A 139,374-nucleotide genomic window follows, 5' to 3' on the forward strand; every position below is an offset into this window, starting at 1 on the left:
GTGTACTGACAGGTATCACTTTCTTGCGGATGCAGATGCATGACATACTGCAGCAATGCATGCGCTGCGCCGGAGCCCCTCGGCACGCCGTCCTGTCCTCACATTCTGCTAATCGGGCAAAAATCCTCCGTGTGTAAGGTGTAACACGGTGAGACACCCTCCGCAGATGGAAGCGACGTTGGCGGATTTATGCGAAAAGTCGTGTACTTTTTGGAAAACAGAATGTGACTTTAAGCATCAATACCTGGGTTTCTTAAACAACCCAACACCCGCCTGGATTTGTCCTGTTTGATTCCATAGCGCAGCATAATAATGAAAATGCCCGAGTTGTTGCCGGGCGGCGGAAAACGGCCGTAGGGCAGCACTGATGGTGAACTTGCCGCTTGATCTCTGGGCTCATATGATCCGACCCCGTTAATTTGAAATGACTCCAGTTAGATATTAATGGATATTCTGTAGAAAAAAAATCCTAGATTTTCTGGAGCAGTCCCACAACTTTATTAAATTAGGTTCAAAGACGGGTCAGGCGTACAACAATTCCCACTGCGGTATTTATAATATTTCTTAATATTTCACAAACTGAACGTTGTGACAAATTGAAATATTTTTTGTGAGGTTTTTTTTTTTTTTTTTGGTCAGGATGGTTTGTTGTCATTGTGCAATGGAAAGATCACTTTAAATGATTCTCTCGTACCGGACTGAGATTAGCTCACTGTGGGTAATAGGCCGTGTAATTTACGGGTTGGTTTATACTTTTAGAACATGGCTTATACTAACTCAGGCGATGGAAAAACGCCATCTTTTAAAAGCCGAAACGCTTTGGAGGATTAATGAGAAGCTGGGTATGAGCCGCGGTCCCCGCAATCGTTCCCCTGTGTGTAAACAAGCGCTTTGTGGTGATTTCCCGGGATATCCTGCATGGAGGGGGGTCGACTGGGTTTGTCCCAACCACGTAAGTTCACTACTAGAGGGGCTGCTCACGGATAGGTGCGGCACCATCTGGACAGTGTCCATCCACAACATATAGCTGAAGAGAGGGGACATGGCGCATAAACAATATTACTAAAAGGTATATGGAGGGTGACGCTGCGGTACCGTAGTGGGGCGCGGCTCCTGTCTGCCAGTCGCTCCGCGTCACCCCATCGCCTTTAGCCGGGTAACCCAGATCGATCCCTCGGCATCACAGATCCTCCTGTGGAGTAAATTAGCGCATTTGGGCCAGTGGGGAACAAGGACACACAGGGAAAAGACTATTGTGAATACCGAAGTATTTGCAAAAGTGCGAAAGATTAACAACAGGTCGTGGATTATCCAGCGGCTGCGGCTGACTCATGGAAAGTTCATGTCCCTTGTAGAAGGTGAAAAGTAAACTAAGCCGGATGTCGATGTAGGGAGAAGCCTGTGAGCCGAGCCGAGCAGCGTGCCGAGCTGCCCCCGGCACTGTGTGGGAACAATCCAAAGCACCCAGCCTGACGGGATCATTTTTTAATAGTAATTTAACAGTAAGATATGGTGTTCGCGGAAGACATCCAGAAATCCCTGATTGAAGACGGCTTAAGGTAAACAGACAGCCTTCCAAGAGGTTAAACATGGTTGTGTGGGTGACCTATTAATTTTAACTGGGAAGGATCCTGCTTATGGACGTCAGAGTTGAACAAGCATTTGGACCGGCTTTTGACCGTTACTCCATCTGCCGCTCTTGGGATAAGCAGAGATGGGCTGATCTTTTACAGTCTGCTGCTCAGCTGTTATGCACTTGATCTGCTAATAAAATACTGACCATCCTTCTATCTCCAACAACCACTTAACCCGAGTTATATTGGTTCAGGTACAGTTTAAGGGTGCACAGGGCTGCGATTGTGGATTTAATGTGAGTGTGTAACGGGAGGCAGGGCTGGTTTCCTAGATATTACACACTAACGCAGCACGTTGCTAATGCAGCCCTTATCCCATTGCACGTGTTCTTCAGGTGTCCTGGCCGCGATGCTCGTCGCCGTGGGCTCGCGGCCGCAGCGAGTGGAGCGCGTGGCGGGTGGCGCCCGCCGTTGGCTCCGCTTATCTTTCACGCGCCACTGATGCTGGCGCCCGCCGCTGGCACGCCCCTCCCACCACATGTCACCGTGATGCTGTGGCGTCGTCATGACAACAGATGTCCTATCAGATGGAAATAACAGGTTGCTGAAAAAAAAAAACCTTAACAAAGTGAAAAATGTTATTAATTGAGCCGATCTGTGTGCAATTTTCATATTAAAATGGAAACATAGGGTCCAAATTTAGAAGTCCTTGTTCTAGTTTTGTTTTCATATCGGGAACTTTATTCAGTTTTCTGAGCTGTTCTTGATATGTGTAGAGACACAGAGCCCAGATGTGTACAGACGTGAACGTGCACAGATGTGCTGGGGACTTGAGTACAGTCTGCGCATCTGCTTTATGTGAATATTAACCAAATATATACCCATATCATTCAGGGCTGTACGGCAGGACACTTCACCATGTCTCTTGCAGCATGATCAGGCTGTGGCTGGGCTATTAGATTGGCAGGAGGTTGGGATTTGAAAGCGCTTGCTGCAGGTAACGTAGTGAGGCAGAGATGCAAGCAATCCGATTGGCCATGAGGAATGGAGGCTTTGCGGATCTGGCTGGTGACCGACGACTCCTCTGTGGTCCACATATCGACACCAGCTTCTGTGTCATTGCGCAGCTGTCAGTTGTGACAACAGGAATTACAGCAGGGGGTAAATTCAGGGTCCTTATGGGCACGGGGTCCTTCGTGAGGTGGGGGTTATGGGTTAGAGTTTAGAAAGTGATTGTGGTCTTACAGTGAGCTGTTATTCGTGCTACAGTCATGGGCTACCGGTTCTGCTTGCATAACCAATTACTGAACTGTGTCCGTCCCTCAGTCTTTTTTTTTTTTTATTCATTATTTTTATTGGTACACAGAGTCAGACTGACATGGCCTCGTCCAATCAGGATTTTCTGGTAAAACATTTACGCATGGCTTTGCAGAATTGGACAATAACGATTCAGTAATGCAAGGAAATTTACCTGGGTGATACCTTAAGCATTATGTCTGTGGCAGCAGCCCCCTCCCACCCCCACCCCCACCAGAGGAGCTGAATTTATCAACATGCAGAGGGTCATCCCTCAGAGTAGAAAGGTATTTTTTGTGAAAACAGACTTGTGTCATGTGACTGGGTGCATGCGACCTGAATCATGTGACTGGCGGACATGCAGGCGCATGATGTATTCTGTATTCCAGAGTCCTGGCAGATATGTATTTCAATTTATTATTCGCTATATGCCCCGTATGGCAGAGGTAGAGATGTCAGGTCCAGAGAGTACAAATCCAGACCAAGATTTTGGTTCAGCCAACCAGTTGAGGACTCTGTGACTCTTTATACTCAACTGGTTGGTTGAAACAAAATCTTGGTCTGGATTTGTACTCTCTGGACCTGACAAATCCACCTCTGCTGTACAGTTTATGGTGCTCAGGGTCTATGTCAAATTTCCAAAGTCTCTCCAGATCATCTGAAGAAAGCTGTTCAAAGGATCAAAAAGAGTAACGACACTATGCCCCAGAATGCGATGGTTATGTCGCATGCCATTGGACGCAGAGGCACTATAAAGCAGAGGAAAGTTAGCATGATTCCAAGGACCTCTGCGTGACTGGGGCCCTCAAAAATTTGGAACATAATTGGATTGGCCTGGGTGGGGGGCCCCAATTTGATATGCTTTCATGGGGCCAAAAATCTAAAACCGCAGCCCTGATTGGACACACCAACGTTTAGTCTCGTGGCTGCTGGACGGGGAGGGAGCAGAGTGATGTTTTTGCTGGTAACACGTCTCCCGTGCATCACAGAGTCTGCCCGACTGGGGGAGGGGTATCCCGAAATACTAATCCGCATGATGTGTCTTGACGGTTTTCCAATTAAATGCCAAGTTAAATTTATTTAATTACGTTTCCTGGTAAAAATCCGTGCCCGTGTTTATTAATTAGACCGCAGTTTGCTGCTGGGTGCTTTAGAAGCGACTGAGAAATGCTCTCAAAGGAACAACAGACACTCCCACGACTGGGTGTGTACTGATACCCTTCTGGTGCTGAATGGTGAGCCCAGTCATTGCTGGTGGATTAGATGTGGATCTTGACCTGGAGCACACAAGCAATCATTGTATAACGCTGTGATTTTTGACCCTGTGGATTTTAAGTATCCCGTAGTGATTTCATATATTTGTTTCACAAGCATATGTGTGTTTACAGTTATTTGTCATTATTTTCTGAATATATCAATAAAGAATGAAGTAATGCTCATGCTGAATTTGAAATTCAAAATTCCCCAGTGATTGTGCATAAATGCCAGAGTGCAAACACAAGATCCTTAGGTGCATGTGTGCAGTGTCTGTCTATCTGCAAAGCCAGATTAGATATACAGTATATTACAGTATATTACAGTATTTTGGCTGACAGACTGATGGGTGTAACTTGCTGCCTGATGAATCTTTCCCTTCCTTTGCCAGCAAACTCAAATATTTCTCACTGCCTCCCTGCCGTTGTTACGTTCAGGGGACCGTAATTCACTTTAATCTCCCTGCTTCCCATCCCATAACAACATTCACTTCCATGGCGATGGACAGACATCGTTTGACAGCTGAAAGCTCTGCTCCCTCATTGGCCAGTCTCAGTGGTGTCTTGGCAGTCTGCGGGAGACCCCGATAGAGTAATTGGGTCCCTAAAGGGGCCCCAATCCTCTTACGCCATCCAGCAGCAAACCTCACACATTGTCACACTGACTCAGGCCATTAACCGTCTAATGCGTCTGTAGCACAAAAGCACTTTATTCAAAGATTTTTCTGTTGTTGCATGCTGCTAAGATGAAGTACAGTTTAGGAAGGAATGGCTCTGTGGATATTTTAGGATGAAAATGTTACCATGACCTTTTAAAAGGCTTGATAAACACAACAACTCCTGCCAGTAGTTCCTGCTACTACAGAAGGTTGACATTTTTAGTCTCCAGGTTGTAACAAATATACTTACACACGCATGGTTCATATATTCCTGTCATTGTGGGGACTCTCCATTAATTTCTATGGACATAACCCTAATCCTAAATATGACCACCCTAACCCCTACCCAGCCATAACCTTAACAATAAGAAACCAAACTAAATATGAGACATTTTTAGTTTTTTGACTGCATTCACTGATCGCTGTGGGGACTAGATAAATGGTCCCCAGAATGTCAAAATAACAGGTTTTTAATCACATAGTGGGGGACATTTGGTACCCACGATATAATATAAACCCAATACACACGCACAGCAATGTCCCTCTCAAATCTCCTTACAATCGACAATTGAAAGACTTATGGAACGAGAGCAGTCATTGGCTGCTTTACACCTGTGATGTGATTGGTCAGCAGCTCAAAATTGTTGCATAGGCATTTAAACGGTACAAGGGTAGGAAAAATAACTCAAGACCAGGCTACTCGCTGTCTGTGGGTGCAGTGTTACTGCACCAAGAAAGGATGCATGAAGTTCAATTCCTTTTCCAGCTGGAATGCAGGTTTTGCACCATCTTTTACTCTCTCAATTAATCCTCTTTAATTAATATTTATTGTAATAAGTGTAAACCTTTGTTGCTTAGAGTTTAATCTCACTGTTCACCAGCTGCCATATTACCCTCAGCCACGGTCGTAATATTCAACGTAATTTGAGAGACAGGAATAGGGCTCGACAGAGGAAATTTAATGGGGCCATTCCCACCTGCACAGATAGGGGGCAGTAGATGGCGGCTAGCTGTCCGCTTATTTCAGAAAGCATTTCTGTTCTTGGCTGGTTGTGTGTATCTGTTGTGCCGCGTAAAGGCTCCTTTATAAACGGAGGTGAAATAAAAGAAAAAGGAATTTACACTTCGGTGGAGGTTGAAGATGGACTTGCCAGTGTGTGTGAGATGGACAGCAGAAACCGTGGTCATGTCTGATGGAGTCATCTGTCACAGGTTCATATCATCGCTGGGACCCACCGTGGATGCTGAAGAAGACCAGGGCCTCAGATACCGAGACATTTACACGCATCCCCGCTGCCGCAGTAGCACCCAATTGTCTGCATCTCCAAACTGGGCTGTTGATTTGTTCAGTGCTCTCATCCAATATGTATTTGCATTTGGGATGTTAGAAAACTCTCAAGGCAGTGCCCGATTCTTCCATATTAAACCATCTGAAGCGTGATATTAAGACGTAAAATAAACGGAAAACTTTTGTAGAATTCTAAATTCTGCTATATAACTCAACATTCTAGTATTCACATCGCAGCGCTTCACATTCTAAAATGTTCCGTACTTGCAGTTCTGCATTCTTGAATTGAACATTCTTCATTCCGCGGAAGGATTGAATAACTAATCACACACGTGTAGGATCTTAGGCTGGCGGTTTCAAGTCACGCCGTTCCCCGCGTTCCCATTTTAATATGAAAACTGCACACAGATCGGCTCTGAGAGGTCAGCTTAAATCTCTCCATCAATCCACCAATTTTATTATGGTGAAGGTGATTATGACGTTAATTCTGAACGGGAGGGGGAAATGGAATTGGCAGAATTAAAGTGACTACAGGGTGCGGAGATAATCCTGTAAACGGATCCTAAAAACCGTCATCTTTTCCCGGGGAGCAGCTGAGCAGTTTGAGCCGACGTAAACGCAGAACCGTATGCCCTCGTGATCCGTTAAGCCGGGCGTGAAAACAAGATACTCCAGTTTTTCGTTTGAAGTAAAATTTTGACAAGCGGGTGCATTTTAACGCCATGTGGTGGGAGCGCGGGCGCTAAAGCAGCTGTCAGCGCGTGACTGCAACGCGGGAGGCTGCGCGCTCGGACACGACGCAGCCAGATTCGCACATTGAGACACCCCCATTTCCCCGCGGGCCTCAGGATGCTCGCCTAGTGAAAATAAGAATCGTGCATGCTGTCTTATTTTTTTAGATTAACGCTGCAGTGCAGTAAATCCAGCATCACTGCTGTGGTTAACGAACAGTCAAACGGGATAAAAAGAGGAAAACCGAGACGTTCCTGGATGGTTCTAAAGGTTTTGAAACTGCTAATTTAAATTTGACAGGAGGATTTCTTAGGAATGTTAATGCAGAATGACCTGCTATCTCAAAAAGGGAGGATTAAACAGAGAAAGGTATTAAACTTTCCCGTGGTTAGATTTGGTGCTGTACCAGAACGGGCCACGTGAAAGATGTGGAACAAACACTACGAAGGTGATAATAAATGACCCACTTATTTCTTGCAGAATGTCACTATATAATTAGCGGTAAGTTTACCTGCTAGTCGAAGGTGGTTCAGCCCTGCAGAAAATGTCGAGCTGCCCTTTGAAAGAAGAACAACAGAGTCATGATTGCACATAGAAAAGGACACTGGGATCTTTGGCAATATGCATCAAGATATGCAATACGGGATTATTTACATTGATTTATTTTGCACACACTTTTGTCCAAAGTGGCGTGGGAGCGAGAGCTGAACGGCGCACTGGGACACGTCGTGAGAAGCTAAGAGGACCGAACGCGAGCATCGCCAGGGCCAGGCTAATGACTTACGTGGCTTGTTCGGAGTGCATTTTAATCAGACTGTCAACACAGAATAACCGTCAGTGATGCATAATTAGAAGTGTCAGAGGTCATATTTAACTCAGAGCACTAAAACGTAGCCCAGTGCTGCCAATGGCCCTAACGTGACTTGGGGGGGGGGGGGGGGGTTTGTGACAGACCGAGTCTTTACTGATGTGATCAAAAGCTGCACCAGCCCCCAGAGAATGGGTGGAAGCCGTTCTTTCCCTCTCTGCTGGAGCCGCCGTCTGTCCTACATCGACATCTTCTCCTTTAAATTCTTAATAGACGACTGAGTGCAGAGTGGGGGGCCTCGGGGGGGGGGGGGGCTGCTGCCAGAGGGCCCGAAATAGCTCCCAAAATGGCTGCGCCAAATGACTTATTTATTTAGTGAAGCCGCTGTACCGTCACCCCCCCCCTCCCCCTGCCCACCCACCACCCCGATCTTGTGGCCGGAGCGGCGCCCAATGCCAACGCCGTTATTTCTGCCTCTCCGGCTTGTTTCATCGTTCTTGACTTTCCCCCGTGTGCAGCTCGTAGGGGGCGTGATGGGGCACGGCCCCGCCCCTCGCGGCTGACAGGTCGCCGTCCTCGTGGCCTCCCCTAGGGGGCAGAGTGCATCAGCCCTGGCTCTTCCTTGGGGCAAATGCGGCGATGGGGGGGGGGGGGGTCGTCAGAATGGCAGGCTCCAAGAGAAGCGACAAGAAGTCAAGAAAACCGATCGCCGGTGTCGTCGCAGGAGCAGCGCGTGACTACGTTCACCCTGCATTACTCACTGAGTCTCGGACGTGCGGCACACTGGGCTGCATTTTGGGGAAGGCGGAACTGGAAACCTGCAGGCCTCCGGGGGAAGGCTCCGCCCCTTCAGGCCAGCTGCCATCCTGCCCCCACCCAGAGTCCATCGCTAAGGCATAGACTTTCTATACCTGGCAGACTATTTATCTCTGGCCGCATGACTCATAAATAAACACATCGCGGTTTGATGTCTGAGGGCTACCATTTCGGGAATCCCGTTACGCCTCTGCGGCCTAGCGACACCCACGTAGCCCAGAGGGGACCTGCTCAGTTAAGCAGAAATAGGTGATTTAACCACTACTCCACCTGCTGGCCAAGCAAAGGAAGTGTGAGCCTATAGGCAGGGACTCAGAAAGGGCAGCTCTGTAAACGTAGCGCACATACCAGGCGAGCGGAATGTATATAGTCATTTCATTTAGCAGATATTTAGCAGGGGCACACATACTGTTTCGGGAAAAGCGGGGGCAGCCAGTCCTTGGAGTAGCTGAATCGTTAAATGAGTCGGTTTTCCGCACTCTGGGCCCCTAACGAGCCATTCAGGGGTAGCATCAAAGCGCACTCTCTGGAAGTTCATTAGAGGCCCACTTCATTAAGCAAGACCTGGGGCGGGAAGAACGGCCAGGTGACACTAAGAGAGTAGGTGCTTGTTCACCCAGGCTGGGTTTGTTCTTCAACCAGCGCCCCCTAGCTTCCATGCAGGGTTACTCTCAGAGACACTGCTTTTCATAGGCTCTCCTTTTGGCCTTTTGATGCTTTATTTATGGTTTAAAGGTTTTTTGTTTGTTTCGCAGAGACAAGGATCTGGAGCCACAACTGGAAACACCAAATCATCTGGAGGACAAGGTGAGAAAGGCAGGTCGCCATGGGGCCTACAGAGAGGGGAGGGTCTTCCTGGGATGACGGCATGTCTCAGGTCAGAAGGTCACAGCGTTTGCTGGAGATGTTGTGACAAGAGGATCCTCAATAGCCTCAATGATATGTTCCTCGCAAACGGGACAAAAAGTGGCTGCTCTCTGTATGGTCCATAAGTACAGGGACAGAATGTTCTAGAAGAATACCAGCGTGTGCCGATGTTTGCCCAGAAGAATATTAAGGATAAAGGTCAGATCGTTTTTTTATCGTAAGTAGGATGGTCTTCCTGCACATCGGGGTTTGATTCGGTTAAACAAATGACAGTCCAGACAAACCTGAACCGTTTCCATGGCACCTTGATCTACTTCCCCTTAGGAGGAACAGGGCAGGCGTGTCGTGGCGCATAATGATGACATCACGATACCAGATCTGCATCTGTTTAGTCTCCATTAGCACTCAGGTTGCAGGAGTTATTCTGGTAGAGAGTGAGAAATCCGCTTATTCCCTGGCACGGGTTTGCAGACATCGTCACTGTCACCGTCACAGGACTGCTGCAGTGAGGGGGTGGGGTGGGGGGGTGCACTCACACACCGGAAATCCCCCCCCCCCCCCCCACCATCTCTGATTCAATCTGTAATCCCAAAGGCTACTCTTGCTGATGCCGACACACTGATTAGGCATGGCCTGTAGTGGTGTGCGTCACTGAAGGGGTTTTATGCTGCGTGCCTCTTATTCCTGAAGCTTTCAGAGAGATGTTTCACGGGGGGTCTGACCTTCTGTTTTCAGCTCGTCTCCCAGTCCAGCTTCTGCCACCCTTTGCCAGGACAGTCCATGCCAAACACGAGATCCCAGCAGCGCTGAGCTCGTGGCATCAGCTTCAACAGGGGGCGCCACCCGTGCATAGCAATGCTGCGGCTTGACAGCAATGTGGTGGGGGGGCAACCCCTAGCCGGGGGGGCAGCCAAAAAACCCCCACGCATGAAAAAGCAGCTCTTTTCTGGAAAGTGGAAACAAGCTGAAATATTGATGCGCCACATTAATAAAAGATGGCGAGGGAGACTGCACTGTTCCCAGTGCTTAGAGAAGCACTGCATCGTAAAACGGGCGACAGAAATGCGAATTTCACGGCGCTTTCATCGGTGGGATGGTAATCGCAACAATAAATGGATGATGGATGTTGACGCACTGAAAGTTCGTGTTTAATGGCCGTCTGTATATGATGAAGTAGCTGAGAGATGTACGAATGACAAACGGGTTGGATGCGTGTGCGCGATTGTGGGTCACGTGACACTGGTCACATGACACTGGTGCGCAGAACCACCTTGTTGTTAGAAAGCTAAGAAATTGGTAAGATAAGGAGCGAATGACCCAAACAGAAGGTGAGAGAAAAGTCTGATCAGACAACCAGAATATGGGTTAGGGAACAAATTATACTTTCCATTTGTGTAAAGCCTCCAAGGTTCCAGAACTGAACGTCGAGGGGGCCCAACGCGATGAGCACCAGGGGGCGCTGTTCAGGGGAGCAAGCTGGTGCGTTTAATTCAGAACCAGGAATACAGCAGTCAAGGGGAACATCGCTGGGAATTGGCACAATTACAATCACAGTTAATTACTTAATCCCCGTGCAAACACCTGCATTTTGAACGGTCCCCAGGCTGGTGTTCTTCTTAACGTGTTGTTTGCTGAGCAAGGACATGTCACTGCACGAGGCAGGAGCGGCGGGATCCTGGACCGAGTCCAGCAGCTGGACGCCTCGCGCCTATGAAACGTTAAAGATGCCTATTTATGGGCTTCAGAGATCGAACACCAGGCTGAGAACAGAGACCCAGGGACATAAACGGATGGCCGTCTACGGGCTGGCGGTGGTGGGGAAGCAGTGGTGGATGCGATAGTCATTTATGGTGGTTTTTTTTGGACGGGAGCTGAATCATTGTGGCTCTTTAAATATAGTATCAATACTTGCTTTGCAGCCGTGTACCTAAAATTTACAGCAGACCAGTTAGCGTGTTAGCGGTTTTAAGCTACTTAAATTAGCATTACCCACAATCCCGTTGACTTTGTATCCTTTTCCTGAATAATTTCTATTCGTTTTGACTAAATGTAAATTGAATATATTTGCATTCACAAACGCCTCGTTTATGTAGATGCCTCCAAGAAAGATGTTCCGGAGGACTTTGACATCGACATGGGCGCCCCGGAGACCGAGAAGGCCGCCGTCGCCATCCAGTCGCAGTTCAGAAAGTTCCAGAAGAAGAAGCAGGAAAGCAAGTCCTAAGGGGTGGCCTGGAGGTTTGACCTCCCACAGCTAGATGGCGCTGTGGGAGCTCCACTTTGCATGTTGAAGAACCACACGATGCGGACTTAAGGGGCGGGTGGGTTGGGGCTGGAAATATTGAGCAATACCCTGTGTATCACCGATGTTTGTGACGTTAAATGCGTATAATGTATCGTTTGACTGCTGTATGGATATTTTGTGAGGCTCTCAATGAGCCTTTTCGTTTAGCAGTCCGCTAACATGTTCAACATTCAGCGCGGCGTACTGTAGCACTGTGGCCTCCCTTACAGCGGGTGGCGCATTTTTAATTTCAAACCTTTCAAATCTTAAATTCAAATCTTAAAAACGATTTTAAAATCGAGGGAGGAAGAAGGGAAAGAATCATTCTTTTTTTTTTAATGAAAATGTGCCAGTAAGTGTACAGTGGGTTTAACAGTGGATGAATGAATTTAACACCTACGGCAATAAAGAATAAGTCACAAAATCAGACTATAAATCGTAAGTATAATGTGTGTGGTTTTGTGGATTGTAACTGTTTGCAGCGCACTAGGCGTACGGCATTTTGGGTGTAAACTATGACATCGTGTACCCAACATTATCGTGTAAGCATTTCTCATTGCATAAATTCAAACTATTTATGACAGACTGAGTTGAAATTGAGCTCCCAGTACATTTCTGCGCTCTGTTAAAACATGCTCATTGTTAAATAAATGTACTTCCGGTTTGATCTTCCATGTACAATCTGTGTGATGCTTCTTTATCAGGTCTAGTTACCGTCGAGTGACAGATTACATGCCTCGCATAAATTCCCCAAATTTGTTCCAATATTTTCCAAACCTCGCGTATTTCAATACTGTATGGAAACATCTGAAGAAAATATGTTTCAAATACGTGAACAAGAATCAAGATAAAAATATACAACTCTATAAAACAGAGACCATAGCGAGTTTCACTCATTTCTCAATTTATGGGTGTGTGCTTGTATAAAATATACATTTTATGACTCTTCTCTGGTGCTGATTGATGAAGGGCTTCTTCCTTGCTTGTTAGGTCTTCAGTCCTGCTCCTAGGAGCCTGTTATGAACTGTCCTAGCAGTGCGCTTCACACCACTTAATGATTCCCATTCTTTTTGAAGGTCACTTGAGGTCATCCTCCGACTTATGACGCATTGCAGGATAAGTTGACGATCATCTCCGGCATTAGGAAGTTGCTTCTGCCCTCTACCTGACTGGGTTCTGCTTATTCCCAGTGTCTCCTGCTTCACCTTGTTCTTCTGTACTGCTGTCTTAGAAATTTTGAACCTGGAAAGATCGTAGCCTTCTGCCCGCAGAACCAGAATTAACCAAAGCAGATTTTTTTGCTATATTTTACAAATATAGAGTGGTCCCTTAATTTTTTTTCCAGAGCTGTATTTTTAATGTAGAGTCCAGTATTTAAAATGCAAATGCATTTCATCTTATAGATGTATGAAGCATGATGTCTTCAACACTCGGGGATCTTGAACACCATGGAAGGCTCAGTCAGTAGACATGGAAGCAAGATCACTGTCGTCATGGTGACAGGCATAGCGACAGGGATGGCATCGCTTGAAGCATGAGTGGCATGTCTGCTGGATGCAGCTGGACCACCCAGTATTGCTAAGAAAAGCCTTTACTCATTACTGTTATTTACTGCTGGAATGTTCTGGCTTCTCGCCCTTAATAAATCTCTTTAAAAACACTCAGCTGAAGCGAGGACTCCACACTGCTGCAGAAGGCCGGCAGCGTGATGATGTTTTTGTTTAATTTTAGGTGTGGAGGGGCTCGTCAAATAAGCGGTCAGAAATTAAACACCGGCCTTGATCGAACCAGCGGAGCCATTTCATTCAAACTCCTTAAGTAGCAGGAGAAATTCAGTTTGAAGGGATCTGATCTTGGTAAGTTGGGTGTCAAATAAGCTGAGGCTGGTATCTTTTCTGGCATTGGGATTCCAGTGTTTGATCTGAGGCAGTTTGATCTGTACTTGTCATTGGCTTGGTAGTCTACCGGATTTAAGCGGCCTGGCCTAATCCCTCATTCTCACTCCTCAGGCTGTAAATCGCACACTCATCGCCGCTGCTTTGAAATTAACATGATTATTCATTCGTTCTCCCTTGTTGTTGATGAGCTGGGCTGTTGAATCTGTTTGTGAAGAGAAAAAGTATTAACGAAACACAGCGTGTTCCTCTGAAATTCAGCAGCATTGAGGTGACCAAGAAGTCCTGAAACTGGAGGCGGCTCTGTAAAGACAGATCACAGCCACCCCGTGGGACGAAATGTTCTTGCCCAGGGTTTAATTAGAGCCGATCGCGGCCATGAGGGGGCCGAGGACGACGGTGACCGGACTGAAGATTTCCATCGGAGTCACGTAACGTGAATGTCAGAGAGAAGGAAGCAGCGGCCACTTTGAAAGGCACTTTTACTTCCACTGGGGTCTGCGGCAAAAAAAGCTGGGATGCTACCCGAAAAAAGAAAAGTAAAGTTAAGTCAGGCATCTGTGGGGCAGCTTGGGGTCCTTGGGGGCACATGACCAACAGGCCTGGAGGCAAATCTGGTCATTATGCTGAGCATGGAGACCCACAGTGCTGAAGGATAGTGAGAAAAAAGGGGGAAACGGTACTAACTTGATGGATGGGGCAGCTGCGGGAATCCCTTTCCTCCTGCTTCTGGCCCACATTTTTCCAGCCTCATTTCCCATGAAGATGCTATCATTCACCGGCCGCTTTGTTTTCCCATGTCCATGGCGGTAATTTTAACTAGCAGCCAGCAGCTCTCTGAGTCTCAGACCGCTTCTCACTGAGCTGCTCCTGAGAGACGCTTTAAACGACCTCACAGAGCCCGTTACTGCAGATGTGAAAAGAAGCAGGGACCATCTGCGTCTTAGGTTAGACAGCAGCTACACAGGGTGAAGGGCCCGGCGTCCCGCAGAACAGTGCCGAGGGCCCCGCGTCCCGCAGAACAGTGCCGAGGGCCCGGCGTCCCGCAGAACACTGCCGGCGGGCCCGGCGTCCCGCAGAACACTGCCGGCGGGCCCGGCGTCCCGCAGAACACTGCCGGCGGGCCCGGCGTCCCGCAGAACACTGCCGAGGGGCCCGGCGTCCCGCAGAACATTGCCGAGGGGCCCGGCGTCCCGCAGAACAGTGCCGAGGGCCCGGCGTCCCGCAGAACAGTGCCGAGGGCCCGGCGTCCCACAGAACACTGCCGCGGGCCCGACGTCCCGCAGAACACTGCCGGCGGGCCCAGCGTCCCGCAGAACAGTGCCGAGGGCCCGGCGTCCCTAAGATCAAATTCCTACTCCTTCAGGAAAACTAGTTATGCAAGAACGATGATAAATTCACACTCAGTCTGTCAGTGTCTGGAAGACAAATCCACTTGAAAAAAAAAAAAACAGAGGAGGTCACAGGACAGCAGCTAGGGGTGTCATCTCACCGCTAATTATAGAAGTAGATCAAGTCTTTTCATGGGAAATGGTTGAATTATTGCTCATCATTACTCTAATAAGATAATTATAGATGATTCTGTTGATTATTTCTTTGGTCGTGTCACCCAGGCTACCATTTTAATGAGTATCTCCAATCTCCCAGTCCCACTGGCAGGATTTAATTGTTCTCCAATAACAATGAGAAAATAAAACAAAAGTGGGTTACTGAAACAGAGCAATAGCTAAATGTGGGTTAGGGTAACTGTGTGGCCTGTAGTGACAGCGTACAGCCCCACCCCCCCGGTACCATGGAAACAAGGAGTGGGCCAAACCCACCATGTGAAAAGGGTCAGTCAGTTAGCTGGGAGAAATGCCCAGGAGATCCGCGGTCCGTTAGCGTCAGAACACAAGGTGCCTGAAACCGCTGCAGGGCACGAACACCACATTTGTCTCGTTTGCCGCAGTCTGGGCTTTTTAAACGATCAGTGGTCAGTTAGCGGTCAGCTAGCGATCAGTTATCGGTCTGGCAGGCACTCCGAGACCCGCAGCTGGCTTTCCGACCGCCGACATAAGCAGCGATGAATGGATTCACGCACAGAGCACTGAGGTCTCTTCACGTACGCAGGAGGACCACGCGTGATGACCAGCATAAGCGGTTCGATAATCTGACGATTTACGGCTACGCTAATCCACTCTCAGGCAGCAGGGAGCCTGCGGACACAGTAAGCAGGGGAGAAAAGACAAACCAAAGATCTCCTGTCCTTTACTTTGATATGACCAGTTAGACCAGCACATCAGCCTCTTCCGGGCAAAGCTACAGTGAAGGTGGGGGATGCGGGACCTCCTACAGGTAATCGGGCACACTGCAGCTTGGGTTCCAGCAGCACTAGTCTAAGCATGACACATCGAATTATCTGGCAAATGGGAGTTATATCCATGGGTTGTGCGTGTTGCATTCCCACTGGGGGAAAAAAAGGCAGCACTCGGATGTAACAAGTGACCTAATGGCTGGTTGATTTCTAAAGGATCATCAACTCACTCATACTCTGGACTGCGGTGCTCGGAAGACAGTTGTGCGGCTCCTCAAAGCACATTGAAACGTTCCAGATATTCAGAGCCTGCTCACCAGTACATCATAGGTTTATGCCCATGTACTATAGTAGTAGTTTGATATTAAATGATCAGCTTTGTTTTACTCAGGCAACTAAAAGCTAATAACTGGCACATCTGTAGATCCGTCTATTTCACCCCACACTTCAGAAATAATCACATATATTCTGATAATCAGCAGCAAAGTAGCAAAATGAAAGCAATATCTGTTTCCCAGCATGTCTCTGTCGCAAGATCATCACTTAAGTTGGTGACTAAAGAAAACCTCAAAGCTTGCTCTTCATCTACCAAGATATATTCAGCGAGGGAGCTTTTGTATTCTAAGCCTAACTGCATCAGGACCTGCACCTTTCCAGCCAAAATAACATCAACAATTCCTATTAACCTCCACAGTCCTGAATTTTCTCCTTTTATGGGTCTCAGTGAGTTCAGCACCCAGCTGTTCCCCATGCTCCTAATTGGTTAATTAATCAACCAATCACAAGCCAGGGCACAAACCTTAATTAGTCCACTCAGGGCCTATCACGATCACATTCTCATGCCCATGTGTGAATTACATTCAGTTTAATGCTGCCTTCACGTGCTATTGGAATTACGGTAAATATGGAAATTGCATTTGAACGCTCCCTCAACTTGTATTTTTGAGAAAAAATTATTTTTGGTAGCAGAGTTTTCAAATAGGGATGACCTTCAGCCTTACCAATGTGCTGGACAACAGGACACTTTCAGTTGTGGATGGTCCATAATTATTTATTTTCAGCAATTAATACAACTAATGTTAGCTGTTGCCTGTGTACATATGCAATCTGTATACATTTTACCTGATATAGAACAATGCGGGGCGGTATGGTGGTGCAGTGGTCAGCACTGTTACCTCACACCTCTAAGACCCGGGTTCGAGTCTCCGCCTGGGTCACATGTGTGCGGAGTTTGCATGTTCTCCCCATGTCGTCGTGGGGTTTCCTCCGGGTACTCCGGTTTCCCCCCAAAGTCCAAAAACATGCTGAGGCTAATTGGACTTGCTAAATTGCCCGTAAGAACGCGTGTGTGAGTGTGCCCTGTGATGGGTTGGCCCCCCCATCCTGGGTTGTTCCCTGCCTCGTGCCCATTGCTTCCGGGATAGGCTCCGGACCCCCCGCAACCCAGTGGTTTGGAAAATGGATGGATGGATAGAACAATGCTTTTTGTTATTCTATCCATAGCCAATGGACTACTGGTGCGATGCCAAGTTTACTTCATGTTCGCGTGTTGCTGTGTCATTTCTCTTGTGCATCACGAAATCAAAACAGGATTTTTACGATTTACGATTAATTTTTTTCGCCAACGAAGCGCTTGAATATGACTCCTAATTCCGACTTTGCATATGGGAAGTAGGACTATCCAACTAGCACTCGAAGGCAGCATAATTCCTGAACATTCACCGATCACATGGACTGTACTGCTGAAACCATGACACGACTGTCTCAGGTTGATGATGTCAGAGGGTGCCAGTCCCTAATGCTGTTTATTTTTGCTTTCTAACCGCATGACTTTTGATGTCCTTGTGGGGTGAAAATGAAAGTGGCTTCACGCATGGTCGTGACACTGCTGGAGGACAATGACGCCGAGTATGATGGATCTCCAGCGGGAGATGTTCACACTGCTGACCTCAATCCAAATGGTCACATGGTTAGTTTTTGTCCTAAGCTAAACGGTCACACAGCAGCATATGCTCCAGATAGCAGGACACACGTCTCACTCCCAGACCCACCTCGATTGTCAATTTTTAAGGTTAAATCCATTCAGTACTAAAGCAGAACTGATACAGTACAGACACCCATTATCAGTTGCTGACAATGGCTGACCTCCCATTGGTTACTTTACTTGTTTTGCATCAGGTTAAGCCAATAGGAATGTGGCTGATAAGCCGGCATGGTATGTATGTATAAACCCAGAGCAGAAAAGGACTGTGAACATTAACGTAGTAAATCAGGGTCTTGCGTTCGTCTTGTCAAATGTCTTTGTGAAAGTCTGAGAGATTGCAACCAAACATGGCACGGAAACGCCTGACTGGCGCACATGGTATCCAACCCGTGCAGAGAGCTCACTCCGAAGGTCTGCAGGATGTCACAGGTACGGGAGAGAAACCTTCCCTCCCCCAGCAAGACATTCATTCCGCCTCGGATGGCAGGATGACCTTCCCGGATTTGGGAACCGGACCATGGCAGGATAAAAGGTCAGAGCGTGTGTGCTGTGAGGAATCAGCAGACCCTCTGGTTCACGCTGGTTCACGCTGGGTGCTTTGGAGGGTGTGTCTATCTGCATGGATTATTATCGATGCCTCATGTTTATGGTTGTACTTGTCAAATCAACAGAGGATGCCAAGACCCTACAGCCTCCATATCATGCACTCTACCTGTTTACTGTCTCTGCTACGTCACTGGTGTCATTTGTTTAGCTCCTCCCGTTTATGTCGTCCACTCCCTGCTCCTGTTACATCAACAATGTCTACTCCAGGTTTACTCCACCTCTCCTCTTCCCACTTGCTTAGCTCTTCCGCTTCAGCTTCTTATTCAGCATCGCGATCGACCCAGCAATTCCCGGGATCTTATGGACCGGGATCCGTTCTTCCCCCCCCCCCCCCCCCGTACACGCTGTGCACACTGGGATCACAGCCTGGACACCCTACTCCTGTCCTCCTACTTACTGAAAATCTAATGCTTAGAACAAGGGCGCAGATATGGTTTCTGCATTGGTAGGGACCAAAGCCCCCCACCCCCAAAAACACATACGCTATTCTCTGCGATACTGGTAGAGACATGACCATACCCAAACCTAGAAAGATGCAACCTGCAGAGCAAGGCAACGGTGCATTGTGACACCCTGAGGATTATCAGTGCAGCGACGTCGTTAATTAGATTTCTAACCCCCCTCCTGTATGAAGGTGTGAGACGTATCAGCCTCACAGCTGACGTCTGCGGCCCCGCAGTGCTGTAAACGTGGAGGTGTCGCGTCCGGCTGCGGGTCCGACTGCGGGCATAGAGCTTCCAGGAAAGAGAGACACAGGATCCACTCAAAACAGGCACCTTAGGTGCGTCAGTTCGCAGGTCATCTGCCCCCTTAAAAGAAACTGCCTGGAGTTGGGAGGATGCTGTACTAAGGCCCTTAAAATGAAGAACAGACCCCATAGGCAGAGACTGGACAGCAGAACCTGCGCAGGATTCAATAAATGCAGCCGCAGTGCATGCTGGGGGAAACCTTAGTTCCAGATCATGTGACTCCTACCAGTACACCTCAGGCCATTCCCTCATTACTTACACGCTGCTGGCCGGACGGCATATGGCTTTCGCTCCTTTGTTTGGTTCGGCTCCTCCTGGATAGCATTTTTAAAAGCACGTCACGAGCATAAAAAATTAACCAGGGCTTTATGACGTTCATAATTACCATGATCCTTTGTAAAAATCAGGGGTTTTGTACTGTACTATTTCTGAACTCATCACGGCAGCTTGATACATTCAGACACACTGCCACCTGCAGGCGGGAAGTATGTAGTGCAGGATGTCAGCTTAACAAGCGTGCTGATGGGACATCAGCTGCGGCTCTGTTACACACCTGATTGGGAAGAAACCATTCAAACAACATTGGGGGGGGGGGGGGCGTCATGTAGGGCAGGCAAACTAAATGGGGTGGGCTGATCCACAACAGCAGGTGGAGCCCTCTGGGGCAGCAGCCAGTGGGGTTTATGGGATGTATTTGAATGAGGGCATTATTGGTTGCTGAAACATCAGGTGAGCTGACAGACCAATCAGCTTAGAGAGTGCTGGAACAGGCCTGGTCAATCCATGTAAACAGAGCAACCTGCGGGGTAAAACTAATGGGGAATCGATTTGTGCAAACATGACTAAAGATTTTATTAGCCAAATCCATTTCCCTGTAATATCCACAAATTAAATTTTAGCTTTTATAGATACAATAAATCTTCACATGGTAACATTTCATATTCTGACAAAACATTTCAGCTGGACTTCCAGCCATTAATATTATAATTATTATTATATTGGTCATCTTCATCATCACAATTACTGTCACCAACATAATCGTCACCCTCATTATCGGTCAGCACAATCTCATTATCATTAAAAGTAGACATTATCATCTTCATAATCGCCATCTTCATCGACACCAACATCATTCCAGACATGCTCATCACCCTCATCCTTATCACAATCGCCGCCATCTTCATCATCCTCATCACCACCACACTTTTATCATCGTCGTATCTTCATCGACATCTTCGTCATCGTCATCATATGGTTATCAGCATCTTCATCATCATAGCCTGTTTCTTCGTTCTCATGCATTCGTTAAAATTTCATTTGAAAAGGTCATCTGAGACGTATGGATGGCCAGGGACATCTGAAAGGGGTTTTTCTCCCCTTCTCAAATAAATCTGACAGCTGACCAATCATTAAATAACTGTGTAGCCTAATAAAATATACAAATAAATATAAAGGAAGGAATGCACAGATAATAAAAAATGGCAGACTGTATGGTAAAGATAGTTTTTTTTTTTTTTTAAATAACAATATCCACCACCATCATCATCATAATCTTCCTCTCCATGCGCATATTGTTGCTAAATTATACTGGCAGTAGATATTCTTAAGTATGAATGTTCCAGTAAAAAAAATTAATAGTAAGAAAAAAGAAGTACTTTCTTTTAAAAGGGAATAAATGAGTCCGTTGTGGAGCGTGGTGTACACGTGCGCTGTGTGTGTGTGTGTGTGTGTGTGTGTGTGTGTGTGTGTGTGGGCCTGCGCGCTGTGCTATACCAGCGTGTAGGACTTGGTGTAGGGGTTACTGCCCGGCTTCAGGTGGCCCCGCGAGTCCAGCAAAGACTCCTGGGAGGTGCTGATCTTGGCAGTTTGGCCCAGTTCGCGAGTTTCCCTCTGCGGTAACGTGGCAGCTGAGCCGGGGGGCCAGGCAGGGGCCTCGGTGGGGACGGGCTGCCGGGGGGCCGGGCGTTTTAGTGGCCGTGTTTTCAGGGGCTCCAAGCAAGCCTGGGCGCCTGACGCCGGGGCAGCCGGCCGGCTCAGCAGGAAGTCCATGCGGAGGTAGGGTGGCAGGTGCACCGGTTCACCACCTGGAAGGCAAGCCAATCCAGCAGTCAGGGCAAGGAGCCCAGACAGCTCTTAGATAGACGGACACAGACAGGTCAGGGATAATCACAGACAGACACAGACGGGTACAGGGATAATCACAGACAGACGCAGACGGGTACAGGGATAATCACAGACAGACGCAGACGGGTACAGGAATAATCACAGACAGACACAGACAGGTACAGGGATAATCACAGACAGACACAGACGGGTACAGGGATAATCACAGACAGACACAGACAGGTCAGGGATAATCACAGACAGACACAGACAGGTACAGGGATAATCACAGACAGACACAGACGGGTACAGGGATAATCACAGACAGACACAGACAGGTACAGGGATAATCACAGACAGACACAGACGGGTACAGGGATAATTACAGACAGAAACAGACAGGTACAGGGATAATCACAGACAGACGCAGACAGGTACAGGGATAATCACAGACAGACACAGACAGGTCAGGGATAATCACAGACAGACACAGATGGGTACAGGGATAATCACAGACAGACAGGTACAGGGATAATCACAGACAGACACAGACGGGTACAGGGATAATTACAGACAGAAACAGACAGGTACAGGGATAATCACAGACAGACGCAGACAGGTACAGGGATAATCACAGATAGACACAGACAGGTCAGGGATAATCACAGACAGACACAGACAGGTCAGGGATAATCACAGACAGACACAGACGGGTACAGGGATAATCACAGACAGACAGGTACAGGGATAATCACAGACAGACACAGACATAGAAATAAGCACACAAAAACACACAGAGCTGACCCGGTTCCTACCAGGCCGGTGCGCCTTGGGAACGGCCACATTTGCGACGCGCACAACGTCCTGCGGCCGCGGCGGCGAGGCAGTGAAGCGGCAGATGCCGGACTCGGAAGGCGTGCTGGAGGCCAGGCTGTCGGTGTACTCGTGCACCCCGACGGCGAGCTGCTCGGACGACGTGTCCGACACGAAGCACTCGGTGACAGTGAGCTTGCCCTGCCTCAGCTGCTCCTCCAGCCGGGCGTGTTCGTAGGCCCGCGCCAGCTCCTCGTAGGTGGACGAGGCGCTCTCCGTGGAGACCATGCTGCTGCGTGCGCGATCTGCATTTCCGAACACAAATGGGTGGCTCTTTTGTAGCCGCTCAAACAAGCCCTATCTCTCGTGAACCTTAAAATTCGTGGTGCCTGCAGTACACGTAATCAGGCATTGCTAGAGACAGCCCTAATCCGCTGTCTCGAAAGAATTATGTCCTCTGCAGGCTGCCGTACCTGTATCCTGTGAGGGACTAGCACTGTAGCTATCGCTCTCTTTGTCGCGGGGTGTGGGCAGCCTCCAGCCGCTGCTCAGAGTGTGGGATGAGGAGGGCCGGGGGGGGCGGCTTAGCGTCCACTGGCTTGCGTAACGGCTCCGGGCTGCGGGGCCGGCTTTGGCGGTACGACGAGCTGTGGGGTCTGTGGGGGTGGGAGGCGAGAGAGAGGAGGCGAACAGTCAGTCCTGAAGTCACACAAAAGCATCTAATAAGTGGGCAAAGGATCATGGGAGAGTGTGGCAGAGTTCTGGACTTACTGGTTCCGGGTCGTGCGTCAGACACATCCACTAGGGGGCCAGTGGCCTGGGAGATGGACTGGTAGTGGACTGTGTGAGTCACCGTGGTGGACTTAGGCTTGGAGGTCTCCCCAAAGTCAGTATCTGTAAGCAACACTGTGGACCGGTCATCTGAGGGGGAGAGGGGGGGGGCAAAAGTTAGAGAGGGAGGAAGAGAGATATGGGGAGAGGAAGAGAAGGAGGCAGAAAGATGGAGAGATAATCCTCTCAGTGCTGCATGTATACAGAAGGAACATTTAGTGAATATTTGGTGTCTCATTTCAGTCTGGCCACCAGGTGGTGTGTTGGTTAAGGAAGCCGAACTTGATGTGTTGGTTGGCATCTGGTGTGCATAGGTTCTCTATAAGCCTCTTGTCTGAAGTACCCTCATGTGAAGGTTGTGTGCCGTAGATGGAGAGCGCCCCCTACCTGTGGTCTCCATGGTGTCTCTCTCCTCTATGAGAAGCTGAGCGCGAGGGATGTCGATGTGCATCCTTAGCGTCTGCTGCTGCTTGTTCATGGTGTCTGACGGCCTGGTGTTTTTACTGAAAAACGAACAGCGTGACCAGTGTCTGAATGTGTGAATGAAGCTGTTTACAGCGAGATCTGAACCATATTTTCACCATTTATTATCGTAGATAGGATCCAAGCTCACGCTTACCTCATAAGCATCTCTGCCAAGCTTTTCGCATCTGTGGACAAACGTTTTTCCCTTAGTTAGCGTTTTGCTTATTTATAGATTCACTTGCCGTTCCCACGTCCGTGTGTGTGTGGGGGGGGGGGGGGGGGGGGGTCTTACCTCTCAGTCTCTTCAGCCGTTGCTCCCTCCTTCTCCTCCTGAGCACCATCAGCAGGATGATCAGCAGCACCAAGCCCGCCAAGATGCTGGGGATGGTCACCATCATCTTCAGGCCCTCATTGGCAGACACGCTGTCCTTGCTCTCCACCACAGTCTTCACCAGGGGTGGAATGGTACCTGATGGAGGACAATTGTCAAAGCTCGGAACGACTGGGTCATGGAGGCATTTCTCTTGAAGCATCACACATACTGTAGCTCCTCCTGTGAATTAGCCTTTGACATTTCAGGCCAAAGTTTATCGCTATGATCTGTGGTCTTCTGGTTTCTCATAACCTTTGCGGAGATAAAATCTCCCACTCGTGGCTGGCACCTCTCGGCTCTTGTGTTCAGAAGTGTTTAGCGTTTGAAATATAAGGCGATAAAAACCTCATACTCTTGACCATCCTGAGATATATCAACTTCTTCACATTTGCATTCCCATGAGACTCTTCTCCACAGAGAAGTCGGCACTTAACCTTCATTTGAATCTGGCACTCAGACCCAGCTGCCTGAAGCAATGATGAATTTGCCCTCCCCAGTGTTGGGGCTTGGCTTTTATGCACAGAGAAGACGACAAATATAGCATGGCCCGTCCAATGGGCAGTTGGGCTTTTGGGGGGGGGTTTAGAGTGCCTGACAGGAAATCACTGAGCAACTCCCCCGTGTCCAGTAAGTCAGCAAATGATTTAATTCACAAGACGGCGATCAATACCCCTGCGACACGGGAGCATCGCTAAGAACTGGAAGGGAGCGGTGAAAGTTAGCAAAGTCAGCAAGAGATTCAGTGACGTGTGACGGTCTCGTTCATCAGCGGGCCCAGAGCCTTAACGGCCTCTTAAAGACTACAGTAGGTGAGGAAGCTCTCTTCATTCCAGGCCAGAGCATGGCACTGATAGGAAAGCGTAATGAGCAAATAAAACCCTGCCTTTCTCTTTATACTGCTGAGATAAATGCCTGTCGCTTGGCAGATGATTGCTTGCTGGGAGAGTTAAGCGAAGCACATTTGTTTTTGGAGAGATTGTTGAAGACTGTGTAGCTCTGCAGTATAAATAGGACGACAAAGTGCAAGAATCTCTGCATGAAGACAGATTGCATGATTCTCTACATAAAGACAGCGTTTGAGACTCTCTACATGAGGACAAAGGGTGTGACTCTTTAAATGAGGCCAGAGTGTGCTACTCTCTACATGAGGACAGATGGTGTGACTCTCTTCATGGAGACAGAGTTTAAGACTCAACATGAGGACAAAATGTATGACTCTACATGAGGACAAAGGGTGTGACTCTCTAAATGAGGACAGAGTGTGTGACTCTCTACATGAGGACAGATGGTGTGACTCTCTTTATGGAGACAGAGTGTGTGAATCTACATGAGGACAAAGAGTGTGACTCTTTAAATGAGGACAGAGTGTCTGACTCTATATGAGGACAAAGGGTGTGACTCTCTCAATGAGGCCAGAGTGTGTGACTCTACATGAGGACAAAGTGTGTAACACTACATGAGGACAAAGGGTGTGACTCTACATGAGGACAAAGGGTGTGACTCTCTAAATGAGGACAGAGTGTGTGACTGTCTACATGAAGACAGATGGTGTGACTCTCTTTGTGGAGACAGAGTTTAAGACTCGACATGAGGACAAAAAGTATGACTCTACATGAGGACAAAGGGCGTGACTCTCTACATGAGGCCAGAATGTCAGAGGAGAGGACAGACAGCATGAGCTGAAAAGGAAGAAGGAGGAAGACTCACTGCCGTCATAGCTGAGAGTGGCAAACATGGCTGTCTTCTCTGCAAAACCGGCACTGTTGGACACCTTCATTCTCAGCTCATACCAAGTAGCCTCTTGCAGGTCGTACAAGGTGTAGCTCTTGGTCAGGGATGCACGCTGAGCAGTCGTCCAGATGGAGCTGTCCACCGGGCGGTACTCCAGGACAAAGGAGGTGATGGGGCAGCCACCATTGCTCCAGCCAATCAGGTTCAGTTTGACACGGGTAGAGTTGATGCTGGCGAACAGCTCCTGCTCTTTGGAATACTGCGGCTCTGGGCAGGAGTAATGAACAGATCAGTTTCAAATCTGAGACAGCAGTTCTAAACCTGAGAAATCAAATCACAAATGCAAAATCACAGAGTTGGTTCAGCTGCTCTGTAATCAGCTTTCATAGCCTGTCTGGTTATTGACTGCTAGCAATGAAGAGTCATATTGCTTCTCCAATCAGAGCTATGTTTTGTATACAGAGGCTACGTTCACACTGCCAGCCACATCGTTCAATTCCGATTATTTGCTCCGATCGGATTTGTCTATCTTGAAGGTTCACATTCAAAACTACAAGTGACCTGTATCTGACCGCAATCTGAACGCATGGGTCCTCTGAAATGTCACGCGTGCGAATATTGATATGATATTTCACGGGTCATCTGCGTCACCAACAACAAAAAACGTCATATCTGTGGGACAACTCATGGCATTAAAAATGGAGGCATTAGTAGCTCACGCATGTATCGCACTTTGCTCTGGAGGACGACAAACAGTGAATCAGCTGTACATGAGCAGGTCGAAAAGGAGAAAAAAAAGTCAGGCTTTTTCTGTTTTCGTAGTTATTGCTGGAACTGCTGCACCAAGAGATGTGTGGGTACGAGCCTGCCGGCGCAGGCTGATGATATCAGCGCATGCGTATAAGCAAAAAGCCACATGAATTCCGATCTGAGCGTTCACATTCAGGTCGCATGGCCACGATTCGGATACGTATCCGATTTAGTACCACATATGAAAGTGACACAAATCCGATTTGAAAAGATCAGATTTGCGTGTCCACACAGCCCTGAAAAGATCAGATCCGTGTCACATTACGGCAAAAAAATCCGATTTGAGTCACTTCAGCATGGCAGTGTGAACGTAGCCAGAGTCTATTAATTGGTTACTTGGAAAGGAGGCTAAGCTCAACTGCACACATGAAATAGGAACTTGCATCAGCAGCCGCAGCACATAAACATTGAGCATGGCTGCCCTGAGGTAGCGATGACCAGATGAAGCTTTATGAACCATGTGCTGTATTTTCTGACCCCACTAGATGGCGCTCTCTGTTCAACAAAGGGCTCAAAGCACGCCCCAAAACAAACCTAGAGTACCATCTAGTAGTGTCAACAAATACAGCAAATTTGAAACTTCATTCAGCCATCACTAACATGGAATAAAAAAAAAGAAAGCAAAGATATTTGTGCAGCTGGTGGGGAGAGAATGGTACCTTTGCCATGTGTCTTGGCCTCAATGATCTCGCTGATGCGGCCGGGTCCCACCCCATTGTGGGCAGTAAGTGTGAATTTGTACCACGAGCCGCACTTGAGGTTTTCCAGCCGGTAGAATCGCTCGCTGGGGCTGATGGAGAAGTTGCCCCACTGCTCGCTGTTGTCCTCTGAGTATTGCAGGACATACCCTGTATGGAGCGGGGACATTAGTGAGGGTCTCTGACCTTCACCCACCAAGTGGTATCTGTGTCAATGTCCTCCTGCACCAGCATTTCTATGGGTGTTTCGCAATATGTGTACTTGACCATACTCATGTTCTCGCCTACCCATTTTACATCATCTTCCATTGTCAAAGACCAGGTCCAATACTCAAAAACAGAAGTTCAGAGGATGGTAAAAATCCCCGGATGTTGTCTTGCCCCACCTCATCAACTGAGACCAATCCTAAGATCCATTGCACGCCAAGTTCATTCTTGGGAGGCAAGTTAGCAAGACCGCTCTTGCCAAGACCATAAGTACGGTCTTTGCGTTCTTGGTTATGAGAAACACCTTAAGACTTTCTGAATGTGACTTTAACGACCAACACAGGCAACATGATAAGCAAGCAAGTCGGGGTGGGGTGATTTTGTTCAGTAAGTCCAGGAAAAATGTTAAGAAGGTAAATGTCACAATAAAGGTTCACTAGGGTAACAATGACATCTGGAACTGGTTAAATGTGTGACTGATAGAATGCAGGATGCTCTGGTACAAGCCCACTATACAAGAGTACACAGAGGTGGGCGCACAGAGGCTCAGGCCCCAGCTGAAAGCTGATTGGTCCACGAAGTATCCCCTTCACTGTCACTCATAAGATTCGAAACATATCATTGGCTAATGATATAGTAGGCATCTCTATGAATTTTGGCTCCTCCTATGCCCCCCAACCTTAAAAAAATCTTAGAATTGCCCTTGGTCCTCACACATAACGCCATTACTACTGCTGCAAACTTCTTTGTTCCCTGGTCATATGGAGGGACACAGCCTGCCGTGTGGACACTCTCCCTGAGTCGCTAATCGAGAACCAATCATTAAAGCCAGTAACAAACAGTGCCAGCCCCTCACTGGGCTTCTCTCCAGCATCAGAACCGCCAGCCATTGCACATTTGCCGACTCACCATACATAAATGATGACCTGACTCACCCCTGATAGAGCTGCCCCCATTGTCTCCAGGGATCCAGGAGAGGGTGATGGACGTGGTGGTCGTCTTGGTTACCGTGAGACGAGGCTGGTCCGGAGGCACTAGGAGAAAATGTCGTTATTTTTTTGGTGGGTCTGTGCTTGGTTGACACACATCCTGAGGAGCATTCAGGAGGCACACACCAAGCTAGAGGACAACAGAAGAGAAGAATCAAGATCTCCTTCGGTAGTTAATGGACAGAACAACTCCAGGACCAAGCAGAAACACATGTTCTGGATGCTTAAAATTGCCTGCTGACATTTCAGCTCTTCTTTATTCATGGTGATTTGGGGTGGTCCCTTATCTCAAGGCAGACAGAATTTAGACTACATATACAGGGTTAGGGGTTATACAGTGCTCTCAGGAAGTCTTGGGAAGCTTGTATAATTCTGTAAAAATGTTGCAAATTTATTCCATTGACATGCGATGTTAAGCATATCTGCATATTGTCATGGATTGCGCGTCCAGTCCTCGTGTGTGCCACGCCCCCCGATTATCCACATGTGCTTCCCTGATTGTGCCCAGCTGTTTCTTGTTATTTCGGCTTGTTTCGTGTATTTAGTCCACGTCTAAGTCCGTCTGAGTCAGATCCGTCATTAATGTTCGTCACCGTCTGCCCTGTCTTCCCGGAATAAATCCCCGCATTCCTGCATTTTCGCCTGCCTGCCTCATCCTTCCCCACTTCCCGCCTGCCCACCCAGCTGCAATCATAACACATATATCTTCCCTACAGACATTATCTTTTTATTAAGTGTCACTTTTGTTGACCTTGACATTCATTTCTTTTCTTCCCATTTTGCTATTAATTGCCATTGTAGTCACTGGCTCCCAAAGGGATACTAAACACAAATGTTTGGTGCATTATGTTATTGCAAAGGTGTTACTAATTAAAAAGCACTCAACGAGACTGCTTGGCAATTAACTTGTTAACACAGAACAGCTCCTTTAGAACTATAATTTGGGTTTCAATTTATTACTACTTGAAATAAATGTTTTATTAACAATTACTGATTGTTTCAATTTTGATATATACTTTTGCAAACAAATGATTCAAGTAATAATTTTTGCTATGAAAGCAATAGGTTTGTCTTTTTTTTTACTGAATTGCGCAAGCATCCGGAGACTGAGCACTGTATGTTGGGTCAGTTCACCATCACACAGAGTTTTGTCTTGTTTACCTTGAACCTGCAGATTAAGCACAATTTCATCCGATCCCCAGCTGTTGCTGGCCATGCAGGTGTAGTACCCAGAATCCTCTGCTTTCACCATTCGGATGACAAAGCTACTGTTGCTATGGATACTGCGCCTTCCGTCAGTGACCACAGGGGCAGGATTGCCATTGCTGAAAGAGGGCAGGTTATATTCTCATCACCATGGTACTTTCATGTGGTTTTAATGCTGAACTCTAGTTGAATAAACAGATGCTATGCCTAGAAGAGCAAGGACTGCTGACTTCCATTTGGTACAGCTCTATCATCTGGTTGGCTGCTTGTAGTTTAACAGCTCTTTCCTGTTTGTCTTCCTTCCTTGATCCTGTTACTCCGCAGCTTTTTCCTATTTTCACTTCCTGTTTGTAACAGCTTTGTCCTGTTTCCTCTCCCCTTTCCTGTCACTCTGCAGCTTTTTCCTATTTTCACTTCCTGTTTCTAACAGCTTTGTCCTGTTTCCTCTCCCCTTTCCTGTCACTCTGCAGCTTTTTCCTATTTTCACTTCCTGTTTCTAACAGCTTTGTCCTGTTTCCTCTCCCCTTTCCTGTCACTCTGCAGCTTTCTTGTGTCTTTTGCTATTAACAACTTTTTCCCGTGTGCCTTTTCTGTTTCCTGTCTTCCTCCTGTCTTTCCCATGTGCTTTTCCTACTTTCTGTCTTGTTCCTGTCTTTCCTGTGTGTCTTTCCTGTTTGTGGTCTTCTTCATGTCTTTTCTATGTGGCATTTCCTATTTCCTGACTTCTTCCTCTCTTTTCTATGTGGCATTTCCTATTTCCTGACTTCTTCCTGTCTTTCCCATGTGCTTTTCCTACTTTCTGTCTTGTTCCTGTCTTTCCTGTGTGTCTTTCCTGTTTGTGGTCTTCTTCATGTCTTTTCTATGTGGCATTTCCTATTTCCTGACTTCTTCCTCTCTTTTCTATGTGGCATTTCCTATTTCCTGACTTCTTCCTGTCTTTTCTATGTGGCATTTCCTATTTCCTGACTTCTTCCTGTCTTTTCTATGTGGCATTTCCTGTTTCCTGTCTTCTTCATATCTTTCCTCTGTGCCTTCCTCTTCCTTGTTTTTCACTTTTCCTGTTCCCTGTCAGTCTATATTTTCGTCCTATTTGCCTCTTACGTTGCGTCTCTTGTTCCCTTTACTGTACAGCTATCACCTGGTTCCTTTCCTTCGCCTTTTCCTGCTCCCAATTAACGAACAGCTTTTCCTGTTCGCCTTTTTCTGTTATTTCCTGTCAAACCTGGGTTACCTGTCCTTCACCCATTTGACGGTGGGGGATGGGTCCCCGACTGCCCTGCACGGTAAGATTATGTCCCTCATCCAGGGTGTTGTGACAGTGCCGCTGAATGTCAAGATCCTGGCAGGAGCTGGGGAATGAGATGAGATCGTGTCATGTGACCTTTCAACTTCCTGTTTGCCTTTAAAGGTTTCAGTAATGTGTGAGAAATACGCCGCCGAAATGCACAGAATCTTCCCTCTTTGACTAAATGTGATTAGCTGTGAATTTCGGTCTTAACGGAGCTGGGTGCGGCTGAAGGCAGGTGAACCGTTAGCTGTGTACCTTTGGGCAGCGGCTCCACTGTGATGATGGTGCTGGCATTGCCCCGACCTGCCTCTGTGGCTGCCACCACCCAGATGCTGTATTGTCGGTTCTGGACCAAGTTTGGGATGCGGTAGAAGAAGACATCCGGCGAAGCTTCGAACTCACTCATGACCTGTGGAACGTCGGAGCGGCACGGGGACCGTGAGGAGCGGCACGAGACACTTCGGCGGGAGACGGCAGCGAGGCGATGCGGCCCCTTTTGCCCTGTACCTTAGGGTAAGGGTTGGAGCAGAACACCGTGTACTTCCTGATGACGCCATTGAGCTTCAGCGGCGGCAGCCAGGAGACGAAGACGACGGTGCTGCCCGCAGCCGCGGCTTTTACCCCCACCTGGTGGCCCAGGGACTGGAGACAAGACGGGAAGTGAGGTGGGGGGCGACGGAAAAGGGGCCGACAATAATTTCTTACGTGTGATACACACATCATGTTGACGTACAGGCAGTCCCCGGGTTAAGAATGCCCGACGTACGGAACAACTCGTACTTACAAACCGCCTTTTACATTAAAACTCGGAGACTAAATCGGAGTTAAATACGATGGTTTGTATTGAACACGCGCACTACTTTGTGATGCTGGTGAAAACATCGTGCAGCTTCAGCAGCTCCTTGGCTCATGATACAGTACAGTATTGCATGTAGTTACTTTATTTATTACTGTATAATTCATATGTAGTTTGTTTTATTTGCTATCCTGACTTACCTACAAATTTGACTTAAAGACTGACTTAGGGAGCCGATCTTGTTGTCAGAGCTGCCACCTATCTGAGCTCCATTCCCCGCCCCACGGTGCCCGCCCCCCCCCGTACCATCTTCTCTGGTGCGGATGAAGATCTGCTGGCTGCGGGCACCGTCACCGGCGCGCGTGAAGGCCAGCACTTGCACACTGTAGTTGGTGTACTTCTCCAGGCCGTCCAGCTCTAGCGACGGCTGCATTGTGGTCACGTTCCAGATTTCGCCGAGCTCTGGAGGGGAGCGGCGAAAGGTCAAAGGTTATCCGATGGGCTCGAACGCCAACTCCACGACACATATGAAATGTAACGGAAACGCAAGGCACGCGCAGCCAAGAGCTCGGTGAGGTCACCGGTATCATGAGCGCGGTGCTGCAGGACCATTCTTATGCAGGGAATAAGCCGTCTTGAATGAGCTCTACACTGCCACCTTGTGGCACGCTGGAATATAAGCAGGCTGCCCCTGTCATATCCACAGCCACATCCAGCGAAACAGAAAGGGACATGGATTGGCGCAGCTGTCATCTGTTTAGACGCACTAGCCACAGAACCTTGCCTGTTTAAAATGGTCTTTGAATATTTCATCAGTGGCTCGGCCTGTCAGACTGTGACAGCAAACTGGAGCATCTGTGAAATTGGTGTGACAGATTTGGGGGTCAAAGGTCACAGCATGTCAAAAGTAATAAGAGTGACCCTGTGGATAAGCCCAACAGAGACCAGCCTCTATGAACCTCTATGGAGCGGGGGGGGGGGGGGGGGGGGTTATACTACAGAAACAGATGTGGAAATAATCCTGAATACATGCTCACACAGATACTGGGGGTAATAATCTGTATCTCCACTCTGTTTTAATCCGGCTCCCATGCAGCAGGGAGCAGTGCGGTTAACTGACTAAGGTCAACGATTAAGACTATGCCTTCCTGCTGTGGGTTATGAATGTTAACTAGTTTTGCTGAGAATGTCAACGCAGTCTCCACAGGGATCACGAGCCCCTCTAGACAAGGCCGGCTGCCAAACAGCCATGTTAATATACTAGCCCTACTGTGAGAGTCTCCCGTAGTTGGGGGGGGGGGGGGGGGGGGCAAACAGAACATGGAATGGGGGGCAAACAGAACATGGAATGGGGAATGCTGGTTTATTAGGATAAAGGGAAGTGCTCAACACCACACAGCAGCAAATACAGACACAGAAGAGCACTTCGATAGAGGAGAAAACAAAGAGAAACTGGAGCGGGGATGGTCCTGGACACAAACTGGGACCAAGGGCAGGGGTACAGGGACACTGATTGGCTCGCACTCGAAAGCTGACTGGCTCCTGGAAGCTCCCTCCCCTGTCGCTCACCGATTTTAAACCTCATTTACTGAAGATAAGGTTGGCCACATATTATGAATTACACCCCCCCCCCCCCACTTAAAAAAATCCTAGGATGAACCCGGAACGAGGGACAGAGAGAACTAATCAGTCACCTGACTCCCTGCATGATCTCCCTAATAACAATAATTTGAATAATCTCCGTCACCATCACTATTATGTTAAATATTCATAGAATTGAAGAGGGTGAGTAAATGCTTCCAGAACCATTGGCCCACAGAGGCCCGGGGCCGCACCTCCGTCAGGCAGGTTGGCCCAGTAGATGACGCGGAAACCTTGGAGTACGCCATTGAGGGCATCCTTCCCGGGCGTCTGCCAGGACAGCGAGATGCTCTCGGCTGATGTGGCAGTGGCCTGGACGGTTTCAGGTGGCCGACTGGGCACTAAGGACGGAAATAGAAGACTGTAACAAAGTGCAATTCGCAAGGTGTCCACTAGGTGGAGATCGTGTGCCTTTCCTGGAACCAAAAACGGTAACAGAAATAAATGGGACTATGGAGTTAAATGTGAAACCTAAGGACTGACTGCACGAAAATCACAGGATCACAACTGGGTGGAAAATGAAATTTTAATATTTATTAGTCTTGTCAAACTTGCTTTCTGCTTTTATTATTTTACTGAAAAGACTTCATAACATGGTTCTGAGCCTATCAGTCCTCTTAATCAATGTAGTAAATATTCAAAGCAAGGAAGCAAAGTTATTAACAGCAAGGAATTAAACTGAAAGTATCATTTGCTTGTGGAGAAGCTCACAGGTTTAGAGTGAGTATGCTGGTTAAGATTAGGGCTGTCAGTCTCAGTCCAGTTTAACCACAGATGCTTCACTATTCTGTGCAGTTCCGTCCTACTGTCAGGGTGCTGTTACTCACCATCCTCCAGTGTGGTGACCACCACCTCTTGGGATGACGGTCCCATGCCAGCACTGTTGCCGGCCTGCACCACCACTCCATAGCGGGTGAACTTCCTTAGGCCATCCAGCAGAAGCGTCTCGCCGTCTCCCGTCGTCTCTGTGGTGACCACGTTGAACTGATGGCTGCCGGCCATGCTGTGCTCGCGGTAGCCCACCTGGTAGCCGCGGATCACGCCGTTCTGCAGGTGCTTCTTGGGTGCCTGGAGGGATTCAGACACTATGGTAAGAGTCCCAGAGCCGCTCCCCAGTTAAAGAAAGTCAACTGATGCCATCGCAATCACCCCTTACTGACAGAATCTAGGGAGAGGTGATGTCAGCTGGACAAAGAAAATAGCCAGTATAGCCAGATCAGGATGGCATGGGGTGGTCTCCATCCTGACCTAGCATGGGTTGGTCTCCATCCTGACCTGGAATGGGGTGGTCTCCATACTGACCTGGCATGAGACTGCTCCGTACTGACCTGACATGCGACTACCCCATTCTGGCGTGGCATGAGACCACTCCATACTGACATGGCATGAGACCGGCCCATTCTGACCTGGCATATGACTGCCCCATACTGGCCTGGCATTAGACTGCCCCAAAGACCCCCCCCATACTGACCTGGCATTAGACCGACCCAAAGACCCCCCCATACTGACCTGGCATTAGACCAACCCAAAGACCCCCCCCATACTGACCTGGCATTAGACCGACCCAAAGACCCCCCCCATACTGGCCTGGCATTAGACCAACCCAAAGACCCCCCCATACTGACCTGGCATTAGACCAACCCAAAGACCCCCCCCCCATACTGACCTGGCATTAGACCGACCCAAAGACCCCCCCATACTGACCTGGCATTAGACCGACCCAAAGACCCCCCCATACTGACCTGGCATTAGACCGACCCAAAGACCCCCCCCATACTGGCCTGGCATTAGACCAACCCAAAGACCCCCCCCATACTGGCCTGGTATTAGACCGACCCAAAGACCCCCCCCATACTGGCCTGGCATTAGACCAACCCAAAGACCCCCCCCATACTGGCCTGGCATTAGACCAACCCAAAGACCCCCCCCATACTGGCCTGGTATTAGACCGCCCCATACTGACATGGCATGAGACCGTCCCATACTGGACTGGCATTAGACCGACCCAAGGACCCCCCCATCCTGACCTGGCATTAGACCGCCCCAAGGACCCCCCCATCCTGACCTGGCATGAGACCGTCCCATACTGGCCTGGCATTAGACCAACCCAAGGACCCCCCCATCCTGACCTGGCATGAGACCTACTACACCTGAATCAATTCATGAGTTGAGCACGCAGGTCACCATACCTTCCAGGTGACTCTGATGCTCTGCGATGTGACGGCTTCAAGCTGGACATCCTGTGGAGAACCATCGGGGGCTGAGGAGGAGATAAGTCACAACATTAGTCAGTCAAGGAAGCAGCAGATCAGTTCCGCCTTAAAGGACCAAGACCCATGGCCACATGAGATGCTACCTGCTTCATCAGTGGTGACAGTGAGCTCATTGCTGGCCTCGCTTTTGCCAATGTGGTTCTTGGCAAACATGCGAATGTTGTAGGTGGACGATGGGTGGAGATCGATGATGGTGGCCTGGTTCAGTTGCGGGGAAACGTCTTTGGTCTTCTGGGCAGTTTCCCAGGTGGCTTTAGGTAGAGTATGGTTAAGCATCATACAAGGGTGAAGAGCAGTTGAGGAGGTGAAGCTGAAAAGAAATAAGCCTCACTCATTGGCTTAAAAACATTCCAGTATCCCTAGCAACCATACCTGACTTGTTCTTGCACTCAATGTCATAGCCAGTGATTGGGCTGTTGCCGTCAAAGCCCATAGTCCAACGGAGGGCAATGATACGATCCCGCACCTCCCGGATCTCCACCTCGGGAGGGTCAGGAGGTTCTGGGGTAGAAGAGGTTGGGAGGTTGTTCGATATTAAACATGGACCCATGTTTATTATATTATCCCCTCTGGGACACTTTGACCATAACACCATAACCCCGTAAACTGCAAGGCCTGGTCTTTTAGTCTTGCAGTCATCAGAAGTGCATCGCAGAGCATCCCGTTACCTTGGACCGTCAGCTGAATGATGCCTCGGTCTTCACCGTACGTGTTGATCGCATGGCAGGAGAAAAACCCAGAGTCTTCCCTGACTGTAGGTAAAATCTAGAGCGGAGAGACACATGAGGGCTGAGGTCATACTGGAGAAAATAAGGATAACTGAACCTCATTCTACCATCTTTATTGACCATAGACAGCAGGCGGAGCCAACACCAGACGACCAAGCCCACAAGCAGAAGCAGACCCAGCTTTCAACAAGCATTATTCAAGATGCCCTGTCCACTTGGCTAACTGAAGAGCTCAAGACTGGGAATCTCCAGAGCCCAGTTGGACATTCCTGCAGCACATTGGAGGACCAGCACATTGCAGGTGTACTCATTGGTATCCTTCCGCACGTTGGACACATTTACACATCTTAGATAGATCCATCATGGTGGGAATACGGAACAGAAAACATGGCATCCAACACTGGGACCTGGCTCGAGCAGTGTAGAGGGCCCCCTCCTATGAAAGACAGCAGTACCTGCAGGGTGGAAATGACTTCGTCGGCTGTCTCCTTGACAGAGATCACGTAGCGACTTGTCTCAGGGTTGATGATGCGGTCCTCCTTCTCCCAGCGGACCATGATGGGCTTCTCACCGTGAGCTGTGCAGCTCATCTCCTTCTTTTGCCCCTGCGTTGCCAGTGTTGTGTTGGGATACGACGTGATCATGGCTGGGACTGGCGGGGGAGGAGAGGGTTACTATAATGAGACACAGCGCCAGAGAGAAACAAACTGCTCATACAGGAAGTGCTCAGCAGGTACAACGTGTCCACACAGGAAGTGTCAGAAAGGAAAACAGGAAGTGCAGGAAGGGATACAGAAAATAGCAGGCAAGAAACTGTCCACACAGGAAGTGCCCAGCAGGAACAAACTGTCCACACAGGAAGTTTAAGGAAGGTATTCAAGATATGCAAGAAGTAATACAGGAAATGCCAGATGAAAACAAACTATCCAAGCAGAAAGTATAATAACTTTATTGATCCCTGTGCGGAAATTCTCTTTATGCCTCCCCCAACTTGCAACTGTGGGTGAAAGCAAGCTGTCTATGAAGGGCAGCCACCCACTGCAGCACCCAGGGAGGTGGGTGTTAAGGGCCTCGCTCAAGGGTCTACAGATGTGCCAAGGCTGAACCAGTGACTTTCCAGTCACAGGCAAAGACACTTAGCCTGCTGAGCCTATCAGGCAAGAACAAACTATCTACATTAGAAATGCCTGACAGAAACAAACTGTTCAGGAACTGCCAGAAAGGAAAAGAGGAAGTGCCAGGAAGGGAAACAGGAAATGGCAGAAAGGAACAGAGGAAGTGCCAGGAAGGAATACAGGAAATGGCAGAAAGGAATAGAGGAAGTGCCAGGAAGGAATACAGGAAATGGCAGAAAGGAATAGAGGAAGTGCCAGGAAGGAAAACAGGAAATGGCAGAAAGGAATAGAGGAAGTGCCAGGAAGGAAAACAGGAAATGGCAGAAAGGTATAGAGGAAGTGCCAGGAAGGAAAACAGGAAATGGCAGAAAGGAATAGAGGAAGTGCCAGGCACTGTCTACACAGAAACTGCCCGTCAGAAACATACTGTCCAAATAAAGGAAGCAGACTTTCTAGACTGTGTGCAAGAGAAGAGAAAGGTTAAATTCATGCTGTACAGTCCCATGCAATAATAGTGACATAGACACATATATACCTGAGAATAGCAGGAGCATTCACAGTAACATATACATGCTGAGTTATGGAGGTACAGGAAAATGAGGCATGAAAGCTCTGAACACACACAGTGTGAGCCTGTGTCAGACCCCGGCACTATAACCAGTTAGGTCTCACCCTCAGGCCTGTCTGATGATTGGCTCAGAACACAACACGACATGAGCTCCACCCCCTCTTACACCGAACCAATCAATGCATCGCACCTGGATGTGAGTGATGAGTTATTTGCGCCCCCCAACCCCGCTGGCCACTCCTTACTTTTCACGTTGAGGTACATGGACTTGCTGACGTCGGCTCCCACGTCGTTGCTGACCTTGCACAGGTAGTAGCCGCTGTCCTCTTCCAAGACATGCTTGATGAGCAACGAGCCATTGGCCAGCAGCTGGATCCGGAAGCCGGAGTTCATGGCGATGGGCAGGAACTGGGGCACGCCCGCACCTGGAGGGTGGGGGTGCGAGGTACAAGCCAATCAAGTGAAGATGGAACCCAAGACCGGTTCTTCACAAAACACCAACATGGATTCGGTTCAGTACCGACCACTATCACTTTTTGATTGGGACTTGACTCTTGTTTGATATTTTTTTTCAGTGCTGTTGAAAATCCCTCCAATATTTGACACGAGAACAGATTGTTACTTTAATACAATGTCTTTGGATAAAATGCTTTAATACAATAAGATTATATGGTAAGTTAAACTTTATGAGGTTATACAATGGCCCACTGGTACTAACAAACTGAACTGCAATTTACACTGGCAGGTAAATTAAAAATAAACACATTATCGGAATAGTAATATATTGTAAGGTTTATATGTCTTTTTTCAGTTCCATCGTGTTATACAGTGATTTCTCACACTTATGTATTTGTTTGTGAGCAAGTAGTGCATAGCAGCTAGTGTATAGCAAATAGGGGGTAGCAATAGCGAGTAGCATATCACGCATAGTGAGTAAGAAGTAGCAGATAGTGTATAGCGAATACCGGGTAGTAAGTAGCAGGCAGCAGTTAGCAGGCAGTGAGTGGCATGTAGTAGGTAGCCTATAGCAAGTAACAAGTAGGTAGCAGGAAATGCGTACCAGGCAGTGGGAGGCAGACCATCGTCGTGAATAGATAAGCAACCCCTTGGTATAGCGAACAGCACTGGGGTGCCGGGGGACCTGAGGGTGGCTCGCACTGTACAGATGGTTGCAGGGACTCACCTTTGGAGTGTTTCCACACGATGGTGGGCACGGGGTAGCCCTCCGCCGAGCAGTTCAGCGTGACAGCCTTGCCGTAAATGCCGTCTTGGTCGCGAGGCTGCACGACGAACCGAGGGGGAACTGCACAGGAAAGGAAAATGCAAGTCAGCGACGCCGGGTACTGTAAGTGACAGCCACGTCTCGTCAGCTCCCCCCTCAAATGGGCAACCCCGTAGCTGGCGCCCCCCCCCCCCCCCCGCCCTCACCCCTGACAATGAGCTGGCTCTGATGCTCCACCGCCGCCGCTTCATTGCGGGCGATGCAGGTGTAGTTGCCGTTGTGCACGAGCGAGAGGTTGGAGATGCGCAGCGAGCTGGTGAAGTCGATGTTGTCGATGGTGACGCCCAGGCTGGCCGGGATGGGGCGGCCGTCCTTCTGCCAGGTGATGAAGATGGGCAGGTCGCCGGACACCACCACGCAGGGGATGAAGACCCGCTGGCCGATGGAGAAGCGTGGGAACTCAAAGGGCTGGATGAAGGGCGGCACTTGGAGGAAATGAGAAAACAAAGTCATAAACATCTGGCCTGACCTTTCTTCAGGCCGAACTAACATTTAAAACATTTATATAACCGACAGTAAAAAGAAACAAGAACGTGACAATACTGTTAAAAAAGCTTTTCAAGAAATAGTTCACCTTGAATAACAACCCTTTGAACAACCAGTTCGGTTCTTAATGACGTTTCCTAAGCTGGGACAAAATTACAATATAAATGTTGCTACTAAACTATGTCAGTGTTACCAGGCAGATCTACAAGAATGTAGGTGGAGTGAGAGGACAAAGGATCCAGAGATGTCCTCCTTTTCCCTTTCCTAAAGATCGCTCTCCAATGAAAGTACAAAAAACTAGGCCAATGACATGAGGAAGGTTGAGAAGGCCACGCCCCTTTGAGACTCAAACATGCACGCTCCTGATGCTGCCTTTCCACCGTCTAACTATACCTTTGCCGTCCTCCAGATAGGGCCCAGAGTGAAAGACCTTAGTATTTGATCTTGACAGGCTTCTCAGGATTGGGGCCTTGTCTTTGATTTCATGTACCTTAGGGGTGGGGTCTTACCTTTGATCTTAATATGATCAGGTTTGGGTTCTTATCTTTGAGCTTAACAAATCCAAGAGCAGGGATCTTTGATTTTAAAGTACAGCAGGAAGAGGGGCCAAACTTTGACCTTGACACTCCCAAAGTTGATGACCTTTGACTTTGACATAAGGGACAGGTCCTTACCTTTGACCTTGATATTATCTAGAACATTATCTTTCACCATCGCATTCTCAGTGGTAAAATGTTACCTTTGACCTTGACATTCTTTGCCTCTAACCTTGGCATACCCAGGGGACGGAGCCTTACCTTTGACCTTGACATGCACACTTTGGCTGGTGGACAGTTGGGGCTGGACCAACACGTTGCAGGTGTACTCGCCCTCATCGGTATCCTTCTGCACGTCGGACAGCTTCAGCGTGCCGTTGTTCTCGAAGGCCCGCTGCCGGTGGTTGAAGGGCAGCAGGTTGGAGTTCTTGTACCACTTGATGGAGTAGTACGGGTAGCCAATGACACGGCAGTGAATGTAGGTGTCCCGCCCAGCTATGGCTGTCAGGTTCTTCATTGGACGGATGCTGGCTGGGCCTTCAGAAGGGGCACAGGAGAACAGACGCTCTTTTTTAAGAAACTTTGGAGGACAACATGGAATAAGGACCAAGAATCATGGGCATGTGGAGGGTGTGGCCACATTTAAAAAAAGACTTTTCATTGGACCCTGATTCTGAAAACAAAGAACAAATGCTTAAATAATAAACACGTGAGCGAGGGTAGAGAAGACTACCTCAGTGTTGCTATTTTAAAATGATCTAGACAGCAAACCAGGAACCTGGTCGCATTCAGATGAGACACAAGCCAGAGAAGATTCCAGCTTAGCCGTGTGATAAATTACTCAGCATTCCAGCAGTAAAAAAAAATAAACATAAATGGGACATGATAAAAATCACACGCGTGACGGAAATCGCCTCTTACGTGAGCGATAACCTGTCTGCCGCGAGATAACGCCTCCCTCACAGTAACCTCGACTATGGTATCTACAGCAAGGTCAAGCCACTTGGAAGGAGACAGGTGTCAGGGGGAAGATGATAGGGGGCAGGAGAGAAGCAGGGATGCGGCTCGGGTTCGAATCGGGGAAAACACGCTAGGGAATAGACAAATAGGCACAGGCACACGCACAGACACACAGAGACAGATGTCTGTGTACTGAGCGCAGTGCGAATATGAAACGCAACACAGTGTCATCCGGCAGAAGCGAATAATGATATCGAATGAGGTACAGCTGTATCGAATGAGGTACATCTGTATCGAATGAGGTACATCTGTATCGAAGGAGGTACAGTGTAAGTAGAACCAGCCGAAGGATTTGGCACCAACCCACCGAACTAGACTGCTGTACTCCACTTAGGAGTATCCTCAGATCAGATCAACCGGTCTGCCGTGATTAGCATTAGCACTAACCAGTACTGTCTAGTACTAACAGTAGGTGGCGTGGTCATTAAGGAGACACACATCATGGGTTTTTAAGTCCCAAGAGGAGTTCTAAGGTTGTACACTCCAGTAAATGTAGACTATATAATGCAGCATAGTAATGATTTTCTGCGCCGAATGAGCGCCACATAGTGGGGGGAAAATGGAAACAAACACAGGACCCACAAGGCTAAACGCTCTGTGTATTTACTGGTGGAGTTGTGGCAGCATAGATATCTGCTGTCTGGGGAATGAGGGGATGTGAGGTGATGCCACAAGAGTGGGATGTCAAGCTAGGCGTGGAAGGCACGTCCACGGAAGCCACCAAATAAGACAAATGCAGAAGAATGGAAGGGGGGATGCACGGGTTAGGGGGGGGGGGGGTCCCTGAGTGCTGGCCAGCAGGGATGATGCAGCATGCGTCTTGGAGGAGCTGATCTGACAAGCACCTCTTACGTTTATTCGAGCCTGGTAGGTGACCACTCCGGCCGAGTTGTTGCAGGTGCAGCGGTAGACGCCGCCATCACGCACTTGGGCCTGTGAGATGTTCAGATAGCTCAGCACGTGACCCTCGGTGGTGACGGTCTGGCCCACGCGGCGCCCGCCGTCCCGCGCCACGGGCTCCTCATCCAGGGTCCAGGTGACAGTGGGCAGTGGGGTTCCCTTCACGAGGCACACCAGGGATACAGACTCGCTGGGGCTCACTACCTTCTCACTGAAGGAAGAGAGGATCTTCGGGGTGCCATCTGTTGGGGGGGGGGGGGTGCAAGGGGGTCATCAGAGACAGTGTGGTGAGGTTGGAGCTCCTTGGCAGATACCTCAGTCTGATCCACAAGCACAGACCTTGCACTAGAACATTCCCCGACCTGAGTCGGATTCACACCCAGTAGATCCTAGAAACAAGGCCCCCCACCTTCTAGAACCACCTGCACAAAGTCCTGGGCGGACATCTTGGCTTTCCTGGCAAAACACTGGTAGGCGCCCCCGTCGCTCTTGCTCATGGCCTCCACCACCAAAGTCTCACGGTTGTCGCCAGTGATGCGCACGCCGCTGCCTGGGTGGACCACCTCGCCGTTGCGGTACCAGGAGATCTCGTAGTCATCAGAGCCGCTCACCGTGCAGGACAGTGACACCTGACTGCCCACACTGCCTTTCACTTTGCGTGGACTCACAACTGCCTTCAACGGCTCTGTGGAGGACACAACCAATCAGTCTCTCCACAAGGCGGCGCTCTACAAAAAACACCTACAGATGCCATATGCTTCAGGGACTCTGTCTAAATGGCTGACCCTGTAACAAACTGTAGACGTTCTAATATGCATGTGGCAAGATGGAGAGTCGGCTAATTGACTTACGTGTGACCAACAACCGGCCGGCGACCTCAGCATTGCCGTAGCTGTTCCAGACCTCACAGACGTAGCTCCCGGCATCACCAGGCTGAGCGCTCTCAATCAGGAGGCCTGTCACGCCCTGCCGGAAGCGGCTGTCCGGTTCCAGTGGCCTGCCATCTTTCAGCCAGCGGTACTTGGGTGCAGGGTGACCTAGCGCCTTGCAGGGAAGCTCCACGCGATGGGAGGCCATCACCTCACGCTGCTCAAAGCCGTCCAGGATCATCGGTTCAGAGTTCGTTGGATCTTCGGGGACAGAGACAGACGAACGGGATGGTCATGACCAGACAGGCGGGCGGCTCGACGCTCAAGGGAAGGCGGAACCTCACCTGACACAAAAAGACGCGCGCTGTTGCTCTGCCGTGTCTCGCCCGTGTAGCGATGGCGTGTGACGCAGCGGTAGTTGTACAAGCCATCCTCATTCTGCACGTCTAAAATGTACAAGGCCCCAGTGGAGGTGATGAGAAATCTAGATCCTGCAATTAAGAAAACAAAGGAGCAGAAGGATCAACGTAATCATCGGAACGAAGTTCACCTGTTTCAAATAAGTAGCACGATGCAAAGCCAAAAACATCTCCTGGACTTATCTGGTCTCCAGGATCCTAGAGACAAGGTAAGCAAACAGCAGGATACTTGATTTTGCATGAAACAAAGACCAGGAAGCGTTCAGGAGTGAAGGTAAATGAGAGCTGACGAGCGTTGGCAACTATTCTCGGTTTCTCGTATCGATAGCGAGTTCTGGCAGGGTGCTCTGTTTGTCTTTCAATGTAAATAAAGCCAGGATTTTGTTCTTCCTTATGTAGGTCACGCGCCTCAACCAGACTTGTTATCATACACCTCTAAATAATTCAACATCTGAAAATCAATTTCTACATTACTGCAATTTTTTTCAGAGTACCTCTGTGATCACCCGCAAAGACGGGAGGGGGGTGGTGGCAGTGAATCAATAAAAATAATTTTTGAATCAGCTGAAATACATTATATATAGCGTTTCTCTTTGAAGAGGACCTGCAGAGAGCTAGAGGGAAATTCCAACACCCCGAAACTGCACAGGTACGAAGGGCACGGAAAACTGACCAGTCGCTCTTCCACAACCTCGCAGAATGTCGAGTCTATTTACCAGAGAGCCCAACATATGCTCACCTCAAGTTGAATGTGAAGATGTTTAACATAATCACCTATATACTTAAATGCACTAAATCCTCAGACTGGCAGACTCAGGAATTATGTCTTAGTATACATGACTCTACCCAAAAGAGATTGTTGGTGAGCTTGTAGGGCAAAGTCAGAACCTGATCACACCTTGCTTTTCCATAACGGAGAGAATTACCATCTCCTAAGAGCTCCGTTTGTAGCCATGGTCCCGTGATGTTCTTACGCCGATGCTGAGCAGGGACGCATTTTTCCACTCCAGTGTGATACCATTTGGTCTGTGTGATGCTCCAGAGACAGTTTGCTGAACTCTGGTGGGATTTTTCACTCCTGGAGCTGATTTTTGTGTAATTTTTAAGGTATGGCTGCAGATGTAACATAACAAGGGGATCCGCAGTGCTGCAGAACAAGGGGGGAGAGTAGAATTCAGGACGTCTCTGATTTACCTGACCTGTGTCTCTCTGAGAAGTATCTCGCAGGTACACTATGACCACAGACAAGACAGTGGACCGACCCAGCGGTCAGCAGTATAGTCAGAAGCCAAGGCAGCCAGGACAATTAATGGGGCCATTTACAAGGCATCCCAAAGCTTTTCACATACATACCCTTCACAATTTAGTAAACTCTGTTTTTACCACATTACGCAAACTCTTTGCTCTCTATATATCATGTACAAGAAATATGATCTCAATTTCTTTCATTTTTATACCCCAAAGGATACTTAAATATAACATGAGAACATAGTTTAAAGTATGCATTGAATAATTACATTTATTTATTGTATAAAACCACAAAAATAAACTGACAGAACTAAAACTGAGAATATATCACTGAGTTGCCTTCAGATTGTGTCCCAGAATTTTCTGTGTGTTGAGAGGGGGGGGGGGGTCGAGCTTGTGGTCCAGCCTGCAAAAATAGAATATAGCACGCCCCTCTACCAAGAGGTGCCCTGACTGAGTGAAGAGAGGAAAAGAAAAACAGAGGGATGGAGGTGAGAGAGGAGTGTATTCCTGTGAAGGATGACCTAGTTAAAGGTGTGGGGTGAGGGTCTCATTCCCTGAAAGGCTTATTGCCTGTGTAGCGCATCGTGATAGGTAAGCATAGACAGGAGGGGAGGGTGGTCTGTGTGCATGTGTGTGTAATGAAGAGGAGACCCAAGTCCCGGTGCACTCTGGGAAATGCGAAAATCACCTATAGGAGTATATACAGGCCACAGGGGCACTGGCCCCAACTGAAAGTTGATTGGCCCCCAGAGTAACCTCTCCCCTGCCATTCAAAACATATCATTCGCTAATGATAATGTTGACCCCTCTTTATGAATGATGCCACCTGTTATGCCCCCAACCTTAAACAATCCTACATTCGCTCCCTGATTGCAAGCCTGAAACAAGCTATTTTCAACTGATGTTCTGTCACCAGACCACCGCCTATCGCTCTCGACCTCCGGATGGCTCCAGGTGACAGGATGCTTCCTGTGAATCCTGAACCAACGAGGCCCTAATTGACAGAGAGGGACGTCCGTCCCCCCCTGCCGCCGTCCATCACCGCCGCCAAGTCATTTCCTGAACTTTCTGGCGAAAAGACTGAAGGCACAAGCCCCTCCCACCCCTCTCCCCTGCTGCATGCCTCCAACGTCCCCACTAACTCACCCAATGGGCAGTGACCCCCCCACCCAGTGGTGATTCTAGGACTTTTTAAGGTGAATGGCAAAAGAGGGGTCATAATTTATATAGAGGGGCCAACCATACCATGAGTTAACCATACCTATAAAACACCCCCCCCCCAAACAAAAAGGCCCACTTTCATCAAAACACTCAGGCTGTTCTGAATGGGAGTGCATGCTCATCCCAACACACTCATTTAGTATTGCCGCATTCCTGCCTTCTGTGGTCCCCCCCCCCCCCCCCCATGACCTGACCCTTGCACTAACCATCACTCATTTGACCCTTTCTCCTAATTAACAACAATGCGGGACGAACAGTGGGACAAAGGACGCTTGGCCCCAGCGCCTCCTCCGGCGGTGATCTCCGTGCGACGCAGTGCATGACAGAGCAAAGCCAGAAATTTCGTTCAAGCCCCTCCATGCATATTTGAACACGGAGCGCCCCCTGCAGGTGCGTAATGATACATAATGAGACAAAGCGCTTGACCTAAACGCTGAAGACCGTGTGTGATTCGTGTTTTGAAGGTATCCGACTCGACCGTCCTCCTCAAACGCACAGCAACAGGACGAGAACAACCAGAAGCTTCAGCGCTCGCTTCTGTTCCTGATCACTGCACCCCCCTACACAGAGAGCCAGATGCATCGTGGGTAAGGCCTATTCCCTGTAGACTGGGAGCCACATCTGCGTGGGGAAGCAGCTGTTGAACCCTTACACTAGCCACGGACCTTGAGCTACTCCAGTTAAATGCTCAGCTGCGCGATTAACCTTAACACTCCCTCAAAAGCTTAACAGCAGTTACCGCGATGTATTCATACTCTGCATCGACCTCGACGTGACCTTGAGGAGGCCTTCCCGCAATGCACTGCAGTGACCTACTCCTGATTCCTGTATTGAGAACGCTGTGCGGCATTGTTTTGTAGGATTCCTAAGGGATTTCTTGTCGCATTACCACAGCTCAAACACTGGCCACACAGGGGCGCTGTAGAGGTCAGATGGAATTCTACAGACACAGTGATGTGACCGAGACGATGTGGTGAAGACCAGTAGGCGTCCACACTGCACTGATCGGCTTGTTAATTTTGCGTCAATGACCCCCTCTGAGTGTAGCTAAACCCTGTAAGTCACTGTAAGTCACTGCGTTCCTGTCCTATTGTCCACGGCGAATATTCAGCAGGGGCCACTCGATGACACGCTTCCTCAAACGCCTTATTACCATCACTATGAGTGCAGGTGCACTGGCTGCGGCGGCGTCTAGGGGGGTCGTCTCGTTAAGCCGCACGGCAGGGTTCGTTAGCTGCGGATTTAACAAGAGGGCGTGAGTGAGAGCTCACGGGAAACCGACGGAGGAGCAAACAGAAACGAGGTGCAACAGACGAGACCAACGACGCACGCAGACCAGCCGGCTCCTTGCGTCGATCATATCTCCGTGGAGCTCGAGGGAGAACATCACCCAGCGCACGTGGAGAAATGCACGCTATGCTTTGTACCTCTGCGTACGCATGCACACCTTGAGATGCCCACACCCACCTGTGTGGATGTGGCACCACCCAGCCCCACCCAAACGTACAGACGCACCAATCAGCTCGTGTTCAGCCACTCTCAGGAATCACTCAGACCCGGTAAGTTCGGTGCTGGTTCTGCATCTTCATCTGAAGTGGACCGGCAGTCCGTACCACCCGTAACAAGACCCATTCGTCCCCATTAGCCAGAGTTGTTGACGGTTCGTTGTTGCCACGGCAACATGCCCACCAAAACCCCTAACTGCATTCACAAACATTCACATGTTTGCACTGACACACCTTGTTAATTACGCATTTGACTCCGTGTTCAGTTTCCTTTCACTGCTGACCTTAGAGCTCAAACAGCAGAACCCTCTTTATCTGACAGTTCAGTTTGACCAGCACGCTGCTGTCAAATCACTCATCAGTATAAATAGGTTGGTTATATTGCTCTAGTCCTCTAACTGACAAGAGCTGACAAGCTTCCTTCACCGAAACAGGGAAACCGCACAGATCTTCTCACATCCTTGTCACTCAGCTTGCACTTCTTCGGCTCAACCACCGGAGGGCGAGATCAGCATGACTCAGTTATGCCTCCCACTGTCTCCAAGAGGAGTTAAGATGCCGCTAGTGGTATACAGCATTCTTGCACAGATTTTAATTGGTCGTTATAATTAAGGCCCAGTTCTTCTTATGGCACGTGAGACCACACAGATTTCACGCCTGGTTTATCGACAAGGCTGCATCCTGGGCCACGCCTACCCCGTAATTACCGAAAAAGGAATTGATAAAAAATACACATCATTCCTAATGGGCATCGGCATGAAGACGCAGCCACTTTCATTACACTAACGCTGCATTATTTAAAATTAGATCATTTATTTGGCTTAAATTTATGACGTTCCAGACACACAAAGGCACACACACTCGTGTGCACTTGTACTCATCGAGACGCGTGTGCCCGTTACCACCAACTCTGCCGATTAATGTCTCCCACCGGATGAATGGTCCAAGAAGATTACTCAGATAAAGATTACGATGGTGTCGGAGAGGATGACAGAGCAGCCCGCGGCCTTAAAACTGCTCATGCTGAAAATCAGACGGGTGCCAATTTAAATACAGCTGCTGGCTGGACGACCTGGGGGAGGGGGGGGGGGGGGGGGGGGGGGCTGCCGGCTCATTCACATCCTACACGGGGTTCCCCTGTTCACCAGGCATGATGAAACTGCATCAGCGTCGTCATCAGCAGCCGCGGAGGCCAACGGGAAGGACACAACTACAGCCACCACCCCCCCTGCATTCAGGGCCAGGAAACCCCGCAGATGTGCCAAGGGGAGAGGGCGGGGCTGGAACACGGAAGAGGCTGGAGGTTGGGACACGCAGGGCCTCAAAGCCCAGCAGACACGTTGCGGATATCAGGAACGATAGCAGCAGTCAAAGCTGCCCCATGAGACTCTAAGCAGACCTGAATGAAAGGCAACAGGAGGGTAGGCAGCAGGTTGACCCAGAGGAGTCACTCCCCCACCCCGTCTTTCCACGATGGCTGAAGCAGGCCAGTATTCAAGGGCTGGGCCACATGAAGCGACTGCCTTAGACGCGGGGAGCGAGCGTGCAGCCTCCTCTCTCCACCAATTTCTCTATTTCTCTGCCTCCATTTTGGTGCCCCACCCCCCCACAAGGCAAGGCTGTCAGAGAAATTAGCAGCCTTTCATCTTATCTTCCATAAGGAGTGAGTGAGGGGGGGGGGGGCAGAGGGATGCTGCCCCTGCAGTTTACTGCTCTTACTTTATTATTCAGTGCTATATCAACACTGAGTTCGTGTTTCTATCTCCAAATCCACACAGCTGGGTGTTTGTCTCAGGGATCCTGCTTAGGCACATTGGCCCCCTCGCTAAAAATTCCCTACTAGAAGTTTCTGGATTCCTTAACCATTTTGCCACCTCCTGGCGTTACGTGGTATAGATTATAGGATATTACATTATATCATTTCAGTCATAGTGCAATGTTACTGCTATTATTCATTAAAAAATAATAACAATAAATAAAATGTATAGAAACTGTGCACAGCTGTAGATCAGCGTTGAGCTCATTGGCACACAGAGGCTCTCAAACAAGACCGGACAGTAGCCACGGAATGCGGGCGGGGCTAAGAACCCCCCAGGGACGCTGCAGGGTAGCACTGTGTTTACCTTATACCCTCGAAGCGTCCATCTTTGAGGTTTGAAAGTGTTCCCTCTGCAGCAGAAAGCTGAAGATTTGCCGGACCGCAAACCCCAAACGGCTTACATCTTGCATTCGAGACTTTTTATCGCATCTCCTTGTATTTCCATGGTGGGGGAGGGGGGGGGTCACAAACCACTGACCCGACTTCGCCTGAAGAATATGAATAGGCGTTGCTGTGGAGATTGCGCTACACACTCGTATTTATTTATCGCAGAATATCTGCTGTGGAGGATTCAGCCCAGTCTTGGGATCATATCCGATGTTATGCAAGCATTTTTCCTGAAAGAGTGCGGAGAGTGACTGCACGTGGTGAACGTTGACACTAAACTTCCCAAGTCCTATTGCAAGCCGAGCTTGGACCTGCTAACGATGTTAATGGAAGTCTGCCCATCAACACGTCGGCCATGCTAACGATGCTAACAAGGAAGTGTGCTCATCGACACGGTAGTCCTGCTAACAACGCTAACATGGAAGTCTGCCCATCAACACGACAGCCCTGTCAGTCATGCTAACAGGGAAGTCTGCTCACCAAGCTGGCAGCTGTGCTAACAAGGCTAACAGGGAGGTCTGCTCAGTAACATGGCGGCCCTGATAAGGACACTAACGCTAACGATGCTAAGAACGATAATGGGGAAGTTCGCTCACCAACCTGCCAGCTATGCTTACGGCACTAAAGTGCTATTGACGGTAAAGGAGAAGTCTGCTCACCAACACGATGCCCCTGATAACAACATTAATGGGGGAGTCTGCTCGCCAACCAGGCGGCTATGCTATTGACGCTAATGGGGAAGTCTGCTCACCAACCTGCCGGCTGTGCTAATGACACTAATGGGGAAGTCTGCTCACTCACCTGGCGGCTGTGCTAATGACGCTAATGGGGGAGTCTGCTCACCAACCAGGCGGCTGTGCTAATGACGCTAAAGGGGAAGTCTGCTCACCAACCAGGCGGCTTTGCTATTGACACTAAAGGGGAAGTCTGCTCACCAACCAGGCGGCTTTGCTATTGACGCTAAAGGGGAAGTCTGCTCACCAACCAGGCGGCTTTGCTATTGACGCTAACGGGGGAGTCTGCTCGCCAACCAGGCGGCTGTGCTATTGACGCTAATGGGGAAGTCTGCTCACCAACCAGGCGGCTTTGCTATTGACGCTAACGGGGGAGTCTGCTCGCCAACCTGCCTGCTATGCTATTGACACTAATGGGGAAGTCTGCTCACTCACCTGGCGGCTGTGCTAATGACGCTAATGGGGAAGTCTGCTCACTCACCTGGCGGCTGTGCTAATGACGCTAAAGGGGGAGTCTGCTCGCCAACCAGGCGGCTGTGCTATTGACGCTAATGGGGAAGTCTGCTCACCAACCAGGCGGCTGTGCTAATGATGCTAAAGGGGAAGTCTGCTCGCCAACTAGGCGGCTGTGCTAATGACGCTAATGGGGGAGTCTGCTCACCAACCAGGCGGCTATGCTATTGACGCTAATGGGGAAGTCTGCTCACCAACCTGCCGGCTATGCTAATGACGCTAATGGGGGAGTCTGCTCACCAACCATGCGGCTGTACCATTGACGCTAATGGGGAAGTCTGCTCACCAACCATGCGGCTGTACTATTGACGCTAATGGGGAAGTCTGCTCACTCACCTGGTGGCTGTGCTAATGACGCTAATGGGGGAGTCTGCTCACCAACCTGCCGGCTATGCTAATGACGCTAATGGGGGAGTCTGCTCACCAACCAGGCGGCTATGCTAATGACGCTAATGGGGGAGTCTGCTCACCAACCAGGCGGCTATGCTAATGACGCTAAAGGGGAAGTCTGCTCACCAACCAGGCGGCTTTGCTATTGACGCTAACGGGGGAGTCTGCTCGCCAACCAGGCGGCTGTGCTATTGACGCTAATGGGGAAGTCTGCTCACCAACCAGGCGGCTTTGCTATTGACGCTAACGGGGGAGTCTGCTCGCCAACCTGCCTGCTATGCTATTGACACTAATGGGGAAGTCTGCTCACTCACCTGGCGGCTGTGCTAATGACGCTAATGGGGAAGTCTGCTCACTCACCTGGCGGCTGTGCTAATGACGCTAAAGGGGGAGTCTGCTCGCCAACCAGGCGGCTGTGCTATTGACGCTAATGGGGAAGTCTGCTCACCAACCAGGCGGCTGTGCTAATGATGCTAAAGGGGAAGTCTGCTCGCCAACCAGGCGGGTGTGCTAATGATGCTAAAGGGGAAGTCTGCTCGCCAACTAGGCGGCTGTGCTAATGACGCTAATGGGGGAGTCTGCTCACCAACCAGGCGGCTATGCTATTGACGCTAATGGGGAAGTCTGCTCACCAACCTGCCGGCTATGCTAATGACGCTAATGGGGGAGTCTGCTCACCAACCATGCGGCTGTACTATTGACGCTAATGGGGACGTCTTCTGAGATCTGCAGGCCCCTGCTTAGGAACACTTCCTTTCTATCGGTTTCTTAGACCGTTCCTCCTGTCTGCTAAATCTCTTCCTAACTCTGAAAGTCAGAGATCAGTCCAGCTGGAGTGGTGCATTCACAGAAGTGCAAAATGACCGTCATTGTATTATGACATTGATGGTAGTTATTATATTACTTTGACGACTTGATTCCATGATTATTACGTTGGACTGGTCATGATGGTGACTCTTTTTATTCCCGTGGTATCACCATCACCCCCCCCCCCCCCCAGCCGCCGGGTCTCTGAGCACTAACTCTCTTTTCTTGGCATGACGTTACTTACGCATCTGCGATGTTTATACACAAAATTATAATCTCCGGGAAAATGCCTTAGACAGACATTAAATTGGTGACTTGAAAACAGCAGCATTAAAGACTCAACTAAGGGGTCTCATCTCATACTCACAATGGGCTCTGTACGTATTCAAAGGGCCGTCTGCGTCATGTGACGTGGTCTAGAGGGAGGCGGGGTCCCTCAGCCTGAATGGGGGGAGGGGGGCGGGCGGAGGGCTCTATCTGAGAAGCTGGCTGTTTGTAAAAGCGGAAATGTCACGCAGACCTCTCTCTCTCACTTTCCTCTCCTCCCTCTACCATTTTTCATACAGCAACACAGTCATTTATGTGCGAAACGCTCGTATTCCATGAATGAACCTGGATTAAACTGAATGAAAGTAAGAATATGTGAACAGATGTAGCATTAAGTATGGAAGTGAATGGAAGCAGTGGCATTAGGGCTACAGTGAGTGGATGCAGTGGCATTAGGGATACAGTGAATGGACGCAGTGGAATTAGGGATACAGTGAATGGATGCAGTGTCATTAGGGATACAGTGAGTGGATGCAGTGGCATTAGGGATACAGTGAATGGACACAGTGGAATTAGGGATACAGTGAATGGATGCAGTGTCATTAGGGATACAGTGAATGGATGCAGTGGCATTAGGGATACAGTGAATGGACGCAGTGCCTTTAGGGATACACACTTGTGGTTGCGATCGGGTTCCCAGTTTTCATAAAATTTCCTCTGTTACCAAAACTTTTTGTGCGGTCAGTAATTACGGGGATCACATGTGGCTGTGTGTGTCTACGTTTGCATGTGTATGTGTGTGTATGCGTGGCACACTGCCCTCCCACAGGCACAACCTTCTCATTAGGCCTGACTGGAGAGGGGAGGTGAGATGGTTACTATGGCAACCAGCAGAGTGACACCATGACTGGGGGAGCAAGGGAGGGGGGGGGCGGGCGACATGTTCTTCTCTGGGGGATAAAAGATAGATCAGGGCAGGCTACAGGAGACGGGGAGCGTCTCTCCTGACAGGAGAAACAGGAAAGACAAACAGCCAGGCTTTGAAGAGGCACAGGGACTGAGTGCAGCGCCCACCAGCTGTCGGGGCCCCTGCTGACAGCGCCGCCCTGCTGTCCTGGCCGCTGTCAGTCCCCCATCCTTCAGAATCAGCCTGTCTCTGAAGCACAGGCAGTGGTACTGCTCAGGGAGTACCCTAAAGGCAGACACGGGATGGGGAAAGCCAAGCCCAGAGGAGCTAGTAAGGTGACAGATCATGATGGATTAAAAATAAAAAGTGCAGTGCTTACAGCTGCAGGCTGGAGGTCAGGTATCCATCATTTAACTGAAATCACTGTGCAGTGTGGCATGATTTTACAATCGACCCCCGCCCCCCTGATCAAAATGAATAACTATTTTTAAAAAGACCGAGTCCATGGGGACATTTATTAAGTGCCTGTCTGGAATTCAAATAAAGCAATATGCAAAAAAACGTGTACAAAAAAAGCTTGACAGTTTCAAACCTTATGTATTAAGATGATCTTTTATCAAAAAAAGGTGTTGTTTAAAATTAACTAATTAATCTTAATTGCACTGAGTTCGATTTCCCAAGAAAACCACACAAATATATGTCACGGCGGAAGACCAGAGATGACAGGGGACCTCAGTGCGGGAGACTGATGGCTTTATTTGGGAGCCTAAAGAACAGGATCCAAATTGCAAGGGCAGAAACATAGCCGAGGGAGAAGGTCAGGAATGATCCGTAGCCGAGGGGAATCCGTTTGACGAGTAGATATGTGACCGGGAACAGGAACACCAGACAAGATGGGTAGGCGAGGCAGGAGCAGGCAGGACCAGGGCAAGAAGAGTAGGAACATGCAGGATCAGGGAAGGCAGGGCAGAAACTTGCAGGATCAGGGTGAGCAGGACAGGAACAGGCAGGATCAGGGCGAGCAGGGCAAGAACAGGCAGGATCAGGGTGAGCAGGACAGGAACAGGCAGGATTAGGGTGAGCAGGACAGGAACAGGCAGGATCAGGGCAGAAGCAGGCAGGATCAGGGCGAGGTGGGCAGGAGCAGGCAGTATCAGGGCGAGCAGGGCAGGAACAGGCAGGATTAGGGTGAGCAGGACAGGAACAGGCAGGAACAGGGCAGGAATAGGCAGTATCAGGGCGAGCAGGGCAGGAGCAGGCAGGATCAGGGCGAGTAGGGCAGGAACAGGCAGGATCAGGGTGAGTAGGGCAGGAACAGGCAGGATCAGGGTGAGCAGGACAGGAACAGGCAGGATCAGGGCAGAAGCAGGCAGGATCAGGGCGAGGTGGGCAGGAGCAGGCAGTATCAGGGCGAGCAGGGCAGGAGCAGGAAGTATCAGGGCGAGCAGGGCAGGAGCAGGCAGGATCAGGGCAGGAGCAGGCAGTATCAGGGCGAGCAGGGCAGGAGCAGGCAGTATCAGGGCGAGCAAGGCAGGAACAGGCAGGATCAGGGCGAACAGGCAGGAGCAGGGCAGGAGCAGGCAGGATCAGGGTGAGCAGGACAGGAACAGGCAGGATCAGGGCAGGAGCAGGTAGGATCAGGGCAGGAGCAGGCAGGATCAGGGTGAGCAGGACAGGAACAGGCAGGATCAGGGCAGGAGCAGGCAGGATCAGGGTGAGCAAGGCAGGAACAGGCAGGATCAGGGTGAGGTGGGCAGGAGCAGGCAGTATCAGGGCGGGCAGGGCAGGAGCAGGCAGGATCAGGGTGAGCAGGGCAGGAACACGGATGTATCAGGGCGAGCAGGGCAGGAACAGGCAGTATCAGGGCGAGCAGGGCAGGAACAGGCAGGATCAGGGTGAGCAAGGCAGGAACAGACAGGATCAGGGCGAGCAGGGCAGGAACAGGCAGGATTAGGGTGAGCAAGGCAGGAACAGGGCAGGAACAGGCAGGATTAGGGCAAGCAGGGCAGGAACAGGCAGGATTAGGGCAGGCAGGGCAGGAACAGTACAAGCAGAGCAGGAATAGGCAGGATCAGGGTAGGCAAGGCAAGAAACAGGCAGGGCAGTGACAAGCAGAGTTGAGACAACACAGGCTACACAGAAGTCTGAGTAAGAGAACTGCTCAGTACGGATCTGACAACAATACTTCACAAAACCTGGTTTGCAAGTGAACTCATAGTACAGGAGGGGTAGAGAGTCTGCCATTATACACTCCCCGCTCCTCAGGGCGTGACAATCAACATTTACTCAATGTGCCTTTTTAAAAGAGAAAAAGCACTATTTTGTTTGAAGTACCTTTTATTTCCCTAAATTGCTTTTAATTCCATTTTCTATTCCGAACTAGTTGACCAAAAGCAAGATGCTGCCCCCTGCTGTATGGATGACCTTCTATCAAGTTGTCATTGCCCCTGCACTAGATTTACCTATTCAGTCCTCTACCATTGAAGGCTGCACTGATTTCCTGTAAAAAAATAAAATAAAAACCTCAAATGAATGTTTATCAGTTGTTGACAAATGTCCAACAAACAAAAGACCCAGAAAAAGACCAAGTGAGCACATGCTTATATTGAAATGCAAAACATGCATGAATCTAGGAAGACACAGTCAAGAAAAGGTGAAGAAAAGGTGGCGAGCTGTCTGTCTTTCTGCCTGTACACAAAACATGCGAGAAGCTGCCCTTTTCAAAGCTAACGACTCCCAGAGGATGGGGGGTGGGGGGTAGAAGGGGGGGTTGGGCAGCATATCTGACCTATTTGGCTGTTTAAACACCTTATTCCCATGTAAATTACATCTGAGTCCTGCGAGCTCTGAGCTGAGAGGGAGACTGAAGAAAGTAGGACACAGAGGACACGGCAATGAGAAGACATCATACACACAGAGGACACAGCAATGAGGGGACATCATACACACAGAGGACACGGCAATGAGAAGACATCATACACACAGAGGACACGGCAATGACGGGACATCATACACACAGAGGACACGGCAATGACGGGACATCATACACACAGAGGATACGGCAATGAGGGGACATCATACACACAGAGGACAAGGCAATGAGGGGACATCATACACACAGAGGACACAGCAATGAGGGGACATCATACACACAGAGGACACGGCAATGAGGGGACATCATACACACAGAGGACACGGCAATGAGGGGACATCATACACGCAGAGGACACGGCAATGAGAAGACATCATACACACAGAGGACACGGCAATGAGGGGACATCATACACACAGAGGACACGGCAATGAGGGGACATCATACACACAGAGGACACGGCAATGAGGGGACATCATACACACAGAGGACACGGCAATGAGGGGACATCATACACACAGAGGACACGGCAATGAGGGGACATCATACACACAGAGGACACGGCAATGAGAAGACATCATACACACAGAGGACACGGCAATGAGGGGACATCATACACACAGAGGACACGGCAATGAGAAGACATCATACACACAGAGGACACAGCAATGAGGGGACATCATACACACAGAGGACACGGCAATGAGGGGACATCATACACACAGAGGATACGGCAATGAGGGGACATCATACACACAGAGGACACGGCAATGAGGGGACATCATACACACAGAGGATACGGCAATGAGGGGACATCATACACACAGAGGACACGGCAATGACGGGACATCATACACGCAGAGGACACGGCAATGAGGGGACATCATACACACAGAGGACACGGCAATGAGGGGACATCATACACACAGAGGACACGGCAATGAGGGGACATCATACACACAGAGGACACGGCAATGAGGGGGCATCATACACACAGAGGACACGGCAATGAGGGGACATCATACACACAGAGGACACGGCAATGAGGGGACATCATACACACAGAGGACACGGCAATGAGGGGACATCATACACACAGAGGACACGGCAATGACAGGAAATCATACACACAGAGGACACGGCAATGACTGGACATCATACACACAGAGGACAAGGCAATGACGGGACATCATACACACAGAGGACAAGGCAATGAGGGGACATCATACACACAGTAGAAACACCAGTGAGACAACATCATGCACAAAAAGGACGTCATACACACGGAGGACATACCAATCAAAGGAATTAGTCTGCAATGAGTCAAAATGATCTGAAGGTATTTGTGAATGAAAGCAATGTGGGTACTCTCAGAGCCCTCTCGCTTCAAAAATACCATCAGAGGAACAGGTGATGTGTGGGCACCCCCCCCCCCCTTCCGGCCACTCACGGGGGGGGGGGGGTTCCCCAGTGCGTCATGGGCACCAGCAGAGGAGCCAAGCATCACGACTGACACGGGGGATAACGACCAGCTGGCATACCGCCGCTGTGGGCAGAGAGCCAATTTACCACGCCATGAGGGCGACATGGGGGAGGTACGCTACACTTGCACCCCCACTGAGAAAAGGCTGTCATCAGCATCATGCGTGAGACTCTCATGTCAGCGTGACATATGGTGTTACGAATCCCGCCAGTAGGACAGGTGACACATTAACAGACTGGTTGGTAAATGGGGAATTGTTGGGGGGGGGGGGCGGGGGGGGGTTCACTTGACACTCCCATCTGCTCGTGCCCTGAGGCACCACAGTATTCGCTCATTTAGGGAGACCTGTAACCGTCACTTCCATTTCGACGGAATTTATAAATACCTTTGTAAAACCACCCTGAGCACCAGTCCCTTGTAAGTACTCAGTTATGAATACATCTGTCAAGTCGCCTTGAACACCAGTCCCTTATGAGTACTCAGTTATAAGTATGTCTGTCAAGTCACCCTGAGCACCAGTCCTACGTTAGTACTCGTTTATAAATACATCTGTCAATTCACCCTAAGCACCAGCCCTTTGCGAGTACTTATGAATACTTCTGTTAAGTCACCCAGAGCACCAGTCCTTTATGAGTACTGTGCACTCTTCTCCCACTGACTTATTAAAGAGCGCTCCTGAAAACTTGCCTTCAGCAACCTTAGGGTTCCGAGACGACCAATTCTAGGTTGTGTTCTGTGACGTTTGATCCTGTCAAACATGTCCTGCTTTCTCAGGCAGCCGGACGACCTGCAGCGGCATGAACTGAAGATCTGGGCTTTGAATCAGAACGAAAACATATAATGAGCCATAAGGTGAGAGAACCAGAAACGACGGAGATCATAACCAAAGCCTTGTTATCAGCTCCTGTGACACAGGTAACGAATGGCGTGTTCAGCAGGAGCGGGCTGGGATAGTGCCACACTGAGAGATCAGAGCCCAAATCCTCCGCCAAGGACTCACACAGAAGGGCTGGCGCTGATCCACAGAGCAGAAGAAAACAATGGAGAAGACAATCCTGGTGCTTGCTAGTTAGCATGGAAACAAAGTGACACCTTTTTTGAGAGCGATAATTAATGCCCCCCCAGCGGTTTAAGCCCAGACAGAGTGGGGTGAAAGCGAGGGTCGGATCCCCCAAGGACACACCGGACCTTAAGGGGCACAGAGCTAGCCGGGGGCTTATGAGATATACAGATGAAATACTGTAGCTGTTTGACTGAATGGACTGAGCTGATACACAAAGCACTGAATACGGTCCATTCAGCTCGCAGAGGTGCCGGCGCTGTCGCCCATGGTAACAGGCCCACCGGCTATTTACAGTAGAGCAACGTCACCATGAGGAAAAGGGGGAGGGGGTGAGGAGAAAGGACCCTGGCCGGACAAACTGTCGAAACGCAGCTTGAAAGGGACAGCCACACGCAATGACCGACGCCGGTATCGGGTTACGCGGCCAGCCAGGACCAATCAGACGAGACCGGGCTAGGAGACACGGTTCATATGGGGGGGCCTCTGAACCCTCCCCCCCCCCCCCGCCCCAAGAGAGTCAGCGCGGCAGGTGAACAAACACACGTTTTTACAATGTGGCTTTATGAAACTCACAGCAGGAACCACGACAGAGAGCAAAAAGCACTCGATAGCCCAAGGCCATTGACGCACACCTGCAGGAGAGTGCCCCCCCCCTCCCCCCCCCCCCCCCGGTAGCAGACCCAGTGATGACAGATGCAATGGGGACCGGCCTTTACCCTGCGTTACATTTGAGGTCTAAGCCGAACCCCATACTTTCCTTAATTTATTTAATTTGATGAAGCATTTTTTTCTCAAGAGAAAAACAGTTAGGAGCAAGTTTAGACATTTTTTCTCCAGGACATTCTAGCATGTGAATGCTACTGTCCTGAGGTGAGGTTGGACTGGACTCGCATTTACTGTTGCTTAAATAAAGATGGCAGAGGGCCGAATTCAGCTCGAAGTTGCAGGCCACATTAATTCCTTTCCGTCTCATGTGCTCAAACCCACAACCTTCTGGACATAGGTGCAGATCCCTATCCTGCTGTGCTCGCTCCTGGATGGGCCTCCAGAACACAGAATGGTGCCGGATGTAATTCCAGACTGGCACTAGAAAGGCACGCTCGTAGCAGAACTGCCCTGGCGGCAGAACGCGGCGACCGGGCTCCGATACAGACGCACGTGGAGCTCGTTCCTTCACGCCAAGCTGCCGGTGACTGCACCGGCTGCCAGGTCGATGGATCGGCTCAGTCGCGCTTCGTCGGGAACGTGATTGGAGGCTTGTCGAGTGGGCGGGTCCTCAGCAGATGCAGTCTGATCGCTGATTGGCGGTAGCGACAGACTGACAGACGAGTTTTCCAGCTCTTGAGAGTTACTGTGTGACAGGAAGCCATCTAGTCAGTCACTGGGTCTGTGTGTGGTGACATATGAAGATAAGGGCACCATGAAAAAGCACTGAGAATGTTTAATAATGCGGCATGATGCTATCAAATGAAGGGTCTCTGGCTTACCTGGGACGCCCCCCCCCCACTCCAGCCCTGGTGGCTCCATAATTCCATGTTCAGGATTCCCAACAGCTGGTTAGAGTGAGATTTTCAATTCGAGAAAAATCTGCACAGGAATTTATATGTATTTAAGCCTTGTAAATAGTCTGTAAGGTTTACAAAGTACCCCACAGCTATTGATGTAGCTAATATTAAGCTTATAATGGAATAATATAGATTTGCCGTAAGATTTCTTGCGTGACCGTGAAAGTCTGAATGTGTGAGTGTCATGCCAGATGCGTGACAACCCTGCATGTGTTACATTCATCAGAAATTAACCTACCATCTGTGAACTACAAGGAATTAACAGTGTCTGTGAACCACAGGGAATTAACAGACTCTGTGAGCCATGAGTAGTAACAAATTGTTTGCATGCCACGAGGAATTAGCAAACTGTCTGTGAGTCACAGGGAATTAGCAAGCTGTCTGTGAGCCACGAGGAATTAGCAAACTGTCTGTGAGTCACAGGGAATTAGCAAACTGTCTGTGAGCCATGAGGAAGGAGCAAACTGTCTGTGAGCCACGGGGAATGACCAAACTGTCCGTGAGCTTTGAGGAATTAGCAAACTGTCTGTGAGCCATGGGAAATTAGCAAACTGTCTGTGAGCCACGGGGAATTAGCAAACCGTCTGTGAGCCACGGGGAATTAGCAAACCGTCTGTGAGCCACGGGGAATTAGCAAACTGCCTGTGATCCAGGAGGAATTAATGAACTGTTGGTGAATCAAATGAAGAAACTGTCTGTGAACCACAGATATTAACAAACAACCGAAACTGTAAATGTGTCTCATCCCTTTATAAGCCACTGCACACTGCACACTGCATTCTCTGGATGCTTCTGCATCCTTCGCTTAAAACCTGAAACCCAGATAGCTCCACACCCCTGTGGAAATAGGTTAGGTGTTTCTGGAACATTCCGAACAAAGAGGACACCACGTTGACTCCGGCACACAGATCTGCTGGAGGACACATGTACGCTCCTTTCCCCTGTCTTTTCCTCCTGCTCTTGCCTTTAAGCGCACTCTGAATCGCCAGGACTCCCAAGCCCCCATGTCTGTCACACTCCGTAATTCCAGGAACGTTTTTTTTGGGATGGGACAATTAATGTCCCCGCTGCGGAGCAGACAGAAGCAGGCCAGGACCGGAAGATAGAGCCGTCCTCGTTGGTTTCTCCCCAGGAGACCAAAGGAGGCCATGAGTCTATGAGCATTTCTATCTCCAGAAAAAGACTCACTCTGGGTCAGGACAACATGGAGCATAAGCAGAGCTTGGGGGAGACGACCCAACTGCCAAGATGGGTCTTCATCACAGGAGCAGGACAGCGGACAAACGCTGCAAAGAGGTGCATCTCTGTAACTACGCCAACACCTCTCGTTCTGTGCTGTCAGAGTGCTATGGCCCAGTCCGGGGCCGGTTCTGATGTTCAGGCTGTGCTCTCTGGGTGCTGTAACCCGGTCCGGGGCCGGTTCTGATGTTCAGGCTGTGCTCTCTGGGTGCTGTAACCTGGTCCGGGGCCGGTTCTGATGTTCAGGCTGTGCTCTCTGGGTGCTGTGACCCGGTCCGACTGCAGCCGGCTCTGATATTTAGGCTGTGCTCTCTGGGTGCTGTGATCTGGTCCGACTGCAGCCGGCTCTGATATTTAGGCTGTGCTCTCTGGGTGCTGTGACCCGGTCCGGGGCCGGTTCTGATGTTCAGGCTGTGCTCTCTGGGTGCTGTGACCCGGTCCGGGGCCGGTTCTGATGTTCAGGCTGTGCTCTCTGGGTGCTGTTACCCGGTCTGACTGCAGCCGGCTCTGATATTTAGGCTGTGCTCTCTGGGTGCTGTAACCCGGTCCGGGGCCGGTTCTGATGTTCAGGCTGTGCTCTCTGGGTGCTGTGACCCGGTCCGACTGTAGCCGGCTCTGATATTTAGGCTGTGCTCTCTGGGTGCTGTGACACGGTCCGGGGCCGGTTCTGATGTTCAGGCTGTGCTCTCTGGGTGCTGTGACCCGGTCCGACTGCAGCCGGCTCTAATATTTAGGCTGTGCTCTCTGGGTGCTGTGACCCGGTCCGACTGCAGCCGGCTCTGATGTTCAGGCTGTGCTCTCTGGGTGCTGTGACCCGGTCCGACTGCAGCCGGTTCTGATATTTAGGCTGTGCTCTCTGGGTGCTGTGACCCGGTCCGACTGCAGCCGGTTCTGATGTTCAGGCTGTGCTCTCTGGGTGCTGTGACCCGGTCCGACTGCAGCCAGCTCTGATGTTCATCCTCATATATCGCTCTACGTTGATTGTCCCACAATTATTTTAAACTCATCTGATAAAAATACTTCACTAAAGAAATCAACGAAAGACTTAATTTCAAATTGATTCTTAACTTATTTAAATCCATAACATCTAAGAGAAAATATATCTTGCTTCTTCAAACGTTTAGATATGAAGCTTAGCTGCAAAAACAACGGCCAAAAGTGACAGATCGTTCATCCTTCCATTTTCTACGCTTCATTCCTTTCATTTTTGTTTTTTTTTCTGTTATTATTCCTGCTCTATAAGAATTTTGTGAAAGAGCAGGTAATCAAAGGGAAACCATCCAGGACCAAAAGACCTGCAGTCTCTAGAAACATCCCCTTCGAGTATCTGTTTGCTATTTTAGGAATCCTGTCTCTGGATTAGCCTGGATTATGAAAATCCTGAGGGGGGGGGGGGGTGTTGTACCCACATGAAGCCCACAGCTCTGTCTCAGAAACCGCAGAGAGTGGGTGTAGCTAAAGGACAGAGACAGCTGCTACCCCCACAGACTCCACTCTGCACCTTGACAAACATCCCGCATGAGCCGTGTGCAAGAAGGGGGCTTTAACGTCGCGCTCCATTCAACTGGGAAGGCAGAGTTTCTGAGTTCCCAGTCAAAAATTTCAACTGGAATTCTGCCTTGAAAAGTCGGCGGAACCTCTGCGAACGGCACCTCAGAGTTTAAGATGGCTCTATCCTGCATTGATGTAGGATAAAGGATAACTGATTGCAGAAAATGGATGGAAGTCTCGGGTCAAATACTAAATCCGTGACCAAACATCATGCCCAAATAATCATGTGACATCGACATGGAATTCCATAAACCCCCCCTCCCCCCCCCCAGACAGTCCACATTTTTGCTCTCTCTCAGCTCCCAGCCAAACAAGAACATCGAATAACAGGTACAGATGTGTTGGAAGCTGGGATGGACTGCTTGATGATCCCTAAGGAGCGGGTTGAGAAATTCTGTTTTGGAGTATTAACACAATAATGTCTAGAGATCACAGCAGTAATCCTCCTATTGGTGAAACCAAGCAGCGGTGTGTTACTTTTCAGCAGCTTCTAGAAGCATCAAGGTCAAAAGGCAGCATTGCTACTGGCTCTTGCATAGAACGCAGAGTTCCTTGGTGAAAATGCCGCGATTGTGGGTCACCACAGAGGCAGCTGGCTCACGTTCCCGCACCTCCACGCTGATCCAGAGAATCGTCCACGGTATGGACCCCAAAAGGGCGCATCCCGGGCTCCAGCGAAGCACAGTCAGAATGGCTGGTATGGAACTGGCAGACTGGCTCTCGTCCGAACATGCGGCGAGCATCTGGAGTGGGAAACAGCTGCACAGGATGTTTATTACCTGATCTGTGGGTGACCCATTTACACGTGCAATTCCCCTTTGAGGAGAAAAAAAAAAAAGATAACAATTACTCTTGCCCTGAGAGGCATGTGAACATAACTGGGTTTCCACGGCAACAAAAAGTAGAGTTGAAAGGCGCAGAAAAATCAATGCGGAGTTCCCCTTCCTCTCTGCCTCTCATCTCGGAGCGGCCGTAAAGACGGGTCTCTGGTCCGGGGAGTGCATTAACCCCCCCCCCCTGTTCGGGGAGAGTGGCCGTAACTGCTTGCTGAGATTAGTGTGCCGCTGATGACGATGCCGTCGTGGGAACTGTAACCACGGCAATGCCATTGCCTTGAGGAGTGGTCCCAGAGGCGTACTAAGGCAGGGCTCTCCCTAAAAACAAGCCTTACACACAGGTTAATCAAAGAGGGCCCCCCTAATCCCATCATTCTCTCCCACACCCCCAGCCTCCCATATCCCCTCCCTCTTTGTCATAATCCCTCTCACTCTCACACTATCTTCCCCCACCGAAGGAGGGATGAGGGCTCTCTGATTGGCTGTGTTGGATTCTGGTTGGTCCTTCGGCAGCCGTAGTGCCCTCTCTGATTGGCTGCGTGGGATTCTTCCCGGGCCTTCAGCAGCCGCAGGGCCAGCTCTGATTGGCTGCGTGGGATTCTTCCCGGGCCTTCAGCAGCCGCAGGGCCAGCTCTGATTGGCTGCGTGGGATTCTGCCCCGGCCCTCAGCAGCCGCAGGGCCAGCTCTGATTGGCCATATAGATTCCTGGGCAGGGCTTCATCAGCTGCAGAGCCAGCAGTGAAAGGTCAGGTTTCCTCACTGAGCGAATGATCAGGTTAAAAAGACACAAACCAAAAGCTCCACCTATTTCTTTCCAAATGCGGGGGGGGGGGGCGGGACGCACCCCGGACTGTCAGGGGGTAAAAAAAAACACTGATGAAGTCGACATAATATCATATAAAATACAGCAACACAAACATCACTATTATCCTTCAAAGGTATTAATGTTTGACTGATGTTCTTGGGACAGGCCCCTAACACAACTGCCCACGCACCTTCTGTTCGCCAAAACTGCACATCTACAGGCAATTACCCATAGTGCACCAGCCTCATTCATCTATACAACGACCTTGAAAATAAACCCTCAAGGTCAACGGGAGAGAGACTGAAAATCATCAGTGGAAAAAAAGTGCAGAAGAAACTGAAGAAAATGCAGAAGAAAATGCAGAAGCGGGAAAAAGGAGCGCAAAGGTTGTGAGCGAAAAACAGCGGGAAAATTAGCGGCGTTAGAAGACTGACTGTGTCATATTTCACAGTAGCTGTTACGGGGAGCTAGCGGTTAGCAACTGCTGCCATTTCATACGCTCCACACTGTAGCGCTGTAAACGTGTGATCCATCCTCGTGAGGCCACTGCAGGGGAAGAGTCAGGGGCTCACCTAGGTCCCCCCAGTCTACCCATGACATCAACACTTCCCTGTTCCGTTTCTATCCACCCCTGCTCAAGGCGGAACGTGCCGAAGCAAGTGGCAGATAGCCCCGCCTCTGCCCTCAGAAGCGGGCTTACTGATTGGCTGTCGGCGTGTAGCTCAGAATCCAGGGGAGCCAATAGAATAAATGCATTCTCGGAGAGCACTGAGAATAGCGGATACAGGACAGAGGCTGTGTGCTGAGTGAACAGCCCGTCTAATCCCCTGAATGGCAGGAGAGGGTTCAAAGCTACAGCGCTAAAACATACACCAGGTATTTATATATAAAATGCTAAAGTACATGAAGGTCAAGGCGAGCCCTCAGTTACTGACGTATTTGTACTTGAACATATATATATATCTCATTAACGAAATATGACAAATTAATCAAAACACGTGGTTCAAATACGTAAGCAGAGCCTGAAAGCAGGATCGCTGCTGTAAAAACGTGGCGGGCTGCTCAGGATGAACCGCTATAGTAAGACGCGCAGCCGTAAGGACGCGGGTGAAGGCGTGTGAAGCGTCACTTTAGCCGAAACCGGTCCCCTCGGCGGCCAGACGGGGACGAACAGCGGAAAGCCTCTCGCAGGAGCCGACTGGGACTGTCACACTGTGACGTCTGTCCTCGTTACAGGAGCGCTGCCAAGCATGACCTGGCCTGATTCCTGGGGCCCGCCGCTCCGTGATTCACCAGCCAGTTTGCGCCCCCAAGAGGATGTGCCAGGCTGCAACATGCCAAACAGCCCCCCTCCTCCAATAATGGACACGTAACACACTTCCCCATCAGTAAACACTCACGCTTCTCGCTACAGCAGTGGCCGTGTGTAATTGCTATGGGCTGCTACTTCACTAGAGCAGGATCATTACTATTCCTTTTCTCCAAGATGTCCTCCTACTCCCCACCATCAGATCTGCTCGGCCTGCTGCAGCAACGTCACTCACATTCTCCTCAGCCCGTCGACTTCTTCACGGCGCGCGACAACGTTGACGGCGGCTTCCGCCTCTCGCTGTGAACCCGTTCGCCGGACATCCTCCTCCTGCATCACCGCACCTTCACGGTGTTCTCAAGCCGTTCCCACAACTGCAGCCCGAGCTCCCATAATTCCCCCTGTCAGCCGCTCGCATGATTAATGCACTCGGCTATCGATTTTTTTTTTCTTTGCCCAAGTTTCTTTTTCTTTTTTTTCCTTCGCCCCCCCAGCCCCCCCACCCCCCCCCCCCCCCCCCCGCTGCTAAGCTCAGTGCCGCTGGGTGGAGGGGGAACTAGAGGCTCCATCCTGAAGAAGCAGAAGCGAGGTCTCCTACACGCCTTGGCTACTGGTGCATCGTGGGAGGGGAAAGTAGGAAAAAAAAAGAACTGGTTTTGCCGCAGCGAGTTTGCACTTTCCATTCAACACACATGGGGGGTCCACGGTTAACCTGTAGGTGTGGCCTGTGGCTGTACAAGGTGGAGGATAGCACCCCTTACCCAAATCAGGATGCGCTGGGGGGGGGTTTAGGTTCGATTAAGACATTTTTATTCATCGGGTATAGGAAGACATTTTGTTAATTTCTCTAGTTTGGGAGGAGCCCACCCTCCCACCATTTTGAGGACGAGTGCAGCTCTGGAGGGGAAGCGGAACTTTCCGGGTCCGTTTACAGGGCAGCTGGAGCGGCTGTCACTGCGAGCCAGTGAGTTGAATTGAATAAACTGGCACGCTTACCTAGGTGGGACGCTAATGATAACGACTAATGCTAATCAAATGAGAATAAACCAAGCTGCTCAAAAATATATGCATAATTCATTCATTCGTGTCGTCAAAAACTTGAATGAAAGATTTAAGTCGTGCGATTTTAAATTCCAGTGACGGCCTTTTCCAGCGCATTGTCTGGAAATAAAGACATATCGCTTACACTGGCAGATTGGTCGTTCCGTCTGATATTCCACAAACACTGTACCAGTGGGAGCAGGGGGAAGGTAATCTGATCGTTTAGTGGGTAATGAAACAGTAGCCTCCTCGTTTGCAAATTGAACCTGTGTGCCAGACAAACAGGAACGCTGGCGAGACAAACAGGAAGTCAGGCTGACGTGCTCAGGGCTGCGGGTACAGATCCTCAGAGGGAACTGGCGCAATAGTAAATGGGTGAGCACCATGGAAACCGCGCCGATATAAAGGCAGCCTGTAACCCTGCGGCCGCAAGCCAGCAGACACTGGTAATTAATGGGGGGTGGTGCAGGAGACCAGTGACCTTCTGCAAAATAGCCCGCAGAGTGACTGAGAACGTTACTGCGGATTTCACCACTGACATCAGTGCAGGTTCCCTATAAATGGTATCTCTGATATCAGTGCAGGTTCCCCATAATTTTTATCCCTGAAATCAGTGCAGGTTCCTCATGGATTTTATCCCTGATATCAGCGCAAGTTCTCCATGAATGTTATCCCTGATATCACTGCAGGTTCCTCATGGATTTTATCCCTGATATCAGCGCAAGTTCTCCATGAATGTTATCCCTGATATCACTGCAGGTTCCCCATGTATTTTATCCCTGAAATCAGTGCAGGTTCCCACGTATTTTATCCCTGAAATCAGTGCAGGTTCCCACGTATTTTATCCCTGAAATCAGTGCAGGTTCCCACGTATTTTATCCCTGAAAACAGTGCAGGTTCCCACGTATTTTATCCCTGAAATCAGTGCAGGTTCCCACGTATTTTATCCCTGAAATCAGTGCAGGTTCCCACGTATTTTATCCCTGAAATCAGTGCAGGTTCCCATGGATTTTATCCCTGATGTCAGTGCAGGTTCTCCATGGATTTTATCCCTGCACAGGCACACAGCCCAGTCTGGTGACACCTGCGAGATGGAGGCCACCGTCCTCTCTAGGTAGTAACGTGTCAGGGATGGGCAGCTTAAACCGGTTTGTCTACGTCGACGTTTCATTTGAGGATTACAGAGGGAAGCGTGCCAAACCCCAGGCCCACCCCCCCTACATCGAAATGCATCCAGTGTCACTGTGGAGGTGCACGAGGCTGGGGGCCTCTGGGGTGGGGGGATGGGGGGGGGGGCTGATGGCCGGGGGGGGGGGGGGAGGGGGGGGGGCTGATGGAGCATCGTGCCTGGAATGCAACAGCTTCACTCAGCCTCTGCAGTACTACCCCCCCCCCCCCCCCCCCCCATCGCAATACGACAGTGCTTAGCTTGGAGGCTTGGGACTGCAGAAAACCCTCCGACCCAACCTGAGGGAGGGGGGGTCTGCAGGCAAGTCCTTTACCAGCGTACGTCCATACCACAGCCTCTCTCCCAGTCGATCATATTTCACTAACAGCAGACATATGGTGCCAGAACCGGGCCCAGTACCTCTGCTGACACACAGACGAACAAACCGTGAGTCGGGAGGGGGGGGGACACCTGTGTCAGTAAGCAGGGCAGGCAATCACACCATAAAAGCAAATAATATTTAAGGACATCCTGTAAGATTAAATCGCCTACGAGCAACCAATTCCAGCAATAAACGGAGTAGCGGACAGCAAGAACGTGATTAACTCTGCAAAATGACGGGAAATAAAGATAGATAAACACCAGGAGGACAGAGCTGAGCATAAAGGAAAGGAACGGAGGGGCGCCTAGCCGTGCACGTTCCAAAGCAAGGATAAATTTAACGCAGCGTGACAGGTTAATAGCATGCTAGCTGGAATGTTAGCGGCCAGCACCAGCGCTGCGTGCTCAGCCTTTCGGGAACCAGACTTCAAATATCTGCTCCGCGGCCTCATCTAAGGAGTAATTCATATGGTAATTAACCTCGCTCGTGATCCGCGTTACTTAATTATGACAGGTGCCATTGTGTAATTATACTGAGCTTTTGATTCGGCCTGGATAAATTGAGATGGATTTAGTGGGCCTGTCTGTCTTCGTGGGGTTCGGATTCTGAGAGACATTTTTGAGTCCTTTGACTTTCGGAACGGAGATCAAACACCGAGGAACCCCCCCCTCTGCTGGACACCGTCTCTCCATGGATTCGTGCAGCAACGTACCAAACAAAACCGAACACGACGCTTCTGACTTTAAATTAAAAAGGAAACATGAATATTTCCTTTATCTTAATTTCTCCTAAGGAACTCACTAAATCCTCAATTTAGAGACTCGCGCTTCCTTCGGCCACGTTGTTGTCATGGATACGACCGCTTTGACTTTACTTTCTGACCTGAGTGATGAGATGCGTTCACAGGCCCTGATCTCACTCTGGCGAGCCCCCTCCCCCACCTAAATCACACACCTGACCTCTGCGCCCATTCCCAAGAGGAACCCCCTGCTGGTTTCTGAGCCTGACCCCAGAACGTATCCCCATCTTGAGGGCCTACATCTCTCACAAGATGGCTGTAAGCTTCAGATGGGCCGTGTCCTGGTCCAGACCTCACGCAGTGTCAGGGATCGAGAAGCAAGGCTTAAAAACACACTCTGTGATGATCAATAATGCATAGAGCGTCACGACAGCAAGCACCCCCCCCCCCGCCTGTGATTTACTACATTCAGAGGGGACGTTTCTAGCCCAGGCCTAGGGGAGCCCTGATACAGCCAGCAAAGGGGGGTGGAGGGCGCAATTTCTGTGAACTCAGGTAGCTAAGCAACATGTCTTATCGAGGATGACGTGCTGAACACCGTCAGAGATCCAGACACCGGGCCCACAGCTGTGAGATGTTAAGCTACCGTCAGCATGGCAAAGTGAATCGGTCACCACATAGATTGATATGCCAAAATAGCATCAAGGTAAAGCAACGAGAACTGATCAGGACACGTGTGTGACACCGCCCCTCTCCACGGTAGCTCAACCCTGCCTCGCAGCTTGTTGACAGGAAATCATACGGATCTCTGGGGGAGAAAGACAGTCTGGAACGTTTGCGATGAGAAAATGGGGGTCGGATCTTATAACTGCAGCAGGAACTGAGGGGCACAGCATCCGGTGAAGGCGTGATGCAGGTTGGAGATCGGTGGGTTGAAAAGGAGGCGGATGCCGGATACCTGCCTCAAGGCTGGAGTGTGAGGCAGGCTGCCCCCACCGGGGGCAAAACCAGGGGGCAAGGCCAGATGGACCTCCGGTCGGCACTCGGAGCTGTCTGACTGCACACGGCGGGGGGTGACCTTCCCCCTGTGTCTGAGCACAGATGGAGGATAGAGGAGATGGCGGGGGAGGGGGGGGGTGTCTCCTGGAGATGCCCTGCGGGGGGGCAGGTGACTCATAGGACATAAGGGCATCGTGGCGAGACGGAGCAGGACGCCTGGCAGCAAAGGACAAATGCGACGGCGCATTAGCAACCCTGACACCCACGCGCAGGTTGGTGATCCGCCGAAACCTACAAACACTTTGCCCGATGCAGCACTGGAGGACGTCTCGGACAGTATGAGCGCCCCCACACCCCCCCCCGGCCCCGACCCCAAGTGAGTCCCAGTGTGACGGCCAGCTGACGGCACTCGCTCCATTAAGCGACTGGTGTGGGAGGCGCTTGGGGACATCTGCGGTCTGTTCACGCGTCCGAGGAAACGTCTCCGGCTGGGAGTTCCGGACCCATTTAGAATGATGTCACCGGCAACTTACTTTTGGGGGGGGGGGGGGGCGGGGTCCTACCTGAGGTGAGAGAGACGGTGTCCTTCTCCCATGAGACCACGGCGACGTAGGCCTCAACGGAAGAGGGGATAATGCACTTGAAGACAGCAATGTTGCCTCTCATGGTTCTCTGGTCCTCGACGCGCACTGTGTAGGGCTCCCGTAGAACTGGGGTGAGAGATGGGAGGGGAATGCTGAGCCACTGTCTGAATATAGAGGGCGCCAGTGAGACTGTGGTCACATCCACGTGTGCAGAGTGTTTCAGCCAACTTTCAGCCTGTGGGTTTTGACCCGAAAAATTACAGACAACCAATCATGTATGCCCCTTGTACCATGTTCAAGGACCAATCAGAAGACGTGTGACTGTCCTGGCCACTCCCTTCCCCCCCACCCCGCTAATCACGCTTTCCACTCACCCGCCTTGATGTGCACATCCTGGCTGCGGATCTTTCCGGAAGGGTTCTCGGCCGTGCAGTAGTAGGTGTCGTCGTGGATCAGTGTGCTGAAACTGGACGGGGGGAAGGGGAAGATCTGCAGGGAGCCATTGGGGTGCACGATGCGGATGCCCGGCACGTCGTAGATCTCCTCGCCCGTGGAGGCCAGGTGCCAGCGCAGGGCGGTGGGCGGCACGCCGGCAGCGGGGCACGACACCAGCGTCCCCGCGGTGCTGGCAAACACCACCTCTTGCAGAGATGCATTGACGAAGTACAGGCTGGAGCTCAGGTCTTCACTGAGGACTGTGGGAGGCGGAGGACAAAGGTCAGCATGCAATGCATCGTGGGTAAACCCTGTAGTTTTATGAGTGTTGGAGTCCCACAACTACATGCTTCTGCCAGGAGCAGATTGAAATGAGAATGGAGGAGGATGATTTCCTAAAACGTGCAGTTAGAGACAAGCGGCGATTATAATTCACCAGGAGATGAGTGGAGAGCCGTAAGGTAATCGTCCCCTCCACCTGTTTCTCTATTTTAATGTCTCTGCAGTTAAAACATCAGGAATAAATTAAGTCGGCAAAAATCGCATCTATAAATTGGTTATAGGTTCCCCGTAAGAGGATCTGTTCAGACCACGATCTCATTCACCCCGATTTATTTGCCCTCTTTCATTTCCTGATCTTTACTCACCTCCTGTCCTCTGTTGTGTTTTATAAGCACAGGAGAAAAAAAATTATAATGTCTTTGACTGTGGAACTGCTTATAAGGGGCTGTTTTCCCAGCAGCTCTGGGGATCAGGCTCTGCCCTGGTTCATGACACCGAACCCCGAGCTGATGCATGAAGGTGCACCTGCCCTTGGTACCAAGGGCCGTGACAGTGACCGGTGATGAGTGTGTCCTCCCCGAGATCAACAAGGCCTCCTGTCATCTGAATGACCTTCTAGGTCATGATAAAGCCCCTCCTCGTTTTGTGTTAAACGGCAACATTCTGAGGATTAAGTGTGGTATAGCAGGTCAGAATGCCGCGTCTGTGATCAGAAGCTCGACGGCTCGCATCCCTGATTCGACAAAGTGATTTTAGCTACCCCATTGGCTACCTCACTTTCTTAAAACTTACGTTGGTTTGTATAAAATGTAAACATTCCCACCAATGAAACAAACCATGTAATTAAAGTCACATGACCACGGGGTTGCCGCCTTAAATAACACAATAAACCCGCTGGATCCTTGTGCGCACCCTGCCTCCTCGTGTGTCGAATGTGCGTGTCACAGCCAATGAAGTGAACAGAGGCTGGAATCTGTGTCGACCAGGAACCTCGTTACTTATTGACGAGGCGCTAAAATGCGCGAGGCGCTTTGGGACAGAGCCGGGAAGATGGGCTGCCAAGGCCTTAGTTCACTCTGCCCAAGAAGCCTTGTATTTTCAATCAACCAATCAGGGCACTGAGAGTCCACTCCACCAAGCAATGCCATTGGCTCCCCCTAGCAAGGGCACTGTGCTCTCACACAAAATCATTGACTCCTCCCAGTGATGTCATTAGCTCCTCCCAGCGTTGCCACTGACTCCTCCCACCAAGGCCATTGCTGACCCCTTGCAAGACAATTGGCTCCCCCTGGCAAGGCCGCAGGCTCCTCCCAATGAGACCATTAGCTGCTCCTCATGAGACCATCCCTCAGAGCCTCTGTCACTCTGATGCTCACAGGACCACATTCATGTGGCTGCCGGGTCACAGCGAGAAATTAGGGAACATGGTGTCCTCAAATGCGTCCGCATGCCCTGCACATTTCCAGCCTTCTCGTGATGATAATACGCGGAGACGCATTCCGGTAACGCTGCTGCTGCAAATAGTACAGATCATTAACTACCGACTTGAATAATTAGGCCAGGCGAACAAGTCCGGACAGGGACTAAGTGTTAATTACACCCCAGATATAATTACACAAAAGCAGGACCGTTAAACAAAGGCAGACTTGTGTGACTCCCTGTAACGACACTGTGTCAACAGCAACATCTCTCAAAACATTACTGAACTCCGTCAGAGACCTGCGGTTTAAGGGGTCGCTGCTGCTGAACCAGACGCCAAGGCAGCGCTTTCATGCAGAGACCTCGCGTCTACGAGAAAGCAAAGAAGAGGCTCTCGAGCCTCAAACCCTCCCGTGAAAATGGATCGCCTGGAGATAGGTAGATGGGTGAAGAAACCACACATCTACACGTGCTTCTTGAGTCCTTCAATATTTAAAGATGCTTTTAGAGACAATGGAGCTGTGACGTATGGGGGGCGTGGCCAGAGGAACCAAATTGTACACGAAGCCAGGTGTACCTGACAGAACAAACGAACACAAGAAGTTTACAAACGACAGGAGGCCGTTCGCCCATCAAGCTCGTTCGGGGAGAACTTAACTAACAGCTCAGAGTTGTTAAAATCTTATCTAGCTCTGGTTTAAAGGAACCCAGGGTTTTAGCTTGCGCTACACTAGCAGGAAGACTATTCCACACTCTAACTACACACTGTGTAAAGAAGTGCTTCTTCACATTCATTTTAAATCGTTCTCCCGCTAATTTCTACCTATGGCCACGAGTTCTAGTATTTAAGCTAATATTGAAGTATCCATTTGGCTGAACAGCATCCAGACCTGTTAGAATCTTATATACCTGGATCATGTCCCCCCTTAGTCTCCTTTGCTCGAGGCTAAACAGATTCAGCTCAGCTAACCTCTCCTCATAAGACATTCCTCTAAGAGCAGGAATCATTCTCGTAGCCCTGCGTTGCACCTTTTCCAAGGCAGCAATGTCCTTCTTAAGGTATGGTGACCAAACCCGCACACAATATTCTAGGTGGGGTCGCGGTGCTTCGCGGTGATTTACAGCGAGTTATACGATGGGATATGCCTAGCTGAGGTCGGTCACAGGAAGGGCTTCTGGAAGGTTCTGCTGCCGGGACCACTTCCTTCCAGCTTACTCTGCCTGTGAATAAAGTTGCCCCCGTGCCCTACTGCTGCTTCGAGAAAGGGTGGGGTTCATGTGGGCTCTCTAGCGCCCCCTGGCTCCCTGCGGGATGCCCGCGGTGCCGCCCTCCAGCCCTAATTGGGATAATTTTTCCCCGTACCGCTCTGTAAACGGGAACATAAACGATACTGATGAATAATGTACTGCCGGCATCCATTATTAAGCAGGCAGTTTGCTCCCGGCTGACATGAGGCCCGGTGACTCTGGGCCGCCGAGTCGAGGTCCCCTCGTGTCACCCTGTGAACACCCCCCGTTTTAAACAGCCCCCGACTCCACAGCCCTCTCCCCCTGCTGTGTGTGCGTGTGTATCTGCGTGTGTGTGTGTGCTGGGGGCGTCCCGAACAGGCTGCCAGAACTGCAGATTTGATTTTCTTCAAAGGAAAAAAAAAAACATCCATCAAGTACAGATTAGGCCTGGCATCCCGCGGGGGGTAAGGGGGGGGGTGGGGGCTCCATACGGCTGGTTAGACGCCGGTCGGGAGGAATTAAGGACAGCAGCATGGCAAATCAAGCCGACGACAGCGGAGCGATTTAATGAGCTGCCACAATCGGTGTATTACGGCACTACGAGGGCCGTCTTTATCACGAGCATGCAGAGAACCAAGCCGGGGGCTCTCCAAGATAACCCCCACCCCCTTGGGGGAGGGGCTTCCATAGACCCCGCCCCCAAAGAGGCAGCTGGAAATCCTGATGCCAGGAGACCACATCAGCTGGTTTGCTACCGTCCACGTGAGGCTGGAAAGACCGACAAGGCGGGGTGGGGAGCCGACTGAAGCTGGGGATTCCCAGGGGAATCGGGGGGGGGGGGGGGAGGTCCAGCTGCCATCTCCATCACCTCGGCCCACATCGGCACCAGTCCAACAGATAACCCGGTTACTGTAACCCACGGCAATCAGCCTCATAGCTACCCTCTCTGTTAACTGACTCTTATCAAAATGCTCACCAAAGACATCAAAGACGATGAAAGTTTACACTATCAAGACGTCGGATATTAAATTCCCAGTCAGATCAATTAGGCTGAATGATGTAGAAGCAGTTTAGCCACGCCAAAAAAGCCCTCTCTGTGAAACAGCACTTCCTGCCCATCAACGGCTCCTCCCCTCTGTCAAACTGCCCCTCCCCTCTAGCAAAAAGCCCCTCCCCTCTCAGCCCGCTCACTTCCCAGGACAGTTTTTTGACACTCGGGCAGGTTTCTTGCCTGGGAGCTAATCTCAGATGTCAGCTTACGTAAGTTCTTACCTTTAATGAAGCCAAACACATGCGTTCATCCCCGTCTCCATCCAGCCATCTAATTAATGACACTCCATTAGGCTTTTGACTGAAGGCTGACTGTAATGTAACCCAATGCTTTTCTGTACAATTAAAAATAACACAAGCTACATTAAGTGTAAAGGTAAATATGGTCATTTTTACTACTGAAATGCCAATTCTGGGGCAGCCTGGTTGTTCAGTGGGGCACCCCACACCCACTGACTTAAGACGTCAAATCCTAGCGCCATCTGCCATGTCTGGAGTTGGCATGTCCTCTCTGTGTTTTACACTAATGTTTTAATTTTTAAACACTTGTCTACTGCATGTCTGCTGATTCCCTGAATCAGGCAGAACTTAAAACATGCCCGTAAAGGGCACACTTAATGCACAGCCATGCTGGTGTAAACTGATCACTTGGCGTTACATTAAACGTTACGTAATCATCACCCTCAGATGACAGACTCAGATCGAGTTTATAACAGTTCAAGCTACATTATACTGCAATAGCAAAAAATAATATTGTTGTTACCTTAAAATCATATCTAAAACCATAACTCATTACTTATTTTTAAAAGTAAATGTACTCTGCTATTGAAAAACCAAGAAAAACCATCGGTAACAACGAGCGGCTAATCATACACAAGGCTGGAATCCGCTGTCCGCACCCCCGCCGGGATTAAGGCAAGCTCAGTCGAACACAGATAGCTCAGGAGTGGCCATCAGGGGTGACATTTACGGCGATCGATCGGCGGTGGCTGTACAGAAGCAGACAACAGCGGTGCGCGCATTTATCAATTAGCGCAAAGACTGAGGGGCTGCACATACGTTTAATGCCCTGGAGTCGTTTCAGTTTTCGGACCGATTGTACATATTCCACACGTTCTGTCGATCGGGCTCTGCCGTGAACCATGGGAGCTATGATTTCTGCCATGGAACAAACCACTTTCCTTGACGTTACGGCATCGCGGTGACCCACGGATTCTCATATGACGTTACTGTCGCATTGTACTGATCAACTCTGCTGCTCTCCCCATGTCCTGTCACTGCAGAGGACCGACTTGTTCACTGAATGAACATGGGCAGATTAATACAATTCAGTTTATTTTTGTATAGCGCCTTTCACATCTGCAGAAAGGGGAGAAAAAAATTCTGTATTTGTCGGACAAAAATATTTACGTGTATTTCCGCCCCTCCTGTATTTGCCCTTCCCGTATCTACCCCTACCGTATCTGCCCCTCCCACAACCTGTCTCTCCACGGCCAGGTAAGTAGGAGCACTTGGTTCTCGCCACAGCTCTTCTACATGCCCCACCGCAGCCCCAGGGGTAATTAAGGAGCACTCCACATTGCCCCCAGGGGAAAGCGAGTTTCCCTGCTCCTGCACCGCAGCCACGGCAACGGCACTTGTCCTACAGCAGCTCTCCAATTTGCTCTCATGAATATTTGCCATGACGGAGGACAGGGACTGTGTGGGGGGAGGGCGGATGGCGCCGCCCCACTGGCGGACTGATGCCGGATCATTTTGATCACTCCACTGGCTTATGTGGGGGGGAGATTCTGAGCTTTGTGTGTATGTGTGTGTGTGTTTTCACACTTCACACAGGTTTCAGGGGGGAGCCTAACTGGGATCACATGACCCCAGCAAATACTGGTGCACCCTGTAGGTCATACGTGGCAGGACGCGCTGTGGGTGCTGCATGTCACTCCCTCTCCTGTGCAGAACATGAGATCTTGGCCCATCCTGCCCACCTCCAGCGGTGCATATGATTCAAACCCACAGCTGAAGAGATGGGACCCCAGACAGAGCGGCGAGCTTATGGATTAGACACAGGAAGCCTATGCATAGCATGATACTCAACGGATGTGGCTTCTCCGGCCCAGGCAGACGGCCATCGGAGCAGCAGTCACCACTGCATCTAGGGCCTTAGCTAATAACATCCAGAATTAAAGGATAAACACTGAGGAGGGGAGTTACAGGGGCGGGGTTTCAAGAACACTGGCCCCCAGCTGAAAGTTGATTGGCCCCTGGAGTTCCCCCTCTCCTGTCACTCACCAACTAAAAACATATCATTGGCTAACGATAAGTCAGGCCTCTCTATGAATTCTGACCCTTCTTATGCCCCGCCCACTTAAAAATAACCTAAAATCACCCCTGCCAATTATGAGACTGGGGAACAGGGAGAACCACTCCACTTTAAGCAGAAGTCAGCTAAAAGCCTCGCAAAGGCACAGCTTCTCATGAAACTTCTGGCGTGAAGTAGGCTGATTTTCCGACAGCAAGACAAAAAAAAATCATCTAGAAATTCTATATGAAAGGAGCATAACCACGGAGTCGACCGGGAGTGTCATGTTCGCTCACAGGTGGCACACAACCTCCTCCAGCACTCTGGCTTCTGTCAGCCTCGCGTTAAGAGATCGGCCCTCAAAAAAAAAAAAGAACCCAGCGTTAAATCTGCAAATACCTGGTGCTGACAGATCAGATTCCTGCGACGCTCATTGACGGTGAGCGGGGCACGTGTGCTGAAAGACGGGCAATGGCGTCACCAGAAGCCAAGGTCGCCGTGGAGGAACGGGGCCATTAGTCAGATCAAAAGAAACTTCAACCGCAGGGTGATTTTCCCCCTGGCTGCGCAGCAGCCTCGGTTACCAAAGAGAGATCACTTGACACACACTGACCGGTTAATTAAGGAGCATCGGAGCTGAAAAGGTTATACTAAGCTCCCGCGCCAAGTTTGAATGAGGTCTGAGGCTCAGGGTACTTCACAGCGACCTTCCCATGGGGGACGGAAGTATGACAAGAGTGTGGACTGAAGACCCAGAGACAGGAGGAGACGGTGGGGTCGGTTATCCTGGAGAGTGACTGCCTTATTCGTTCAGCCAAAGTGACATCTGAGGTCTAAAAATTCACTGCATCTCTGTATTATAATACTAGAGAACTGCAGTGCCCCCAGTCAGAGTGGGCTCCATTTCACCCCCTGCTGGTCAGGTATATTGGTGCTTTTCTTGGACGTGCTGGTGCCTTTGCTTTGTGGACCTCCACCTCCCTATCCCACACAGCAGACTCTGCTGACCTGCAGAGAATCACTCTGCTGACACTTCATTTGCACTACATGCTTACCGCTCCAGGGGGGATGGGCCGCCATGTGTGCGTGTGTCTCTGCGTGTCAGTGGGTGTCTCTGTGTGTCTCTGTGTGTCTGTGCAAGTTTCCGCGTGTCTGTGTGTCTCTGCATGTCCCTGCATGTATCTGCATGTCTCTGCATGCCCGTGTGTCTCTGCATGTCTCTGCATGTCCTTGCATGTCTCTGCGTGTCTCTGCATGTATCTGCATGTCTCCTCATGCCCATGTGTCTCTGCATGTCCCTGTGTGTCCATGCATGTTTCTGCATGTCCCTGCATGTCTCTGCGTGTCCGTGTTTCTCTGCATGTCCCTGCATGTCCCTGTGTGTCCATGCATGTTTCTGCATGTATCTGCATGTCTCCTCATGCCCGTGTGTCTCTGCATGTCCCTGCATGTCTCTGTGTGTCCATGCATGTTTCTGCATGTCTCCGCATGCTCGTGTATCTGCATGTCCCTGCATGTATCTGCATGTCTCTGCATGTCCGTGTGTCTCTGCATGTCTCTGCATATCTCTGTGTGTCCATGCATATTTCTGCATGTCCATATGGGTCGTGTGTGTCTCTCCATGTTCATGTGTCTCTCTCGACATGTCCGTGCATGCCTCTGTATATTCAAGCGTGTATTTGAATGTCTTCGCATGGCCGTATGTCTCTGCATGTCCCTGCATGCATCTGCATGTCCGTGCGTGTCTTTGTGTGTCTGTGCATTTTTCAAAGTGTCTCTGCATGACTTTGTGTGTCTCTGCATGCCCATGCATGCCTTTGCATGTATCTACATGTCTGTGTGCGTCCACGTGTGTCCATGTGTGCAATTGTGTCTCTGTCTGTTTCTGCCTCTGTGTCCCACTTCATACAACAGCAAGCATGTATGTCAGGCTGGGACAGAATATCCTGCAGTATATAAACTAAATGTCTTATTTCTCTTTTTTTGTTATGTTCTTTATCGGCCATTTTTATCAGATGCGACTAAAGGGAAAGGCTTTCGAGCCTGACAGAGCTGACATGAGTGAAGCAACGATATTGAATTTTCTGTATAGATCCCGATCCTGGTCCGACATTCCCGGACTGCTGACTAGGCTCCCCTTCCGCCTTGAGAACTTGCCAGTCAGCTCTGTCCATCTTATTAGCCTCCGTCGCTAATCTTCTGCGCTTACATCGACTGCATCTGCTTCCCACACGCCGCCCGTATTTAAATGGGCTCGTTACACTCCGTTTATTTTCCACTTAAGGGCACGGCAGCCCGCTTTATGTTTCTCAATCCTAGCACCCCGGGGGGGTGGGGGTTTGGGGACGGGGGGGGGGCATCTCTCTGTCAGCTGGGCCGCACTACAAACTCAAATGTATTCAGGACGTTTAGTGCTCGGGATTAATCAAATTATAATGTAATCATCTGATCAAACAGCAATTTGCATAAACACTGCTGGGGATGAGCTGATAGCACAGCGGAGCAAGACATACCAGACTAACCTGAACCCTAACCCTGCGCAACACAGACCCCAACCACACTCCCAAGCTACCTGTCTTCAACCAAGACCCTAACCCCAAGCTACTGGTCTTTATCTAAGACCCTAGCTGTAACCCCGAAGTACCGGCCTTTAACCAAGACCATAGCTGCAACCATGAGGACCCAGCCGCAACCACAAGGTACCGGCCTTTAACTGAGACCCCAGCCGCAACCACAAGGTACCGGCCTTTAACTGAGACCCCAGCCGCAACCCCGATGTACCGGCCTTTAACTGAGACCCCAGCCGCAACCCAGAGGTACCGGCCTTTAACCGAGACCCCAGCCGCAACCACGAGGACCGAGCTGCAATCCCAAGGTACCGGCCTTTAACCAAGACCCCAGCCGCAACCACGAGGACCCAACCACAACCCCAAGGTATCGGCCTTTAACCAAGACCCCAGCCGCAACCACGAGGACCCAACCACAACCCCAAGGTATCGGCCTTTAACCAAGACCCCAGCCGCAACCACGAGGACCGAGCTGCAACCCAAAGGTACCGGCCTTTAACCGAGACCCCAGCCACAACCACGAGGACCCAACCACAACCCCAAGGTATCGGCCTTTAACCAAGACCCCAGCCACAACCACGAGGACCGAGCTGCATTAAAGAGACCCCAGCCATTCCCCCAAACTACTGGTCCTTGTAATCACAGGCGTGCTACAGACTCTGAAATATTAATCTCTGGGTTTTATTAATTCCACATATTTGCCTTAGCATCTCTCTCTCCTTCTCTTTTAATCTTATATTTTACTCGCAAGCCCGTTTGGCATAAAATGAGGAAAGCTGTAGATTAAAACGAACCGCATGTAAAAGGCAGCGGCCGGGGATGATTCCGAGGGCGGCCACTTCTGCCGGTGACTTTCTGGCCGTTTTCTCTTTCTTCTCTGTCCTGCAATGCCAGGTCTTGCTTTTGCGTTCTTATGAAGGGAACGATGGACTGCGACATACTGATAAAGCGAGCCGTTCATCTGGAGATCTAAGGCCTGCAGCTTCTTGTCTGAAAACAACAGCACATTATCCATAAAGAAGCAAATCCAAATAAAGACAATCTGCTTCCAGTTTTTTTAGTCAGAATACAAATCCACGGGGCGATATTCAGGGCTGCCGCAGCCCAGCGATTAACCCAAGGACGGCACCAGAACATCGCACGGGGCTCTGCGCCGCCGCCATGGCAACGGGCAGGCGGGGGTCGGCAGGGGAGGGGGCTCAGTGTACAAATAATGCATTTTAAGACAGTCCAGGGGCAAAATGTTTTTTTTTTTTTTAATGTAGACGAAGGGGACATGCTGTGAAAAATGACAGCATAAAAAATGGCGACGGCTTGAAATGCGATTCACAGGAATGAAACGTAATTTAACCGCAGGTCCGTAACGGGTGCAGCTGAGCTCCCGCCCCCATGGGGACCCCCCCCCCCCCCAGCCTCCATCAGCAGACTAGCCCAAACTTTCCTCATCAAAAATTAAAGTCTCGCCTGAAAAAAACGACGCTGCCGTACCCCAAGGCCACGCCCACCCCACACCAAGACACGCCCAGGTCCAGCGGGAGGCGTCTACAAATGTCCCACACACCCCCAAGGAAGCTGGGGCGGGGGCAGCCTCTGGAATTCCAATCCCGCCGTTTATGGAGACGCACGTTCGGATGGACCGCACGGATCAATCTCGCATTTCCAACAAGCCCCTGGGAAGGAGCATGAGCAGTTTGCTGGGCTCCGGGCTCCCAGAGCTACTGTGCCCCTTGGTGGATTCACACACGGCTTCGGCTACTATACATCTACACTGCCCCTGTCCCCCTCCCCCACCCCCCCCCCCCCACACACTGCACCAACATCTTAGAATCCCGCAAGCCCCTTCTAGCCTTCATGTAACCTTCCCAGCATGCCGAGCGGGCCTGGCTCCAGCTCCTCCGTCGGCAAGAGTGTCATTCCCCCAAATGCATGATGGGTAGATTTCCAGGCGTCATTATGTCTTTTATAAACAGCCCAAGTGTTTCTGTGGCAGGGGCATTCTTCACGGCGATCACAGGCTTGTCAGTTTGCCGTCTTAAACCTTCCTGCCGCAGAATGGACCTCCAGGCCGAAGCAAAAGCACATTCTCTGTCTTCCCGCTTCTTTGCACAAGTCACCAAAACAGCTCATTCGCACTCATCATTACCAGCAAAAGCACAAATGGCACTAAGCATGAATGTCACACGGAAAGTGTCCGGCTGTCCCCCCCGCCTCCCGCTGGTCTGCTCCACAGCAGCATCACCGTCACTCAGTGACTTTCAGAAGCCCGATTACCTCACAGACAGACGGAAAGGCAGACAGGAGCCAGAGACAAATAAAGTCACAGATTGTCTGACTGACAGTCTGAGAGACAGACTGTCTGATTGACAGACAGACAGATAGACAGACAGAAAGGCAGACAGGCAGGCAGAAATGCAGAAAGGAGCCAGAGACAGATAGTCACAGATTGTCTGACTGACAGTCTGAGAGACAGACAGACTGTCTGATTGACAGACAGACAGACAGACAGACAGACAGACAGACAGAAAGGCAGACAGAAAGGCAAATAGGAGCCAGAGATAAAGTCACAGATTGTCTGACTGACAGAAGAGAGACAGACAGACATGAATCCTCATACTCATGCACCTGCATCTGTCTCAGCATTTTTTCCACTTAAACATTTCCAGCAGATATTCAGAAAACTGTCACACAGCCTCCACCTCCCTCTCGCCCCCAGCACCTCCCTCTCACCCCCTCCACCTCCCTCTTCCTCTCTCCCCCTCCAACTCCCTCTCTCCCCTCTCGCTTTCTGTCCACGCTTGGTTAAACACCTTCGCCTGTGTGCGTATTTCCGGATGGAGCCGGCTGACACTGCTAACATCTTTGCGGCTATGCCATTAGCGCTCGGTCCAGGCGCGGCTGAACGCGCCCCTTCACTGCAGGGCTGCTCTAATCTGTAATTACGCTTTACGTTTGTTTAAAGTTGTCAGACAGCTCTGTGCTTCGCTGCTAATGAGCCAAACATCCCAAACATCTTTACACACAGTATATAGACATTATAAAACTGCTAAATACTAAAGTCAGGGTCAAAACCTGAAGCACACACATGCATGTAGCCCTATACACCAGCACACACTCACACACCACACACACATGCATTCTGTGGGCTCCTCAGAGACATCAGTTAGTCTGACTTCATGTCCTTGGATTACACTTTGGCCAGAGCAGAGTTTCAGACTCACTCATATCATTCAATGGGTCTTAGCAATCTGCTATGACAGTGGGAGTCATTACCTGCAACAGTTCAATGAGTCTTATCAGTCGACAACAACACAGCATGCAGAAGCAATCTACTACAAGTCACTGAGTCTTCGCAATCTGCCACAATGCAGTGAGTCTTCACAATCTGCCACAATGAAGTGAGTCTTGGCAATGTGCCACGACAGTGAGTCTTGGCAATCTGCCACAACTCAGCGACACTTGGCAATCTGCCACAACGCAGCGAGTCTTGGCAATTTGCCATAACACGAGTCTTGGCAATCTACAGCTCAGTCTTTACATGCTGCAATTGCACTACGAGTCTTAGCAATCTGCCACAATGCAGTGAGTCTTAGTACTCTACTACAACTCAGCGAGTCTTGCGAGCGTACTACAACTCAGTGACTCTTAGCAATCTGCCACAATGCAGTGAGTCTTAGCAATCTGCCACAACACAGTGAGTCTTCACAATCTGCCACTACACAGTGAGTCCTAGCCAGCTGCCACAACGCGACGAGTCTTTGCAACTTGCCAAAACGCAGCGAGTCTTCTTCAGCCAGGGCTTATAAAAGACGAACCGCCAGACGCAGAGTCGTGCAGCGAACGTGATTGAACTTGACGCTCCATCACGGTTCGACTTTCTCGCGCGGCAGTGACAGGCCACTTCAAGCGTGCTCCTGTACTCCACCGGCCAAAATCAGCTGCTGCGTCCATCGCTAAGCAGATCCCCCCTCCCCGCAGGTCTGCCCAGTCCCCCTATCATACAGACTGTAGATTAATGAGCCAAGCTGTATATTTGCAGAGCTTATTAGACTCCAATTGAGCTTGTATCAGATTTACCCCCCGGACATCATGGCAAAACAACATTTTCCAGTCTATCTCCCCTGTGATTAACGCATTCTGTAATTACTTCTGTGCTGAAATTGCAGGCATCGCGTACACACACGGCCAGAAGTACGCCGGCCCTCGTTTTGCTGCCCCTCCGCCCCCTAAGCCCTCGACTGTTACTGCTTCCTTTAGCTCGCAAGGTTTACATTGAAAAAGCAAAGTTGGCATCAGTCTTGGAAGAATATATAAAATTGCATGACAATTAAAGTCAGAGGCAGGACAGAGCAATAAGTCATCCTGACTAATGACCCGTTTCAACCCCAAATATTCCTCCGTGCTAATCTGTCATTTTTCCGTCCAAGGAACCAACATTAAAGAAATAAATGATCTCTTTGTAATGGATCCCACGGACACACCGCAGTGACCGACACCTCCTGAATATTTAATACGCCGAAATTCCTCATTCTGACGGCTAAATAGTCAAAATCATAGCACTGAAGATGTTACTCGTGCTTATTGTTTATTGATTACGAGATGAATGACGATGTTTGGGGCAGGACAATATTAATACAGTGACCAAAACTGGGGTGTGGCGTTAAGGAAATGGCAGGATTATATTCACAGGGTGAAGACAGAACAGAAATGAGTCCTGAAACATAACATGACCAGTGATTTTTTTTTAAAAATGTAAGCAGGTCGATTAAATGTTTATCCAATTATCTACGAGTAACGCCGCCAATTCCAGGTGGCATTTCCAGGTCAACGGCCTTGTGCGTCCTCAGCCAGCATGGCTACCTGCCATTCCCCGGAGACCGATTAACGAGAGTGTGTTTAATTTAACTGCTAAACCGACAGCTTCCTGGCATTTAGGGGGAGGGACTAAAGGCTCAGCCTCGTTCCCTAAGCATCCCCGGCGGCCCGTCTCACGCCTCCGGACCTCCGTCCTCTGAGTCGCATCTAGGCCGTGTTAAGTGTCAAGACGTCCATCCTTCTAAAGATCGCGGCTTCGGGGGCAGAGCAGATTTGTGATTTCGGAATTAGCTGAGGATGATGTCGTAGGTGTGGCCCTCGGAGGCTCCGATTGGAGGAAAGAACGCGCAGGCTGGAGAACTGGCAGCTGTCATTCGCTGGGCGGTGCCCCATGCCTCTCTCCTGATTGGACATGACGCAGCCTTGGCCGGCGAATATACCAATGGCCGTCCTTCACCGCCTCTCTGCGCCGCCCTGACCGCTGGCCCCCTTCGTTTTTCTCTCGCGGACACATTTCCCACGTCTTTCGCTGGTGCATTGCCCACCCCCACTCCGCCCTGCCCAACAACACCACCACAACCCCCCAGTTTAAACTTCCAGTTTTTTTACAACATTTCCCACCTGCCTTGCAGGATGAGCCTCCGAATGACACCATTTCCTCTGGCTCTCGCTGCCCCCCTGCCGTCCCCCTGCTCCCCTCTCAGTCCCACGCATGGCAGTTCCCCTTTCCCCTCCACAGACCTCCATGCCATTTCACACCTATAATGGCACATGAATTTTCACCAAGGCCGGCTGGTTGGCAGCAAGAGGCTGATCGACTTTGTGTCATGCAAACAAAGGGAAATGTAAAGCGGCTTCCCACGCCGCGCCTGCAGCCGGCTGATAAGAGGCTTTCTGCACGCGCAGCTCCATCTTTACCAGGCAAACACGGCCGCAGTTTCGCGGGGCGGCCGGTGTGTTACATTAAATAAGAAAAAAAGACCCTTCTGTCTTAACAATTTAGCTGTTTAAAATATCATTTTACGTTTACTGGTCGACTTCTCTTTCGTAGATATAATCTGAGTAAAGTATGGATTTTAACATTTTGTTGTTTTTCGCTTTATATACAGAGATTAAGTCATTTTATTTTCTAAATTTGGTGTTAAATTATTGTACGTTTATTTGAATAGCAAAACAATTCATCGAGTTATTTTTTTCCTATTTTCATGAAATTTTGTGTTGACCGATAGAGCTTATAATTGGCACGTGATAGCCCAGCGCAAATACTCAGAATCAACGCCGTAATACGTGTCATTTCGAGAGAAAAATTAATCTGCCCTCACGTTTTTGTTTTTACACGACTAAATAGTGACTATGATACACGTTTCCCGAGAAAATCCTTTCAAAATGTGTTTGAGCTCGTGAGTTCACAAAAATACAAATATTATTAAATTAGTGTGCGTTAACAGCCTTTGCTCAGAGATCTTCGCGACGAAACTGAAACCTATATAAATATAACAATTAAATGTAAGGTTTTAAACTGGCATATTTCAAACAAATTATTGTGTAAAATGGCGTATGGAAAAGGTATCACTTACATCTGTAATTACATTATCAAGTAGTAAACAGAGTGACGGTGTAGGCTATTTTTTCCTCATATGAAAATTTAAAAATAGCGAAAAGGTGTTTGATATATAAGATTAGCTAATGAGTTTTGTAATTTATTGGAAAAGTATACACATTTGCTATTAATTGACCCCTCGGCTGTGCCGGCTTGGTTTAACTAGTTTGCTGCCTGCGCGGCTCCCGGCTGTTCCGCGGCATCAGTGACCGAGCGCCGTCACTCTCCCTCGTATAAAACGCCGTGTTCCAGGCCACCGCCGCAACTTTGGCATTTATTTGTCGCCTCGCCCGTTTTCCCTCTTCTGCATGTCATCTTCAACGATTCGGGGAGCTTAACTTACCATTCAGGATGCACTGGAAAAAGGTGATCGCCAATATCCTCATTCCCCGCTCCGTTCAGTCCGCAAACTACGCGTCTTATTTCTTCGGACTGCGCACTTTCTCCTTCGCTCTTCCTTATTCTTTCTTCGCTGTCGCTGGGCGATGGAATAAACGGCTTTACATTTTCTCCCTGAGCATCCGTGCCTTGTTGCTCTTGCCTTTGCGCTTCGGTCAGGGCGATGCGCTGCCGCTCACAGCCGCATTGGATTCTCGCCTGCCGGATTCAGATCCCAGGTGCGACGTTGATGAGTAGCCGGACATTCACTGAGATACGTACAGGTGGTACTGTCTTTGGAGAAAATAATAATAATAACAATAGTAATGATAATAATTATTATTATAATAAAGACCTGTTTTAAATTATCAAAAAATAGTGGGGGAAAAAATCTGTTGTGGTTTAAAAAAACAGTTGTTAACGGTCAGTTCTGTTTCATGAAAAAAGGGCAAAGTAAAAAAAATAATTGTCCTGTCCAGATAATGTGGAATAGCAGCTAAAATTGTTGTGCCCCTGATTTAAATCCTCATGGCCACCTCTCTCCTTCCAGAAAGCAACAAGCAGACGCATCTTCGCCCGCTGGTCCCCGCGCTAGCGCTCTCCTCCCCTCACAGCATCACGAAAAGGACCTCTCCTTCTTTGCGGCTGCTTTTTCTCCTGAGCTGCCTTAAAGGTGCAGGGGCGTCACGCCCGTGGAGAGGCGTGAAACGCCGGGGAAAATGGGGGGGCAGCGAGGATAGCCGGCGTCCTGGCCGGGCACGAGTGGCTCGCCCTGAAGTGAAATAGCAATCAGCACCGACGTCCCCTCCACCCCCCCAATTATCAGCTGCATAGACAGCTGTCACGTGGTTACCTGGATAGAGGCACATGTACCGGTTTTGAAAGGTAAGTTGTGCGCCGAAAAACCTGCGTAATTAAACAAAAAAGGGAGGACCACTTATGAGTTCCCTGAATTCAGCCCGTTTTCCCTGTGCGCGTGTCGTGGCCCATCAAAGTTATGGCCCGTGGTCATTAATTGACCTTGATAAAATTCAGCATGAAGGGTATCTGAATGGATATGCTGTCCGCCTTCCTTTCGCCTGCCAGTTTGACCGAGAGGGAAACTGACAGTGACGACGAGTGGGGATGGACCAGCACGTGCCGTTTATAGGCTACGTGCAGGGTGTTCGGGGCTGTCATGAAAAACGCTCAGTAATCAAGAATATGAATGTCAGACATTTATTATCTAAAACCGTGAGCCGTGCGGATTTTACCGGCGAGCCCCTGCCTCGATTCAAAACGTCGGATTACTTGTACATGCTTACGTGTTTTCCACAGATAGCTATAGAGAAAAGGAGGTTAATAATGTTTCGTGTTAAAAAAGGAAAAAAAAAACAGTAATTTAAAAATGCGTGCAATTCTCTTACGCGAAGGAAGAAAATAATACTGACGCCTAAGGTTATTAAGTATTTAATCAAAATGATACGTCAACATTATAAATGACAACAGCACTGCAAACTCAGTACGTTTAGAAGTGAATTTTTATCACAATTTGCATATATAATGTAGGCCTAAAAAATCTAATTAGTATACATTTTTAAAACATACTGAGGATATATACCGTTTATAAATTACATCTGTAAACGGAAAACATACACGCATATATAGGTAAAATGACAAAATAAAACGCATCCGTCATTAAATAGATTATAATTAATATTTATAATGTAATAAGAATTTATTTGTTTAAGTTAATTGGAATGAAAAGATCAAACTTTGGGACGCTATTGTGGGTTTGCAAGAGTCCGGGATCTGTGATGATTGTTCTACCAAAATGTTTCAAAAGTGTGTGAGCGCAAGTGCACTGTAATTAAATCCTTTAATGTGTCTCGTCCTGTTCTGTATAATTTTTTGCTTCTTTCTGTTTATTACACCAGCGCATATAAATCACACATATGCTTAAAATATTAGGGATGTGTGCCGTTCGTTTTTTCGTCAGTTCTTCACAATGCCGTTCAGCTCTAAATAATCGCAATAAAACATGGTGAGAATGGCTGACACTGACGGGGTCCGCTGCGGTCCGGCTAAAATTCGCCTTTGTTCTGCCTCCCATGGACTGCACCCCCCAGCCCCCACCCCAATCCCCCAACCCCATGAAGCTTTGTCTACATGCGACCTGCCGGTGCCCCTCAATATAGGACCTGTCACCGCCTGCGGCCGATCTTCCGCAAATAAATAAGATAGATAGATAGATAGATAGATAGATAGATAGATAGATAGATAGATAGATAGATAGATAGATAGATAGATAGATAGATACGATTTTTATCCTCACAAAATAATCTAACAATAATCAAAAGCAGCAGAATCACATAAATAAACGGTCGTGTTCGAAGAATGCGAAATTCACTAAAATGTCTGCCCTGCTCAGATCACAGAAGAGCCCTTTAAGTCAGGCGCTCTGTGTGGCCGAGTAATTTTATTCGAGTATTGTATGTGTACTGCAATAGTCGATAGCCTAAGCCTATAATAATTAGAAGTACTTCCATAGTTTTCAACAAATTACAGGTTTTAATTGCATAAATAAAGGAATAATAATATTGCCCATAATAATAAACGTATATAAATTTCATAGCTGCTCTAGGCCTACTTTAAATGAAAGACCATGTATCTATAATATCCAAAAATATAACATTAACGAACGCATGTATTGTCACAGGAATACGAGTGCACAACAAATTATTAGTAAGTAACAAAAGAAAAATCTTTTTTTTTTTGGCACAGCAGTACTGTTTGATTTCGGTGCAGAATGGAATTTTTTCGTTTTTTTTTCTCATTTTGATACCGCCCCAGAAAGACCGTGATACTCCAAACGGGCGGGGGGGGGGGGGGACGGCCGTTATAGCGAAAAGCGCACCTAACCCAAAACCGCACCGTGGAAAAAAGAACAAAAGTCTGCCTCTGCCGGGGATGGTGGTTGTCTATGGGGATACGGTGCCGACGTCCACGCCCTGTTTACGCGGGGATGATGGACACGGATCTGGCCGACAGAGGACCAACGGGAGGCCGCGCGAGCTTTGTTCTCCAAGCCGGTACTTTTCGCGTAAGCCGAGCGGGATCTCAGTGGACTCAGTTTTTTTCTGAATTATTTTGCTATTTTATATTTCTAAATATACACACATCACTTATAGAAAAATTAACATTTTAATTTCCAACTGATGTATTGGGTCTTTAACATGAACAAAAAAACTTTCAAAAACGGAATATAGGCCTGTAACAAATAATATAATAGGTTATATCACACAATCCCACGCGTAGCCCCAGGGATCGTAAAACCCTTAAAATTTAATTCGTTGTGACAAACATCCTTAAACATAACCGTGATGCAAAATGTAAAGACATTAGTTTAATGGCTGTCGCCACATCGTTTAAACGCGAATATATATATATATCTATTTAAAAACTGCGCACTTTTTAAACTCGTCCTGCCCCAGTGAGGCGTCTTTGACTTTTTACAGTCGCTTCAGCATCGTGGCAAATATTTCTTAAAGAACGTTTACTCCATTGGCGTGACGGGAAAAAAACACTCAAAGCAAAAATTGACGAGCACCTCAAAACTGAATAAAATAAAGAGATAAATAAATCAATATTTTAAGTTCGCTCCCGTCCCGATGGTTTTTAAGTAGAAGATAATTTACACCCAATCCTTCCACCTACTATACAGACTTGCCGCCCTCGCCTCATATAGGGTACTTAAGTGCCCATCTAGCATTACTTTTAAATGTATTCGTATTTAATCCACATTCGTGTTCAAATGACGTGAATGACAATAGCCTACTGTTAGCCACCTTTGGTGACACGCCCTCATTTAAATGCAGGCGTGCCAGTGTGCATTTATTCTTAAATTTAACATAAATATTTATAAATGATTTAAACTGCAGAGCGTTTCGCCACTTTATGTTGCCGATTCAGAATCGTGAAATCGTTCAGTAATCTACGTCGTTAATTATTTTTTTTTAATTGAAAAACATCCTATTTCTATGTCAGGAGGCAGATTACATTTACTGAGGAAACACAGTCACGTGGGAGTAATGTTAATAAATGAAAATAACGCAATTAAAATCGAAGTACCCCTGAAGGGGCTGCGCTCGGAAAGTTGCCCTGACTGTCTGTCACCACCAGGGGGCTATGAGAGCCTCGTGTGCACGTACCTTTTACCCAGAAGCCCACACGGTCCAGGCAGAAGTTGAAGCTGAAAGCTGAACCACAAATCTACTTCAACTTCATAGGTATCAAGTTACTTGCTGTCCTACTGCCCCAGTTTGTTGTCCGCCCCCAACATCTACCCCCAGGGGGCGCTGAAATCCCTTTACCTACGATATTTGTTCTGCTACAGTGGAGACGGCAGACTTTGAAGTTGAAAATTGGACCCAAAACATGCAGATCTGTGCGCTTTACAGCTTCAGGTGTTCAAATACTTGCTAATGAATTTTAATATCACTGCAAGTTTCTGCGTTTAGTCCAAAAAGGAATGAGACTTCAGTGAACAGTACATGCAAGTCGTAGTATAAGAGTGAATACACTTCTGGTTGGACTGATGCGACCGTGAATAACAGTCCGGGGCGATGCCAAAGATTTTGGGCCGCCCAGTTCAGACCAATACAGTTATTTTGCAAATTTTTTATGGCCCTTGTCATTCCGGGTCCATTGGAATCGCCCTAACTGCACCCCCTCTTAACGCCGTCCCTGAAGACAGGATCAAAACAACTGACAGCCAATCCGCGCATTCAGCCAAATAATCCTGCTTCCATGAGCATCGGATTGGTGGAGGAAACATGACTGGCAAGCATCAGGGACACGCCCACCAAAAACGCCGCGGCGCGGGCTCATGAAGCGGGTTGTGCATAGGAGGAATAGAGGCAACTGAAGTCTGAGCAGAACAGAGGTGGCGGGAGAACAGAGCATGTTTATACATCAAGTACCGTGTGTTTTTTTTTACGGCATCTATGTGAATGTATAAACTGAGTATCATGAGTTCAGACGATACAGGGGCAGCCTGTCATTCCTTGAGTCCTCCTGTAGAGGCCTCTCTCGTTTCCACCCCAGTGCCGGTCACCGTCGTTACGGCGACATTGCGAGTTACGCGTGCCGTGTTTCGCAGTGACCTTGTGCGTTTTGCGATGCTTTTGTGGTTGCCATTGACTACAGGCTGTCCGCATGCCAACGTTTGTTCAACAGATTCAATGAATCCCATTAACTTTTCATTCACTCTTCCAGCTTCATTATTTATACCTGAATGGAGTTTAATTAAGCTTCGACAAAATAAAACTCACAAGCACTGCAACATTTCCCTGTAACTAACTGCACAGAGAGCCCTCTTAAAGGGTCCGCTGGAGTCTTAAAGGGGATGTCCCTGTAACTAACGGCACCGGAAGCCCTCTTAAAGGGTCCGCTGGTGTCTTAAAGCGGATGTCCCTGTAACCATTATGTTCCATTTAAACTCTGAATTTTCCAATTCCTAGTCAAACTAGTTTGAACTGGAACACCCACTTTAGTTGTAATTCCAACCTGGAAAATCTGCAACCCCGACCTCAGAATTAAAGATGGTTGCACTCTTTATTGACAGAAGTTAATGCCGTAGTTAAATAATGTTTGCTAGCACTTGTGTCTTATTTGTGACTCATTAATTCGGTCGTACACACAGTGCTGCCCCACTGCTATCTGTGGGCACGTTGCTATGGTGTTTTTATGCACAAAGTACCATGTAATATGTTAACTGGATCTAATGTGTTAACCATGTAATTATTAACTGATATTGCTAACAATGGCTAACGATGAACCTGGCTGAAACTGGGGCCTGTGTCAGAAAGCAGGATTTCTTGCTTACTGGATAATTTGCCAGATTTAAGGTAGTTTGGGTTAAATGCAAGTGAACAAAGATTAAGGGCCAATCCCTTGATCCCTGATATCGCTAAATGGCTTTCTAACTTGCTTTACTGGAACCTGGTTAACTCAGGTGTGACGTCATTTCCATCTCCAACACCAGAGGTAAATGGTGTCTTAAAGGGGATGTCCCTGTAACTAACGGCACAGGAAGCCCTAGTAAAGGGTCTGCTGGTGTCTTAAAGGGGATGTCCCTGTAACTAACTGCACAGGAAGCCCTAGTAAAGGGTCTGCTGGTGTCTTAAAGGGGATGTCTGTACATCCTGTTGGGTCAGGACTACAGTCCTCTGTGTGCAGGGTATAATAGAGGGTACACACCAGGTGGGGCACTGCCCTCTCCCAGGGCTCCCACACAACAGCATGCTAATGGGGGGGGGGCTTATTAACATTTAATGGCATGGCTGGCGATTCCAATAAACGCAATATTTGCTGCATTCTGTGGGATGTATCTGTGCGTCACAAGATGCCGGCTTTCCACTCGACCCTGGAGCTGTGCGACCGCTGACCCCTGCCAGGGCGATGTCACGCAACGCCGCCCTATCATGTCCCTCGGTTCCGGTGCGTGATCACACCTCTCATGCTCATCGCCTGGACATACAACTGGATGATTGATTTCATTCTTAAAAAGTGTCACACATTTTTGAGAAAGCAGGAGCAGACAGTCCTTGAAGCCATAGGAGGTTAATGGCCTATTTCAGGAGCCCTGGGATTTGAACCAACAACCTTGTAACTGCACGATTTCTGATCGCTGTAGCTAATGAATTTTTAATAATTAAAAAAGAGAAATCTGAAACACAGCTTTGTCCAACACAGCATTTCGGGAAGTGACCAAAGCAGCAGCCATTAAAAGTCCCACGATCCTTTGCTTCTGCATACTGTCACAGATGCCATGTGGGTTGGAAACGTCGTGCACATGCACAGAGACAGGATAATGACAGATACGGCCGAGGCCCGGCCGCGATCTACGGGATCTGCGAAGACAGCAAAACTGCCATAAAAAGTCATTAATTAGTTAAGATAAACATGATTAATTCACCTCTGGGACCCAGGTTTGAGTCTCCGCCTGGGTTACATGTGTGTGGAGTTTGCATGTTTTCTCCCCATGTCGTCGTGGGGTTTCCTCCGGGTACTCCAGTTTCCCCCCACAGTCCAAAAACATGCTGAGGCTAATTGGACTTGCTAAATTGCCCATAGGTGTGCATGTGAGAGTGAATGGTGTGTGAGTGCATGTGTGAGTGAATGGTGTGTGAGTGTGCCCTGCGATGGGCTGGCCCCCCCATCCTGGGTTGTTCCCAGCCTCGTGCCCATTGCTTCCAGGATGGGCTCCGGAACCCCCCGCGACCCAGTAGGATAAGCGGTTTGGAAAATGGATGGATGGATGGATGGATGATTCATTTAATATGTGCAACATAAGGCACCTGATTAGTGGGTGGTGCACTTTCAATATGCTACATCTCTTCATCCACAATGATCAATAAAGCTACATATTTTAGGTCATTTCAAGGACATTATGTGGCCCTATCAGGCATTAGATCGCAGAATACCAGTCTATGTACTTAAATTATTATTAAGCTTTGGTAACATAATGTCCATCACAAATAACATGTTGCCTGTGGTCATGCTCAGGTACTGCATCAGAGTATCATGATGAATTAATACATGGTGGAATCCAACCCCCCCCGGTCACCCCGCCAGATGTGTACCACTGTCCACCACATCCAAGCCCCCCATCAATCTGGCTGTGTCAATCTCCTCCGTCGCCATGGCAACATCCACCACACTACAGGTGGAGCAGAGTAGGTGCAGCTGATACCTTCCAGGCCAACAGTCCCACCCCCCCTTTTCAACTATCAAGGCCTGAAAAGCTTTACTGTCATTTGGGTCATTTGCACAAGAACAATTTGAAGAAAAAAATAGCAAATAACAGAATAGTGAACAGTAACAAAAATACCACATACAAGTATGATGATGAGATGTTGAGATTTAAAGTGGCAGTGATTAATAAATGACTTGTTTTCCCAATACAACTCTTCCATCGCTGGCCACTGTACATCGCAAGGTCCAGTGAGGTCCGGTTCCTGGACAGGATCCCAGCTACATCCGGAACGGGGAACCGGATCAGAGGAACTGGACTTCAGTCGTCTACCGCGATTAACACCTTTTCAGATCAGTATTCTTTTCATGCGAGCTGGAACTCCACAGAGACTTAGTCTCCAGATGGCGGGGGCCCTGCATGTTCCCTGTAGTGCTGACAGCACCACCCCCCACACCATGTACAGCTGAGGGGGGGGGGGTCCAGTTCCGCTCAGGTTTGTCCCCAGCGAGGCCTTGTAACAGCCTCACCTGCTGTTCCGTGTGTCACCTGTCAACGGTGGCCCCTTGAATCTGTGGGCGGGGGGGGGGGGGGGGGGGGGGGGGGGTGCTGGTGCCAAGCGAGCCACTGTGTGACTCACATTTCCTCTCCAATGTCACGACTACTTGGAGTTAAGTAAAAGGGGTGGGGCCTATTTTACAATACCTATCTCTTCCCCCCCACCTCCCCCATACGTGTAAAAATGTCAATTTGACTTCTTCCACCCTCTCCTTCGAAATATGACTCTTCTCAGGAGATGAGATTGTGCTACAAGCCTCCGCGCCACGCCGAGCTGGCGGCGGGTTCCCAAGCAGAGGGACCTTCAGGCCAAAATCACGTCTTTGCCTCCATTAAACAGATTAGAAGGACTGCTGCGCTGGTTCCTGGAAGCTCCGCCCACCGCCTCTGCCAGGTATCCGCAGACCCCAGGCTGAGAGGCACCATGGGATTCTCTCTTCCCTTCATTCATCCCCTCCCCCTCACCTCTTTATGTACAACTGGGGATATATGACTGATTCCCTGGTGTTCAGCGGGACCTTATCAAGCAAGTCAGGGAAAGACAGGAGGCAGGAAGGGGAGCATGAAGCAAACTGTCCTGAATTGTTACGCTAAGGAGGCGGGACGTGCACCACAGCGATACCCACAATGCAGCAAACGACCCGCACCTCATCTGTAAAGACACAGATACAAGGAGCAGCAGAGAGACTGCACTGCCAAGGTTGCTATTTGCCGCTTCCGCCAAGTGCATAATATAGTCTGGTGAGAGTAGCGCCCTCGCTTGGTCATCTGTGATATTACAACCATGCAAATGTGGATCAGAGGCATACAGGAGAATTCCTGTCATTACTGTACTGTTACTATGTACAATAAATTGATGACCTCGCAGTTCAAGCACCCTTTCTGTGAATTGTCTTTTTACACAGTTTTCATGTTTCCTTTCTTGTCTTATATGGCAACTGCCGTCTGTGCTGTATCACACTGCTGTATCCCGCCGCCGTCTGTCCTGTGTCACACTGCTGTATCCCGCCGCCGTCTGTCCTGTGTCACACTGCCGTATCCCGCCGCCGTCTGTCCTGTGTCACACTGCCGTATCCCGCCGCCGTCTGTCCTGTGTCACACTGCCGTATCCCGCCGCCGTCTGTCCTGTATCACACTGCTGGATCACACTGCTGGATCACACTGCTGGATCACACTGCTGGATCACACTGCTGGATCACACTGCTGTGCTGTCTGACCTGTGTTGTACTGTTGTCAGTCCTATTCTCCCACCATGCTATAACTGCAGCACAGGAATTTTACTGTGTTCCTCGGAGAACGTGTGACAATAAGATCTTACAACTTGCTGAACTTTCCAAGGTGAAGGTGTCCTGCTCCAATGATGATGCTGGATCTCGGTAAGGTCAAAGGGTGAGCCGGGAAATTCACTGATGTCCTGACAGACGGAACACTGAATATAAACACATGCCACCCTTTTCTAACACGGTGGCCAGCCAAACCCTTTCCAGGGCCCTAAACAAATTTTGATTAACCTAGTCACCATTTGCTCCCTTCCTGCCCAGACTGATCAGATGGACGGTGCCCCCTGGTGGCCACTATATTCCAAGCAGCTGCTTGGTTCACTTTAGCAGGTCCTGCCTGGAAACCCCTATGCATCTCAAAATAAACATACTAACCTTCTCACAGAACCAGCAGCTGGTTCTATGGTACCCGAATGTTAGCGAGACCCACAAAAATCAGCCTCACAATCCCACAACTCCGAACTGTACGACACGCAACTCCGCACCCTCAGAACTGCCTGGTAACAGGCTGCCCGACCTGATTGGCTGCAGCATCTGAGCACCTTTAATCTCAGCCCCGGGCCAAAACACACACGGTCTGCAAGTAACACACAGGCAGGCTGCAGAAGCTGGATGTTTTGGGACTGGGAAATGGATGCGAGCACATACTGCCCGGAATATAGCCCTGTGACTGGGGGCACGTATTTATCACCTATAAGAATATTACTTTACAAATCTGTCAGCATGCATAAACATGCCAAATTTATGCATCCTTTATATGATTTTTTTTTTACAATAAAAAAGCCTTTTATCAAATATGTCATTTCAGGATAGAGCAGAGTAGTACAATGTGGAAATGCCGTAGTTATGTGTTCTTGCACTGCTGACAGTCTGCTATGGTACCGTAAGACTGCACCGTGCTTCACAAACACACACATTCGGGATTCTTCCATGCAGACCTGCAGTACCACTGAAGGCCGGCAGGTGGCATGGTGGAAAACTGACCTAAACATTTTAATAACAATGTAATTATTCGAATAGATCCAAGTGTTTAATTCTCACCCTTTCATTAGTTATTTAAATATGTTTACGGAAAGCTATGTGGAGCATAACAGTGAATTAACCTACTTAATGTCGTGTGTGTGTGTGTGTGTGTGTGTGTGCGCGCGCGCGTGTGCGTGTTTTAAGGAATTTATCCGTGGGAGCAATGAAGTATATCTATCTACCAGGTTTTTGAATACGATACAAATCCATTGCATCGGTTCAATGGTTTTAAGAACAGTATAAAAAGAACCATGTTTTTATTTCACGCAATAACTGTTAGTACCAAGTACGGTACGTACTGAACATCCTCTGACCATAAACCGTAAAATACAGGCACGAAAGGAGACTCACTCTTCTTCGATCTGACAGTACTCCCTACACCATTATCACCTTCGCGTGTTTCATATTTGTCGTACAGCATTATGCATAAACTACCATTATGTTGCCACAAATGGACACTCACGTGTCCATTTCTAGCACTTGAGAATACAGAAAAAAACACAAGCAAACAAGCCCCGACTTCGGACATAAAAAAAAAACACATCGTCATGGTTTCTGCTACGACCAGTACTTGTCAGTACACAGCGCCTGTACAACCAGCCAGCTAACTGGTGCTCAGCCTTTACACGAGCACCAGCGGCGAAGCCAAATTAGGGCCTGGGTGGACCCTTGCCGCCCAGATTGACAGCTGGCTCATCCAATCAAAAGAGTTGTATTGTGTGTCGTACATAATGAGATATTTAAAAATTACGTATTGGGCTGCAATTCTGGAAGTACAGGCAACATAATAAAAAAAAACAACAACAAACATCGCAGGCTAATTCTCAGGGTTTTTTTAGTTTAGTCCACCACGTGAAAATATAAGCTTTGCTCGTCAGTTATAGGGCTTTTCTAAAAGTCCAACTAATATTTTTTATACCATATCAGTTAGTTCTCTTTCCCAACAGCGTCGTCATCAGTTCAGGCGACCGACTCCTTTCCACTGCACACATCTGGCCAGTCTGTCTGTCTCTCTCTGTCTGTCTGTCTGTCTGTCTCTCTCTCTCTCTCTCAAATCAAATCATCATACATTAGTCTAATAATAATTGAACCAATTATTGACGTTGATTTTGAGTAGTCGAAAATAAATTGTTGAGAATTATCATCTGAGTAATGCAGTTATTTTATTACCTGTTGGGGATTTTGTAAATGAATAAAACAATCAAAATGCACGTATAAGGGGGGTAATAACTATTCAAGGTGAAATCTGACAGCAAAAAATAATGCCCCACCTTATTTCAAAGAAGTCTATCCATTTTTTTTCATTTCTGGCCACGCCACTGATGCACACGCGCCGCTCCGCCATCGAGGTGCCATGCAGAGGAGAAAGGGCTCGCAAGAGCAGCCGTTTTCCACACCATTCCCTCATTACACCGCTCATTAACCCGGGAGCAAGCGCCGGTGCAGCCAAAGGGCTTGAGTCCGCTAATTGGCAGCTGCGCTTAGACTCTCAGAGCGGCAATTAGCGTCAAGAGACCGGGGACGGGCGATTAGATAGCGCCGAAAACAGAGTCAGATCGCCCGGAACAGTAACTCTGATGGTGCTGATACTTGCGAGCCCTATTCGTGATTTGTATGACATTCTTTCATCGATAGGGCGTCACCGACTTTAAATCATGCGTTTAGTAATTCAATTACTGTGCTTGTGCAGGCGGCCGTTTACACCACTTATCAATTAGGCATATGTGCCCCTTATTAAGCAGCACATGGCATTACCACGTGTGCTATAATACTGTACTATACTATACTCAGTGGTGGACAGAGTACCTGAAAACCATACTTCAGTAAAAGTAGGTAGGTATGAGAATTACCAGGATAAACGTTATAGTCACCTAGCAAAATACCACCTGAGTAAAAGTCTTAAAGCAGCAATTCTCAATCCATAGGTCGTAACCCAAATTTGGGTCGCGACAAGTTTTGAAAGGGTCTGGAGGCAGAATTGGAAATGTAAGCATTTTAAACCCAGCAAGATCCTTTGCTGATCCACGATCAGATTTCCCAACCCCAATCCTATAGAATTAAAGTATATAAACGGGTCTTGGGTCTGCAAATGCTCAGCGCAAAACTAGTGAACATTTAACCAATCCAAGAAGCCAAACCGCGGATGCTTAATTTAATATTCACTGCCACATCCAATCAGATTTGTGCGATAGGCAATGATTTGCGTAAATTGCATATTGCACTGCGCACCTGATCGTAGAGTTAATTTAAACCTATACTTGATATATTGTCACGTAAAGGATGAAAACCACTTTTTTAAAGTATCTGATACGAACAGCACTTAAGCAGGCCTGTCAAAAGTATTTGGACGATATTAAATCCAGGCCGAAGTTAAATGGTGGTAAATGTTAGTCAGTTAGGTGCATCGGCCATTTGTGTCAGTTTCCAAAAGAAAACGATTTCATAACAGGCTTATAATTTTGCATTATTTTTGATATTTATCTATTATTAATTAAACTGCATATCTATTCAAAGTACAAAGGGTGCAGTAAATGAGTTCCCTGGAGTTAGGGCACACTGGCACATCATGGGCACACTGTACAGTGGGTCAGTGCAGCTCCTATAAATTTCCTGCATTCCTGTAAAACTATACCTGCACCTGCAGGCGCCGTCTGTGTGGTCGTATGCAGATCGTACGTACGACAGTTTGCCATTAAACGCCGGGGTGTGCATGACCAAAAAGCGCATGTAAAGGATTTCCACCCATCCAGCCATTTTACATACCTACTTGTTACAGTATGTGCTGGGTCTCAGGGGAGGAAGGGTTTGGAGCCTTATCCCAGGTGCAATACCGGGAATAACCTAGGAGGGGCGCCAGCAGTCATTGACTTAGTTCTGTATAACAGACTGTGAGGTGATAGCAAACCCTGCCATGGGACACCAACATAACACCCATTTAAAGACTTGTTTTAACCAACCCTAGTGCCAGATTGACTATGCGCCGTACATGGGGGTGGGGGGGGGGGGGGGCACAGCTAACTCAGGGTAATACTAGTAAAACTGCTATGACAATGTTAAAACAGCAACTGAGACACTCGTTGGTGGAGTAAAGGACAAACTGACATGTCAGTGACAGTCTGCTGTTTTTATGAGAAATCTAACTGCAAGAAATCTTACATCAAGCCCATATTATTTTGTCAAAAACTTAAAATGAGCTACATCACAGGCGTTGGGGTAGTTTGCAAATCCTACGGACTATTTACAAGGTGATAAAACTCCTACTTAAATAGTTTGCCTATCGCCAGCACAGATACACAGACGATGCCAAAGCCTGGACCCTGAACACCATCCTCTCCCACCTGGGAAGGAGGCACATGTGTGTGAGATGGCTGTTTGTGGATCACAGCTCAGCATTCAACACCATAGTTCCCTCCAAGCTCGACAGGAAGCTGTGAGCTCTCGGCCTTGGCGACTTCCTGTGCAGCGGGATACTGGACTTCCTGTCAACGTCACTGTGAAGGGAGCCCAGGCACCCCATCCGCGCTCTGCTCACCTTGCTACCGCCCCCTGCAGGCCGCCTACATCAGGTGGCGCTGCAGGAACGTGGCAAAAATCATCAGTGACCCCAGGCACCTCAGCCACGCTCTGCTCACCTTGCTACCATCAGGCAGACGGTACCGCAGCATCAAGAGCCAGATCAGCAGGCTCTGGGATCGTTTCTTCCACCAGGTCACCGGGATGCTGAACTCCAACCAGTATCAGCCATCACCAGGTCACCTTCCCCACTCCACACAGCACCAGTGCCTCTGGTTCACTAAATTGTGCTGTGTTACACCTACAGGTTGTCTGTTTGCCCCATGCACTCTGTATGCATACTGTATATATGCTGCATTGTATTTCCTTTGTGCATATGTAGAGTTGTAGACTATTGCACAGTCTTTATGTACAGTACACTGTTGTACAGTTGTTTAACGTAGTGTCTGCATTAAATTTAATGTTCTACACTACATTTAGAAACTCGTGACTCAAGACCTTCACTCACTAGTTGCACTCCTTCTAGTGATGCGACGTTAGAAGTTATTTGATTACGATTTGTGATGAGTGCGAAGACTTATCACGAACTGAAAATCTCACGGCGGCCAGCTGACCCTGTATTGACCCTGTCAACCTTGTATTCGACTGCCTATTCAGTCTTCCATAGAGCAGCATTATCAGTCCGGTAAGTCCTTAGTTTGTTGTATGAGCCCTGAGGCGCAGCGGGGAATGAGCACGGCGGAAATGAAGTTTCCCTGCGGCATCAGGCGTAAGAAATACATTGGTGTTCTTCGAGGAGAACCGAAGCGCTCGCTTTTACATGATTTTCCCTGTCATCTTTCCTGACTCTGCACAGTGGCTCTAGCCTGCGTCCTCTAACGTAGCTCCTGCGACAAGTGACACCTGTGCCACCGCAAGCTGGTACCGCGTATGGATGATCCCGCCTGCCTGTGATTTAGCTTATCAGAAACGTGCCTCCCGTGTTTAACGTAAAGCCGCTTTTTTGCTTGTTTTGTTTTTTTTTTACTGACAAACTCCGTCCCTAACAGTCCGAAGTGCAACCGCCAGTCCCCCTGCCCCAGAGGGACTTTTGCCTACCGTATCTTCAGTGGCGGTGGTCGTATTAACGCTCCCCACGTGTGCTTGGTACCTTTAAAAATATGCGCTAAATTCAAATACGGAAAGTTCAGGTCCAGAAAGTAAAAATCCAGACTAAGGTTTTGTTCCAACCACCTAGTTGAGCATAAACAGTCACAGTCACAGTGTAGGCTACTCAACTGGTTGGTTGAAACAAAACCTTGGTTTGGATTTGTATTTTCTGCACATGAACCTTCCACTTCTGTCCAAATTAGAATTTGCTTCAACTTGCCTTGCTTGGTAATTACAGGCGTCACTATTAAAACTGTCGGTTTTGTCGGTTGTTTCATCGGGCCATTTAATGGCTGATTAGTTTTCATAATTTGGGGAATACCCTATTAGGAAAACGTTTTATATTTCGAGTTGTTTCCTTTATGCTATTTATATGAAGAATCTCATTCGAAACTTCATTGAATTAGGCGTTTCGTTTCTGTAATCTTTAATTCATATTAAATGACCGGTTTAGGGACTCTGTCGTGGCGCAGTCCGGTGTTATATAAGAGAGGACTGAACATCGCAGGCGTCAACGGTAAGATGCTTTCTGATATCTCATCGGCTAGGTATTTTACATATTTCTAAAAGAAACACTGTTTCTTGTTGATGACCAAAGAAAGGGGATTTTTTTAACAATTTGAGGTCAAATTGTATAAAACATTTTGAGATTAAAGTAAATGGTGTCGTAATGTAATAATATTCACCTCCTACAGATATGTCACACACGGGTTTCTACCGTTTAACTTAACGACTTTTTCCCGCAAAATGAAATAAATGTATACAGTCTCAAAACTTTTGATTTCACTCTCAAAGCTTCATTATTTGTTTCCTTTTATGTAACCTGGCTCTAATAGGCTACTCATCCGCGAGTACCAATATGACGTAGGAATAATCCATCCATCCATTTTCCAAACCGCTTAGGTCGCGGGGGGTCCGGAGCCTATCCCGGAAGCAATGGGCACGAGGCAGGGAACAACCCCGGATGGGGGGCCAGCCCATCGCAGAGCACACTCACACACCATTCACTCACACATGCACACCTACGGGCAATTTAGTAACTCCAATTAGCCTCAGCATGTTTTTGGACTGTGGGGGGAAACCGGAGTACCCGGGGGAAACCCCACGACGACATGGGGAGAACATGCAAACTCCAAACACATGTGACCCAGGCGGAGACTCAAACCCGGGTCCCAGAGGTGTGAGGCAACAGTGCTAACCACTGCACCACCATGTCGTAGGAATAGTCATATTTTGAATAGCCAAACATCCATTCCAACAAGTATATAATAATATACTTTGCTTATTAAAATCTAACCCCGTCCCCTCTACAGCAGGGAGGTCGTTTGGAGTCCGCAGCTTTGACAAGTTGAAGGAGGTGCGGTATGATTTTTCATAAGGTTTGTAATGGTGGGTCGCTGAGCCATATTGGCAGTGATTAGCCAGCGGAGACAGTTCCAGGTTCAATTAGGCTATACTATATTGCGTTTATTACACCCGCACTACTCCAACAACACGCACTCGCACTGCCCACCGTGCTCGTCGCCCCGCTTACTCCTAATACACACATTGGGAACAAAAACACTATGTAACGATAACGATTAAACACTATACCTGACATAACATAAAGCACATTTATTACAACACAAGCGACTACAACTATTTACAAAGCTGGCATCAGCCCAAGTCGCCGCACTACAGGTTGTTATACTGGGACTTATGAAAGTCTCAGTATAAAAGCATTATCGTAGCGCGATAAGGATTAATCGTCCGGTTTAACCGTCATGATGCTCGCTTCAACATATGGTTCCTATTTGGGAGAATATTTTTTTAACATATTTTTTTAGTCGCAAAAATAATGTGATTGAAATTCACCCTTGCGATTATGGAGAGTGAAAACAGTGAGATATGTGTCTGAATGATCACATTAATCCGAATTAAACCTCGGCTGCATTATACAACGATACAACTAAATACATTTTAAAACGAAAACGATATTTTAAAGAGACTTAGATTTTTTCATATATGATATATGATCTTTAGGGAAAAGTAATGTGAAGTAATTCAGGATTTGGAACACCAGAGGGACATGGATCAGACTTGGCTGTCAACTTGTTATGGCGGGCTGTATTATATTGTTGGTGAATTTCCAACTCAGCAGAGGTGATTTAGCAAGGTCAGAGGCACCTGTGCTATTTGTGGTTGGGGGTGGGGGGGGGGGGGCATAAAATGCAAAATCTGAAAATTTGCCGAGCTGGGGGGGGGGGGGGGGGGCAGTCACAGACGATAAAATTTGCTGACTTCAGCCTGGGTAAACCTGTACAGTAAGCACCCTTGCTAGCCTGAGATCTGTATTTTCAGAGTTTACATTTTTCTGTGATTGGGGTTTTATTCGGCCTGAACTGAACACGACACAAACAGGAAGTACAGGAAGAGAAACAGGGTATGGTTTTGATAAGGTCTAACGACTCTTCTATTAGCATTGCGTCACAGTCAATACAATGACAAACTATGTTTATATATGTTTAGTAGAGTGATACTGAAGTTCAACATACGTTTTCAGTTTTATAATTTCGGTATTGTTATAGAGTTTTATTATATTTTATGCTTTAAATGTTAATGATTTGTTAATCTTAGTCCAGTCTGGAGGGGAGGGGGGGGGGGGGGGGGGGGTAGAGGGAATGTTGAAAAAAGAAAAAGTATGAAAAAAACTGCTATACCCTGTTAAAGTGTTAACCTGTACTTGTGCAATAAAAAGAAGTTATACAGTTTTTAAAGTGAACACGAATTGTTTCCATTGCCTTTGTCCTTGAAATAACGAAAAGTTAAAAAAATAAAAGGCTTGGCCAGTATGTAGTATGTAAATTAAAACGTCTAATTAAAATAGAGGTGAGTGGAGAAACTGTTCATTCTCCTTGCTGAGATACATAACAGGACAAACGCCTTTAACTCGAAACCACTGATCATTTTCAGGAACGAAGGTGAAGTAAAGAAACAGCCCGAGAAACAGCGCCTCCTAGTGGTGAAGTGAAAGACGGCCGCTAATGCGCAGCATCGTTTACCATGAACCCTCGCAGATCCCTCCCAGACCCTGCTGAAGTTCCTGAAGGAGATTCCTCCTCGCTCCCTGGTACTGATGGCAGGTGAGTCACACACTGGCCCATGTCCTCCATCAGAGCTGGTCTTCAGGTAAGCCTCCAGTAGAGTCTCTGTGGGGTTGAAGATCTCACCAGATTCCTCATAGAAATAGTGTTCTTTGCTGACAAGGCCTACAGAAATAGCTTTAGTTCCCCACTGGGCTGGAGTGTGTGAATCTTTCTGCAGCTAATTTGCATGTGTACTTGTCTAAACTACTATTTCCCTAGTTTCGCATGTTTTGCACCAGGGTTGGGTCATGGGGTGGGGTGGGGTGGGCTGGGGGGGAGGATTTGCGGGTCATGCCATTGTGAGCCATTGTGTCCCCAAATATCACTGATTTAGGACTCCATCCTTTAACGGCGTTCATCCTAAAATATCTGCAAACATACCGCTCCATAAAAAATTAAGAGACCACAGCAAAATGTTCAGTTTCACTCATTTCTCAGTTTATGGCTGTGTGTCTGTGTAAAATATATATATTTTTTTGCAAACTGCAGCCTGGCTCTTCCCTGCTTCTCATTAATGAAGGGCTTCTTCGTTGCTATACGGGACTTCATGTCCTGCTTCTAGCAGCCAAATACAAACTGTCCCAGCAGTGCACTTCACATCTGCACTTAATGTTTCCCATTCTTTTTGAAGGTCACCCTCTGATTTATCACACAGATAAGTTGACATTCATCTCTGGCATTAGAACGTCACTTCCGCCCTTCACCTGGCTGGTTTCTGATCGTTCCCAGTATCTCCTGCTTCACCTTATTCTTATATACTGCTGTCTTAGAAACCCTGAGCTTGGAAGCAGCCTGACTCACAATGTAGCCTCTGTCTACAGAACCAGGATTAATCCTGAATTTAAAAATGCAGTTTTTTTTTTAACAATAGAGTGGTCTTGATTTTCTTGAGTTGCATATTCCAGGAGACCCCCCTCAGTCGTCACTCCCCACCACTGTCCTAAGGCCAGTCTTAGTGTCTGCTTATCCAACGCTTCTTCACCCCACCCTGTGTGAAAATCTTGCTGCCCCCCCCCAGTCACATGTCTTTCATCGCTGGCACTGGTCTGCACTTTCCCGTTCTTTCACTGTCCATAAGAACTTCCCCAAAAACTCGTGAAATTTGTGTCATTTTTACCGTACGTCTCCTTAATCTTAATGCAGACTGTTCCCACTACTACTATAATATCAAGGTTAAAAGTAAACTAAGAAACGTAGCTAGGTTTTGTGTGACGTAGTGTCACGACCTGAAATTAGAGACACGACAAGAGAGAATCCAAACGTGACATCTACTGATGATCTGTTAGCTGTATGGTTACAGTCGGTCTCCTTGTGAACCGGGCTGAAGCACGAGGCTGAAGAGGAGATGAAGCTCGGCAGTGACCTCACTCACCAGGTTTCTTTCCCCTCAAGCTGGGTCCTTCTGGGTACAAAGGGAGCCCCAGAGCATCTAAAGAGGGAGGTGGTATGTGAGGACGCTCCTCCACGCTACGTGGCCTGATTCTTCAGTCTGCTGTCAATCCGTCCCCTGAGTTTCTGTAGACCAGCGTTTCTCAGACCAGTGCTCGGGGACCCCTCAGGCGGTCCGTGTTTTTGCTCCCTTCCAAGTGCATGAGAGTAGACCACTGCTATAGACCACATAGTTGGATGCTGGTTTGATTCATATCTCTCTCGCTCTCTCTCTCTCTCTCTCTCTCTCTCTCTCTCTCTCTCTCTCTCTCTCTCACACACACACAGCTTTGGTACTTGTTTAAGGTCAGCATGCCCCAGATGGTTGGCTTCTTGGACCTCCTGAGGTTTTTCTTCAGAGGCACCATCCCTAAAAGTTTGGTTGTCCTCTCCTCTGCTGTCTTCTGACGTGGGACAAGGCATACAAACGTTTGGAAACGTACATCCTTAAATGCTGAGATCTTGACATCCATCCCGAGATGTGAATTTCCCCGAGTTTCAGGTGGTCCCCATAACCCAAGAAACAGCCGCCTACAACGGCTGGCCCCATGAGGCGGAGCTGGAAGGGTGCATCCAGACATACGGCAAATAATCATGTCCGGTGCAAAAATGACCTCCTCAACACCAACTATCGTCTAAATAAAATTATCTAACATCCCTGATGCTATATTGTCCACCTTATAAAGTTCACATCCATGTACACACATCCGTTATTTTAAAATGAACTTCAATATGCATTTGCAATCATACATTTTTTTTATTAGAAAACTCCACTTAAAGTTAATCTATATAAGAGCATCAAAGTGTATTTTAATCTAGAATACGTGAGAATTATACAGTTAAGAATATCAAACTGATTATTGTGCATGTAAAATTAGCATTTTGTGTTTTAAAAAATTATAAAATTCTATAATTGACCTTATCCTGATACATGGTCAAAGAGACACAAATTCACACGTGCTCATTTAAATAAACAAATATCTTTGTAAACCGTCACATTATACATACACTTATACTTGTTGGGGTTTGCGGTGCCTGAACTAGCACCCCCTGCTGTCCACCTGGGTGCTTGCAGGTGAAGGCGGCTCTTGGCTTGGCAGAGGCATTACTGGAGTCTCAGAAAAAGCGTCGTGAAGGACTGAACTGAGAAAACTGAAGGTCGTCCAGCAACTCAGAAGGAAAGTCTTCCCCGGCCTGTTTGCCTCGGCACCATGCTTGCGCTAATTATTCTGCAACAGACGTGGAAAGAGCATTTGGTTGCAACATCCTTTTCAGCTCCCGACAGACCAGTACCTGGTATTTGATGTTCCTGATTGGCTGGGAGCTAAGGGGGAGCAAAAACCTGGACTGTCTGACGGTGCCCAACGAGAAACACTGGTCTAACTGTTCTCCATCTTATCAGGCTTACAAAACATAGTATTCCTTCAACAAAAGTACATCCAGTCATGTAAAATGAAACATATTTGAAGCTGTAGAAATATGTAAGCAGTTGCGTAATGAAAGGTATGATGCATGGTAGCGTTTCCCAATCCGGTCCTCGGGGACCCACAGACAGTCCGTGTTTTTGCTCCCTCTCAGCTCCTGGTAGGCAGCCGGAAGGGTGCAAAAACGTGACCTGTCTGGTAGGAAGCTGGTTGGGAGCAAAAACATGGACTGGCTGTGGCTCCCCAAGGAATGGACTGTGAAATGCAGATGCCTGTGAATGATGTCCAGTGCTTCTCAAGCTTAAGCTTGCGGACACTTATTGAAAGCGGAGGTCCCTCGTACCTGCATCTGCTCATAAATCCAGCTGAGGAAGAAGGTCACGTTGCCGTAGACGCCGGGCTTGTTCCTGAGGGCGCAGCCAATGCCCCAACTGGTGTCTCCCACCAGCCACCACAGGGAGGCATATTCAGTCACCAGGGGACCCCCGCTGTCACCCTGAGGGACACAGATGATGACATGGCTCTCTCCGGTAATAAGCTCTGGACGGGGGGAATCTTACCCTCAGCCAGCTTCCGAACGGCTGCTAACTCCGTTTTGATAGGAGTGCCTGTGATGTTTTTCTGCATTGCATTTTATTTATTTAGCACAGTAATGCTCAAACCGGCCCATCCACATGTATGCCCCCTCCCGGCACTCAGGAGGGAGCAAGCACAGATTGCCTGGGAGGTCAATGAGGACGGGTTTTAGAAACACTGACTCTTTTATCCAAAGGGATATACTTCATTTTTTATAGAGAAAGCAGGGCCAGACAGTGCCTGGAGCAACTGGGAGATAGGGATCACTCTTGACAATGGGATTCGAACCAACAACATTTAGGTACAGCATCCCAAACCCGCTGAGCCTTAAGCAACCCTGCAAGATATCAGCTTCTCCATTTTTCTTGAATCCTTCATCCCCGTTAAGGTCTCTCCATGAACACTGCTGCGCTCGCTAACGCTTACTCATCCAACTTACCCCATTACTCTGATGACCCTGGGATTGGAACCGGCGACCTTCCGACGACAAGCACAGGGTCCTAATCCGGTGAGAGGCACACCTCCCTACGAGTCAGCTGATTTGGATGTTTAACGACGACGCAACTCGCCGTTACCTGGCATGCATCCACGCCACCCTCCAGCATGCCGGCGCAGATCATCGATTTTGTTATCGCCCCGGAGTACACCGCTGGGCTGTTGCAGGTCTCGCTGTCGATTAGGTTAACCTGAGCCTCCATCAGAACTTTGGACGAAGATCCTGGAAGCGCGAGACCAAGAAGAACCCGACGCTGTCATGTCTGACTGGCTGATCGAGACAAACTATTTAGTGACTCGACTAAAACAATAAGTATTGAATGAAAATAAAAATTCGCAAAATGCAAGAACTCCACTTGTACTAGACGGAGTATTTTTCTTGAATTATCGTTTCTTTTGGATTCCAACAGTCCTTACCTTGGTTTTCGGTACTGCCCCACCCTGAAATCCAGCACGACCGAGGTGCGGTGAAGGTGAGCCCCACGTTGGGCAGACACACGGGCCTCACGACGTCTACAACAGAGAAGCAGCAGCTTACAGGATGTGCTAAAACCACCCAAAACACAGAACAAAAGTCTCCATCCCATGACTAATACTTCAAAACTTGGTATCCCATGAGCCTTTTGGGCTAGAATCTTGAATCTCATCGTGTATTTATGTTAACGGTCAATAGGATGTGAACATGGAGCACGACGCCCTACCGGACATGGGAAGCGGCTTTTTCAGCTTCATCAGGGCAATGTCATTTTCGTCCGTTACACTGTTGTAGTTGTGGGAGATGATCAGCGCCACCTTCTGGCTGTTGGACGTCATGTCGTCCAGGTTCAGGTAGCCGGCATACACGGTCCAGTCCGATGGGTTGCTGTATCTGAAATTGGGTCTCGGACATTAGGGAGAAGTGGGGGGGGGGGGGGGGGGGGGAGATGCCACGCCATTTAGCCCCAACCAGGACTTACCCGTCGATACAATGTGCTGCTGTGACAAGCCAAAGCGGCGTGATGATTGAGCCACCGCAAGTGTGCTGAGACTCCAGGTGCAGGCTGACCTGCCAAGGCCACGCCCCTCTCCGGGCCACCTGACCCCCAACGATGCGGGAAGTTGCAGGGCCTCTGCGTAAGCCACAGTCTGCGGAGCAGAGGCACGGAGTTGTTACCAGCTGGTTAGTGCATTGACTGGAGCGAAGCGTTAAAACTGGCCGAAAACAGTTCCGATTCAGCTTTTTTTTCTCTGCCCAGAAATGACACATTCAGATAATTTTTTTTTTCATAAAAAAGGATTTCTGTTATTGTTTTTGCCATCGCGTCTTTCTAAATCAACACTGAAAATAGTCAGGGATTCAATGGTCAATTTCACCCTCCATTTCCTCACACAATCCTACAAAAAAAATCCCCAATAAACTAGGTACTGAGATAAAGCTTGAAAAAAAGAATCACAATGAAATCCCATAATCATGCAGAGGAAATGAAAAGTTAGGTGTGATTCCCCAGCAGCCATAACTCCAAAACTATTAAATCTAATCACTTGAAATTTGTGTCTTCATTTGACATCAGAATGAAAACATTCCGAATTAAAATCAACCCTGGGCTCATTTTTAGCTTTTACCTGCCGGCACATACTATACCCCCTCCCTCCAGACACCCTCAGACAGAGAGGCTTCAGTGTCTCGGTGCCACAGAACCAGACGGACCGGATGGAGGCTGGTGTACTTTGACCGCTGCATGTGACTAGTCACTCTGACTCACCTTCCAGGCTTTCTCGGTTTTAACGAATAGCTTACCGATGCATCGCAGTGTGACGACAGCATCAGCTGGGCAGGAGGCACTGATGTGGGAGCCGATGGGTCACCATGATGAAGGGGACAAAGGTGCGAGAGACGACATTTATTTATAAAACGTTGCAGGGATGCCAACTTTGGTCAGCTGGCTAGAGTGAGATTTTCAGTTTCAGTCTGCACAGGGATTTCCATGAACGTAAGAGTTTTATTACCTTGTAAATAGTCTGTAAGGTTTGCAATCTACCCCAAAGCTTTTGATGTAGCCAATTTTAGGTTTAAAAACGCGATAATTTAGATCTGCCGTGAAATTTCTTGCGCGAGCGTGAATCCGAAAGCGCGAGGTGTCGCGAAAGATGGAAGCCATGGCGCTGAGAAGCAACGAAATTAGATTTGGTACGGCGGCGCGGAAACACCGAATGTTCCAGAAGCGCATTGAGAGGACGTCTCCGAAAAGGCGGAAACGCCACCGAAGCAGATGGAGCACTTGGGTGGCATGTAAATGATTTAGCAAGTTAAAAATCTGTCAGGTGAGACCGCGTCTGAGTCAACGTATCAGATTTCATGGCGCAGGGAATGAGACGCAGACTCTGAGAATGAGAGGCGTGCAGGAAGCAGTGTCCCGAACACGTCTCCCTTTCGGGTAATCATTATCACCATCCGAAACCGGCCCACAAAATCCCGGCCCAGCTCAATCAGGTCAATCATTAGCCAGGTTCAGTAACGGGCTTTGTCGGACTGTGACCCTGACGTTTTCCTCCCAGTCAAGAATGTCTGAGAATGACTGGGCGACACCTTGGACTTGAGCAGACGTGGCGGCAAGCTAACCCTGGTGTGTAGCACTCCTGCCGCGCTCTGCGTGTGTACAGGCCTTGTAATGCTGACGTGCGGCGAGTGTAAATATTCATTTCTGCTTTTTCACACTTCAACCGAACAATGCTAGATGGACAGTCGTCCATTTATATATCTGGATTTTTTTTTTTTTAAATCAGTGCAGCTCTCTGTAAGCACATTGTTCTAGGGTCAAACAGCAGGCTTCCCTTGGATCAGTGCCTTAGAGAAGCCCTTTTACAGCCTTAAACAGTGGGTCTGTAGAGTGTGACTGAGAAACCAGAATATCTCAGGGACTGGACCCAGTAAGGGATGAGCTGCTTTTTCAAGGTAAAAAGAATCTGCCTGCCTTTCGAACCAGGAGACAGATCAGATGAATCGGAGAGGAGGAGCACCTGTCCACGAGGTCCTTCTGAGCAAGATCTCCAGGGCGAGATTCAGGCCTCAGCGTCACATAGCCGCTGGAGTCCCCGTTCTTCGAAGCCGTTTGACCAGAGCTGACGTAGGTGTCTCTGAAAAACACAAGACGGTCAACCAGTCCACCAGGGCGCACACCATCAACAAGAACAGGGGGATACAGATGAAGAGGAGAGGAGAGGAGAGGAGAGGAGGAAACCCGTGGAGAACGAGGCAGCATATCAGGGCCAGTTGATCCTATGGACACGCATGGTTTTCATACAAGACTTTACAGTCTGTATATTGAGTAGATAAATTAAAAATGTTCATTCACACTATGCTCCCAAATAAGAACTAACAATGCAGCTTTTGTTTAAGATATATTAGTATTATTGTTGTTGTTGTTATAAGGTGAGACTTTTACTTTGATGGGACACAAACACCCATTTACTACTGATGTACAAATCACGACTAAATATAGCCGCTTCTTGAGATAAAAGCTGCGTTACGATTCGTAGCTGAAGAACAAACATGAGATCGGTATTTCACTTGTGTTATTCGAGGCTTGTTCCTTCGGCGGTTCCTTTACAAAGGTTTGCAGAATTAGCAGATATAGCAACAGATATAGCAATAAATATAGTAACTGCTTGGGATAAGAGATGTGTTGCAGTTCATCAATGGTGAATGAACATGAGATGAACTAAAACTGAGTTTGTGGTTAATTAATACTTAAGTTATTAAGTATTAAGTATTATACTACAAATTATTTTCAGCCTGTCAAGTAAAGTGTTACCATTAGTAATAACAGCCTAGGGTGCCCCACAGGTTCGACCACCCCTAGTCCAAATGAACGCTGACTAGGAGTCTGCAGAGACCACGACTCACTCTTCGTAGCCGATCTGTCGACACGCGCTCCTCCCGTGGGCGTCTGTCCAGCCTTCAGCACACATCGACCTCCAAGACTTGCTTTTGGGAGAGAACATCTGAAGGACGAAATCCTGGCCATAGAGGCGGACTAGAAGAGAGAGGCAGCAGCGTCGTAGCGAGTGTGAGTCTCGCGCTGCGACCCGGGCCGCTCAGAGATGCCCAAGAGCCGGACCACGTCATGCTGGGGCCCCGAAGGAACAGACTCCACCCATCCCGATCGCTGCGAAGCCAGCAAAGGTGAAAACCACCCCCACAACCACTCCGTATAAAACAATGTTAGTGGTCTATGTCTGGGGAGCCTCAGTGCCTCTGACCAGAAGGTTGTTGGTTCTAAAGACCACGATTTCACAGTTGGGCCCCAAGACCCACAACCACCCAGCTGCCCCAGGGACTGTCTGAATTTGTTCTGAATAAAATCATTTGCTGAATAAGTCAGTCAAAAAGTGGAAGCTGTGCTGCGAAAGGCGCTATAAAACTGGAGCTGAATGGACGTCCGATTAAACCAGTCTGTGAAAGCTCAGCAGGGGAGTCCAAGCCTGTTGGAACAAACTACACCTGTCCCCACCCCCGGTGCCCCCCATGCCCCCCTACTCCTCCACTGCTCTGTGACCTGCCATGGTGACGGAATCTTCCGGACATGAAGGAAAAAAAAAAAACAGGTTTTCTCTGGAGGTCCAGGGAGGGGAGTGCAAACTCACAGCAGCCAGCTTCAGCGCAGTGCCGGGACACCTCCATGCAACCCCCTGGGTCAGTACAGCCCTCCGTACTGTAAAACACTGCGATGGAAAACATGGGTTTGTGTTGCAGCTGAGTGACCTTCACAAAGGTCTCACAGCTTGTCCCGAACTTACAGAATCACAGACACAAACTCAGAATCTCAAATACTTAGAGGAGGACTGGAAGAAGCGCTTACATGCAAGTGGAGAAAGGCTACATAACGCAAACTAAAATTGAACATAGTGTTCTACAGAGTGACCCGCAGGGGGCAGAGTGATTTAAGAGCTGTATTTGCAGCCCAGAGGTTGCATTCTCAAAAATCTGACAGCTAAAAGGACAGCATGTTACATTCCTGATACATCTGCACTATAATCACAATGTGTTCTCACAGTACAGAACCTTCAGAAAATCGAGAACTTACGGAAAAACCACAGGATAAAGCCGACCAGAGCCAGTAGGAAGCAGCCGAAGACAATCAGTGTGATCAAACTGCAGGATGGCCTCCTGTCTGATGACAGGAAACATGTATACTGAGAAGTAAATGCACCCAGGCAGAGGGCGGTATAGCTCTTCTACGTTTGATTTATACGGATGCAAGTACAAATAGGAAAAAAATGTCAGCACATTTGTACAAATACAAGGCGGGAAGATAACCCCAAAGCAGATAATTAAGCAATATTCAGCTACAGTTCAGAGGACGAGAAAACCTTTCAAGAGAACTCGCACAGCGCGGAGGACACGAGTAGAGGTGAGGAATTAAGGTGTGACTTTACCATTACCAGGAAGGGCAGGGCTGGCCGGTGGGTACCAAGGTGCGGAGGTGTTCTGGGTGTTGATATTCTGTGGGACATAGACGGGCAGTCCGGTCCGGACAGCCGGGCTATGTGAAGACGGCCCCAATCCTTCCTGAAAGCCATAGTTTATATAATAGGGGTTCCCCTTCTGCAAAACACGGGGGGAGAGACGTCCGTGATTTTCGTGCGCGTTTTTTAATTAGTCCTCTCACTAGTTCAGCTTCTCAACCTGACACCGACACATTGGGTGGAAACTATTGTGTAATAGCCTATTTATTAATTCATTTAATCTGTGTCTCATAACCGCTTATCCAGTACAGAGTCTCAACAAGCCGGGGAAATGTTTTACGTTTTGCACGTTAATCCATAATCTGGAGAAATTAAAAAATGAACGCTTTACGCTTTCTTTACGTCAGTATTTAAATACACACATAATGTGTTCAGACTATTTTAATCCAAGGCCCTATATAATTTAGCAGAAATTGGCCTATCTACAGAAAAGGAGAAAAAAAAATCGACGACTGACTTTTATTCAGATCAGCTGCGATGTTACAGACATGTATATGCCTATTAATTGGACAGAGATTCTATATACACTTACTATGATCAGATTTAATGAATACTTTTAAATGTTATGCTCACGGTAACTGTCAAATAAGCGTGATTATCATTAAATTTGTCAAGAACTGTCGATTTAATTATTAACAAAATAAATGTATAGGAAATTATAGAAAGGTGGAAATCATTCAAAAATGAATACAATTGTTTACCGTATTTGTTGTCATAATTCCTCGGAGAAGCCGAAGTTCTCCTTCGTGTGAAACACTCCCTTAAAATGGGGGGAAAAAATACGTTTTTATAAATTCATTAATTTAAAAGCTGCACCGATGCAGCCGATTCAGATCAAACGATAAACGAGGTTCGCTTCCCCCGCTAGTCCGGCTGTAATTAACACCACGGAGAACACAAACTTTACCGCAATGTTAAAGTTTTCAGTTTGCCTCTATACGGAAATCAGTCGCGTTTATTAAACTGCAAACCACCGAAATCATGAGTTAAGCAACGTCCAGCGAAGTTTGAATGTGCATGGCTGCTGTAATTCAGTGCTTCTCCTACCTGGCCGCTTCCCTCCTGAAATGTGCGAGTTTCCTCCTTTGCGGTAATAACCGGTCGCCGTGACCTGAGCACTGTATCACTGCACAGGACTAAACCTGCTCTGCAGACCCACTCACCGGTTTACATGCGGACCGCAGCGTGAGAATAAAACAGCGGGAATGCTGTATTGCCACAAAATGTAAGAGGGTCATAACGATGAAACGCAGAATAATGCATAAAAATATCTGTTACACCGTAGTGTCACTTCTATTACACTACCATGTGAGTCACCACTATATCAGGTAGCATCTTTAGGTTTGGTGCTGTTTATTAAAAATACGTTCATCAGGCGTGAAGTTTTTAGTCCCATGGTTTCTTTCTAACAAAAACGACAAGTATACACGAAATATATATGAAAATGCTTCGGATAAAAACATTGTCATTTTAGTTGACCTATATGTATGTTATTGTATGTCTATATTCCTATTTAGGCTGTAACTATATGTTTGCGGTTAATCGCTGAATAAACAGTACGAAGTGGATGCTAAGCAATCTTACAGCCTAGTTTAAAACTGCTATAAAATCGTATCACGATATGTATGTCTGTTTTTCATAACAATTTAACGTTGGCTAAGTGATAATCAGTCGGCATTTAGGTTTCAGACCTAAGCATTCGTTAACCTACGCCCGTTTCTAACAGATCATCGTGGTGTTTCCGTAGTTTTTCCGTAATTACGGATGTACAGCCTCGCACCCGGGAGGCCGAAGCTAATTTAGCGGTATTTGTACTGAGCATCGTATCATATATCGTCGGTCATAATCTGAAGCGCGTGTATTCTGGATTTAATATTAATTGGCACACTTTGCATGGTAATGAGGGTCTTATATTTGGGGTACTAGGTTTATTCTCTCCAGGTTGCAACAAAGATCTATGAGCATTAAATGCACGGAGGTGTAGTTTTATTAATGATTTTATTAATTTTATGTCCGGCATTGAATTCTCCCTTTATTATACCCGGAGCACCTGAGTAATGTGTGCGGTTACATATACACGACAATCGCTCCCCCTAGTGGTCTAAAGATGCATATACAGAGAGGCGAGCGTCATCGGATGATCAACGTGAACTTGCAAGTACCCGGAAACTTCCGGTTAATTTTAGGCACACCCAGGGTCAGCTCTAGTGACACGCAGAATGAGCAGTTGCCTTGGTCAATGTTTCCTAACTTTCCGTGTCGGACAGTCCACATTTCTGAGAGGGAGCAAAAACACGGGGTGCCTGGGAGCCTTTGAGGAACAAATTGTTACACACTTGTGTGTTGAGCAAATAAAGTGTTCATCAATGTTCTTAGCGTATGGACAGTAGCTCGCCGGACCGGAATTGGAAACCTCTTGCTCATACCGATCTGTAACAAACCCAGCCAATATTTTTAAACTAATCAAAATATGACATCTACACTTTTTTCCCCCAGTAAACATATATTTCCACATGTATTTATAAGCAATACTGTATTTAAGCAGTTTCACACTCGACAACCACATTAAACATTTTGAAACTTGACATCCCTATTTCCACAATGTCACATCTGAAACCTGAAGCCTTTCACGAGGACGGATGACTAGGGTGGATCTCATCCCTAACACCTAAAATCCATTTTGATAGACTTTATGCCCCTCCACACGCGACACTCACACCTACCGCTGTCACTCCTGCTTTCAAAGGGGGGAGGCTTTTTGTACGGATAAAAACAGGCTGTAGCTATTGCTTAGTTGCATCAAGTGAGCATAACTGTCTGCTTACAATTTCATTCCACCATCCCCCCCCCCCAACCCTGATGGTTCATTCCAAATAAATCTGTACAGTATTTGAAGTCCTGTTCTCATCCACCCCTAGTCCTGTGTTCAAACCCATAACCCCTCCCGACCCATAACTGTTCACCCCTCATACTGAGAATCATGGGAGATCTCTCTCTGCCCCCCCCATCAACACACCAGCAAACAGCAGCAAGCCCCCGACAGAACGTTTATTCACACAAAACCAGGATCTGATCTGGAGTCAGTTGGGGGCCGGAGTTACTTCGGACACAGAGCAAAACGGCCCTGTAACAGTCAGCAACAAGGCTGCTGATCTGCTATAAATAAAGGAGCTGAAATGGGTGGAACAGGCGCTCCAGTCAGGATGCGGGGGCAAGTCGCCCTGATGGGCTGTGAACCTCGGAGAACTCGCTAGAATCTCTGGATCAGGATGGCAGAAGCGCCGCCACCACCGTTGCAGATGCCCGCCAGGCCGTACTGTCCCCCCTTCAGATTGTGTACCATGTGACCGACGATCCTGGCGCCAGACATTCTGGAAAGAAAGGGGCGGGGCTTGTCAGTATCATTAGACGTATGTACGAGTGGCGGAATCCTCATGCAGCCCACACTCAAATCAAGTTGCGCCGCAGGCCTCGTGGAATTCCGACGGAATTCTGCAGCGGGAGGAGCCTTGTGAAATTATCATACAGGCTGAACTAGAACCGGCGATTCCAGCAAACGTTCAAGCTGGGTGTGCGACGACGGTACGAGCCCATGTGACCCTACCCGATTGGGTGACCGAGGGAAACCGCCCCCCCATTGACGTTGACTTTGTTGGGGTCCAGGCCCAGCATCTTGATGTTGGCCAGCACCACCACACTGAACGCCTCGTTGATCTCCCACATGGCGATGTCTTCCTTCTTCAGACCACTAGCCTTCAGAATCTTGGGGGGGTGAAAAATGTATATTTCTAATGTCCCGCTTTGTGCCAAAATTATTTTAAAAAACTTAAAATCAAGTTTATATCGAGGAAAAATAAACCTGAAGGTATAAGGTGCGTCAGAAATCACTTACACAGTACATACTGCATTTCTTCAGAAGCATACTACTGGGACCGATAATGTAGTATGCGCTGTATGTATGCATGAGAGTAGTGTGCATACATTCTGACCAATGACATAATTTGGCCCCTCAAGTTAAGAACTGTCAAAAACTATTGAGGGAAAAAAAAAAATTCCAATCAAGTTATGGAATTGTACATGGAATTGTCGCCTATGGCTTACTCACTGGGGGCTTTGGGTGGGGATGCTGTAAAGTGCTTTGAGACGATGTAATGTTGTGATAATGCGCTATACAAAAATTTATTCGTTTGTATTTTGTTTTATACTAAAAGTTTGTACAGAGACTGCACTCCCACCACCATCTTGACACAGATTTCTGAGTAAGTGACGTTCTTCATCTCTGCTTACTTCGTCTCCACTGGCCTCGTGCGACAGTGTAGCATCTGTTGCGCACTTTGGAATTTTGCAGAGCGTAGTACGTCATCCGGGTACCGTTTGCCTACTCTCTCATCCGTACTGAGGAATTCAAACATACTGCTCATGTCGGGCACTATATTTTGTCTACTATATAGCAAACAAGTACGCCATTTTGGACACACTCATGGTCCTGAGATGCCCCACCCCACCCACGTCATCGTGGGTAACAGGTGTGCTCAGTCAGGTACCTTCGGGACAGCATACGCGGGGGCGATGGGGAAATCGATGGGGGCCACGGCAGCATCGGCAAACGCTGCGAGACAGAAAGGGGGACAGGAAGACAGCTGGAGGAGACGAGCTGCTATCGCTATGGCGATGTGACCAGCAGGGTAAAAGGAGCGCAGCACTGCGTACCGACGATCCGCGCGAGGGGGGTGACGCTCAGCCTTTGGGCCGCCTCGGCGGTCATCAGGACCAGGGCGGCGGCGCCGTCATTCAGGGTGCTGGCGTTGGCCGCAGTCACCGTGCCTGGGAGGGGGGGGACACTGCCAATCAAATGGAGCAGAGTCGACGACGCAGACACGGGGTGGGGGGCAGAGATGGCCACTGTAGAGAGGGTGGCACCGTGATGGATGCCCAGAGATCCTCACCATTCTCCTTCTGGAACACAGCCTTCAGCTTGGGCACCTTGCTGAAGTCGACGCGCCTGAACTCCTCGTCCTCCTTGACCACCACGTCCGGCTTTCCTGAAGGGAGACGCGCATCAGTGTGACGCCAAGTTCAGCGGGACGGCTGACGGCACGAATGCGTCAGCGGGCGGGGAGGGGGGGCTTTACCCTTCTGTGGGATGTGGACCGGCACCACCTCCTTGGCCAGCAGTCCAGACTCCCACGCTGCTTTGCTGCGTGTGTACGAGTTGATGGCGAAGGCGTCCTGATCCTCGCGGGAGATGCCACTGTTCTTTGCAGTGTTCTCTGCACAGTTGCCCTTGATGTGGAGGTCATCATCATCATCATCATGCATCACACCACCTTAACACCCCCCAAACACCGCCTCACGCACCATGTGAAACTTGTTGTAGACGTCGGTGAGGCCATCCTTCACGATGAGGTCCTCCATCTTCACCCCCCCGTAGGTGGGCGTCTCCCGGGCCATGATGTACGGCACGTTGGACATGCTCTCCATCCCCCCTGCCACCATGATGTCCTGCACCGCACACAGGAGGAGGCGGCCATGAGACAGGAAGTGGGCGGGGCATGAGGACAGGGCACATGGGGGGCGGGGCCTACCTGGTGTCCACACATGAGGCCCTGAGCCGCCAGCATGATGGACTTCATCCCCGAGGCGCAAACTTTGTTGATGGTGGTGGCCGGGGTTGGGGTGGGAAGTCCTGGAAGAAAAGAGAAATGCCAGTGCGAGCCAAGACCCCCCCCCATACACACCCACAAAAAGGGGGAGTCATTTTACTACCTTTGGTACACACAGCTCAACCCTTCTGGGGCCCTTAAGCAAAGTTAGATTAACCTAGTTGTCATTTGTCATTGCCTTTCCCATTCTGACAGGTTGACCAGATCGGAGCGCCCCCTGGTGGCCAGAAGTAACCACTATAGATCGCTTCCTACCTGCGCCAAGGAGAGCTTGCCTGGTAGGAGCCTGCCCTTCGCCTGCCTGCAACACGTTCCCCATGTACACCTCCTTCACCTCCTCCACGGGGATCCCTGCCACAGGAACACATCCCAGCTGTCACACACTTTTTCGAGCTTATCTAAGCGACTGGGAATGTTCGGCACATAGAAAATCGACACAGAGGCTCTTCACTGTGTCAGTGAACTGCTGAGCTTATAAAATTTACCAAAAGGTTAAAGGCAACATGGCCCGAGATTGGCAGAAAGCCTCCAGGTACCTGCTTGCTCGACGGCCCCTTTGATGGCAACAGAACCCAGTTTTGTGGCCTGGACTGTGGACAGGCTTCCCTTGTAGGAGCCAATCGGGGTGCGGACGGCACTGACAATGACTACCTCCTGTTGGGGACGGAGCAACGGGCACAATCAGGTCACCCCTCGGTCCACAGTTAGCACGTGGATGCTCTCATGATGGAGTTTCCAGAGCGCGGCTGCTTGGGGATCTTCCAGGACTGGCGATCACACCACTCTCAACTCACGTTACAAGTTCAGCCTAAAGCGGACCATTCCTTTTATTTTAGTCGATTATACACCGACCAGAAAGTCATAAATGAAATGCAGCATTATTCTGCTGCTGCATACATGCGGCTTTGGACGAAAAGGAGAGTAAATAAGTACTCAGACAGGGCAAAACCCTAGCGGAATTGAACAAACATGAACACAGGAGACTAAATAGAATAATGATCCGAAGTTGTAACTAAATGTCTGTGTATATTTTTTTCGGAAAACAAAAACGCATCGAAATATACAGATAAGCAGTTAGACATTTAACAACTGACAAATTTACAACGGAGTTTTCTATCAATAAAACGAGCCAGTTACTCACATTTAACGTGGGACGAGAAGCGTAGCTCCTTGAGAGGAACGTTTGAGCCTGCAGAGAAAAGCGTAAAATGTTCCAATAAAAGATTTCCCAAGACATATGCAACGCAAAATATTGCTAAAAGCGCACGGCGAGCATGCACCATTAAAATAATATTGGCACAGCATTTCAATCTCCATGTACGTTTCCGGGCCTGTGGTACCCTTCAACGAACATACCCTCAAAGCAAACGCCTCGGTATTAAATTTCTGCATGAAAACTTACCAAAAAGCGTCTGCAAACGTGAGCACGCATGGCGAGGAGGCTACTCGACAACATACCGCCTGAGTTAAAAAATAAACTCCGAAACGCAGATGAACCTATTTCACCTTCAGCAGTCCAGTGCTCGCGACGCCGGCTGCCAATCACAGCGAGAGGTGTGCCTGTGACATCACGGGACGCCAACGACGCGTAGCTCTGGGAAATGTAGTTCTTTAAAAAAAAACTCAAGCAGTTAATTTACTAAATTTTCTTTTATGAAATGATATTTATTTCTAGGCATTCCATATTATTTGTGCGTTTTAGCGTTTTAAACTATTCCTCTGTGGAGTGGTTTTGTATAAAGTTAGTGGATTTATACACGATTTAATTGACCGCTCCTAAATTTGGGCAGTTTGGTTCACGTATACACCTACCTAATAGTGCGAGTATGGGGTGACGGTCTAAAAAACATGACTTCTAGAGATATATGTGCAAACAGAAACTGTAGGGTGCAAAGAGCGGTGCCCCAGTGCCCCCAGAGTGTTACCTGTGGCACAGTTCCTCACCTGACCGTGGTGACAGCACAGTTTCACACATTTGTGTTTGAAGAGGAAATAGTTATTGTGGCCACTCATCCATCATCTAACTTCGCTTATCCCCTTCGGTGACGGGGGACCTCGAGCCTATCCCGGGCAGCACAGACTACAAGGCTGGGGTACGTCCGGGATGGGAAGGCAATACGTCAGTATACGAACGGACATCAGAAAAGGAAATATTTACCATAACGTTTTCTTTAATCAACAGAAACACATTCTATAACTGCACTGAAAATTGTTATAGTGCGGCTATTGTTTTACCTTAAATAGAACTCTCTTGCACCTAGGCTGTTAGGGTCTGTCCAAGGGTAACGTTCTATAAGTTACCCTACCTTGCTGACTTACCCTTTGCACCACAAAATATTGGATTTTTACACTTCTGTCAATATATTTGTCCGGGTGGCCACATGCTGCCGTTTGCGTAATATGCAAAGTGCGGTTTTCGATTTTCCCTGAACCTGACCGGCATGAGCGTCCATTATATGGCCACTAGGTGGTGCTGCCGCAGTGATAAATATAATAATACAAATTATATTTTCGAATATTTGTTTATGCTTCCTGGAGATATTCTGCAAGTCTGAGGGTAGTCTGCATATGCTGTATTGCAGATTCCTTCAGTGAAAGTTTAGAATTAAACCCAATATGACAGAAGTACTGAAGTTATCGGAATTTTATGGAAGACAACGTGCAGTCTGGGTTGACGTATTTATTAGTGTCATAAATTCTTGAAAATACGAGAAGCGTGCAGGAATTGTTCACAAAGCAAGAATGAATTGAGGTTAAAGTAACATAGCAGCTAAATAACCTTTTATAATCGCCGCTGTATGTGAGTAAATGCAGCATTAGCATGGTGTTTGCCGGATGCAATGGTTTTCAGTAGCAGTTCAGCCATCCGTAGTTGAGAAGTACGCGGTTGATTGTCTTAGACTGCAAGCTGTACTCGATCTGTCTGGCCCCTTTAGAAAAGTAGAAATAACCTGGAGGAAAGACCAATATGAATGAGAACAGTTACAGGAATAGATGGATTCCATGAGACAATGTTGTGGCTCACTGGCCTTTGTGTGTCTGAGTTTGTCTCACATATTTGTGCTTTGGACCATGAACCAAACGATCTGTGTCCATTGCGTAAGGAGGCCACTCACTGGGCAAAACACGTTAAATTGAGGCTACACTTGCGGCACAAATTCCTTCTTATCTTTGGAGCCGACCCAGGCAAGTGTGAACCGATGAACAAACACGAGAAATTTAATATCTGCAAACTTCATTTGGACATTATACCACCCAGCAGAAATCTGGTCAGTTATACCTGGTACCTCGGTGTCTAAATGAAAGCGATTTACATCTTATTATGTCATTCAGTGATATTTGTACAAATTGCTTCTGCCAGTGTGGGTTACAGTAAATAATTATATCCATCCATCTTCTACTTGCTAATCCGGGTTAGGGTTGGAGTTGAGCCTGGATCTTATCCTACAGTGTACACACCCACGGAGCAGAGGTGGGGATTGAACCCTTGACTCTGGCGCTAGACAACCTCAGCGTTACCCACATAGCCACCATGCTACCTAAAGCACATAACTGTCTCTTTAAATGTATGTAATGAATGTTCCAAAATGTCAGCGATTGGTCCTCTGCATATATCTGTGTGTTTCTGTGTTAACCCCACAAACATTCAACAAAAATTACAGACCTCCAAACGGCACCAGCCAGTGTAGATGCAGCCTAGTAGCTTTGTGTGTGTGTGTGTGTCTGTGTGTTTGTGTCTGTGTGTGTGTGTGCGTGCGTGTGTGTGTGTGTGTGTGTGTGTGTGTGTGTGTGTGTGTGTGTGTGTGTGTACGCCAACGCACACTGATGCCATTGGCCACATTTTCTTACCGGTGTTCTGAAAGGCCGCATCCACCTTTGTACCGATTCCTTGGAAGTTCTGAGAGATGTGTCTCGGATACCCATGGTCCATCTTGCCCCTCCTCTCGTCATAGCTGTAGGTCAAAGCAAACGTTTTCAGCACCATGGACCCATCGTACATTAAAGGTTAGTTAATCAGCTACGTCGGTCAAACATTCCGCTCACCTCCAGTACTGGTCGTTGACAAAGAAGAAGGTCTTTTTGTTGGCCGCCACGTACACTGCGGCGTCTATGGCGGTCACGTGGGATGGGAAGCCCAACCTGGAAATGGCCTTGGGGTAACCAGGCTGCATCTGGGTGCCTTTCACGGCCCAGTACTGCTCACCTGTGAACGTGAGTAAAGAAGCGCCAAGGGAGTGGGAACAGAAGTGTCACCTCAAATTAAAATAGCAGGGGTACATGTGAACGAAACCATGTTTGCCCCCAAACGCTCAGTGCATATGAGGAAGCTCTTGACGTACCTTTGAAAAGATAGGCGACGTCTTTGTCGGTGTTTTCGTAGGCGGCGTCCACAGAACGGATTGAAGGCCAGGTGTTTCTGATAAGTGTTATGGGAACCGAATTGGACAAGCTGCTCTTCTTCCAGTAGTAGCTGAGGGACAAGCCGAGACAGGTGAGGCACGCCAGCCAGGAGAATGTGGCCCTCAGAGAGAGCACACAGACACAAAACCGCACAGCGGAAGTCTGAGATAACACACATACGCGATCTCGGATTCCAGAGAAACCATGGAGGTTTGGCTCACCTGCCTTTGAAGAAGTACAGCTCGTTTCTGATGCTAGTAGCGGCATCAAATACCAGGTCGCGCTGGCATCGCTCCGGTTCGGGTTCGGGTTTGGGTTCGGGTTTGGGTTTTGGTTTAGGCTTGGGATCCGGTTTAGCAGGTGGCTTCCGAACTCCTTAAGGGGACATTGGTAAGGTTTGAGTGTATTTTGGCTTCCCCTTCATGGGGTGGTATTGCCCTTCGTATCCTAGACCAGTAAAAACTCACCATACAAAGCCTGGATCCCAGCTCTGTCATCCGAAGGTAGCTGGTAGTCCTTGGTGTCCACATACTGATAGGTTGGGAACATCAAAGCACTTTTGTTCTTGGAGTGATCCAGTCCCAGGGCGTGACCAAACTCATGGGCAGCAACCAAGAAGAGATTGATTCCTGGATACAGACAGGCAGACGTTCGAGTGAACGGATCAGTCTTATGGTTCTTCTGTCACCATGACCAACTCAGTCGATCAAGAGTACCTTGCTGACTCAGGGTCCACTCTTCATCCAAGTCGAAATGTGTGTCTCCGCCAGTATCTTCTCCTGGGGAAAATGCATGGGCGAGGGTACCCCGCGGGCCATCGAAGGGAAAAAAGTCATTATGATCTGACGAGAGAGGAGAAAGACCGGTCAAAGAAGCGTCGAAAGAAGCGTACAGAGGGGAACACATGTCCGGGAGTAGCACCCGGACTCACCCTTGCTCGTAAACTGGATCATGATGTCTGCCGTGCCTTGGAAGACCTGCTTGAAATCCAAGGGGACGATGTCACTGTAGAGCTTAAAGGCTTGACTTATGATATCGTCCACCTCCTTGCAGCTCAGGTCTGGCGTGTATTTAGTTATTCTGGACGAGGGAAAATTATTGTTATTACTCTAATAAATGAACATTCGTAAGGTGGGAGAAAGGACGTTCTGGGCCAAGCTGAGGTCAGAATACCTCCAGTCTGCACACCTCCATTCGAACCCCCAACAAGATGGACCCACTTGCTTTTCTTGAACGAAAAGCCCTGGCGCTCGGGAAGGTACCTGTATGTCAGTAGGTTCTTCTCCCATTTGGGTTCGAGGAGGGTGTAGTGGCTGACATCGGGGATGCCGCAGCGAGGCCTCCTCATCACCTCCAGCGTGTTAGAGTCCAGCCTGCCGGTGACCTCCAGGCCATAGAACTGCTGCATGGACTTCAGCTTTGTAGCGAATTCATTCCCAGGGATTTTCCTGCCCTTGCCTGCTTTTGAGTAGAAGCTGGACAGGTACTCCTGCACAAATCACAGAGGAAGCCCAACAGCGCCACCTTCAGGACCTGTCTTCGTTCACGTGCACCGGATAACAAATTAGGCAGCGTTTACTTGAAAACTTGCACTTTTATTCAGCTTTATTCGCGTATTATCTGTCCTCCTGGTCACATTTATGAAGTATATATGATAACACATTAAGTATACACTTACTTAATGCATTAATTAAACAGTAACTAAATGTTAGTTACGTACTGATCCCACATCCATTCATTATTAATCATGACAGTTCATGTATTAAACTGTTAACTAATATAGTGCCTGAAAGAAATACATCAGCTGTCATGATTGATTAATCATTGTTTTTCATCCAAGTGGCAACAATGAACTGCTTAACTTGAATCTAGATTGCTTGGAACCTTTTGTTAAGTCTTCTACTAGGAATCTGGGTGTGATAATGGACAAAGGCCTGTAGTTGAATCAAGCTTCTTTCCGCTAAGACTTTTATCCAAAGTTAAGCCCTTTTCTGTCATTCGAAAATTTAGAAAAAGCAATAAATGCATTTATTTCATTAACAGGAGCTAGAAAGCGCACCCACATTAGTCCGATACTTGCCTCTCTCCACTGGCTCCCTGTACAGTTCAGAATTAGCTTCAAGGTTCTCCTGCTCACTTTCAAAGCCTTAAACGGACTGGCCCTTTCATACATCACCGAACTCATAGCTCCTTACACACCACCGAGATCACTTAGGTCAGCTGATCTGTCTGTATTGAGTGCCCGGAAGTCTAGGCTGAAGCAGAGAGGTGATCGTGCCTCTCTGTCCTCCCCCCTAAACTGTACAGTGCCTTCCCTCTAACTGTCACAATGGCCCCTTCACTGTCTATTTTCAAATCCCGTCTTAAAGCGCATTTTTACTCACTGACTTGTAGCTCGCTGTGATCACTCCAGGTTTTACTTCCTCTTACAGTGTCATTGTTTACTGACTGTTTTTTTATTGGTTTGCTTCATTTTCTTTGAGGTTTATGTTGATTCTCTGCTATTTGCTTTTTGTTCAGCACTTTGGGATCAACTCCTGTTGTTTAAAAAGTGCTTTATAAATAAATTTGATTTGATTTGAACAAGCATGAGATCTGTATATAATGATCACTTAGTTACCGCTTAATTAATGCATTAAGTAAGCACGTACTGCTACATTATTCATGTTCCCTCCAGTAAAATGTGACCAGTTATACTCATGAATAAATGACAGGGTTGGTATCGATACACAGAAGGAGCAAAGAGCTGAAGATAACATAACAGAAAGTGCCAGAATATAAAGCGAATAGGCGCTTGGATATAAATGCAAATGCAGGATCACCTCAGCAGCCTGCTGGTCCTTGAGGGACATGGTCTGCTTTGCTCCGGGTGCCGGCGCCGCCTGGCAAGCTGTGAAGGTCAAGCTGATGATGATGACGACAGCTGCTCCAGGTATCATCGTGAAGAACATTCTCCTTGGATCTCCTTCACTGCCTTTCTGCTTGCAGTGTTTATCTATGGTGGCTGGGAGGTGGCATTCCAGGGATGCGTTGACACAAGCCCAAGGCCCCTAGTATGGGGTGATCATTGTGGTGATAAAATACAGTGTGTGTGTGGGGGGGGGGTCTACAATCAGTCTAGGTGCTCCTGACATTCTGCTTGTTCTGCATTTCCATTCAGCTGAGCTCTACTCATTAGGCTTGATTAAATTGCTGAATAATCACGTTACATGATTGAATCACATGATTAAATTCATGACTCATTTCCTACACATTTCGTAAATGTGTTTGATTGTTGTGAGAAAGATGGGAAAATAGCAAAATCACTAAAATATCATTAGATATTTTCCCTTTAGTATAAATCCAGCATGTGATCATTCATCCATCAAACAAAAAAATTTTTAAATTCCCCATTCCTGCCCAGTGATGGGCTGGCCCCCCATCCTGGGTTTTTCCCTGCCTCGTACCCATTGCTTCCGGGATAGGCTCCGGACCCGCCCGCGACCCAGTAGGATAAGCAGTTTGGAAAACGGATAGGTGGAATTCCCCATCCCGTGAAGTGAATTTAATTGTGCTGTACGTAACATTAACGGTCCATTCGTGTCTAATTCAAAGATAGTTCAGCTGGATCAAACTTCAAGCCAACACGCCAAGCTGCAAACCGACGGCGTCGGTGGTTAAACATGGATAGACCGTAAATTAACACACCAGGACAGTAGCTTTAGACATCAGTGAAAAAGCCCTTTAGTGCTGAGATCTGTGCTACAGTCCCGGAGGCCAACAGTTAAATTTGTGGGAAAACATTCCAAGAGGCAGGCAGGAATTACGCAAACCAGCACCTCAGACTGACTAAGGAGCAGGTCCGCTACTGCAGACATGTGTGCTGCCTTACAAAGGCAAACTGCATAAAGATGCACATTTTTATCTAAACTGGGTTATGACTAAAACTGGTTTTATCTTGTGGCAAAAAAAAATCTACTTTAACTATGGCTGGTTTTAAAGGAGATACTTTGTACAACTACATATACTGGAGGACAGCTGAAAAACTATGAAGACCTTTTTCGGTGTCAGGTGAAAGTGGGCGTGAGCACGTCATGCGATGTAACTCAACTCTGAGCCCGCAAACTTGCACAAGGGAGGGACACATAGATTTCCATAGTAAATTAGCTAATACCGGGGAATGGTGACCAGATTGGCTAAAGAGGTGGTGTTGCATCACTCTTTGATCTCAGCGGGGTAGCGGAGGATGAAGAGATTGTTGCACAGATGGAGCCACTAGCAGTAAAAAGCTAATCTTTGCACATTTTTATTGGGTTTTCTGTGTTGAGTTTGTCGTTCAGGTTTTCACCCTTTTTGCTTCCTTTGTTTTCCTCGCCTGCCACCTCATTCATTTGTAATTTGCTCAGTTTATTTTTAACATTCAGCAATGTCATCTGTGGCAGCGGCTTCCAGTTAAGGCTGATATCTACAGGAAGAAGCACTTCACTTGTCCAAGCAGAGCGGCAGCATCCTTTGATGATACAGGCTCTAGGAACATGTTGAAGTAAAACATTTTTTCTTAAGTAGACCTTGGTCAAATAGTTTACCCACCAAAAAAGTCAATATGGTGTTGACTTCCCGTATATGACTATGAGCAGCATCAAGGAAGAGGTCTGCTAACCTCTGAGAAGAGCTTTCTCAGAAGCTTGGAGGTTTAATGATCGTGAATTGAAATTCACGTGAAATGAAATGTCCATGCGGAGCAAACTGACTCCAGATGTAGTGATCTGGAAGAAAACCCACACAGGTTTTTAGGACAAATTGAAAACGCATGCACAGACATGCACACAGGAAACTGCCCCAGACCCCCCCCCCCACTGAAGAACTTTAAACTCATTCCCAGTGACACCGATTACACGGATTTTCAAAGTATGCTGGGAACTTACAAAATTTCGGTCTCAGTTCCCATCCTTGTTCCTGAATCCGGTGAATCACAAACATGAGCAGGGACCTCAGCTGAAAGGTACGCGATCTTTAGATGCGGTGCATGGCGTTACGGAGACAGGTTCGAGTCTAGAACACTTCTGTGACTGTGAGGGGCAAAAAGAAGGGAACACTGAAAAAATCACGACAGCCTGAGATACCAAATACTAAATACTATACACGTTTAAATATAAAGTTACTCACCTATAAGAACTACAAAATATGTATTTTTATATGTATAGTAATTCTACTTTTATCCATCAATCCATTTTCCAAAATGCGTATCCTACTGAGTCGCGGGGGGTCCGGAGCCTATCCCGGAAGCAATGGCCATGAGGCAGGGAACAACCCAGGATGGGGGGGCAGCCCATCGCAGGGCACACACACACCATTCACTCACACATGCACGCCTACGGGCAATTTAGCAACTCCAATTAGCCTCAGCATGTTTTTGGACTGTGGGGGGGAAACCAGAGTACGCGGAGGAAACCCCACGACGGCATGGGGAGAACATGCAAACTCCACACACATGTGACCCAGGCGGCGACTCGAACCCGGGTCCCAGAGGTGTGAGGCGACAGTGCTAACCACTGCACTACCATGCCGCCCCTACTACTTTTATATTATTTTATTTTTAATAATATTTATCCTTACAGAATACATGTATTTTACAGAGTACATATGCATATATATCATACATATATTTCAGATATATTTACATTTTATGTTATGTATTTAATATATGTATTACATTTTAATCTAGTATTGTATTAAATATTATGTATATTATATGTATATGTTTATTGATAGATAACAGTATAAAGATTATATATGTTATGTAGTATATGCCTTAAATATTTTATACTTTTTACTTTTTATATGAAGTATTTTTTTAAATCACATTTTCAATATGTATAGTCATAGTGTAGCGACTATTATTCTTGCACTGATGATCACTTTGACCTGTACGACTTTTCAAGGTATTGGTTGTTTTCTCAGTATCCATAGACACACTCTCTGCAATCCTGGCTGTTGTTATGTGTGCTGTTGTGTGTATCTGAGCTACTGGATGCCGAAATTTTCTTCGGATCAATAAAGTAAGTAAGTATGTATGTATGTATGTATGTATGTACACACACCCGGGGGGAAAATTAAAAGACCACAACAATTTTTTGTTTCACTCATTTCTCAGTTTATTGTTGTGTGTGCCTGTAAATTTTATATATATAAATATATAATGAACCTAGGAGCAACCTGAAGTCTCAGAATTGAATACAGAATTTAAAAATGCAGATTTGTTTAAAAATATAGAGGTATCTCAATTTTTTCCATGTCTATCTATCTATCTATCTATCTATCTATCTATCTATCTATCTATCTATCTATCTACAGCAGAATGTTCTAGATCTGTTGGTCTATATGACAACCCTTTCAACAATGAGGACCACATGACATAAGCTTGCATCGTCTGCCTAAGTTTTCAGATATTTCCTTCCCAGCACTAAATAAAATCCGACACGGTATTGAGCAAACGTGGGAAATGACCAAAATGACCACTACCATGTGTGATTTAGGGAAGCCGAGGGGGCTGCTGTCATGGGCTCCCACATACACACTCACCCACACGCGAACACACACACAGAGTCATCAGCACGCGTGTCCGCACATCTGTAGGCGTCCTGCCCAAAACGATTTCAGCCTGCTGTTATGGCAGCAGTCATGCAAAACAAGCCCTGAACGTTTCCCAGAGAACTGGTATAAGCCACCTGAGTAAGCCGTTGTTATGCTGAATACTCTGCTAAACAAACAAGGTTGGTGTTCAGTGACTGGATATATTTTGTTTATCACACCAATCTCTGTAAATTCTAGGCACCGCAGAGCAAGGGTGTCAAACTGCAGTCCAGGGGGGGCCGGAGCCCGGCACATTTTTGGGTTTCCCCTCATTTAACACACCCGATTCAACTCCTTGTGCTAATTACCACACAGTGCTTGAGCTGAATTTTTTGTGGTGGAACAGGGAAGGAACTAAGCTACACAGGACTCCGGCCCCCCAGGACTGCGGTTTGACACCCCTGCTGCAGAGCGTAAACACCCTAAGAGGGGATACTTTTCTGAGAATCAACTTGCCCAGAGGAAAATTGTAGTTAAAGCGTGTTCTTATCTTGCATGGAGAGACAAAATTGAGATTCTCATTTTAGTTTTTGTTTTGTCTGATGTGATTCTCCTAAAATTCTCTAGGAGAAGTAAAGGAGACATAGGTCACCTAGGGAACAATATTTGCGACGAACAAAGAAATCCTACCAAACTTGAGTTGGTGTCATTAATGAGCAATACGGGAGCCACAAGATTCATACACTTAGAACCAGAGCAGAGACTCAAACCCGGGTGTCTGGAGATGAGAGGCAGCTGACCCGGGTGCCACCTTGCAAGAATTGCATCCTTGTTCATGATAAAAAATGAAACATGTGATCCAGGCCCTTCAGCAACTATGAGCAAACATGGCCTCAAATATGAGGACGAAGCGAAAATAGACAAACTAGAAAAGGATAAACTTTACTACTGAATGCGATTGCAGCAGTAAATATGGTACCTGAAGGAACTGAATCAGTAATTCCATCCATCCATTGTCCAAACCGCTTATCCTACTGGGTTGTGGGGGGGTCCGGAGCCTATCCCGGAAGCAATGGGCATGAGGCAGGGAACAACCCAGGATGGGGGGGGCCAGCCCATCGCAGGACACACTCACACACCATTCACTCACGCATGCACACCTACGGGCAATTTAGCAACTCCAATCAGCCTCAGCATGTTTTTGGACTGGGGGGGGGGGGGAATTGGAGTACCCGGCGGAAACCCCACGACGACATGGGGAGAACATGCAAACTCCACACACATGTGACCCAGGCGAGACTCGAACCCGGCAACAGTGCTAACCACTGCACCACCATGCCGGTCCTTGAATCAGTAATTGATATTTTTAAAGCAGTAAAGTACAGATGTTTATTTTTGCTGCACAAGACAGCACAGACTCGCAATTACACATGCAGAAGACAATGCATTGTGGGCTGCAGCTTCATACAGGAACTTGGCTGAGATGAGAATAGTTTGAGTTCAGAATCAAATTGAGATTATTGGGTTGTAGAGACAATCTGAGTACTATTTTGGAGCTAGAAGGGACCTCTTTTGAAACTGATAGGGAGGCTGGTATAAGATTCTGTGTGTCTTTTTGCTAGAGAAAAATAAATGACAAACTGGAAAATTAAGCTATACTCTCATTTAGGGCGATTCAGGTCCAGAGAGTAAAAGTCCAGACCAGGATTGTGTTTCAACCATCCAGTTGAGTGACTGTGACACGCAACTGGTTGGTTGAAACAAAAGCTTGGTCTAGACTTTCATATTCTGGACCTGAACTACCCAGTTCTGTACACCGCATCTTAGACCACACACTCTTATGGTGATCTGCACAGTTACAGAGCCTTTTGACCCTGTCTATGTTCAGTTGCAGCCACACATTTTGCTGTAGCATAAAGGAGGTGTATCTATGACAGTGGCCAGTGAGGGGACATCTTCCATACCACGTTTAAACATTTAAACTTAGCTTTTCTTTATTTCATTGACTAATTTTACAAAAATGTGTATTGAGATTCACATTTATATCAATAATAAAAACCTTCATAAATTCTTCTTGAAGTCCTACTTCCACATTTCTGAATTTCCTGTAAGCAATACCCACTTCAAGATTCCAGAGTTTATTGCGACATACACAATAAACAGTCACAATATACGATGAAAATATTACATCTGCACATCCTTCTGGCCACCGATGAACACGATTTAAACACAAAACACGGATTAAGCTGTTTAAACACGGCAATAAACAATAATAACAATGAACAAATAAACACAGCATAATGTAAGTAGCTACCACAATGTAAAGATAATGTGAATATTAAAACACATGAATAACTAGGCAAGAAGTAACTGGCCAGTGATGTGCACTAATGAAAACGGAAGCACATCAATCTAATAGTATGATTCACACTTGAAAAGGCCAGGTTATTTATGTAATGCATCATTATAGAGAAGTGCCCGCCTCTCACTTAATCATGGATGCGTAGAATCCCAGTGACTCAGGCAAAGGTTGCTCAACACTTGAGGGTCATAGAGTATAAGAGCGGAGGGTCTCACAGCCACGACACCAAGCAGCAGCAGCTTCCAGCTTAACATGATGCTTTACGGAGCGACCATCTTCTTCTGCCTTGCGATGGCGGTTCACTGCATCCCCCTATCACGAAATGACGCAGGGGACCCGGATGAGGACGCAGCCAAGGTGAGACTCCCTAGTTACACTACCAGGCAAATGTTTTACACACCACAGGGACCACTTTTCCATTTATTTCATAAACTGCAGATTTTTTTACTTTTGTTAAACACTGGAAAGTTGAGCGGGCAACTATAAATGGAACGATATGTCAAATAAAACGTACTTCCATTGTAACATGGAAAGAGTGTGTAACAGTGCATGTCTGACATCCTATTAACTGGTTCTCTGGTGATGGCAGAGTCAAATTCTAGGCTGTTCTTTGACTATAAATGCGTTAGTTAACCGTTTCATCCCATGAAATGGAGCAGTATTTAATGTCCCTAGTAGAAAGAATCCTTCAAATTTTCTCTGCTGTTACAACTTATAGAGGAAGATACTTTGATGAATCAAAGATATTACTTTTTTTGGTAATAAAGGTACTCAAATAGTGAATATACTGTCAATTAATTTGTTAGCAAATAATATTGAGTGTATTTTTAGTAAATGTTAAGTGAGTAACATGCACGTGTAGAAAATCTCAGTGTGTGCAAAAACGTTTGACTGGTAATGCACTCAACGGCATAGATTTGAGACGTCCTTAATTAACCCCTCCCACAAATGCGACCATAATTCCAATATCCAGCTATTACCTGCGGAGTCCTAGGATGCCAACTACAGTCCTGCTTAACTCGCATGGTCTCATTATCCTGCATTTGTTAATGCTCTTTTACAGACCTACTTGAAGAAGTTCTACGAGCTAAAGGACAATCCAGATGATAGAGTTTGGCGCTTCAATCCATTCACCCTGAAGCTGAAGGAGATGCAGCAGTTCTACAGGCTCGAGGTGACAGGAGTGGTGGATGACAAAACGCTGGAGGTGATGAAGAAACCGCGCTGCGGGGTCCCAGATATGGCCGAGTATTCCAACTTTCCAGGGAATCCAAAGTGGCCCAACAACCAGGTGACTTACAGGTGAGTGAGACCCCAGGGTCAGTGTGCAGGGAAGAGGCTCACGGGAGATTCACTTAAACAAAAATGTTCTGACGGCAGAATGAAAAATGATTGGTTCAGAGAGATAACCAATCAGATTGTAGAGGAGCTATGTCTGAGCAACTGGATGAGGCAGGAATAACCAATCAGATGTCTTGGCCCCACCTCCTAGTTGGTTGGACCCACCTCTTCTACAATCTGATTGGTTATCTCTCTGAATCAATCATTTTTCATTCTGCCCTCAGAACATTTTTTCGGAAGTTAAAGTGCCACAAGTGACACGCAGGGGCTTTGAGGCAGCCCAGGCGTTATTTAAGTTGCTCATGCCTGTCACTGCTTCCCATCTTCCAGAATCGAGAACTACACACCTGACTTGTCTCCGTCCGAAGTGGACCGGGTCCTAAAGGACGCCCTTGAAGTCTGGGCCAAGGTCACTCCTTTGCAATTCACACGCATCAACTCCGGTGTGGCCGACATCATGATCTCCTTCGGCCGCAGAGGTATGAATGTCAACAGCTGCCGGCTGCCCCTGTGCATTAACTTCCCAATGAAAAGGCATTGAGATAATTTGCATTTCTGCCATCAGACCACGGAGACCCTTACCCATTTGACGGACCCGAGGGCACCCTGGCTCACGCTTTTGCACCTTCCGCGGGCCTTGGGGGCGACACTCATTTCGACGAGGATGAGACTTTTACCTCTCGCACTACAGCAGGTGAGCATTTCCGGTCAGGAACCCCCTTTGAGGACCAGGAACACGGGAAATTCCGATGAGGTCTCGGGAGGGATAAGTTTCTTCACCGAGTCTCATTTTCTTTCAGGGTACAATCTGTTCATGGTGGCAGCCCATGAATTTGGCCACGCCCTTGGCCTGTCTCACTCCACGGACCCTGGGGCTCTTATGTACCCAATATACAGCTACAGAGATCCAAGCACCTTCATTCTTCCCTTGGATGACGTGAAGGGAATACAGTCACTTTACGGTGAGCCATGTAACATGAAACCACAATGCGTCAGTTGTGCTGAATTGTCCTCGATGTAAAGTGCTACAGGCTCACTGATTGTTTCTGGTCACCAGGTGTGGGAGGAAAAGGTCCAGTACCACCCCCTAAAACACCTGACGCTTGCGACCCCAACCTGGTCCTGGACGCTGTCACATCTCTGCGTGGAGAGATGATGTTCTTCAAAGACACGTATGTACGATTCAATTCTGAGACCAAGTACCTGCTAAACATCTCCTAGAACATGAGCCATTTAAGGTCAAGTACTAATAAATGTATGAAGCTACGCTTTTATCCGATTAAATATTATATTGTGCATGAAGCTTCATCTCCGGGGTGTAGTGCAGTAGAGGAAACTATCTTCCTCCTTCTCCTCCTCCTCAGGTTCTTCTGGCGTAGTTTGCCCGACGTCAGCCAGAGAGAATTGCACCTCATCAAAAGCTTCTGGCCAGAAGTTCCCAACAACATCGATGCCGCCTATGAGAATCCCAGCCTGGACAGGGTGTTCCTCTTCAAAGGTAAACAGCAAGATAGGAAAAAAAGCTTTGGTGATGGCAGCCCGTGCTGATGTGAAGTGCACCGTCTACTTATACTGTTAAGAAAACCTTACAGCCTGTCCCTCTCCCGATTCACAGGTAATCAAGTCTGGGCTCTGTCAGGCTATGATATTGTGCCTGGCTACCCGAAAAAACTCACCAGTATGGGTCTGCCAGCCAGGCTTCAGAAGATAACTGCCGCCTTGTATGACAAAGACAGCAGAAAGACGCTGTTTTTCATGAACAAGCACTACTTCAGGTTCGTGCAGCAGACAGTGATACTGCCGTAGACGCACTGCGCCGAATCAGATTTTGGCAACATTTTTATCGCTGTTCGGAACAATACGCAGTAATGAAATCCAGGTTGATTTTTGAGTATTTGCAGCTGTATTTGTTTCCCGGATAAACATGCTGACTGTGCAACTATATCCTGCTCTGCAGCTACGACGAGAGCAACGGCAAGATGGATAAAGGCTACCCCAAACTGGTGAGGAATACTTTCCCAGGCATGACCGAGAGAGTTACGGCGGCATTACAACTCCAAGGTGGGTGCCATTTCTGGACTCCTTAAGCAGTTATATAAAGGCACTGTTTAACGCTCTTTCAGAACGTCAGATCGCTCTCTAATCATATACTGTTTCACAGGGTTCACGTACCTGTTCAGTGGTCGGCGCCTATACGAATACAGCCACCAGCGCGAGGAACTGCGCCGCGAGCTTCCCGGAACACACTTCTTTAACTGTTGAGACACCACGTCTCGAAGCAGCCTTCCTGTTTATCTATCAGCATTATTTATTGCAATGATTTTTAAATATTTGAACTTAAGCTATGCAATTACAAGTATCGCCCTTTACAATATATTTATTACAATTTCCCTAAATTATTTATGATTTTTTTTAGTTCACTGTTATTTTTTTATTTTTAATTTTTTTTGGGGGGGGGATAACGTGATTTATGAACTACCAGAAACAGATCTCTTGTGATTTTGCGAAAATAAAAATAAAATAAAGTTAATGTCACTAAGAACTAAAACAGTGCATATCATTTAATATCCTTTGAGACACAAAACAACGCACGTCACAGACATGGCGTATGGTGCAGCCAAGGAAAGGAAGGTGACAATCCAATTGCACCTCCAAGAGACAATCCAGGGATTTATTCGAATACAACTAAAAACACACCGGGGAAAATCTATCAAAACAAACAGACCGCAAGGGATCAAAATAAAAACTGGAGAGAGAGAAAAAAAATCACAGATTAACAAACTTCCAAAAAACCATAACTCAACACAACTAGGGAACTAAATAGATCAACATACACATTCTGACACAAAAGCATTGACCAGCTAAAAAAAACTAAGTCAAGAACTTAAATACACAAACCAAACTGAGCTAACAAGGACACAGGAGAGGCGTATTAACTTAACCAATCAAAACAGAACACAATACAAGCAACATGTGAAACTAATGAGCAGGATCGAGCGATCACAGAATTAGGAAAGTAAAATTAGACAACACTAATCAAACACCGGAAATACAAGACTGATACAACAAGAGGAAAACACAGGGAGGGTGGACCACGGATGGGAGAATTGACAGGAAACACTAGGAAAACCAAATCCCATAGCTACAAACACTGGGGAACAAAAGTCAAATGAAATCCAGAACACGCAAGACTGCGTCAGCGTCAAACCCACAACCCATATGTTTGCAAACTGAGCCACGCGCTCAGCCCACTGTTCGCTGTGCAGTGGTCTGGGGAACAGAGAAATTCGAAATGGGGAAGGGTCACAGAGGGGAGGGGTCGGACGCTACAGACCCCGACAATGATCGCTCTGAAGCAGCTTGCAGACGGCCATTTACAAACCTAAATAACACAAGCAGCACGCATGCCCCCGTGCCCCACTAAATCCTAAATACGTATGCTACTTTGGTCTGAAATTAACGTATTATTTATTTATTGTTGTTATAATTTATTGTTATAATAATTGTTTTTATCCACATTTATATATGTGGGCTAAAATGTTGTGCGCTGGAAGCAGGCGAAACAAAAACGTAAGCACATTTTCTTGACGCTTATGTCAGTGTAAAGCGAAATTAACGACAGAAAAAAAAATAGTTATGCTTGTGGAAGCAAGACAGTCTAAACGAGAAGTCAGAGTGAGTTACGTATTTGTGAAAACTCTAAAATGTAGCTGCAAAGCATAAAATGTTATCGATTTCCAAAATTGTCTTTTGCTTCTTAAAGCTGGCAATCTAGTGTTAGCAATACTTGGAGGATATTAAGGTCAAATGCATCTGCCCCCCCCCCCAGTCAGTCTCTCCCCCCCCCCCCGAGTTGAAATGGTCTAGAATCTCCACCTGTACCTGGTACATACTGTCAGAAAATACTATAGACTGATTAGATATTAAAAATTAATTTGCTGTGCTGCGTTTGGAAGTATCGCTTAAAAAAATAAAACGAATGTAAAGAGGATATTCAGATGCATTTTGTTCGCACGTGCGTATGGGGGGTAAAAGGAACAAATAGCCTATTAACTTAAAATAAAACAATTAATATACATAAAAATGGGTTTAATGTATCGATTAAAATAGTTGTTCTTTGCTGAAGACGCAATGTAACTTCAAATCAATTGCATTAAAATAAAAAATTAACGTTACGTTGAATATTAATTGTTTGAAATTAAATAAATCAGAAGTATTGTTTAACTTACCACAGAAAAGTTTAATATATAGTAGCACCAGCAGAAAAGTAATTTATTATTAAATTACAAATCTCTGACATTTCTTTGCAGCAGTTTCATACATACTTCTGTGCGTTTGTTTCATTTTTTCAATCGTGGACACCGAGGTATAGATTTCCTTGCTGGAAATTAATGCAATTCACCCTCGATGCCAGAAACCCGGCTCCAGGGACAAATTTTACTACATCGCAGACAGGAAATTTTAAATCCTTAATTATGGAAAAGCC

At 48.1% G+C, this 139,374-nt stretch overlaps 6 protein-coding genes and 2 long non-coding RNA genes across 9 annotated transcripts in view; 2 read left to right on the top strand and 6 right to left on the bottom strand.

Annotated features, from left to right (window-relative positions):
• The window catches only part of LOC125721735 (calmodulin regulator protein PCP4-like), an 11,991-nt gene extending 376 nt beyond the window's left edge, over positions 1 to 11,615 (top strand). Inside the window, exons 2-3 of the mRNA XM_048997773.1 lie at positions 9,182 to 9,233; positions 11,387 to 11,615. Of these exons, the coding sequence (XP_048853730.1) occupies positions 9,182 to 9,233; positions 11,387 to 11,517 (183 nt within the window). The 3' untranslated portion in view covers positions 11,518 to 11,615. The remainder of the gene's footprint in view (positions 1 to 9,181; positions 9,234 to 11,386) is intronic.
• An 8,316-nt stretch (positions 11,616 to 19,931) lies between these two features.
• On the bottom strand, positions 19,932 to 88,047 carry LOC125721705 (Down syndrome cell adhesion molecule homolog). The gene is given in 34 exon segments (XM_048997692.1): positions 19,932 to 21,188; positions 22,023 to 22,325; positions 22,494 to 22,676; positions 22,792 to 22,941; positions 23,239 to 23,354; positions 23,471 to 23,501; positions 23,609 to 23,785; positions 25,397 to 25,687; positions 26,890 to 27,078; positions 28,071 to 28,169; positions 29,286 to 29,449; positions 30,562 to 30,679; positions 30,874 to 31,027; positions 31,126 to 31,245; positions 31,247 to 31,260; positions 31,721 to 31,876; positions 33,250 to 33,396; positions 33,883 to 34,123; positions 35,245 to 35,315; positions 35,412 to 35,579; positions 35,701 to 35,829; positions 35,997 to 36,093; positions 36,512 to 36,708; positions 37,985 to 38,164; positions 38,923 to 39,042; positions 39,168 to 39,446; positions 40,305 to 40,580; positions 41,909 to 42,205; positions 42,373 to 42,648; positions 42,815 to 43,093; positions 43,177 to 43,323; positions 70,669 to 70,815; positions 71,064 to 71,384; positions 86,724 to 88,047. Coding segments are annotated over 34 exon segments (5,997 nt in total). The 5' UTR covers positions 86,767 to 88,047; the 3' UTR covers positions 19,932 to 20,871.
• A 19,259-nt stretch (positions 88,048 to 107,306) lies between these two features.
• On the bottom strand, positions 107,307 to 115,813 carry LOC125721717 (transmembrane protease serine 2-like). Of its 2 annotated transcripts, none has more exons than XM_048997715.1 (14): positions 115,617 to 115,813; positions 115,271 to 115,329; positions 114,486 to 114,648; positions 114,128 to 114,214; positions 113,688 to 113,765; positions 112,948 to 113,077; positions 112,062 to 112,178; positions 110,842 to 110,885; positions 110,021 to 110,189; positions 109,766 to 109,932; positions 109,482 to 109,577; positions 109,145 to 109,287; positions 108,337 to 108,489; positions 107,307 to 107,798 (listed from the first exon to the last, which is right to left on the bottom strand). In XM_048997715.1, exons 2-14 carry the CDS (start codon positions 115,283 to 115,285, stop codon positions 107,790 to 107,792), a joined length of 1,371 nt encoding a protein of 456 aa, XP_048853672.1. In that variant the 5' UTR covers positions 115,286 to 115,329; positions 115,617 to 115,813; the 3' UTR covers positions 107,307 to 107,789. The 2 variants fall into 2 exon arrangements, with proteins under 2 accessions (XP_048853672.1, XP_048853671.1); XM_048997714.1 differs by having other exon boundaries at positions 114,480 to 114,648; positions 115,617 to 115,811.
• Positions 115,814 to 117,085: 1,272 nt separating this feature from the next.
• On the bottom strand, positions 117,086 to 121,790 carry acat1 (acetyl-CoA acetyltransferase 1). The gene is made up of 12 exons (XM_048997710.1): positions 121,635 to 121,790; positions 121,374 to 121,421; positions 120,769 to 120,886; positions 120,488 to 120,583; positions 120,155 to 120,255; positions 119,928 to 120,071; positions 119,702 to 119,852; positions 119,516 to 119,611; positions 119,280 to 119,393; positions 119,114 to 119,178; positions 118,174 to 118,331; positions 117,086 to 117,940 (listed from the first exon to the last, which is right to left on the bottom strand). The coding sequence occupies exons 1-12, from the start codon at positions 121,686 to 121,688 to the stop codon at positions 117,820 to 117,822; spliced, it is 1,266 nt and encodes a 421-aa protein (XP_048853667.1). The 5' UTR covers positions 121,689 to 121,790; the 3' UTR covers positions 117,086 to 117,819.
• Positions 121,791 to 122,897: 1,107 nt separating this feature from the next.
• Positions 122,898 to 127,634, bottom strand: mmp30 (matrix metallopeptidase 30). Its single transcript, XM_048997711.1, has 10 exons — positions 127,456 to 127,634; positions 125,896 to 126,122; positions 125,565 to 125,713; positions 125,350 to 125,475; positions 125,101 to 125,262; positions 124,855 to 125,008; positions 124,573 to 124,703; positions 124,277 to 124,436; positions 124,082 to 124,185; positions 122,898 to 123,183 (listed from the first exon to the last, which is right to left on the bottom strand). The coding sequence occupies exons 1-10, from the start codon at positions 127,582 to 127,584 to the stop codon at positions 123,080 to 123,082; spliced, it is 1,446 nt and encodes a 481-aa protein (XP_048853668.1). The 5' UTR covers positions 127,585 to 127,634; the 3' UTR covers positions 122,898 to 123,079.
• A 1,268-nt stretch (positions 127,635 to 128,902) lies between these two features.
• On the bottom strand, positions 128,903 to 129,768 carry LOC125721740 (uncharacterized). Its single transcript, XR_007385956.1, has 2 exons — positions 129,538 to 129,768; positions 128,903 to 129,378 (listed from the first exon to the last, which is right to left on the bottom strand). It is a non-coding gene; the product is annotated as an uncharacterized LOC125721740 (long non-coding RNA).
• Positions 129,769 to 133,153: 3,385 nt separating this feature from the next.
• LOC125721738 (uncharacterized) lies at positions 133,154 to 135,604 on the bottom strand. The gene is made up of 3 exons (XR_007385954.1): positions 135,471 to 135,604; positions 135,236 to 135,353; positions 133,154 to 133,859 (listed from the first exon to the last, which is right to left on the bottom strand). It is a non-coding gene; the product is annotated as an uncharacterized LOC125721738 (long non-coding RNA).
• LOC125721716 (collagenase 3-like) lies at positions 133,778 to 137,290 on the top strand. Its single transcript, XM_048997713.1, has 10 exons — positions 133,778 to 133,904; positions 134,611 to 134,849; positions 135,219 to 135,367; positions 135,454 to 135,582; positions 135,689 to 135,850; positions 135,946 to 136,060; positions 136,253 to 136,386; positions 136,504 to 136,663; positions 136,846 to 136,949; positions 137,050 to 137,290. Exons 1-10 carry the CDS (start codon positions 133,800 to 133,802, stop codon positions 137,148 to 137,150), a joined length of 1,398 nt encoding a protein of 465 aa, XP_048853670.1. The 5' UTR covers positions 133,778 to 133,799; the 3' UTR covers positions 137,151 to 137,290.
• Positions 137,291 to 139,374: the final 2,084 nt, after the last annotated feature.

Source organism: Brienomyrus brachyistius, unplaced genomic scaffold (genome assembly GCF_023856365.1).
Source record: "Brienomyrus brachyistius isolate T26 unplaced genomic scaffold, BBRACH_0.4 scaffold35, whole genome shotgun sequence".
NCBI lineage: Eukaryota > Metazoa > Chordata > Actinopteri > Osteoglossiformes > Mormyridae > Brienomyrus > Brienomyrus brachyistius.

Bases quoted from the DNA above. Each gene is read 5' to 3' on its own strand.
- LOC125721717 (XM_048997714.1), bottom strand. The intron at 112,179-112,947 runs GTGAGTCGTGGT...TGTGTTTTTCAG, and splicing joins CGACAGATCGGCTACGAAGA to AGACACCTACGTCAGCTCTG. The intron at 108,490-109,144 runs GTAACGGCGAGT...TGTGTCCCTCAG, and splicing joins GTGGCGTGGATGCATGCCAG to GGTGACAGCGGGGGTCCCCT.
- acat1 (XM_048997710.1), bottom strand. From the start codon at position 121,688: ATGTTGTCGAGTAGCCTCCTCGCCATGCGTGCTCACGTTTGCAGACGC. The intron at 121,422-121,634 runs GTAAGTTTTCAT...TTTTCTCTGCAG, and splicing joins ACGTTTGCAGACGCTTTTTG to GCTCAAACGTTCCTCTCAAG. The intron at 119,394-119,515 runs GTGAGGATCTCT...CCCCCCTCCCAG, and splicing joins TGTGTTCCAGAAGGAGAATG to GCACGGTGACTGCGGCCAAC.
- mmp30 (XM_048997711.1), bottom strand. From the start codon at position 127,584: ATGTTCTTCACGATGATACCTGGAGCAGCTGTCGTCATCATCATCAGC. The intron at 125,476-125,564 runs GTGAGTCCGGGT...CTCTCTCGTCAG, and splicing joins GATCCAGTTTACGAGCAAGG to ATCATAATGACTTTTTTCCC. The intron at 124,704-124,854 runs GTGAGCCAAACC...CTTGTCCCTCAG, and splicing joins CTGTACTTCTTCAAAGGCAG to CTACTACTGGAAGAAGAGCA.
- LOC125721716 (XM_048997713.1), top strand. From the start codon at position 133,800: ATGATGCTTTACGGAGCGACCATCTTCTTCTGCCTTGCGATGGCGGTT. The intron at 135,368-135,453 runs GTATGAATGTCA...TTCTGCCATCAG, and splicing joins GATCTCCTTCGGCCGCAGAG to ACCACGGAGACCCTTACCCA. The intron at 135,851-135,945 runs GTGAGCCATGTA...TCTGGTCACCAG, and splicing joins GGGAATACAGTCACTTTACG to GTGTGGGAGGAAAAGGTCCA.